At 40.8% G+C, this 103,427-nt stretch overlaps 6 protein-coding genes across 13 annotated transcripts; 1 reads left to right on the top strand and 5 right to left on the bottom strand.

Moving 5' to 3' along the window:
• The first annotated feature begins 19,581 nt into the window (after window positions 1-19,581).
• Window positions 19,582-84,062, top strand: LOC103188779 (centromere protein P). Its single transcript, XM_007908884.2, has 9 exons — window positions 19,582-19,660; window positions 21,916-22,055; window positions 22,281-22,444; window positions 22,952-23,037; window positions 24,157-24,245; window positions 28,695-28,791; window positions 81,558-81,637; window positions 82,292-82,383; window positions 83,764-84,062. Exons 2-9 carry the CDS (start codon window positions 21,934-21,936, stop codon window positions 83,886-83,888), a joined length of 855 nt encoding a protein of 284 aa, XP_007907075.2. The 5' UTR covers window positions 19,582-19,660; window positions 21,916-21,933; the 3' UTR covers window positions 83,889-84,062.
• On the bottom strand, window positions 29,285-34,223 carry ogna (osteoglycin, paralog a). Its single transcript, XM_007908880.1, has 6 exons — window positions 33,931-34,223; window positions 32,133-32,232; window positions 31,418-31,576; window positions 30,645-30,847; window positions 30,158-30,253; window positions 29,285-29,986 (listed from the first exon to the last, which is right to left on the bottom strand). The coding sequence occupies exons 1-6, from the start codon at window positions 34,096-34,098 to the stop codon at window positions 29,816-29,818; spliced, it is 897 nt and encodes a 298-aa protein (XP_007907071.1). The 5' UTR covers window positions 34,099-34,223; the 3' UTR covers window positions 29,285-29,815.
• On the bottom strand, window positions 40,642-42,282 carry omd (osteomodulin). The gene is given in 2 exon segments (NM_001292249.1): window positions 40,642-41,086; window positions 41,310-42,282. Coding segments are annotated over 2 exon segments (1,167 nt in total). The 5' UTR covers window positions 42,223-42,282; the 3' UTR covers window positions 40,642-40,832.
• aspn (asporin (LRR class 1)) lies at window positions 52,322-60,823 on the bottom strand. 2 transcript variants are annotated; one of them, XM_007908882.2, is made up of 8 exons: window positions 60,776-60,823; window positions 59,109-59,314; window positions 58,169-58,281; window positions 56,074-56,287; window positions 55,153-55,266; window positions 53,684-53,777; window positions 52,923-53,061; window positions 52,322-52,660 (listed from the first exon to the last, which is right to left on the bottom strand). In XM_007908882.2, the coding sequence occupies exons 1-8, from the start codon at window positions 60,817-60,819 to the stop codon at window positions 52,463-52,465; spliced, it is 1,122 nt and encodes a 373-aa protein (XP_007907073.1). In that variant the 5' UTR covers window positions 60,820-60,823; the 3' UTR covers window positions 52,322-52,462.
• Window positions 65,249-79,602, bottom strand: ecm2 (extracellular matrix protein 2, female organ and adipocyte specific). 7 transcript variants are annotated; one of them, XM_042339522.1, is made up of 12 exons: window positions 79,265-79,602; window positions 78,533-78,652; window positions 77,258-77,314; window positions 74,077-74,383; window positions 72,700-72,888; window positions 71,254-72,174; window positions 70,703-70,818; window positions 70,319-70,454; window positions 69,476-69,633; window positions 67,338-67,477; window positions 66,426-66,752; window positions 65,249-65,432 (listed from the first exon to the last, which is right to left on the bottom strand). In XM_042339522.1, exons 3-12 carry the CDS (start codon window positions 77,273-77,275, stop codon window positions 65,261-65,263), a joined length of 2,484 nt encoding a protein of 827 aa, XP_042195456.1. In that variant the 5' UTR covers window positions 77,276-77,314; window positions 78,533-78,652; window positions 79,265-79,602; the 3' UTR covers window positions 65,249-65,260. The 7 variants fall into 7 exon arrangements, with proteins under 7 accessions (XP_042195456.1, XP_042195457.1, XP_042195459.1 ...); XM_042339523.1 differs by having other exon boundaries at window positions 77,258-77,311; XM_042339525.1 differs by lacking the exon at window positions 78,533-78,652 and having other exon boundaries at window positions 79,260-79,602.
• Window positions 84,063-85,596: 1,534 nt separating the features above from the next.
• ippk (inositol 1,3,4,5,6-pentakisphosphate 2-kinase) lies at window positions 85,597-103,011 on the bottom strand. Its single transcript, XM_007908885.2, has 13 exons — window positions 102,730-103,011; window positions 98,947-99,003; window positions 98,107-98,202; window positions 97,046-97,112; window positions 93,768-93,889; window positions 92,572-92,661; window positions 92,218-92,276; window positions 91,963-92,035; window positions 90,859-91,135; window positions 89,973-90,123; window positions 88,857-88,959; window positions 87,889-87,968; window positions 85,597-87,693 (listed from the first exon to the last, which is right to left on the bottom strand). Exons 1-13 carry the CDS (start codon window positions 102,808-102,810, stop codon window positions 87,468-87,470), a joined length of 1,482 nt encoding a protein of 493 aa, XP_007907076.1. The 5' UTR covers window positions 102,811-103,011; the 3' UTR covers window positions 85,597-87,467.
• Window positions 103,012-103,427: the final 416 nt, after the last annotated feature.

Raw genomic sequence — 103,427 nt, 5'->3', positions numbered from 1 at the left:
GAACGCAACGCGATCTCGGGTCAGGCCTCTCACTCCCTGAGCACCACAGCTCCAGCCCCCGGGCCCCGGCCCCCGGCCCCCGGGGCGGCCAGTGACAGGCAGCTCAGCTGCGGGATGATGCAATGCCCGCGGGCCCTCCCTCCCTCCCCGGCACCCAGGCGCGGGCTCCCTCGCTCCCACGCCCCAGGCTGCCCGGCCGGGGTGCGGCCTCGGTGTCTCGCCAACCGCGAGGCTGATCCTCACCTGTCGTCGGCCGCGGGGGCCGGGGTCGGCGGTGGGGCTGTCAAGCGGGGCCTGGGCTGGCACAGCCGGGCTCGGGGCTGCCGGGCGGTGACTGGGAGGCGAGGCCGGTGGGTGCCGATAGCTGACGCTCGTGTGTGACGGCCACACCGCGAGCCGGGCGGGAGCTCTCATCCAATCAGCGACAGCCTTCAATCCAACACCCGCCGCTCCCATTGGCCACCTGACCTCGGCTCACCCCGGCCCAACCCTGCCTGCCATTGGCCGAGAGTTTGGGGCAGATTTGCATAGTGCATAGGGCATCGCCATGGAAACTGCTCCTCCCCCTTCCAGCTGTGCTGCCATGAGCACAACCCGCCCACACCCGCCCACAACCCGCCCACACCCGAGCACAACCCGCCCACAACCCGCCCACACCTGAGCACACCCGCCCACACCTGAGCACACCCAGGGCGGGGGGGGGGGAGCAGGCGTCGAAAGCACGGTCAAAGAGGAGGGTCTTCAAGGTGGCGAGGGAGGGCGGAGGTGGAGGGACTGTGGGATGGAGTTCCAGAAGGTGGGGGCAGAATGGCCCACCCGCCAATAGTAGGGCGCGCGAGGCGGGGGATGTGAAGCCGGCCGGAGCCCGCTGAGCAGAGGGAGTGAGCAGGATGGTAGGGGTTTAGGAGGTGGCAGAGGTCAGCAAGACCATGGAGGGCTTTCAAGGTGAGGACCAGGATCTTGAACTGTATCCTCTGTGTGATGGGAAGCCAGTGGAGTCAGGCGAGGATGGGGGTGACAGGGTCACAGATCCTGGTGCAGAAGAGGACACGGGCTGCAGAGTACTGGATGATCTGCAGCCTATGGAGGGAGGAGTTTGCCGAGAAGCAGGGAGTTTACATAGTCAGGCCTCGATGTAATGAATGCGTGTATGAAGGTTTTGGCGGTCTCCGGTGTGAGACAGTGGCGGAGCCGAGCGATGTTGCGGAGGTGGGGGAAGGCAGAGCGGGTCATGGCACAGATGTGGGGTAGAAAGGATAGTTGAGGGTCAAACAAGACGCCAAGGTTCTGGAGGCTTAGCAAGGTGGAGTGTGCAACCATGGATAGTGATGCTGTCAGCGCGAGGTGAAAACACATGTAATAATAATAAGAATCATCCTTGCATTTGATATAGTACTTTTCATATCCAGAAGATGTCCCAAAGCGCTTCACCAAATATACTGTAAAGTGAATTGACTATATTTGTGGACGAAGCACGGCAACCAATTGCGCACATGGTCATTTAATTATTAGCAAATATAACTATTATTAATTATTATTAAAACAGCCAAGCAAGGTGTTTCATACCCCAAATCTGGTCCATCACAAACACCATATTTTTCTGTCTCAGCTTCATTTGCCACTTCCTCGTTCTGCTCTCTCTCTCTCTCTACGTTCAGAATTATCTTCAATGTGCCATTCATTCCTACAATAATAGGTGCAAGTTGTTGTTGACTCAAACTAAGGTCTCAGAAGCAAAAGTGGGGTCTTCTATTCACTGAACCACCCGCTTCCCACGTGGAGAGGGCGAAAGAAAATGTATTTTGGTTTCTAAACTTAAAAGTAAATCTGTTTTAAAAAAATAATATATTGTTACGAAAACAGCCTCGGCAAGAAAACCGAGGTCTCTGAGTAATAATCACCGGTTCAAAAACATTCTGTGACTGCATTCAAACGGTGGGAAACGTGACTGTGTGTGGGGGGGGGACAGGAGGACAGGACAACAGGTCACAAGCGACGCTTCCAGGAGACCCCCACTCCCCCCCACTCCCACTCCACACCCCCTAAATGTTCTTGTAAACAAAGCGCAGCGCAGCTCAGAGTCACGTAGGCGATGGCGATGATTTTCCAAACTCGACGACCACCAACCAACCGGTTTAACAACATTGCGACACAGAAGCGCCTTTCGGGGCCACGTTCCCGTCTCACTCACTCACTCACTCACTCACTCACTCCCAAACCCATTTTTGACAACAAACCTCAACCCCAACACTTTCACTCCAAAACTACAGCCACAGCCAAGACGGGAGCAACTGCACGAAAGAGACAGAAAGGGCGGGGACTCGACACTGTTTACAAAAGGGGAGGTGGGGGGGGGGGAGGTGGGGCCGAGGTGGGGGGGGGAGAGGTGCCTGAAAAATACACAGGTTTCCAAAATATAGATTTTTTTTGGTGTGAAAATAAAACGATAAGCATTGGGATGTGTTTAATAAGAGGAGCCTCACCCCCCCCCCCGCGCCCCCCCCTCTCTCTCTCTCTCTCGGGGCTGCGGCACATAGACTCTTCCACGCGAGTCTGGCAGTCTGATTGGGGGGGCGGGGACCGTGTGGGGGGGGGGGACCGTGGGAGGGGGCGGGCACCGTGGGGGGGGGACCGTGGGGGGGGGGTATAAAAGGCTGTGGGGGGAGCGAACGCCTCTCATTGCGCTGAGAGCCCGTGTCTGAGCCGCGGTCGGGGATCGGCTCACAGTCGCTCTCTCTGTTATTGCTGCGTTTGTTTGTTGTGGTTTTTTTGGGGGAGAAAAAAAATCTTTTTCTTTTCCCCCCAAAAAAATAACCTCCGAGAAGAGGAGCTCAGTGACTGTGTGGGTGTGGGCGCCTCGGGCTCTGGTGCGGGTCAGGGGGAGCGGCCGCGGGGAATGCACTGCCGGAGGCGTCGGGACAAGAACAAGTCACAGACGGTCCAAAGGTAGACCCGCGGTTCAGGCGCTCGCGGACGCGGAACCGACCCCCGCGCCCGCACCGGGACAGCTGCCGAGCGGCGGAGCATGTGAGCGGGATACAGGCGCTGCGGTCACACAGCACCGGGAGGATGTCCGGCAGCAGAGCGGCGGCTGCCCAGTGGGAGGCCGGGGAAGGGCGCTCGGACGTGGGCAAACCGGGCTGCAGGAGCGGAGCGGCGCCGCCCCGAGGGGCCGGGGGTCAGCCTCGCTGGCACCGGCGGCGGCGAAGGGCAGAGTTCGGGAGAATCCCGAGGGTCGGGGGGGGCGGCCGTGGACCACAGGCATCGTCCGCCCGCCCCCAAGGGGTGGCCTTGCGGCCGGTCAACCTGCGGGGCAACCGGGCGCCCCGCAACACCAACCAGTTCCTGATGCACGAGAAGTACCAGTTGATGCACATGAGGTCGGATTCCACCGGCGGTGAGAGCGGCGCTGACGCGGTGGAGTTGGACCTGGACATAGACGCCTGTCTGGGAGTGCTGGAGAACGCCCGCGGAGCTCTGGACGGCGCCGCGTCTCCCTCCGGGGAGGAGAACCGGTTCCGTATCAGGTTCTTGGGGCCGATCGACCAGGAGCAGAGTTTGCAGTACTTCCCATCGGAAGACGATGTGATTGAGAGCGAACACTTCATGCAGCGCGACTTCGCGGCTTTCTGGAGCGCCCTGGTGTGAGGGGTGAGACCCCCCCCCCGGGCTGTGGGTGGGGTGAGACCCCCCCCCCGGGCTGTGGGTGAGACCCCCCGGGCTGTGGGTGGGGGTGAGACCCCCCCCCGGGCTGTGGGTGGGGGTGAGACCCCCCCCCGAGCTGTGTGTGGGGGTGAGACCCCCCCCCCGGGCTGTGTGTGTGTGTGTGTGCCCCCCCTCTGGCTGTGTGTGTGTGTGCCCCCCCCTCTGGCTGTGTGTGTGTGTGCCCCCCCCCTCTGGCTGTGTATGTGTGTGCCCCCCCCCCCCCCGTGTGTGTGTGTGTGTGTGCCCCCCCCCCCCCCCCCGGGCTGTGTGTGTGTGTGCCCCCTCTGGCTGTGTGTGTGTGCCCCCCCCCCGTGTGTGTGTGTGCCCCCCCCCCGGGCTGTGTGTGTGTGTGCCCCCTCTGGCTGTGTGTGTGTGTGCCCCCCCCGGCTGTGTGTGTGATGGTGACATTGGGGGGTTTATAAACTCGGTTGCAGGGGAATGTGTAAATCAATCCAGGCTTCGTGGCGGGGGGGGCACTGCTCAACAACAATGTATGGCAGTTGTGACCAATATTTTGTATATTTGTTAATAAAACCCTTTTTTTTAGTGATTGTATTCTTGTGTTTTTTTGCTTTCTATAAACTGTTTAGTGCAGTTTGGAGCTACAGTCTGAAGACTATATATAACCTGTGATTAATTCCGTCAGCTTTTAGTTTCTATAAAACTAGTAGCTTTTTGCCGTCAGGTCCCCTGAGCCGCCGCCGAAAAACATTTACTTTTTACACCAGTCGTTCACTTTCAAAGATGGTGGAAAAGGGGAATCATTTAAAGCGTTTTGGAGAAAATCTTCTTCGAGCTTTTTACATCTGCAAATTCGGCTCCAGAGAGAGATCATAATCTGATGCACTTCAATGTGGGACCGAAGTCATTAAATCGCAACCGTCGGCAGCTTCGAGTTGTTTTTCTGCACAAAGCTCTGCCTCAGTCATCTCTCCCTCTCCCGTCACTCACAGGACAGGAGCCGCGGCTTCCGCTCTGTGCGGCTCCTCCACTGCTTTACAGCGACGGGATTCGTCTGGTTAGTGAGGGGGGGAGAGAGGGGAGGAGGGAGAGAGGAGGGAGAAGGGGAGGGGGGGAAAGAGAGAAGGAGAGAGAGGGGGGGAGGAGGGCGAGGGAGGGAGAGAGAGGGGAGGGGGGAAGAGAGAAGGAGGGAGAGGGGAGGAGGGAGGGAGAGAGAGAGGTGGAGGAGGGAGAGAGAGGGGAGGGAGGGGGAGGAGGGAGAGAGAGGGGAGAGGGGAGGGGGGAAGAGAGAGGAGGAGAGAGAGGGGAGGAGGGAGGGAGAGAGAGGGGGGAGAGAGAGGGGAGGAGGGAGGGAGAGAGAGAGAGGGGGGAGAGAGGGGAGGAGGGAGGGGGGGAGAGGGAGAGAGAGGGGAGAGAGGAGAGGAATCCTTTAACATGACTGTACACACCGGACATTTTCATACTCTTCCCTCACAGGAGTGAGAACGGGCGTTACCGGTTAACGAGTTGGAACAAGTCTCAATGGCTTAACTGCTGCTTCACGAGAAATCTGGTTACACACATCAGCGCCTTCGGATCGCATTTGCTGTGGGGGCAGTTTTGACAATCGCCTATAGTTTACAAAGCTTTCAGGTTTATTGATAGAGCAACGACATCTACACCCATTTTGTTTTAATTAATAATCAAATAATTCACGTCTTTCATCAAATATGTTAGTCCGAGATCCATTGTTTGCAGAAATAAATACATCTTATATTTCTGCACCTTTCTAACATCCCATCTCAAGTTAAATGGGTTCCAATGTGACAAAATAATCCAAGAATCGTCATCCAGTGCATCATCCCTCCCATCTAAGAACATAATCAAGTATAAGTTATATTAAGTTGATCGGCTGGATGTCCAAGTGCAGCTGTTGCTATCACTCTGGAAGGAACAGGCACCTGTCCATGACACTAGTTTGCTTAGTCAAGTCAAAGATGATGCAAGTTACTATAAAAACCACCAGGCTTTGAAGGCTCTTGTATGCTCCTAAAATCCTTTCCTGTAATCCTAAATTCTGCACCAGGAAACAGACACACAGATGCAATATGCATGTCAAAACAGTTAATAAAACTAGTAGTTGCAATCCACATAATCAGCATTGAAACTAAATTGGAAAATACCATATTCCTACATCACTTCCCCTCCTCGTGTGGTGGGCAAAATGCACTCTACTCGAAGCTTCAATTTTAATACAGACAGAAATAATGAAATCAACAACAAAATCACATTTGTCGTGCCTTTCACGTCAGGAGGATGTCCCAAGGCACTGGAGGCACATAACAGTCATAGTTACACATAAAGACAAAGTTATATTATACTAGAAAATGTTCCCATTCAGCACAAACCTTCAGACCACGCTGGTTTGGTTAGGGTTCATAAACCTGTGTTGGAGGCTAGAATCAGTGAAGGGAGGAGGGCTCGATACCAGAAATATAATCAAATACTTGACTTTCCCCCAGCAGCCAGTCTGAAGTTGATGTGGTGATACACATGGACTTAATAAATAATCCTTAAATTTGTGATAGCCCCTTTCATGTCAGGACATCCCAAACACTTCATAGGGTATACTATAAAGTGTAGTGTATTTGTACACACACTATTGCAGTGCATTGTCGATGGTGCCATCCTTCAGACAAGATGTTAAACTGAGGTCCTGTCTGTCTGTTCAAGTGGACGTTAAAGATCCCATGGAACTAGTTGAAAAGAGAAAGGAGTTTCTCAATGTCCTAACATTCCCCCAAATAAAATTTCAGATTGCTCTGCACAACCGACTGCTGTGTTTCACTCACAAAACAGTCAAACCACTTTATACCCTGGAAAGCATTTTGAGGGGTCTCAACGATGTGATTAGGATTATTATTTAGCTTGCTAGCTGTAGCTTTTGTTATCTTCCATCACCAATCCCCTGATCAGGTGCCCCATTCTCACTGTCTCTTAGACATGCGGGAGTGTGTTCTGCTCATTTGTTTCTCATTGCACTGAAGAAGTTTTCAAAATAACTTGAGAAAGATCAGGAGCTCTCACCTTTCAGAAATGTGGTGATACCCTGGGAGATGATGAAGTTAAAGCAATGTATTTATTAATACAAAAAGTCAAATTGGCAAATGCAAACAGACCAGTTTATGATCTGACGTTTTTCCTTCCTTTCCCAGCACATCATTTATACATCTCCCCTAAAACTCCCATATATCGTTTTTCTTTTACTTTCCTCCGTGCATCTTTGTGCTTCTTTCGGTATTCCTGAAAAAAGGGGAAGAAAAATTCAAGAACTTCTTTTAGAAATGAAACAAAATGTTACATTATCTACCTCAGGCAAAGTACATACACAGAAATACACCCCAACCATCCCATGTGGCTCAGTCAGCTGAGCACTGACCAGAGGTTTTGGGTTTGAATCCCTGTGGACTCACTCAGTTCTTAAAATGTGTATTCCATGCAACAACTGGTATTACCAGTACCTCGGTGAAAATTACAATCAGATTAATCTCTGCCAATTGCACCTCGCCCAAACTTAAAAAAAAGTTTTAAAGAACACTTGGGTACCTCAATTAATGAAGATCGCTTTTCTTCCCAATCATTTCTTTCAACTTCAAGGTCTGCAGTGTGACAAAATAGTTCAGGGCCATCTAAACAAAACAGAGAATAATGGAATTTGATTTAATGTGTTGCCAACTAAACTGAGAAGTTGCACAAAAGTCCATTAATGCATATGTTGTGTCCCACTGTAACAGCTTTGGATGAATTCTAATTGACTTAAAAGATCCTCTTACCTTTTAGCCTCTGGTCATCTTTAAAGAAGAAAAAAAAATTTATATTCTTCTCAAGAAGTGGTGCAGCACTAAAATAAAATGGGAGAAAAAGTGTTAATGTAGTAAACAGGGATGTAAATGCCACTATCCTTCAAAGTTGGTAATATTAGGACACAAGCTGATCCTGAACTTCAAAACACAGTGAAATAACTCCTTCCGTCAAACAAGTTGTGCACTTGCCAGGAACTGGTTTAAACAGATGCATATTCTTGAATGCGAGTTATTATTATGTTATAAAGTCACCAATTAATTACAGGTAATTTCTGAAGTGATCAAGAAAGCCAAGTGGCTCACTGTAATCACTCTGTCGCATGAAACACAATATGTTTAGATTTACCTCTGTGCCCTGGTATCATCTTGTCCTTTCAAATCTTCTTCCTCTTCCTCAGAGGAACTATCTTGGAAGCGAGGATCTTCTGTCCAGGAAACTTTCGCTACATTTAGTGACTCAGCCTTGTAGAGTTCTGAAACAGTAAAAGATGACCATAAATTAAGAGTCAGCTTGTCACACGGTGAACAGGAGGGTGCAAGTCTGATCCCTATTGCTTAGATCCAGGTATCATCTGCTCCTCTAAATAGGGAACAATTGATTTGCATGCATCACAATTAGTTGTGTGTTATGCCAGGTCTCCTTATCCTGATTGCTGCCCTGAAAATTGCCAATTATGGCATGATTTCCTTAAGCCAGTGTTCCAGAACAACGACTAGGTGTAGCAGAGGCAGCCTCAATTGTATCTGCCCTGTTCCATGCCTGGCACTGATTCAAGCAGACACTTGGGTCTCAAAAAAATGTTCCATTCTCCAAAATTGAAATGACTTAACCTCTGGTCCGAAACACTGATTGTTCAGTGTCTTGGGAGACGTCCTCCTGACGTGAAAGGCACTATACAAATGTAATTTTGTTGTTAAGCATAAATATCTACAACAAATAAATAAAATGTCAAATCAGCAAACTTATTGCTGTGTGATGTCTATAAAGCCTTTCTGGTAACAGAACCAACAGTAGCCTCAAGGAAGCCACATCATTTATTTTACCTTCTTTCGGAGCAGTAACCGTGGCCTCCGTGCCAAAGAATGAAAACTTAAATCCCGTGGATTCTTCCTTTGGAGTATTATTAGGAATGACACTCGCTATCTGCTGGGCACTTGAATCTTCATGTGATTTTGCAGCCTCTTTTTGATGCTGATCATCTTCTTTCTTCTTCTCCTCAGTGTTTCCTTTGTCTTCAGTACTTGAACTGAAGATTTCTTTTAAATTCACAGCAACATCAAAGTATGTTTCTTTGGACACTTCTGGAAGCTTTTCAACCGCTTCTCTTATTTTCCTTCTTTCTGCCTTGCTGGTTAATTTAGGAAAGGATTCATTAGCTACAGAGCTAAATCTGTCTAACACAGTTAACATTAAACTTTTTGATTATTGTCCAGTAATACAGAAACTTTAAGTCAAAAGATCTTTGGTCAAATTAAACAAAGGGACAATGCCTGCATGCATGCAGGGTGCACACACACACACACACACACGTGTACGCACACAGACACATCGTTGTGCTTTTGCCAATTTTAAAGAAAGAGCGGGACAAAGAAAAAGAATCTAAGTATACTTGAGTTCTGATGCTGTTGATGAGTGATGTAATGTACCTTTACTTTAATCAGAATTACCTTTGTTTCTTGGTTTCTACTTTGGTTTCAAATACTGCATGGTCTTCTCGTGTAGGATCATAGTGCAGAGCAGAGACATCTCTGAAAGGAGCAAGCATGGGAAAATTACTCACTTTACATTTAAAAAAACAAACCAGATACAACAAAGTTGTGTAGCTGTATGTTGTTCAGTTAATTGAAAGGACAACAGCGCGATTTGGAGACAAACTTTGACAGAGAAAAAACACTGGAGCAAGCCCTTCCAAACACTCCCATTGACTAGATAGACTATTACATACCTAAATTTCTTAGCTTTCGCCTGTTCTTTCTTGAGTTCGGGCATTTTCACACTGACTTGCAGAAGACCTTGTAAAATGTCTAGATTTCTCTTCTTCTCAACAGCCAGCTCATCTTTCTCAGCAGTCTGCTTCTCACCTGTATCTGCCTCTTCTGTAAGAAAAGCATTACATTTATTGTTTAAGGTGTTACTTCAAATGAAAAATGTTCCAAGAGCACCCAATCATCAACTTTTCTTTAATCCTCTGCTCAACATAATGAGTGACTTGTGCTGGAGTAAAAACGATCCTATACATAAAAAACCATAATGCTCACCTGAACTTTCCTCGTCATTTTCCAAAAAACGTTCATCCATTCGAAATCGTTCATCTGTCCCAAATCGTGATTGTAAAGCCAACAACTACAAAAAAAAAGATTTATTAAAATAAAATGCCCTTTAAGTTCCTCATGAGTTGTTCAGGCAGGTGGGTTATGCATGCAGGTGACCTATTCTCATGTCTCCACATCAACAATGTTGTCCAGGTCTCAGGCTCTGCTCTTCAGGTTTCTGCATATTCCCTGAGAAGGAATCCCCTTCTATCAAGGGTAGATTATGTTTGATTGAAGTATGTTGGGTCACCTTCCCAAAGCTAACCACCTCAATTCAAAGAAAGCATGGCCAGCTCATTTGAAGGAGGCTCTTTTTAATAGGAATTCTTGGATGAATGTAGATATAAATTATAAAGCCTTTATGCATCAAAGAAAATAAATTGATTCACCAGGGCAGTTCTTAAACTGGGCCCATTGCTCACCTTCTGACCAGCTTTTCCTTCAAACTGTGGCTTAATCTTGAATATATCATCATGATTTTCATCATCGATATTCATGCCTTCATCCTCACTACTGTCAAACAACTTTCCAATAGTTTTGATTTTAAACTCCTGGAAATATAGAAAAATGGAAAAGTATGAGCATATTAGTTTTAATTTCTATCAGTCACACAGTGCTAACCTGGAAGTACATAATGCCAACACAAAGGACTGGCACAGTAATGCAATTTATTCAGACATTGATTTTCACTTCAGTCAACACACAAGAAAGACGCTTACTTTTGAGGCACCAGGCAGTTTTCTTTGTGATCTTCCACTTTCTTCTGCTGGTGGTTCTCCATCTTTCTCTTCAGCATTATCTTCCTCTTCAGAACCATCAGCAGAATCATCTTCATCTTCGAGCAGTACCTTGTTCTGCACTTCATTTTGCTCATTTTCACTCTCTTCTTCTGAATCAAAGACAATGTGATTCCCATAGCCAGACTTCGGACTGTCCTGTGGAAATATCCAGTTCAAAATATTACACGATTTTGTCCAGACTTTTGTTGGGGGAGGGGAGCAACGATACTGCAATGCGTCACTTTACAGAGGAGATCTGCACGGGAATATGACTGCTGTCACCATCATTTACCATTGTGCAATCTCTCTGTGTGAGTTTTCCTTCAGGATCAGTGGAGGAAGGAAAAGGGTTGGATATTTATTTAGGTTTTTCCAGTTACTTTTCTGGTAAACTAGTGTTCAGTTAACAAAGAATTTTACCAAAGTTAAATTCCTCCCCTTTCAAGCTGCACATACAAACTTCTCCAGCTGGGAACATTAAAATCCATTATTTTGGGGATTAATAATAACAATCGTTGCATTTGATAATAGTGCTTTTCACGTCTTCTCGACGTCTCAAAGCGCTTCACAGAATATACTGGACAGTGAATTGACCGTATATTTGTGGGAGAAACGCGGCAGCCAATTGCGTACAACAGTGTCCCACAAACAGCCGTGGATTGAAAATGACCAATTTATTATTGTTTTGTAGGGATTATTATTAACTGTCAGAAAAGACAGCAACAGACAGAATGGATCCAAGAGATTACTCAGCACTGGTTGCCTACAAAAGTGCTTGCTGATCCATCTGATAAGCAAACCATATATTCTTGGAAGGTTTCAAACAATCTTTTATACCTCAAGCACAACTGGATTTTTTCCCCGGGGAATGAGTAAATAAACACTAATAGAATTAATTTGATGGTAGAAACTACCTTCTCAAATAGCCCACAGGGCCAATTCCATCCAAACCAATCTTGTGTACATATATATGCTTGCCTGACTACTCAAGAAGCAGGTGAATGAATATTACATTTGGAAGGGGCTGATTATCTTTGAATTTAATATTTTTCCCCCCAAACCCCAACATACCACATTGGAAAGGGCTCCCTGAATGAGAGACTTTTGCATCTTGTTCTCTTCTTTCCTCTGTTGCAAAGCAGCCAGTCTTTTTTGATTGTCCAGTGAATGTTTATCCAAGTTTCCAGACATTCTTGAGACGACACAACCAGCCGCAGTCTCAGTGCTGTGAGAAACTGTGCCATTCTCACTCTTTAAAGAATTGGCCGTAACAATTTTGTTTATAGCTTGGGCAGGTGTGGCTTTGAGTCTCTGAGAATCTCTTGAATTTACAGGAACTATTGTTTCCTTTCCACTCTCAACTTCTTTGGAATCACTTCTTCCATTATGGTTCAGTAAATTGGAGGTGCATGACTTTCCTTCACTTTCAGTAGGGTTAAGCACCTGATTGGGAGGGTCAGCAGTGAGTGTGATCTGAAGAGATTTAGTTCCTCTAAACGGTGGTGGTTTGTAACTGCAATCCATGTCGCTGTCAGAGTCAGACACAGTATTTATCTTATTAACTTTCTTCTTTTTGAGAACAGGTGCACTTGTAGAATCATCGCAAGACTTTTGGGAGATTTTCCTCTTTTCTTTCAGTACAAAATGATCAGTGGTTTGCTCTGCTTTATTAGGACGTTTTTCCTGGACCACTGAGAGGCACTTTGTACCTCTAAAAGAGGCAACTGCACAACATTCAGCCGTTTGTTTTCTGTGATTTCATCCTCACTGCTCTCTTCACTTTGAATAGCTGACTTAGCAGAATGTGACGCAGTATTCATTGTCACGGCTTGCAGACTGTGGGGAATCTCAATACCTGAAGTGGATGGCTCCAGTGAACTATCTTCACTGCCTTCTGTTTCAGATTTGGAGGAATTATTCACGAGCTGCTCAAGGTCAGCAAGCGATAGGTCAATTCTATAACAGTTGTTCATCATTTCTTCATAATCAGATTCCAAACTGGATTCTGAATCAACTTCTTCAGACTCTTCACGCTGTCGCTAATTAACTCACACGCCTCTTTCTGAAGATTACTTTTTGTCATAGACTTTTCTTCTCCAGTAGATTGCATCTTGGGTATTATTTTGGCTGGCGTCCTTTTAGCAGCTATTATTTCATCAGTGTCTGCTGAATCATACTCACCATCATCTGTGCCTGCTCTTTGATCAGTCCCACTGGCTTTGGAGCCTGCCTTCTTTGAAACATTTAATGACCAATGAGAATTGTATTTTGGAATGTAGTCCTCACCAACTACCTCTAAGTGATACACATCCTGTGTGGCTGCTGTCATCTGGCCAAGTTCTTTCATTTTATTTTTCTCAGTTTCAATCAACAACTTTAATTCTTCCTCAGACTCAGAATCATTATGTGCCATTCGTGCTTTGGACCAGACATTCCTTTTATTAGTACTGGTGCTAACGTTTCTGTTTACGGAGTCAGATTTCAAGGCGATTAATTCCTTTCCCTTCAGAACCTCCAACTGACCTTTAGCAGATTCTCTTTGAGCATTATATTTTACCGCAGCTGAAGACATTTTCTTTGGGGATACATTGCTCTCAAAGCAAGAGGCGCTGGAATGGCCCTTATTGCAATCATTGACTGATATCCTGCTTTTGAAAGTGCGTTTAGAAGCAGTGAAATCCCCTCGCCTTTTCTTACTGCTTTCATCATCTCGCTCTTCCATTTTCCAGGTAAGTTCAGTAATTGGAGTTTGAGTTTCTAACTCCGATGAATTATCTAGTTTCTTGATGTTATGACAATATTTGGAAGGATCACATTTTATAAGGTAAACTGAATTAAGGAATGTTTTGATCATTTTAAAAGTACTGTACTTCCCTTTCGGACAACGGGTTTCTAAGCATGTTTTCTATATACACAATTATTGCAACTTACTCTGATAAAAGGATATTCTGTTCTGGCCATTTGGTCTGAGATGAAGAATGGGCAATACTCTCCCAAATTTACTCACAACCCAGTTCTGATGAAACAAAATAAAAATTAGTCACCATTAATCACTTCAAATGCTTCAACTGGTACATGAAAATGATTTAACAACAACAAAATGACATTTATAGAGCGCCTTTCACGTCAGGAGGACGTTCCAAAGCGTTGAACAGTCAGGTGTTGGGGCTCGAGCAGATTTAAAATTACCAAGACAATCCAGTCAGTTTTTTTGGATAATACTTACATCACAGAGGTAGAACCAGTTAGTGGGTTAGTTAATACAAAGTATGTTAGTGGACGTGGTAAATAGAAGAGAGTAGTCTCATGGGTGAGTGAAATCACAAGATGTCAAAACCTCTAGGCTATCAGTTCAGTTCTAGTGCCTTATCTGTGGGGGTTGGTTCAGCACTGTTCATTTCAATCTCTCACTATTGCACCACTTTCCGGCTGAAGAAATGGCCAGGTGACCTGCTCCTTAGCCTCTGTTATTACTGGACTATATGCAAGTGATTGACATGAACTTCACCTCCATTTTTCCCTCACAGCTGCTCCATTGCTCCTCTCCAGGATTATAGCCAGAGAGTGAGAATCTCACTAGAGGCACAAACCTGCAATGATCACTCCACTTACATTTGTAAATAGCAGATTAACCAAAGCCAATTATTTCAATGCGGAACTCCTGGTAAAACAATTAGTATTGATAATACGCTTATGCAACTACCGCTCACCTTGTGTCCAGATATTTCCGTTCCTGGCACTGCTGATTTAAGGTGAAAGTTCTCAACACCAGCCTTCTTCAGAGACTCTACCACTTGTGCTTTGCTGTCCACTTGTGGTTTGTTTTTATTTTTAGCTGCATCCTGTCTCTCCTGAACAAGCCTACATGAAAATTAAGAGTTTACCTGTAAAATACACGCCTCTTGAGTTTTTGTCATCAAATGAAAAGTAAAGTGAAAAGGTTGTAATTTATTTTGAGCATACCAAGGGTCTTAGGCCTTGAAATTCCAAATAGCTTTAGCCTTACAGCTATTTTGCTATATATGCAAGATTGTGGAAAAAAATTAAAATTAATTCATTGGTTTTCTTAAAACTGACCAGTATCAGCATTTTCCACAAATTTAAATTAGCTGCAAGACAAATGGTCCAACTGGCAAAGAATAAGCAGCATTTCTGGCCTTGCTCTCTAGAATAACCAAACATTTTTTTTAAGTACCCCAGGTCAAAAATCTTTTTTCAAAATTGAAATAAAAATTGGATTTATTTAAATTTTACTGCAACGATGCCTATGGAATATTAAGCTATGGAATTTCATAAAACATTTTCTCAATGCCAAGCAATAGACAACGCATGGGATGGAAATTACTGGCATCATATAGAAAACTGAGATAAAAAGCATACTTACAAATTCTTTAGCATCTATAATAAATTATATTTGAAATCAGTCTTTCTCCCTAAATATCAAACTGATATCCAGAACAAAATCGATGGAAAATTTTCATGGAAAATTATGAAATGCTGAAATCCCAGTGTCCTGGCTAACAATCTCCAAAATAAAATTGGTTAGTTGTTTCATGGCTATTAGTTGGGACATTGCTGTATGCACTTGGGCTGCAGCCTTTGCCCACAAATACAAGAAGAAAAAATTACATTTATAAAGTGCCTTTCACATCACGAGGATGTCCCAATACAGTCACTCCACAGTAAACCCTGTCAAACGCTTTGGGATGCCCTCCCAATGTGAAAAGTGCTGCCCACTTACTTATGTAAAAAGCTTTCTTTGGCCAGTTCGATCTGTAGTGTCCCACCTTTCCAATTTGATTTATTCAGAAGTGAAATGCCTAAAAACAAAAACAAATAAAACTGCAGAAGATATGCATGGATATCTCAGTTGATTCAGTTGTTGAATAATTTAATTGAAAATCACACATGGTACATCCTGCAGCTAAATTGTTTTCATTTGTGATACTGAATTCTCCAACACTGAGTAGTCCACAAGTTAACAAACCCCATGAAGAAGTGCTAGCAGAAATAACAGTTTAGATCCGCAGCCTTGAGGCAAGCAGGAGTAATCTTTGCCTGCAGATGCTTTTATATTTACCTTATTTTTAACTGAAATGTATTTTTGTATAATCATGCACCCTCTGTGGAAAGACAACTAAGACAAAAATGTGGAAGAAATTCTGGATCACAATAGCAAAGCAAAATGTGTAGATTTTAAAAACTGGAGATATATACAGATAAACCCCAGCCAGCCAATGGTGGGGGCGGGAAGCATGTGTGTGGGTGGGGGTAAGATCCAATTCAGAATTTCCCGCTAAGTGCAATTACATTGCAGGAAATTGCAAAAAATGCACATGGGGTGCTGTAAATGCTGATAATACATTTTCCGGCACTGTAAATGCATTTCTACCACTGCTTAAATAAAAGTCACTCATCCCCAGACACTGGATGCCAGAGCAAGGCCATTGAGGCGGGAAGCTGTGAGATCATGGGGGCTGCTGAGCGAGGTGTTGGCTTTTGTTTTTGGTTTTGGGACCCGGTCTGGCTCGGGTTGAATTCCGGATACCTGAAGTCCAGTAGTCTAGAGGGGTTTACTGTACCTACATTTTTTAACTCTTTTTCAGAAGAACTCATATTAATATATCCGAAAGTCTTCACAGGATTTCCTGGAAAGATAATTTGAAAATTACAAAGAGTTAATTTCAAGATGTACATTAATTTGTAAAACCTTAAGTCATTCCTGACGATAAGAAACTAGAAATCAGTTACTACAACAGCTTGAATATTCAATGCTCTAAGACACTACTCGATGTGAAAGGCGCTATATAAATGCAAGTTGCTGTACATCAGAGAGCATGGTAATCAGAACATGGTCACACAAACATGTTTGTATTCCAGTCTCAAATAATACTCCATTTGGGCAACTCAAAGAGGAAATGCTAGAGTGAAACTTTGTTTTATTACTTTTACTGTGAACTTAGAATTTACTCAAACCAGGGATTTTTTCTTATTTGGATAAGTGGTTCCTCAATTACTTGTAGTATCTCAAGGGTTCCTATGGGCTGGGCTTGGATTCTTTAAAGAGGGCTGGTCCAATGGAGTCAAATATCCTAGCCCAATTTATAACCCGCAGATCACAAAGACTATCACCAATAAAACAGGGCCTTAAAGTAGGGAGGGGAGGAAGACCAGTATATCTTATTAATAGTTAAATTGCAATGAACTTTCCTTCACAGACAACATTAATCTGAATTACACTCTTAGTGATGGTGCAGTAATGATGGGCAAACATCAACATTACCTTTGTCATCCTTCCTGATTATAATTTCCACATTCATTACATCTCCAAACTTGCTAAACCTTTCTTTGATTTCACTTTCAGCGACTGTGTGATGCAATCCTCCAACAAATACACGCTTTAAACTTTTGTCTGTCTCCATTTTATGATTTGTTTCTCAGAAATAACAAAAAAGCTCTGTTAAAGAGATATAGAAACAGAAGATTTAATTACAGTAAAAGTAATAAACCTTAACAGCACATTCCATTCCTGCAATTTTAATTACAATATTTGAAAACAGTATCTATTAAGGAAAACATGTTAATTAAATATAACGACAAAGTATATCAAAGAAGTACTTCCTTTAGTTTTTATTCTTTTTCTTGTTTTTCGTTTTAACACATGGAAGTAGAAAATATACATTATTTAATTTAGAAAAAAAGTGAAGAACTGAACAAAGAGAAAGAAATAACAGTAAAGTGGATTTCCTAGAGAAATGCAGAAAAAAATTAAACCATCAGATCACTGCAAAAGTGATCTGTGTGTACTACCACCGTGCTTATGTAGACATTTCCTCTTGTAATTCCTAATCTTGCCAGTTGCTAACTAAATCTTTGTAAGGTTTCACAAAAGGTTAGGTCCCTCTACATGGCAAAGGACAGAGTTTATTTGAGAATGAATCAAGCATCAAGCTATGGTTTTTTTTAGAAAATCATTTCAGCAATCCACACTGCTGCTATGATTTTACTTAATGGGGGGGGGTGGGGTGGTGGTGTTACCCTGACCCACTGTTGACTTTCCTCCTAAAACTCTTCTGATCTCAGCTACCAATTTGGGACTGATACTAAGTGTAAATGGAAAAGCAATTGGTGAGACCAGCAGCAGCATTCTTACAGTAGTAGCCTGTTCAAAGCAACATTGACACAGGCATGGAAAATCTTGCAATTTATTATTCAAAGAATTATTGCAGAAAGGATTTTTTTGGAAGGGAAAAGCATTTAATTTGTTAGTTAATAACTTATCCCAAACTACATGAAATAAAAGCCCAATATTAAACTTTCTGAATAATTTATACCAATTTATTTCATACTGCCATCCAGTGGTCCAATAGTGTAAGTTAATTGAAACCTTACAATGAAACAGATCAAAGTTGAGCTGCGCGCAATAATTTTCACAACACAAAAAAACTAACAAACTAAAGAGCTTACATTCTTATAGCATATCATCATGGCAAAACAGATCAAAGAACTTAACAGTAATTAATGTCAAATGTAGTCACCGTTTATGTTGATATATCAAATCCCCACATCAATACTTTAATTCACAATTTAAATTGGCACTCCAAGGCAGTGTGCAACATTGTTGGAAGTGCCATCCTTCGATGAGACGTTAAACCAAGGTCCCGCCAGCCTGTTCGGGCAGAAAAGGGAAAGGATTACTCAAAAAGGAAAAGGATTCTTCCCGGTACCCCTGATAAAATTGATCACTTACTCCAATGTGTTTGTGGGAGGTCAAAAGAGTACCACAGAGGAACACCAGTGCCAGCCTAGCGTGGGTTCAAGACAGGCGTCAAGTCTTGCCCGACCGACCCAACTGTCCAGCGCCTTGGGACGTCCTCCCCACGTGAAAGGCGCTCTGTCAATGAAATCTTCTTGTTGTTGCCATCACAGTCCAAACTCACACCTTAATGCAGCGTTGGGGTAAATTGCAACAACGTGCATTTGTGTAAGGCCTTTCACATCATGAGGCCATCCCAAGGCGCTGGAAGGACATTGTCCATTGTAATGCGAGAGGTGCCATCTTTCATGTGAGATGTTAACCCGAGGTCTGGTCCGTTCAGGTGGACGTTCAATATCCCGTGGCACTGTTGGAGGAGACCGGGAGTTTCTCGCGGTGTCCAGGCCAACAATGAGCGCCCGCAAATAAAACCGGTCGCTCACCCGCAACTGACTGCCGTATTCCTTCACCCACAAGAGACACAATGAAGAAACACTTTGCAGTGAGAACCACAGTAAAGCAGATGGTGGAGACGCCTCGAGAGGACGTGATAAGGCGCTGCATCCAACGCTGAGGCTCAACCTCCCGGCGCGGGGCTCCCACCCGCAGTGTGACCCACTGGGGCCGTTACACCGGCGGCTCTTCAACCCCCGCCACCCCCCCACCCTCCCAGCCCCCACACACCCCACCCAGCTAACCCCCCACATCCCCGCCCCCCCACACCGCTCGGGCACCTCTTTGAGATAACAAGGCCGCGGGGCGGGCGGGCGCCACACGGCGGGAAGGCCGACTTCAACCCGCGCGGCCTCCGGACCTTCAGGGGAACGTCGGCGTTCCGCTCAAGTGTGAACCCCCTCTCCACGCACCACACCCCCTCCCCACCAGGAAACCCCCCGCAGCCCCCCTTACCCCGAGCGCGCGGCCTCTCCGGGGCCCACCTGACGGTCCGGCGCCCGCACACCTCTCGCCGGAGACCCCACGCACTGGCAACACCGACCCAACCATCCGTGGGGGGTGAATTTTTTTAAACACAAGCCCAGTCCAGGCCTGTGGGCTTCAAGCCATCGACATAAAACACCGACCAGGATGTGAACAATACACACACCGCACTCCTCTCTCAGTAAACGTTATACGCCAGAAAGTATATGTCTATTTGAGCCCCGCGGACTCTCCCTCCTCCCCCCTCCTCGCGAGCCGCTGAGTGGAGCCGTCCGCGGAGGGAGCTCGCGCACCGGCAGTTGGGCGCGTCACGTGGTGCGGGACCCGCGCTTTTCAAACAGCCATCAACAGCCGCCGTCACCCGGGTAAGAGCTGCCCGGTACACAGCCCCGGCACCCCCTCCCCCCCGGTGCACAGCCCCGGCACCCCCCCGGTGCACAGCCCCCCCCCCCCCCCCCCCCCCCCCCCCCCCCCCCCCCCCCCCCCCCCCCCCCCCCCCCCCCCCCCCCCCCCCCCGGTGCACAGCCCCCCCCCCCCCCGGTGCACAGCCCCCCCCCCCCCGGTGCACAGCCCCCCCCCCCCCCCCGGTGCACAGCCCCCCCCCCCCCCCGGTGCACAGCCCCCCCCCCCCCCCGGTGCACAGCCCCCCCCCCCCCCGGTGCACAGCCCCCCCGGTGCACAGCCCCCCCGGTGCACAGCCCCCCGGTGCACAGCCCCCCCCCCCCCCCCGGTGCACAGCCCCCCCCCCCCCCGGTGCACAGCCCCCCCCCCCCGGTGCACAGCCCCCGGTGCACAGCCCCCCCCCCCCGGTGCACAGCCCCCCGGTGCACAGCCCCCCGGTGCACAGCCCCCCCCCCCCCCCCCCGGTGCACAGCCCCCCCCCCCCCCGGTGCACAGCCCCCCCCCCCCCCCGGTGCACAGCCCCCCCCCCCCCCCGGTGCACAGCCCCCCCCCCCCCGGTGCACAGCCCCGACCCCGGTGCACAGCCCCGACCCCGGTGCACAGCCCCGACCCCGGTGCACAGCCCCCCCCCCCCCCCGGTGCACGATACCTTTACATTCGATACCGCGCCTCGTCAACATGTCTCCCTCGCGGTGTGTACTGTACTGTGGAGTGCAGTGACCGTGTAGGCGCACAGCGGCCATGGAGTGAGTGAGGACTGTACCCGGGGGTGGGGTGGGGGGTGTCTGCGGCCAAGGACAGTGGGAGAGCCGCCCCACCCCCCGTTGGCTGGTGCTGGGGGACGGGGACGGGGGGGACACGGGACAAGTGTTCCAAGGATGGCTTCCCCCCACCCCCAACAAAGCGCTGCGCTGGAGTGTCAGTCTCTATGGTGGGCAGCGAAATAAATGTTCTTGATTGACTCTCTCTTGATTTACGCCGTTTATCAATACATTGATGGATTGATTGATTGATGATTTAACTAAATCAATACATTGATCAGATAGATAATAAATTGGTCATTTTCAATCTACGACTGTTTGTGGGACATTGCTGTGCGCAATTGGCTGCCGCGTTCGCCCACAAATATGCAGTCAATTCACTTTACAGTGTGTTCTGTGAAGCGCTTTGGGACGTCCTCCCGACGTGAAAAGCGCTCTATCAAATGCAAGGATTATTATTATTATTATTATAGGTGGGGAGCTGTGAGGGCATGAAGGGATTTGAAAATGAGCGCGAGGATCCTGTAATGCTTTGTGGGGGCTGCTTTGCTATCATGGAGGATAGAAGAAAATCCTATTTGAGAAGACATTTTGTGGCATATTGTCGTCACTTACTTACTTACTTACCGACCGACCGACCGCCAAGTGTTTTATTCTGAAGGATCCGATTAGATTTTATGAAACTTATATAGAAGTGGGTGTTTGTGTCCTTGTATTGTAGTACTGTAGCTCTGACACCAAAAGGTGCTGTTGCACCGCGTAATTCAAGAATATCATTTTTTTTAAAAAGACAAAATATAAAAGTACTGTAGTACACTTGGGCAACCGCGCAATTATCAAACTCTTTCTACAGCAATTCCGTGAAATACTCTGTACAAGGAAGAAAAGGTTTTGATCAGGAACACTTATTTTTTTTGAATAAATTGTTCTAAACCCAGACCTTGTGTCGATTTGGTTATTAGGCATTTCCTGCTCTGTGTGTTATCAATCGGTAAAAGTAGTTTTCTTTATAACAGGAATCAGTACAGAATGCTTTAACTGTACATTGTAACTATATTATATTAAGTAGGGATTGCATACCTTCTTGAATTGAGTTACCTGACACCCATAGATAACATAGAGCTCCCCTTACTTATTGATCTATGCTCGGTTAACTCTCAAATGTAGTACAGGGAAATTGCTGCATTCGTGAAGGTGCTCTTCTTTGGGTGAGACATTAAATCGAGGTACATTGCTGTGCACAAATTGACTACCACACTTGCCTACAAATACACATTCACAACTTTTTACAGAAAACATTTCAACTTGATACGGTGCTATATCAAATGCAACGATTGTTATTATTACTATTATGTTACCTCCTCTATTTCACCAATGCTGCCTGTGCTGTTCTTTACTGTTAAATGAAAACATTTTGCTAAATATCCAGAATGACACAAATTTGTGTTTTAATGTAGCAAAATTGATCAAGGAGCATGTTTCAGGCTTATGAAGATGAGATCCATTCACTGGAGGAAGAGATCAAAATGTTGGAAGAACAGTCCCAAGACAGTCAGCAAGATAACGTTCTTAATTCTGGAGAGAATCTTAAAACTGCGTAAGTGATAGAAAGACAAACTGAGGAATATGTAATGACATATATATACATTCTGTTATAGGTAAACTCATGCAAAGATTGTGGGTTGTGAGTTTACAATGCCATTTGAGCATCTTGCATTTGAGAATTGCATTTTCAAAGTCCTATCAACAGGTTCTAAGTAAAAACGTGCAATTCCAGCTGTAGCCAGTTCTTTGGACATAATTCACAATTTTTTTATTTTAGGGAATTGCATAGAGAAAATCTCACCTCACTGAATCCAGAATTATGGAAATGCTCCAGCACCGATGTAGAAAACCAGATTAAGGAGACTGAGTGTCAGATTGCCTTTCTGAGCCAACTAACTGGCATTTGTTTCAGTAAATATGACATGCAAACAGTGGAGAAAGGTAAGTGTACACTTACCCAATTTCAGGAAGAAAACTATGGATGTAATTAATTTTCAGTCAAAACATTTCACACACAATTCTCTACCTCATTCATTTTATTACTAAAGCTGTGGCATTGAATACAAATTGGAAGTTGTTAGCATCAAGCGGTTTTATTGTCTCTTCCTATTTGCTAGCTCAAGATAAGTAAGAAAGTAAAAATATTTGGGCTTTATTCTAATATGGGCCTTCCTCCATTGATTGGTTGGAGTGAATGATAAAGACCTTTGTTGTACCAGCTCCAGAATTCGCACCACCATTAAGTTGGAGAGTCGGTCGAAAGATTAAACTATTTCTATGTGGAGTTTAGGGCATTGAAGCAGTGTGAAGACTGTTTCACCCTGCTCGTTTGTAGCTCGACAAAGGTATTGATGTCAAGGTTCAAAATTCTCCCTTCATAATTAGTATAATCTGTGTTTGTCCATCCTTATTTTTGACGAATGATGCTTATTAACTTTTCACTTATAGATAACAACAAAGTCATGCAATGCAGACTATTTGGGAACAGTCGAAGCGTGCATTTTGAGCTTGAATTTGAAATGATGGAAAATAAGGTATTTATTAACAAAATAATAATAATCCTTGTATTTGGTTTACAACAACAACAAAAAAAAATTACATTTGTAAAGCGCCTTATCATGTCTTCGAGACGTCTCAAAGAGCTTCACAGAATATAACGTAGTATGAATTGACTGTATACTTTGTGGACAAAATGCGGCTACCAGAGTAATGTCCCACAAACAGACGTGGATTGAGTGACAAAATTATTATTTAATTTTTTTAAGGGATTATTACCTTAGGGAAAACAACGCATTCCTGCTTAGTGCTAGGTGAACAGAGGCATGTGTGAAGAGTAAGAGTAAGGAAACTTGCCCAACGTTTCGCCCTGCTCGGGAATCAAACCCAGGTCCTCTCGCTTGCGAGGCAAGCGCTCTAGCCGCTAAGATACAGAAATCCACAGTAGTTTGCAAAATCATAAACTGCACTATCAAATCTCATTTATTTATAAAACCAGGTTAGATGCATACACTATCAGTTGTTTCACGATAGTGAGAAAACAATATTTTTTCACTATGATAGAGGTAATCAACTCAATTGAATCAAAATCTAATCTGTTCCAAAGCATATGGGCGATTGTTTACATTTTATAACTCTATGTCTTATTTTGTAAAGCCCGATTCATATCCCAGGAATATTATTAAATTCCATATTCCCACTTCCACTCCTTCTGAAATAATACTTCAGTGAGAAACTTCTGCTCGTTAGAGCAAGTTGGCTTTTCCTCAAACTAACTGGGATTCATCTTATAAACATGTGGTATCTTTCTCACACACATACTTTCTTTCAACATGTTCTTACACTGCTTTGATTTACCGATATCTGATTTATATGTTGTTTATTTATTTGTGAAATTAATTATACTGTATTTTTAACGTGCCACAGATTTTATACCTAATGAATTAACAAGAAAAGTTTTAAAGTAAAATAGTAAGAAAATAATTAATTTCCCTTTGACTACATTTCACACAAATTATGGTCTCTGTAAAGATAATGTCTGGGATCAGTGTATATTAGTATGTAAGTATGCTGCATAAATCAGGTATCCACATATCCACACTTATCTGTATTTGTTATAAAAGTAGAAAAACTGATGGACACAATTTTTCTTTTAGATTGAAGGAAATGTTGCAGCTATAATTACAGAACTGAACATTATTTTGGAATCCAATGAATTCTATGATTTGAGCAGATTTATATCCAGGTATGTCTTGATAATTTCAAGTTCTCATATGAAGGCAGATTTATAGAATTCTCATCTTTTATTACAATCAATTAACCATCCAAGTCTTTTCCCCTTAACTTAATGAAAAATATTCTCTACTTTGTTCCCAATGTAGAATTCTTGGATTGATATGGATATGTATTAATTTTTAGGCCTTGACAAATTGTTGGGATTTTTCAGGTGTCTGAATCATAATCTTTCGTAGTTATGCATGTGGAAGAACTTCCGCATCTTAACATTAATTCCTGGAACCCAAATCTGCTATGTTTTGTATGGTTGCGTACCCGAGGGATTAATAATCACTCCATATCTAGTATTTTTCTGAATCTTTACATGAACTTGTGCCAGACTAAACTCTCTTGAATAACAGAAATTATTTTGTAGCATAAAACTTCTGTATTTTATTTACAGACGGTGGTGGTGCCCCTTTATAGAACCCAATTACTGTGTTATAACAAGGCTCTACTATCCTTTGCTTTCAATTATTCTGTTACTCATTTTGCCAGCAGCAGAGGGTGCAATAGATACATGTTCTTATTCTTTACTCTTTATCTGATTCTTGATCATTTTTGTGATGATAAATTGGATCAGAATTGGTTACATAGTGGAACAATGATCGTAACAGAGCAAGCAACAGACCTGGCAGAATTATTGATTATGTATTGTAAAAGTAAAATCATTGTTTCACAGAAGGAATGGAACAATATGTTATCTTAAAATTAAAGGAAATTGATTTTGATTCTGCAGGTCATCTTTAGCCCCTAGAAGTATACAACAACAACAAAATTACATTTGTATAGAGCCTTTCACGTCAGGAGGACGTCCTAAGGACCTGGACATTCAGAGTTTCAGACCTGAGCTTGGGGTCGGGGAAGGTGGAGGGCAGGGCGGGAAGCAGGGAGATCGAAAATACGGTGGAAGAGAAGGATCTTGAGATGGGACTTGAAGGAGCCGAGGGAGGGGGTGAGGCAGAGGGACTGTGGGGTGGAGTTCCAGAGAGTGGGGGCGGAGTGGCAGAAGGCGAGCGAGGCGGGGAATGTGAAGCAGGCCGGAGCCCGTTGAGCGGAGAGAGCAGGCAGGATGGTAGGGGGTTAGGAGGTCGCAGAGTTAGGGGGAGCAAGACCATGGAGGGCTTTTAAGGTGAGGACCAGGATCTTGAACTGTATCCTCTGTGTGAAGGGAAGCCAGTGGAGTCGGGCAAGGATAGGGGGATAGGGTCACAGATCCTGGTGCGGGAGAGGACACGGGCTGCAGAGTTCTGGATGATCTGCGGCCTATGGAGGGAGGAGTTGGGGAGGCTGACAAGCAGGGAGTTTACATAGTCAAGCCTGGGTGTAATGAAAGCAAGTATGAGGGTCTCAGCGGCCTGCGTGTGAGTCAGTGCCAGAGCTGGGTGAAGATGTGGGGGATGGCAGAGCGGGTCATGGCACAGATGTAGTGGGGCGTGGGGAGAGAGTGATTGAGAGAGAGAGAGGCCAAATGAGAGCAGACTCTTATGGTTCACTGTCAGAACAGATGATTGAAGCCTTCCTCAGTTGTAACGGGGGACCGAGGACAGACCCTGAGTGACATGCCGTGCCGTTCAGTTTCCTCACAGCAAGATCCCTCTTTCCCCAGTGAAAAACTCCTCTACTTCCCTTGCAACACCCCCCGCCTCCTCACCCTAGCTCTATGATGCGATCTCCCGACCTAGCCGTTCCCTTTGCCCCAAACACCAGCTTGCTTCATGTCCCCTCACCCCATCTTCCCCACCATCAGTATTTTACACCCCACTCTGGAGCTCCATCCCCTACGAATCCCTCCCTCCCCTCTTTCAAGGCTCGTCAAGACCTAACTCTTTCACTCATCATTTCCCTATACCCCAGCTCAGGTGCCCAGCCGGCAGTGTCAAGCACTTTAGACGTTCTTCTTGATATGAAAAGGGCTCTGTGTAAGTGTTATGTTTCTTGAAGGGAAACACAAAAATATTCCTTCTGCGGCCTGCAGACGTTCCTCAACCCTGGCATCTGGCCCTCAGCAGCCAAAATATTGCACTCTGCACTAAACTATAAAATTATAAAAGCTAATGTATACAGCGCTCTAAGAGACTATCTTGCATGAAGGGCACTATGTGCATGTGAGTTGTTACCAAGGTTGCACAATCTTCTGTAGTTCATAGATATATTGTTAAAAAAAATTCAGACATATGCAAAGTTTAAAAAAAATTCAACTTATACAACTGTTAATAAATTCCAGTGAATTAATTATTTCTAATCAGAAATGCTCCACGTATGTCTTACTGAAATGTGGAAAACAGAGTATACAGCTTGAAACTCTATCAAGGTTGGGACTGAAACGTTGCCTTGCATTTATATTGTGCCAAAAGTTTATGTAACATGGCAACATGGAAGCACATCTGGAAATTATTGAATTGAATTCGGTCTTTTTCTTGGCAAAAATATGAAGGAAAATTGAATACCGCTGGATAATAAATCTTAGCAAAGGTTGAAGAGGTATTGTATTTGGGTACACTTTTTCCAGAAAGGTTTTCTTTATTCATAGTCAGATTTTTACGTCAATGTGATATTTTCATATGAAATTGCTACCTTTCTGGTTATTTCTGCTGTTTCTATTAAGCTAAAACGGTTTGGTAACAGATCCGTTATTTTCACTTTGATTCTGTCTGCTCCACCGTAGGACTATTTATTTTTACTCTGGAACCACCCAGTTGGTCATTTCTCTGTCCTGTCTATTCCTGTATTTCTATGTTGAAGCAGTAATGTATAGGAATATAATAATAATAATAATCCTTGCATTTGATATAGCGCTTTTCATGTCTTCTAGACGTCCCAAAGCACTTCACAGAATATACTGTAAAGTGAATTGACTGTATATTTGTGGGCGAATATGAGAAGCCTATTGAGCCTCCTTCCCCATTCAGTGTATGAGAGCTCATTTTAATTCTATATCTATATGTTTTTTTTCCCCCGCTTTAATATCCTTACTTAAAAAGTATCTGTCTGTCCATACGTCCATCCATCTATCTAATCTCTTTTGGTTAGCTCAATCAACGGTATTAGCAGTTAGTTCCAATCCTTTGTGAACATTTGTTTGTGGACTTCCCAGGTGCTTATTCTAGTCTGATTCATCCCAACATGCCAACAGGCTATCCCCTGCCTGCCCAGAATAAATTGATTTGAAAACACGTCCAGCTCTCTGAGACACTACCCACATGAAGGGCGCTATAAACAGTAAATGCAAGTTGTTAAGGGCTAATACTCAAGCCTTCTGTGTTTTGCCTAAAATACGTTTCTGCTGTTCAAATATAATGTTGGTTTTCTAACTATTCAAGGAATTGGTTTTCATTACTAGATCTGTTTTGTAGTTTATTATAGTTTCATAGTTTTTTATACCCTCTTGATTCCAATCCCCAGCTTGGGTGCAAAACTTTAATTGTCCAGCGCCTAGGGACGTCCTTGGGAAAGGCAGTATATAATGTCATTTTATTGTTTATCAAGAAGTTGGTGTCTTCCATACAGCATCATCATATTGCTAAAGATCAATAGAGTCTGATTTTCTTTTCATATGATCTTCAGAAGGATGTCAGTGAAACGTTTTTTCGCGATAATCCAGCAGCTTTTTCTGGTTGCAGCTCAAATCAAAATGTTTTAAAATTCAAATAACAGTAGATTCCCTTTATAAGGCAATACTTGGGTGAACCTGGTCAGCACTGCCACATTGTGATCTCATTGATCAAATGACTGGTGATGACACTACATGTGTACAGAAAGCCAGCCGGCTTCACTGGTGCACATCACACTTCAAATTGCGATGTCACACTTCAAAAGAGGCTGTCATTTTGCATTGTCATGGTTCAAAACAAAGTTATTTAGAATGATGATGTGTGTCACTGGAGCTTTCTGCACGCAGTTTCAATGAGTAAATGTTGGAGTCCACACCCCATTTGTGCTGTAATCTCTAATACAGCGAATTATGTTATGCACAACTACCATAGCAGGATTCAAAACCTTGACTTCTGGAATGCTACTGGTGTAAACCACTAACATTACATGGTAATGAGAAAAAGAGGCAGAATTTGCATATCTCTAAGTACATTGTGGTTTTTGCCAAGTGATGATTTTTGCCACTCTCGCTCCTGTGGTGTGTACATGGAAGGGAGGAGTAGACCAGGTTTATTCTAGTGGTGATCAGTGGTGATCAAGATATCAATAGTGACTAGTGAAAGACCTTCCTCACAAGTAAGTTCAGTGTTCTGCCATTCTATTTCATTGCATGTACTGTGTCCATGTTGTCTGAAATAAGAATTCACTTTGCAGAAAGTGCTTGAACTATCTTGTAGATCTCAGCACAGAATTCAATGTTAACCGTAGCTTGTTAATACTTTTAGATTTTTTTTGTGTTTAATCAACTTCCCGTTTTATCTTCCAGAGCTGAAGAACAGAAGAGCCTTTTACTATTTTTCAGAACACTCTCAGTTTTTACAAAATGGTACGATTGTCGTCAGAGCACTTTTCGGCATTTCAAGGTAGGACAGCATCTTAATACCCAGTTCTGATGTCTTCAATCACTAAGTTCCATTTTAAATACTTTTAAGGAATTTTATGACTGAAGTTATGAGTGTATGCCATTAAAGCTAATCTTGGCCTTCAATTAGGCAGAAAATGCACCACTGAACTAATAGAAACCTAATTTTCCTGGTAGCTGGAGCATTCAGCAATTCCATTCAAGAGTTTTGCATTTGCAGGGAGCTGTACAATAAAATTGTTGGCCCAAGCAGTTTAATGCTTTAATGTTTGAAAGATGTTGATGAATTAATCAATCAGTGCTAATTGAGGCGTGTATTGACAATGGCATTCAACAGTCAAGAGTTCTATAGTGAAAACTGGTTGTTGTTGTTTTAACAAGTTGAAACAAATAATCTGAGAGCTTTTTTTACAGTAGAATTTTTTAAAAAACAAATGAGTGATTTATACAAATATCAAATGATACTAAAAATTAATTACAAAGATACTACTTTTTCAAAAGCACTTTATTTTGAAATCAATTCATGTTAAACTACAAAATTAAGTAAAGTATTAAGTATTAGGCACAGTAAGATACTAACATTTTTCTAAAATATAAATGCACACCATATTTAATTAGTTCATTCAGTATGTGCTTGCAGTTTGAAATATTATGATATGGGACTTATATCAAATTATGGTGTGAAACTGCAGCCCAGCATATCATTTAATTGTCTGATATTTTAAATGAATCTATTTTAATAGTATAATTAATGTGAATTGATATAGGTGGCGACTTATAATGCAGATTGTATCTGAAGGTATTGTCATTTCCTCAGCTAATTTAGACATGAATTTCTGTCAATAATATGACATGTAATTTGGGTGTAGGCTGCCCTGTAGGTAAACCAGTGTGCATACATCGGTGTAGTATCAGTATAATAATGGATATAGGGTTAACAATGAATGAGAATATATCCAAAAAGGCAGTGTTTTATCGTAAGCATTTAGCTGTTCTTACGTGTTGCTTTACATTTCCCTTTATGACTACCGGAGTCTTCCAATGGGGAGTCGTGGTAAGCAGATGTAACTGTTGGGATATTCTGCCAGATTGATCGGGTTGCCTTCTAGCCGAATCTCATCCAGGATGTAACGGATATACCTGGAATCATGAGGTTTGCAGAATGTGTCGTCCGAAATAGTAGTTATGTTGTTGTGCTGCAAAGTGGAAAGTGGCAAAATATTTTTATCTTAAAATCATAATATAACAATACTGTATTAAGCTGCACTGCAGCACAAGCAGGCGACATGCTTGCATATCGTAGAGCCCAAGCTGCAGCAGTCTTGTATGGATTGGAAGACTATAATTATGTTTATTGTATGTCTGACCTGTAAGTGAAGGATGCGAAGGGTGTCAGGTATGTTCACAGGTACTTTGTCCAGTTGATTATGTCCAAGGTAGAGATATTGAAAGGCCGGCAGGTTCTGAAAGAAACATTGTGCAAGGTTTTAGCTTTTTAAAATCATACTATGACAACTCCTAATTATTGGATTATCACTGACAATACTTCTGTTGGTGGCTACCAAGACCAGCAGAAGATTGGAGCTGTAGAGACTTCAAATCTAATTTTTCTTGCCACATCAATGCGCTAAGTGAGATCTTGTGAAACATTTTTGTGCCATCAGTGCAACATACTTGAATATAATAACCGTTAGCTGTTGAAGTAATTAAGATTTATTCTGTAAAACATAACTTGGAACGATTATTCTGACCTGTTAAACTGTTGAATAATAACTGGGCAATCTAGTACCCTCCAAACGTATAAACTCAATTAGAAATCATAATGAAACTGCAATCCAAAATATTTTACATTACCTTAAAAGCGTTTTTTTTTATTCCATTGCTTTTAATACGATTGTATTCTGCATTAAGAATTGTCAGCTTTGGTGGTAAAGTAGGAAGACGGAGCAGATTGTTTTCAGAAAGGATAAGCACTTCAAGATCTGGAAGCTGTGAAAAGGCTTTATCTTCTATCTCTGAGATCATGTTTCCAGTCAGGTCGATTGTTCTCAGAGATGCTTTATTCAGTAATAAAGAAAAGTAAGAATGTGACTTGTCTCTTTATACTTCTCCCAAAATACACACTAGATCTTTGCAAATTGCTATTCAAACATTTTTCCTGTAAATACAACTATCAAAGTCTCTTTATCTTTTGCATACCTTGTGGTGTGTTATACCTGTTAATGGTAGAACACTGTGGAATTAAACTATTATTCAAATTTTACAGCAATATTGTTATCTTTCTTGTATAATTTAATTAGATTTTTGATGTGATTTTTGCTAAAATATCATTTTGGGTTAATTTTCTGTTTGCTTCTGAAAATACTGGTTGCCCCAATCCAATCAAGTGCTGTCTTCACTGATATCCACACCCACATACTTTCAGTAAGGGACTCTGGATAGCAATCAGCCCTTGCTGATTTTCCCATAGCAGCCCAGAGGTGAAAGACCAATTGCTGCCGTAGCTGAGATATGCAAACTCCAAACAGGAATAAGCTTGTAACTCCCTGTCTTGTATTGTCTTTCACCATTAGCTCTGTGGAGAGTAAATCTACAGGACCTTATAGTAAATAGAAGAGAATACTCACTAATATCAGCAAAATTGTTTACAGTGACCTTTTTTATCTCGTTGAAACGTGCATAGAGGTATCCTGTTTCCTTTGGCAAAACAGGAATTGATTCAATGTCGGTTTCTTCACAGTACACAGAACCAATTAGACAGACGCACAGAAGGCAAGTTGGCATTTCTGAAATACAGATAATTTTCATTGAGTTGTGTATGGCTGACCTCGTTCCTGAAAATCTGTATAAACGTCTCTTGTAACCAAGATCTGAGGAAGTATGTACCTTCTAGTAGAAGGAGCTCTTGAAATGCCATGACTAGTATATCCTCAGCATAGAGGAAAATGTAACCAAACTGTGTGAGAGTAAAATAAAAATGGGGGAAAAGAGATATGCATGAAGGGCTGAGGGGTGGAGAGGTTGATGGAGCAAGAAAAGAACAGACATCAGGTTTACTAAGTGGCTCTAAGAAAAGGAAAGAGAAAAAAACATCCAAGGACATTGAATACACCTTTGCAGAATGTAGCTTGTCCATGGGAAGCTGTGTCCAGCGCCTTGGGACGTTCTCCCGACGTGAAAGGCGCTCTATAAATGTAATTTTGTTGTTGTTGTTGTTTATTGTGTCATAAAGCAGGTGATGGTGGATGATTTGCTAGTTACAAAGTCCCAATTGCAGTGTATAAATGGAAGCTGTATATGTGGCAGTGAGGAGGTGAGCAGTAGAACGTATACAGCACTCACCAGCATCGGGGACCTCAGAATTTGAATCTTCCTCTGGATTTGTGGTTTCGAGTTCGCTGTTCACATTAGCAGCAACAACTGGAGTGGCCCTTTCTTCTGGCTTTCAACAACAGAAACAACCATTTTATAAAAAAATACTTATCTATCTGGTGGAAAGTGAACATTAAACGGAATGCTTTGTCCTGTTATGAAAACTGATGGCTAACAGTGAGGATAACATTTTTAGATTACGTTTACAATAGTTGTGAAAACCTAGAGATGAAGATTATTTTCAGTCCTTGTGTATTAGTTTAGGCTTTTAGGGCCTTCTGAATAAATTGAGGTTTCCAATTCAAGCTCTTTGAGATATCCTCCTAACATAAAACATGCTATATAAATTGTTTAAGTAACTTTAGTGCTATATTGTGAACTATTAATGCGCACAGCTGGTTTGGTGAGCAATTTACAAGTGAGTCATGCTAATGAGAATGTTATAGGCTGCTCATGATACAGCAACAACTTGCAATTGCTCTGCACAATGTCTTTCCTTTAGGACGAATGTCTTGATGTGCTTCACACTAAACAAGGATAAAAGGAAGGGAAACTTAAGGGTTTTGACCTTTGGTCAAAGAGTTTTTAAGAACCTGGAATGCATTGCCTGAAAGGGTGGTGGAGGCCAATTCGGTAACAACTTTTAAAAACACGGTGGACAGGTATTTGAGGAGGACGGGTTTGTAGGGTTATGGGGAAAGGGCTGGGGAGTGGGATTGACATTAATTGCTCTATTCAAAGAGCTGGCACAAACTCGATGGGCCGAATGGCCTCTTTTTCTGCTGTATGATTCTATGAAGAGGGTTTCGAAGACCAGGAGAGGAGCAGGTGAAGGGATTTTGAGAGAGAGCTCCATAGCAAAGCTGTAGTGCCATCAATGGTGGGGCAGAGAGAGTGAGGAATGAGCAATAGACTAGTCAGAAGAGTGGAGGACACAGCAGAAATAAAAGAACTGGAGGAGATGGTGGAGGGAGGGGGAAGCTGTAAAGGGATCTGGAGGTCTTAAATTCGATCTGTTGCCAGTGAAAGCTGGTGAGGATTGCAGTAATAAATGTGTAGGAGAGAATATGGGTGGCAGAGTATTGGATAAGTTGAAGGCTGTGGAGGGTGGAGCTAGGGAGGATGACGAGGAGAGCATTGGAGAAATTTAACCAAGGTGACAAAGGCGTGGAAGGATGGCTGTGGAGAGGTTGAGATAGGAGTGCGAGCGAGCAATATTAGGTGGCAACTCGTTACATTTAATATAAATGAGGCATTGAATTGTACAGTATATGGTTGGTTACTGCATGTAATTTGTATCCAGGTAATCACTTAACTGCTGTATTACTGAAGCTAATCTCTTCACCAGAAGATATCTTAAATTCATTTATAAATGAAAACAATATATTTTTGTTGTAAACTACCATGCTTTGCTCTCATTTTTTACAATCGTTCTTGCTTATAATTAAAATCCGATGGTTATTCTAGCAAATAATCTATTATTTCATATTATTATCAAACAATTTTGAAGAAGTACTCAATGAAGTGAATAGGTAAAATTAATTTGGCTTTATGTTTAATCACTCTTTTAAAGGTGCTTTATGGTATGGTTCATACAAAGCATTTTTACAGCATACTATGAGTTTTACTGCAGTATTAACAATCACTAATATTAGTTTTGCATGTGTGGAGTGACCTTATTTATTTTGGTTGTAGTCATTTAAATTACCCAGTTCTTTATAAAATAAAAGGTTTGTTGATGCCCAAAATGTTAAATTTGCTACATTACCTTTACTTGCTTTATTTCCTGTGGCTCATCCTGATATTCGTAACTTGTTTCTGTACCAAAATCCATTTCCAAATCAGAAACATGAAATAGATCTTCAGTGTGAGCTGGTGCTGTGAATGCTATATCAGCAAATACAACTAAAAGAACTACAGGACATAGCCCCTTCATTTTGGACCATAGACTTTAAACTAGATTCTGAGAAAGCAGTTGAAAGGCTGAAGTCCTGAATAGAGTAGTATAGGTCCTTGTGGCTTAGAAATGGAATCTGTTAAATCGGTATTTAAAGCTTTCACCAGTTGCTGCCAGAAGTTTCAGAAGAATGAGACTCCCTTAACCCCGTGAATTCCTTTCTCAATTCCAGTTGGAACAACAACATTTTATGCAGTCTGTCGGCAACATGAAATTTTGCAGCGATATCATTATAAACTCCTTTAAACCAACCATACGCATTTTGTTTTTTGAAGGCAAAGCTTTTCAGTTATTTTATATTTTACTTACTGAATTGCACCCATTTTATTTACTTAACCATAAGTAAAATAAGTTGAAGACATTGATTTTTCAAGCCTAGACTTTAATCCTGGCCTGAATTTTCAACATGCTAAACAATCAGCGCAGTGCATTGATCATTTAACTGACTTAATTCTGATCACTTATTTGACTTGAAGACTGGTACTTTCATATCATTCAAACAACCCTCCAAAGAGCTGGCAGGATATTTCTCATGACATTGACCTGTATGACATGGTTATTTTGGTGGAGTAAATCCAATCTATTTTTAAAACTCTTAAAAAAGACATTGAATTTTTTTTTAAAATGTTTCGATCACAACAATAAAATTATAATGAAATTGATCATCTGTTTCATGGCTGTTTATGGGACATTACTGTGTACAATTGTGCTGCCGTGTTTGCTACAAATACACAGTCACTCCGTTTCACAGTAAATCTTGTGAAGTGCTTTGAGAAGTCTTTCCAACGTGATAAGGCGCTATGTCAAATGCAAGGATTATTATTATTTCACAAAATAGATTCTACCCCCATCACTTTCTTCTTATTGTTTGCTTTTTTTCTCCACTCTCTTAAAAGTTCTGTGTTTTTTTTCTCTTCGACTGGGATACAATTCTACAGGCGCCAGTACTTCCCTGTTCCCTCCCCAGTGATCATTACACGTGTATCTTAACCATAAATTCCAGTTGTAACCTCAACACTTGCCCTGACAGATCAGTTAACACAGTACAGACCAGGAATTGAACCTTGGGCACTCGAGGTTTGTATAGCTCAGTTATTCATTGGATAAATGCACATTGGAGAAGCTAGTTTTATTCTTTAAAAAGGAAACTTTTGGCAATTGTTGAGTGATGAACCTATGAATATTGTTCAATTTGGCAGTCTTCATCTTCTGACTGTTAAGTTGCTGAACAGTATCGTTGCATTTTATTCATCACGGTAAAAGTTAATGCATCTACAAAGAAAGAAAATAAACTTGCAAAAAGTGTGAATTTATAAACTATTGTTAGTGTGTCTTAGCTGTTCTTAGTTTTAAACTTGGGGCTCAATAGCTGCATTGGTTTAACTGGTTCAGAGACAATTGAAGTTCAAGTATTGCATCTTTGAAAAATGCTTGTGATTTTTTGTCAATTATTGGCAAAAGTAAACAGCTTTTCAATGGGAGCCTTGTGTTGTATACTAATGGCTCTGAATTGCATTGTACTTGTAGTCATTCGTAAAATGACCACTCTCCCCTAGCTAAGAATTGTAACCCATTCACAGGGATGTGTGTTTATACAGTAATGGTCAAATCTGAATGTTTAGCACTTGAATGCAATACACAGAGCTTTAGATTTTCTCCTCATTTTGACAAGTGATTCTGGCCTCCTAAGGTTTTTTCTGTTTTTTAAATATATCGGTTTGGATATTCATGTGTACTTAATATCAGGTGAAATACGTGGTAACAAGTGATTAAAAATATACTGTTATTAATGGCTGTTAACACACAGATTTGAGAGATTTTTGCTTACGGAATAAAATTATTTGTACATTTGGCACAGTTCTTGTTTTTGAAAATTGGTAGGGTAGAATCAATGTCAATTTACTTTCTACTACAAGCTTTTTCCACCCTTGGGATAATATGTCATTTGACAGATAAAATAGCTTTCATATTAACTGCTGTTATACACATCATAAATATTTAAAGTTGTATCCCTTAAAAATGGCAGTCTTACTTCAAAGCTAAAAGGATGGCTGGTGAAGAAATCTTCACATTCACATAGTTGGAGTTAAGGTACTTTAAGGTACTCTTGGCTGGACTATTCAAACGCCCTCCTCGCCGGTCTCCCCTCCACTACCATTCATAAAATCCAGATCATTCAAAACTCTGCTGCCCGCATTCTCACCTGCACCAAACTCCGCTCCCCGATTACCCCAGTCCTTGCCAGACTGCACTGGCTGCCTATCCCAGAGAGGATCGACTTCAAGATCATCACCCTAGTCTTCAAATCCCTCCATTTCTCTGCACCCCCCGACCTCGCTCCTCAAAACTTGCCTTCGTTCCTCTGGGTCTGGCCTCCTCCTTGTCCCCCGAGTCCTCCGCTCCACCCTCGGTGGCCGTGCCTTCAGCCACTATGCCCCGAGGCTCTGGAACTCCCTTCCTCATTCCCTTCACCTCGGCCCCTCTCTTCCTATTTTCAGGTCTCTGCTGAAGACCTTTTTGACCGCGCCTTTGGTCACCTTCCCCCCCTTCCCCCTGGCTCGGCCTCGGGATCCGTTACTGTGAAGCGCTATGAGACGCCGTCCGGCGTGGAGGGTGCTATATAATTCCAAGTTCTTGTTGTTGTCAATCGTGTTGGGCAGAGGGAGTTTCAATCTGAATTGAGCTGTATTTTACCTGGAGCCTGGAGTGCTCAATACTGACACTAGATGTCCAAACAGAAGTATTCTGGTATCTGATATTTGAAAATCCTTGCATTTGATATAGTATTTGTGGCATTGTGGTGTAACTGTATTTTGTGGGTGAACGCAGCAATCAATTTGTACACAGGATTGTCCCACAAACAACCTTGGAGTGAGTAACCAATTGGGTGATTATTGGCTAGAACACTGAGAGAAACCCCCTTCTCGTTTTGATAGTGCCATGGGACCTTTAACGTCCACCTGGTTTAGCTTCTTATTCGAAGGCCAGCACCACCGACAATGCAGTAAACCCCAGCATTGCACTAGAGTGTCAGCTTAGATTATATGGGTTCCAAAATCCAACATTGGGCTTTAAACCTTCTGACTCAGGCGAGAGTGCTACCAACCAAGCCAGGCTGACACACATTCTCAGCTTGATAAACACAGTCACTTGAAATACATACAACAGCAAATAAATTTATCGTGTCTCAATTATTTTCTGTGTGTTGGCCACAAATAAAACAATATCTCTTGAGGAGAAAAATATATCAGACAATGAACATTGGCACCCGATGGTGGAAAATGAAATTGCCAAAAAGGAATTGAAATGACCTATTAAATCCATCAATAAATGTTGATTTGATTAACATGGAACTTTGATTGTATCTCAACTCCTTCTTGTTGTAGAATATGCAGTGATATGTGATTAAATAATTGAGATGTCAGATGTGCTTCATCTGTTATGTGTAAAAGGAGTAGGAGTTGCAATGCTTATGTGTAGCCAGAGAGCAAAACAAAGTGTGGAAGCATAAAGAAACTAAAGCTGGCTTTTGGAAATATTTATACATTTACCGTTATTGCAGACTAGAGCCAAGGGGCCCAGAGTAGCTCCATTTACCTCAATCAAGGCTGATGCTTCAGACTGACCCACACAAGCACATTACCAGCTGGAAATTACTGCACGCTGGATAGCTGTCTGTTAACGCCCAAGCTGCTCCCAAGGATCTGCCTCCACTGAAGCAAGTGGAGGCTCTCTGGGCTGCATGATTTACTTTTCCTGTCAGTGACTGAACTGGAACAGATCCAGAATAGCAGAACTTCACAATTCTTAAAATTTGGGTATTTTTCAATGTCGGTAACAAATATATGAATTATTGGTTATCTGACTTTCTCCCGCTATCTTGAGCTCCCTCCCCCCAACTTGGGTGTCCAGCTACCAGTGTCAAGCACTTTGAGATATCATGCTTTGTATGCCTTATTGCTACTGAATATTCCCAGCTCAAGATGCCTTCGGCTTGGTTTTTAGACAGGAAGCAATGCTGATATAAGGTATTCTATGTGGAAGCACTAAATGGTATTCCCAGATCTGATATCAACTGATTGGCTTCATGCAGAGAGAGGGCTTAAAATGATGGATCAAACTGAGAACAAAAGGACTAGAACTATGAGCAGCTCAATCAATCAAATGGCATCGAATTGTAAACATTTCAATCTGTTTTCAAAATGACCTTGATTTATTATGGAGGATGGACAATTATATTAAATTGGGAACCCTCCCTTCTGTGCTTTCTTTTCCTTTAGTTTTGGTGAATGCCAAATTGAAATGAGATGGTATTTCAAAACAAATTAGTGCTGTTAAATCTGATTGTATGGCTGGTTTAAGAACGTTGGGCGAATTGGCAGAGAATCCAGCTGTTGATGTTACTGTAGCCAAGACAGTATTCTACAGAAGACATGATGTCATTTGGAATGGTTTCAATATCCTGTTTTTAAGAGTTCAATAATTTGAGAAATATTTGCCATGAAATGAAAAGGTTTATTGAGATTACACCCAATTAAGAACAAACCTTTTGCTGTTCAAACCTGTGATGTTAGAGTTCCAAGCCTGCTGAGATCAGTTCCATTTTGCTGTTGTTTCTTTCCTAAATACTTCAAACTCCTTTATGCTCTCAGAACTCAGATTGGTGGTTAATAATCCAGGCATTTATTTCAATGTTTTGGTCTTTTTTTACATGAAAAAGTTACAGGTATGTTGTTTATAAATTATTCCTCATCTTTGTTCTGTCTGACAAGAATAATGTCTGAAAAGCACCTGAGAAACTGAGGGTCAGCCTGCTCACAGTCACTTATAGCTGCCAGGTATTGTCTAGGCATGGCTTCCCCTCAGGAAGCAGCAACTCCACACTTGACATCATTTAGATCAGCAAATAAGTGAGACAAGGACTCAATTTCTATTTGTTCCTTCCTCCATATCTCATCTTTAGCACTTAAACATTCATTGCCATTGTGCAGGCTCTCATAAAAGTAACAGGAAAATTATAGTTCAATCAATGTTATGTTTAACTTGCAATTCAAATTAAATTATAATGCAAATATATCAACAACATTTCTTGTTGCCCTGAAAGGATTTAGGTGAATATATGGAACTCATTGCCACAACCTATAGTTGAAGCCTAAAGCATTAATGTAATTAAGAGAAAACTCAATGTGTTCATGAGAAATAAGGGAATATAGTAGCATGGAGGGAGACCGGGGAGGGGTAATTAGGATTGGTAGAGACTTCTTTGGGGTATAAACATCAGCATGGACTAGTTGGTCCAAGTGGCCTATTTCGATGGTAATGTGTATCATTCTATGTAGGTTCTTGACTTTTTTTCCTCCCTAACATTTTGACTCCATAAAGAGAAGACAATACCAGTGACTTTTCCATACATTAAATTTTATTTAGTAAAATAAAAATATAGGAGTGATGAAGGTGGATCTTTCATCTTCATCGTAAAGTAAGAGAAAACATTAATTAGTAGAAAGCATGAAGATGGATACATTGAGCTAAACAAAATTTTTAGCATGGCTACATGTAAAATATATCATATATAAATTATGCTTTTTTGCTACAAGTTGCAATCACTGATAAACTAATACCAAGTGGAGCCACAGTTGTAAAACTGTCATTGATTCAATATTTAAAATAGTGTATGAGCTTTGAAAAACATGAGTGCATAACTCATGTGAAACTGTGTAGTCAATGGAACTGTGCCAGGAAAAAAAGGACAATACATTACTAAACCCCAATTAACATAATTGATGTTCAGAAGAAACCTTTCTTTAAATGTGTTGTCCTTGGTGGGTGATTCCATAGTTGCACCCAGAACTACTCAGACTGTGGCTTCCCTGAAGAGTTGAATAAAAAGCTGCAGCATCAGTGAGTTGGTTATTGCAGAGATTCAGCTGTGGTGAGGGAGCTCAAAAAAATAGTAGTCCTCGGCAGGAGGATCTTGAGGGGACTATTTGTAATTTTATTTTGTATTTTAATATTTTTCTACAACAAATTATAACTTGCGAGGTTATTTTCTAATTCTAACAGGGAAGGTGCCAGTATTGGTTATGGAATGCTGCTGTTTGGGTGGAATTGCCAACTCCATGGGCAGGTTTACAAATATTAATTAGTCCTTAAATCAGAGGTTTTTAAAAAAAAATTCTCTTCCAATTTTCTCCAATTCCCCACTCATGAAAGCATTTTTTGACTTTTTTTTCTTCTGTTGGGATACAATTCCCTGGAGCCCATAAACTTAAATCTCGTAGTTTTGAGTTTATTAAACTCTCTCTCTCGCAGGTGACCTAAGTGAGACTAGCAAATTTTCCTGCCTTTTTAGTCAATAAGATAAACTTCCAGAACATTGTTAAAATTGGTTAATTTGGTTATTTTTAAACATGCTTGGTCTAGACCTTGACCTGAAATTACAACAAATAATTACTGGCATTCATGGCGCACATGTTTGTCTAACTTATTATCATAAAGTATATGAACCTATGCTTAACTATGTAATCATGTCAAGTCATGTATTTATTTGACTTGCTACATGATTGTTGAAGCACAATATGAAATTTTCCGTAGACACATCTTACCTCAATGATTTAGGTTAACCATGGGAGAAAGCAAGGCTTGTATTAACAAATGGGAACCACAAGAATCGCAATCTTTGCTTCAGAAGCCTTCAGTACATTGGGGTAAGATTAGTAAGGGAGAGGATTGTCTGGTTCTCCATCGGGTGATGTGACTGGCATCCCAAACAGTCGAGGCTCTCTTCGATGTTCAGCAGTTGGTGCAACATTCTGTTCACCATAAACCAAAGCTTGTAACCGGGGGAAGCAAGCGAACAGGAACGCATCAAACCTACGTGTCAACATATTTTTGTCAACTCGCATGTAGGTCAGTTGTTTTGGGTTCTGTAAATCAGTTGTAGGACACATCAGTGTAATATTAAACCCTGGGGAGGAAAAAATAAACATTAATAGAAATCTGCAATAGAATTTTTTGTTTAAAAAATGTACCACTGCCACTCGTTTTTGTTTGTTATTGCCTCTTCATGTTTGTATTTTACTTATAAGTGAAGCAAATAGAGCAATGCAAGGAGTAAGCTGCTTATATTTTTATATATTTTTAAATTGTGGCACTTAATTACTGAAAATATAATAGGACATTTCTCATACTTGTAAAATGGTTATGGTTGAGGTACAAGTGTTCCAAACGCCTGGGAATGTAGAAGGCTTGACTTAGTTTGTTGTACCCCATGTTCAGCTCCAGCAGATTTGAGAGGTTGAATACAGCATATGGAACTTCTTTCAGTTTATTATGCGCCATCCTTAATGAGATGAGGTGTGGAACTTTCTTGAAGTAATTTGGTGGGAGAGATGATATAGAGTTGTTTTCCACTGAAAGCTGCAAAAGAGAGGCTGGGAGTTCTGCTGGCATAGATTTCAGCTTGTTGTTACATAGGTTTACCTGCATGAGGCTCTTCATTCTTGCAAGAATATTTCCCTTGAAGGAACCATCGGTGAGTTGGTTATTGCAGAGATTCAACATGGTAATGTTAACCAATCCATGAAAAGTGTCCCCAGGCAGCTTGCTTATCTTGTTGAAACCTAAGAAAAGTCTTTCAAGTGAGCTTGGCAGAGGACTTGGAACTTTATCCAATTTGTTGTGTTCCAGGTGAAGATGAACAAGGGATTTTAGCCTCCCAAATACACCTTTGTCTATCATGGAAGATTTTATTTTGTTGTAACTGAGGTGGATTTCTTGAAGGGATGTGGCATTGATGAACGCCTTCTCGGGTACTGCTTCTATCTCATTGTGCTGCAGGTATAAATAGTGTGTACCTGCTGGGATATTGGGAATGTACTTTAGCTTCCGACTCTCACAGTACATGGCAAAAGGAAAGAATGGTGAACAACGGCATTCACTGGCACATTGAAACGATTGATGTATGTATGGGAAATGATACTGTGCACTTGTTCGAAACTGTGGAGGGGGAGGAGGCGGCAATGGATCATCACATTCAACTTGGCAAAGAATGTTTGTGTTGAATAGAAATATTAATATTGATAGCCTTGTTGTGAAGGCCATTGTGTTGTCACTTTGCTCTGTTAAAATTGAAATTAATATAAAAAAAGTTAGTGAATCTTCCAAGAAACATTTAACAGTAATGAGTAGTGACAGTGATACAAGTGATATATTGTCAACAGAATCAATTCAATATTGCTATCTCTTCAAATGACACCATGTAACTAATGCCAATACAAGTGGACTCTTTCTACCATGGCTAGATTGTATTGTAGATTTATTATTGTATTTGTAGGCGAATGCAGAAGCTTATATGCACACAGCAATGTCCCACAAACAGCCATGACGATAACGATAAATTTTATTAGGGGATTTGTTGGCCAGGACACTGGTAAAATCTCCCTTCTCTTCAAATTTTGCCATGGGATCTTGAATGTCCACCTGATAGGCAGATAGGACCTTGGTTTAACGTCACATCTGAAATACATCACTTCCAATAATGCAGCACTCCCCAGCACTAAACTTGAGTGTCAGCTTAGACAATGCAAGTTCAAAGTCCCAATATGTGACCCACATTCACAAACTCCTGACTCTGAGGCGAGAGTGCTGAAAACTGAGCCAGACATATACAATCTTTACATTTCTTGAATTTGATTTCCTATTTACCATCACAAATTAAATTATGTTTAAGAATAATCTTTTGAACATACAATAATAAATCTGGTCAACACAATTAAGAGTTTTGATTAGTTTCTAGAGCACGACCATGGACGAATATTTTAAATTTATTTTTAACTACTCATTAGGCAACAATAATGTCATGTATAAACATTCATGTAGCAGCTTTAGAGGTTTTTATTTTCCAGGATGTATGTGACTTCCTTATTCCTTCTACCAAAATGTACCACCTCACACTTTTCTACATTGAAATGCATTTGCCATTTAAATGCCCACTCAGCAAGTTTATTAATGTCTTGCTATAATTTGTTGCCGTCCTCCTCTGTATTAACTACTTTCCCCCAATTTGGTGTCGTCCACAGATTTTGAAATTGTACTGCTGATTCCTGAATCCAAATCATTAATGTATATTGTGAACAACGGTGGGTCCCAGTATCGATCCTTGTGGAACACCACTGCCAACCCTCTGTCAATTTGAGTAGCTACCCTTTACCCCTACTCTCTGTTTTCTGTTTGTAGCAGCTTGCTATCCATTCTGCTATTTTTCCCGGACTGCACATGCCCTGACCTTATTCATTAGTCTATTATGTGGTACCTTATCAAACACATTTTGGTAATCTAAATATATTACATCTATACCGCATTCCCCTTGTCTACTCTTTCTGTTACTCCTTCAAAGAATTCAATGAGATTGGTCAAGCATGACCTTCCTTTTTGAAACCCGTGCTGACTATTCTTTATTATGTTTTCCATTTCTAGATGTTTTTCTATTACCTCCTTCAGTAAGATTCCAATTTCTTTCCTAACACCGATGTTAAGCTGACAGGTCTATAGTTCCCTGAGCTTGTTCTATCTCCCTTTTTAAATATAGGTATGACATTAGCTATGCTCCAGTCCTCTGGCACTCCTCCCTTTTCTAATGAGTTATTATATATGTGTAATAGTGCATCTGCTATCGCTTCCCTCGATTCTTTTAATATACCCGGATGCAATCCATCTGGGCCAGGAGATTTTATCCTCTCTGAGGAATATATCCCCCCTTTTGTATCTTAAATGTATTTATATTATTTTCGATCTCTTCTTATACTAACATGTCCACCTGATCCGTCTCCTTGGTGAATACTGAGATAAAGTAATTATTTTTGCCATTTTGCTGTTGCGGCCTGTGAGTTTATCTTGTCCATCCCTTAGTCGCCCTATTCCTATTTTGATTTTTCTTTTGTTATTTATATGTCTGTAGAATAATTTACTATTTCTTTTTATATTGCTTGATAATTTAATTTCATAATTTCTCTTTGCCGTCTTAATTGTTTTTTTGACTATTCTCCTGACCTCTTTGTATTTTTTNGTCATGCTCTCCCTTGTTGTTTACGTACTTAGTGACCGCCTTTTTCCAGAGTTTCAACTTTTCCCTTATGTCTTTATTCGTCCATGGTGTCTCATTATTATTTAGCTTTGTCTTGCTTTTTAGTGGATTCTTTTAAAACAATCGTGTCTTGCTTGTTTTTCTTTTGACAATGGGTTTACCTTTTTGCATAGTTTAATTAATCTCAAAAGTGCCTGTGTTTGTTTGTAAAAGAATTGTTCTGTGACACTACACAGGTGTCTGTTATGTTGGTGTTCCTGATTTTTTTTCTGTGGCTTACTTTAAATTGATGAATGCAAATATTTGATTTGATTTTCCCAATCAAAATTATTTTTATATGGACTGTGTTTTAAACATTTTTTGGAAAGCAAGTAAAATAAATGAGGATTACATTTAATACTAAGCAAAGTATTAACGATATAATACTATATGATACTAAATAGCAAGTTGGTCTCGGGTCAGACAGGAATTTTGAAATCATTGTACATAATGAAGTTATTTGAAATGTATATTTCTGAGCTAAATCATATCCCTTTCATTTCTAAAATTTGATTTTTAAGAATGAACTCCCATTACTCTGACTCAAATGGAGCAACATATATAGCTGACCTTGATTCCACTAGTCAGTGACTGTAATTTAACTATGAAATATTGATGAAATAAAATATTTTGTAACATTTCAAACTCATGAAATAGTTCAACATCAATACAGTTCTGCCAAATAATTAAAAGCTTTGCCAATAATTCCTGTAATTCTCACTTGCATTGATTGTTATGACTATATTGTGGCAGATTATCAATGTAAGTTTCAAAAANTGATTCTGTCTGACCAGAATCTCCATCGCTTATTCGTGAGAGAAATCAGGAATATATATCCTGGTCCTCACATACATACCCCCTACCAACCTGCCCGTTCCCTCCGCTCAGCCGGCTCTGGCTGCTCCACGTCACCGCCCCACCCGCCCCACCATTGGCGGGAGAGCCTTCAGCCACTCTGCCCCCCACCTCTGGAATTCCATCCTCCAGTCACTCTGCCTCGCCCCCTCCTTAGCCTCCTTCAAGTCCCTCCTCAAGACCCTCCTCTTCGGCCATGCCGAAACTGGAGCAAGTTTCCTTACTCCACACAGAGCCTAATAATAATCCCTCCAAAACCAAAAACAATAATAAATTGGTCATTTTCAATCCACGACTGTTTGTGGGACATTGCTGTGCGCCATTGGCTGCCGCGTTCGCCCACAAATATACAGTCAATTCACTTTACAGTGTGTTCTGTGAAGCGCTTTGGGACGTCCTCCCGACATGAAAAGCGCTATATCAAATGCAAGGATTATTATTATTTTTATTATTAACCACTGAAGTAAACTTTTGAGACTGTTTGAGTACAGTCATTTTGTAGAGCATTTCCTATCCAGGAAAAAGTTTATAAAGTTCATTTCAAGGTCAACATTGGTTTCCTTTGCTTTTAAATTTACAGTTTTATCGACGTATTACAGTTTAAATGTGCATTTTGAAATCCTTAAGAATTTTTTTAAAAACTAATTCATAGAAATGTAAGAAACCATATCCCTCTATTACCATGTAGAAATACCTAAGAACAATATAAAATAGATTGTGCAATGGGTCTTCATTCCAGCCTTAAATAAAATTGTAACTTCATACCTGTTGAATTTCTCTTGTCCTTTGGGTTTGGGGAAGACTTATCCTTAAATTGATCCCAGATTCTCAGACGAAGTGGTCTCCACAACAGAAATTGCAACCTAGTAGTAAAGAATACAGCCTTAGTATTTCTTGTGTTTTTTAGGTTTTGTATCTCACTTTAGCAGCAAAGTTCAGCACTGAGTGTTTTCATTGAATAAATTAATCTGAGAACTAAAAGACACGTTTGCCCATTAACTGCAGCTACGTTTTGAGATTTAAACGCTTTTATCAGGTTATGTGAATAAGGAATCTGGAATATTTCCTTTGAGACGACACATGAGGAATCAATAGAAGCTTAAATGAAACAATGTGTGTTAGCCTTATTTTTAATCTTTCCTGGTGCCAGGTTTATTTGACTGCTGTTTGTATTGAATTACTGATGAAATAAGGCAAAGCTGCAGTATTTTCACACAGACAGGAAATTAATCTGACAACTCTTCCAATTTATCTGTAAAACAGATCTACCTTTGGCCAGGAGCTTTAAAATGCTTTGTTTGGGGAAAAAAAACTTTTTCAATGTTATTGTGAGTTTAATTTTTTTTTAAAAAGGTTATACAGAAGCAAATCATATTTCTAATATACAATGACTTTGTGTTGGACTGTAATCTGAGGATAGCGCACAATGCAAGAAATTGCATTTTATTGAAAGAATTAAGTGATGCTAATTATAGATTCTAAATCTGATGTTTGCCCCACTATTGGCGGGCGGGCCTTCTGCCACTCTGCCCCCACCCACCCTCTGGAACTCCCTCCGGTAGTTGCTCCCTCTGCCTTGCCCCCTCCCTTGCCTCCTTCAAGACCCATTTCAAGACCCTCCTCTTCGACCATGTCCCTGTGTCCCCCCCCTGCCCTCCACCCTCCTCGAACCCGATCCCCAGTTCGGGTTTGAAACTCTGTCTGCCCAGTGCTTTGGGACGTCCTCCCAACATGAATGGCATTATACAAATGTAATTTTGTTGTTGGTGTTTGCAACAAAATCAAATTCTAGTTAAGACATTTTCAGTTAAATATTGGAACAGCTAAGGTGTTCTATTAAAGTGTAAGAATATGGCAGTAGTGAAGGAATAATTGTACAAGAACCATTGAATGGTCTGTCAAATATTGTTCACCACGTTTATAAAGTATAATGAATACTTTTAAATTTCTACATTTTGTAAAATATTATAACGTTTAAAAGCTCTAAAATTTTGCAAACAGCAGTGCTTTACTCCACATCTTCAAGACACTAAGATGGCAATTCACCAGATTTTCTACTACTCTGTTTTCTGTCTACTTAAAAAAATATTCGGGGTTCATTTGGCTATTATTTTGTTCCTTTACTCCCAAAGTTAAATGTTGTTGCCTAGATGGTTCAGGGCCAGCATGGGAAGAGAGCTCAGAGGAAAGAGAGAATGTGGTAAAGGAGAGAATACCAGGAAAAGTCATTGAGCCACCAAAGAAGCTAAGAAAGAATTGGAGAACAGAAAGAAATATAAGGTTATAAATGTTATATATTTGTGTTACAATCAGTTTGTACATCTTCAATGTAAACATATGAAAAGTATGAAAAATGTCTTTCATTTGTGTGCAGGAAAGTCATTGCTGTGTACATTCGAGTGCTTTGAAACATCCTCCCAATGTGAAAGGTGCTATATAATTGTTAATTTTATTGTATATAACCCAGATAGTTATATGAATATGAAATGATTTGCTAGGATTTGCTTAGTGGAGCAGAGTCATTTATAACTTTTCAAAGGGAATTAGATAAACACATGCAGAGGAAAGATATTAGAGAGAACTTGGAAAGAGCAAGGAATTCGGACTAGAATACATTAGAATATACAGCACAGAAATAGGCCATACGGCCCAACTGGCTTAGGTCGGTGTTTATGCTCCACATAAGCCTCCTCCTGCCCTCTTCAACTAAGCCTTCAAGCATAACCTTCTATCCTTTCTCCCTCATGCACCTATCTAGCTTCCCCTTAAATATATCTATGCTATTTGCCTCAACAACTCCTTGTGCATCACTGATTTATTTCAAATATACTAAAGGTTTTGTGCTTAATTTATGGCAAGCTATAAAATAAACAAGTGACATTTTGCAGAATTGCTAGTATTGTTTGCCAGAATGCAGATATTATTCCTGGCAATGATGGTTCAAAATTCAGTCTCATTTGGGATTTTTCAAGTATTTATCCAGATTTGTTGAGTTAGTTCAAAGCTATCCTGTATTAAAGGGAGTTTAGTACAGCAAAGGGCTGATTGCCAAAAATACATGTCCATATTCTTCAAAGGGAGAATACATTTTCCATTGGTTTATTTTTTTACTTGCTCTGAAACTTTTTAGACTAATCTGTGCTTGAAGGTTGGTAAGTAGGGCCACAGTGTGCTTGTTAAAACTGTTGTCAGATTTCTAATGGTATGCAATACGTGGCATGTAGCATACAGAACAGTCTGATTTGCTCCACAATTTCCCATATGTTTTCTCTTAGAAATTTGGCTTTGGAAAGATAAACTGGTCAGTAATCATTAACCACCACATCCTGAAAATCATTCAATGTGATCAAATAACTTCTTTACTTCAACTTTATATTAAATGGTCATTTCTTTAAAAGTATATTCAAATCTAGTAATGTGTTTTATACAGAACTGTGCTGCATACATAAAGGAGAAGTGAATAGGGATTAGTCTGAAACGATTCAGAGCATGCAGAAAAATTAAAGTCCACAAATGGAAGGGAATAGAAGGCTGCTGTAGGAAGAGGGCATTAAGATGGGTGAAGGCATTTGGGAAGCATAAATATTGATGAACAAGTTAGCCTGTTTCAGTGATATACAGTCTATGTAATTCTACATAAGACATTTATATCTAGCAAGGATTGTGACAGTGGAGAATTGAATCAGACCATACAGTTGATACCCATATGATGCTGAAAGTGAATTCTGATGGTGTTTACTGTACATTAAAATCCATTAGAAATATTCATAATAAAAATGTTCAGTCAATCAAGTGATATGTTTTAAGTTTTAATCCATTTTAAAAGCTTGTGACATTTCGGTTAGAATTTTTGTTGGACAATGAACTATGAATCCTTTAAGTCATGTTATAGATATCATCCTATCTGTTTATTATGCAACAAACATGATAAGTATTCGATCTCCAGCAGATCTTGAACCCTAAAATCTGTAACCTCTTGTGTTTCCTTACTTTATTGCAGTAAAGGCTCATATCCAATGTGCAACATGTTGTGTTTCAAGTGTATTAGCATTTACTTTCTTTGAGGGGGAAACTGTCCATTGATTGATTCAGATTATTTGAATATTTAGCTACTCATATCTTTGATTTCTTCTGCAGTTGTCTGTGAGTGCATATCTCCCTCTCATGGTAAGGATTGCAATAACTAGATGATCAGACTACAGCAGATTTGACAGGAATGTTTCATTGTCGTTTTCTGTTACCATTTGTGTACGAATTCTTGATATATTGTTCCTACACATTTCCCTCAGCAAACTATAAAGCAACAGTATTTTCTATGCTTACTTTAATAAATAGGCTATCTGAACACAATAGTTCCAGTGTTATTTATGCCAGTGTCAGGTTCCTGCATGCAAGATATTTTCTGTTGTCCATAATGTTAATAATAAGGGGAAGAAAAACAGGTCGAACGCAAACCTTCACTCACTATACAGTTAGCTGCTTTAAAATCTCTTTAATGACTCCATGTCCATTTTATCTTTTCCTTTTCTCTTGTTTTCAACATGGCTTAGCCTTCTCTCCCATTTCTTTTTCCCCTCTCTACCAAATTATTAAGCAGCTTTTCATCCTGGCCTCTATTTAACTCCTTGTTTTCTCCTTCCATTTCTTTTGAAGGCTGCTTCTCTCGTAAAGAAAGTAAGTCTCCGCTTACTTTCCATCTTTTGCACATTCTTCCAAAACATTGCAGCAAAGACCACCTGTGAGTTTTGTGAAAAGCATGATTAACATTGGCAGTGCACACAGGCACTGAGCACTGATTTCCAACCTCTAGCACTGAATGCAAACCAGAATTCTGCTCGTGTAAAATATTAACTTCACATAATCTGTACACGTAGTCGTCTCCAATTTAAGCAATTTAATCTTTTTTCAATTACCATTTACAAGATTTTGGTCTTTTGCCTGTGGGTTGCTAGCTAATTTTCTTTTCCCTTAGCATGATTGCTGAAATATCTTTCTAGGATCATAAGGATAGTTTTCTAGCCAAAACAAAATGAAAACTCCCTGACCATGCACTGCTCAAATTATCATGCAGTTCCCATGTTTTCTTCTTAAAAAGAAATCCTGGTTGTTGATTGTCAAATAGTTTTTATTGTTTATTAAAAGTAGTTAAATATTAATGCATTACATACATGTAATCCATTATTTAGTGAATCTTTACAATGATTTAATATTTATTGTCTTCTGATATCAAGCATGGGGGGGATGGTGTAGGGGTGAGGGAAGGCAGAGGGGTGGGAGAGAGACCAAAGGCATGGTCGAAGAGAAGGGTCTTGAGACCAGCCTTGAAGGAGGCAAGGAAGGAAACAAGGCGAAGGGATCGTTGGATGGAGTTCCAGATTGTGGGGGCAGAGAGGCTGGCAGATATGGAGCAGCCGGAGCCCGATGAACGGAGGGAGCGGGCAGGTTGGTAGGGAGTCAGCAGGTCAGAGAGGTAGGAGGGGGCAAGGCCACGGATGGCCTTAAAGGTGAGGACGAGGATCTTGAACTCAATCCTCTGGGGGATGGGGAGCCAGTGGAGTCGGGCGAGGGTGGGAGTGATGGGGTCACGGAGCCTGGTGCGTGAGAGTACACCAGCTGCAGAGTTGTGCTAAGACAAGTGTCTCCAACCTTTATGGTCGGCCGACCAAATAAAGTTTTCTTTATTGAACTTTTCTTCATTTTTGGCTACTCCATGGGTATTGTGGCTCGGTAGTTACTGAAACTGGTGTGGACTCGCCTGGGTTGGTGCAGGACTTTGGTGGGCCACTTGTTGCTGCTCCAAGAAGTCAATTGTAATCGACCCATTGGAGTCCCCAATGCTAAGACTTGTGGCAATACAAAAGACAATCTAAGTTATTGTACATCATTGTTTTTCTCTGAATACTGTATTTTTTTATTACTGAATGATAGAGCACAGCCACTAAAATCACCAGGAAGAAGTTATAAAATATTCATAAACTCATGTTAATTTCTGCAATTTATATATAGAAGAGAAGCCTTAAATTTTAAACAAAAAGCATTTGGCAATGATAAATAATAATAATCCTTGCATTTGCATTTGATAGAGTGCCTTATCACGTTGTTGAGACGTCTCAAAGCTTCACAGAATATATTGTAAAGGGAATTCACTGTGTATTTTGGTAATTGAAAGCAGTATAATTATTTCAGCCATATTCCTATTCCCATTTCAGGGTAGTAGTGAATTCCAAGCACAAACAGGAGCTAGTTGCAATTCAAAGTAATGTATGAACTTGCGTGTAATACTGCTAAACGATTCATCACATTTCTGTATGTAAAAGGTGCCTGTGAATAGAAATTAGAGGCAACAAACTAATGTGTGATCGTTTATCATGAATTAAATGATTCACTATCAGAAATAAATACTGATGTAGTTTTTGACTCACTGTATGGAAGTTACTAGGATGCCTTCTTTTATCTTCCAGTATATATCCTGAAATGTTCTAGAAGTTTATCCTTTGTCAGCAAAGTACAGTTATTCTAGCAAAACGTTTAGCATCAATAATAGTATGACTATAGTGCTAATAACTTCTGGGATTAATATTCAAGTAATATTAAAAAGGGTGTTTTTTTTTAAAAAAAGTACAATGCTATAATTATATTGATACTATTCTGGCATGCCCTGCTATTCACATTGTTTTTCAAATGGACACGGTGATAGAGATAATTAATTGGATGGTAATTGTACATTAATATGTTGTTAAACAAGTAATAATGGAATTCTTGCCTGGTGGTGTTGGTTTTAAGAAAGTAAAATACAAATAACATAATGTCATACTTGCAATTGATCCAAATTGGCTTGGCAGGTATAGAGGTATAGCTCTGGGAATTAATTGTGAATGGGCTGGATTGTTTACTGCATTGAAACCTGCGCTTTTCTTACGTGTTCACGCAAATGGTGTGCAACAGACATGTAACTGAGTATTTACTTGCTCATTGATTAAATATACAGTATCTATCCTACTATCTGTTTAAATGGAATAGATTAAAACTGCAACAGAACTATATTTAATCAATCTTGTTGTTGCAGTGGATCTAGTAATTCCAGAACAATGTCAGTATAGGGAAGGTACTTGTCTGTGTAGATACAGTAAAATAGAGCTGTTTACAGAAACCTAAACTGCTTGGCATTATGTATTACTGCTTCAGATAACCCCAATTGCTGCAGTTGACTTCCTCTCTGTACATACCACAGTAAAGTACTGTCCATATGCTGAGAGCAGAGGTCTTCATAGGGATATATTCCTCTTGTTGGTTAATATATTGGCAAATGGAAATTAATCCCATTCTCCATAAAGAGCACTATCTGTTCACATTGTTCTGCTTCCTTTACTTCTTGAAATTTCCAAGATGCAACCCATAGGCACTGGACACACATCGAAAAGAAGCCGGTTGAATTTCCCAGTATTTCACAGGATTTCCAAAAAGACTGATTCCATTGTAGAAGGCTCTCTTAATTCCAGATCCCCTTGGACAGAAGTCATTTACATCAACGCTGCTAATATTGTTATTATGAAGGTATACTACCTGCACACAAAAAANTAGTTGTTTATATCTGTACATTAGAAAACATGGAAATCTTTTTGTTGGAATTTTAGTACTACCATTTTTCAGCTTTTATTTCCAAAACAAAGAGTTTCTGTTCTATAAAAACACATTTTTGCATTTGTTTATTGGCAAAACTGCTGCTTTAATAGAGACAAAAATGCTCAATTTTTAGATTTACTCTAGAATACGCTACAATAATTAAAATAAAAATGGAAACTATGCAAACTGTTTGCCTACTTACCTGAAGATATTTCAGTTCATTTAGACCAGGAGGAACTCTCTTAAGCTTGTTGTTTTCCAAATGGATCTGTCTTACATTAGAAAGATAGGCTAAACTGCCATTTTCAACCTCTTTAATTTGGTTATATCCCAAGTCCAGCCTGAAGAGAGGAAACAAGTAGGGTTATCAAGCTTAAAATGTTCAGGATACATAGCAATGTTTTCACCTCTATCCCAAGCCTGACTTCAGAAGAGCTCTCTTTTCCTTTCTCCCTATATTACTGTTACGGAGCTGGTATCTATACCCAATTGCTCAGTGGCTAGAGTCAGGGGGCTTTGAGGACAAAACCATATCCCGTTTATATTAACGAGTAAAATACGGACAACTCAAAAATAATTCAAACTATTCATTGGTGACAAGCATGCAAATGACAACACTTCAAAGCCTTAAATTAAGTCAGAATTGTAATACATAAAGGCATTTACAGGTCAAGCCGGACAGGTGAGCTGACCAATATCCTATTTGACGTCCCTCCATGGTCCAGCTGGACCCACCTGACTCAAACTCCCACCGTTTACACCTTTGGTCACATGCTCTGCTACTCACAAAAAGCATGGAAATAATTGAGACAATGAAGTGCCATGCTGACAAGATAGCAACACTTAACACCAGTGGGGTTGTGGACTATCCAGGATACACAGGCCGCCATGCAATTGGAGAGCCCTGATGGCACCGCCTACTCATTTTCTCTATCTATTTTAAAACAAACCAGACATTCTTACCTGTAGAGGTGTTTATATCGTCTAAAATCCTCAAGTTCCACCATTGAAATCTTGTTAGAGTCAAGGTACAATTCATAGAGGTTGGATGGTAGATCTTTGGTGAAAAATTGTACAAAGTATAAATATCTGAATCGTACTAGTTAGTTTTTTTATTAATAATAAATATACTTGGATTTGATATAGGGTCCCATCACATCTTCGAGATGTCTCAAAGCGCTTCACAGAATATACTGTAAAGTGAATTGATTGTATGTTTTGTAGGTGAATTATTGTATATTGCAATTTAACATCCATGAAGTGAATGACCAATTGATCAGAAAGACTGTTGGCCTGGATACCAGGGAAAACGCCCTGTTTTTCCCACAGTATCATGGGGTATTTATCATCTAATTGAACAGGCAGATGGGCCTCAGTTTAACACTTCACACACACACACAGTAGCAGGGTACTTTCTGTATTAATGTAAAATGATGCTAAGCTATTAAACATGACATTAGTTTTTACTTTCATTAATATCAAGAAAGTAAGGAAACGATACAAGTACAGTATTATAGCACAGACCAGCAAGCTTAACTCCCAAATGTTTGTCCACCCTGGTGTCTCCACTATTTAAACTTGGGCTCTTTACCTTCACACATAACTTTCACCCCCTTTTCTGGCTCCAGCATTGAACAAATTATGTCAACGCAATAATTGTTCATCTTAGCTTGCCACTGTGTGGAAATAGTACTGCACTGTGTAAGCACATTTCTGCCTTTAGAGAACATAAGGATGTCCAGCTTATTAGGGCTATTAAACTATGGGGATCCCTATATCCTCATATCCTGTTCCCTTTTCTACTGTATTTTCTGTTTCTCATCGACACTATAGAGTTACCAGCCGGAGGATTATTTGATTCCCCTGATATCGTGATTTGCCTAATTGGGTGGGGAGAGAAAGAAAAGAAAGGAATGGGAATGTAATTTGATTCACCTTTCTCAGAATGGAAATGTATCAGCTGATAACTAGTATCGCTCCCACTGTAGTTTACATTAGCAAGGAAGCAATGTCAGTGTCTACTGTTACCTGAATCCTGAACCTATGTTTGTCACTCTCACATCTGTTAAATGCTATTCTCTCACCAAAAACTAGTTGCTTTCATTAATATCAAATATCATTATATTAAAATCTCTTAAATTGGCAATGTTGGCGGAAACACTGAACGTGTTGTTCTCCTCGAAGAACAAATTAAATCTTGTTCACTTTTAAAGCCCTTCATGGTCTTGCTCCTCCCTACCAAGCTGTCCATGATCGGCGGTTGGTGGTTACATTGCTAGGTTACAAGAGGTTACCATTGTAACTGCTCAAGTTTTGCTTTGTGGCTTTCATAAATCTTTGGTTGTATCTAATAGTTGTAAATACGTTTGTTTCCCTGACCATTTCTCTGAATAAATCAGCAACAAAAAACGAGTAATTGAAAGCAAACTTACTCTTTGGAACTGAAGATAGCTTTGCCTGTGAAATCCTTATATAAAATAGTTGGGGTACCCCATTAAAAGCCTCAGGTTCAATACCAGGAGTGTCCAGCGGATTTCCACTCAACTCTGCAAAGTAATGGATTCACTATTAACAGATCTAAGAGTTTTGCTTGGAGTTTACTGCAGAAAAAATATAAATGTTTATTTCTAGTGGATGTGTTTTACAGAGGTTGTTATTACTGGTTTTAATTGCAAACTTATTTTAATCAAAATAACATCAAAGCTTGAATACTCTGAAGTTGGCAAGAATGAAGCAAATGTGAACAGGTCAAATTGGGGAATAAATATTCCTTTAAACAAGGTTAAGATGGACTCTGGGAAAAGGTCAAACAAGAGGGGTTTTGAGCTAAAAACAAATTAATGGGAAACAATTATCTGAGGAAGGAAATGAAGAAGCATTCTGAATCTAAAATGCTCTTATCTAAAACTAAGAAAATAAATATGGGAAATGTCTTCTCTGAAAAGGAGATACTTTGGTTTCCTGAGCACAAATCGAGTGGTGAAGCTCTGGGCAGGCAGGTGCACCCACTGTAGCCCAGGGTCAAGATGGACGACATTTAGAACATGTAAGGAAATTAGTCTGTTGAAATTATCCTTGTGCAATAGCCTGTTTCAGGACCACCTCTGACAATCAAAGGCTACTCCCCAGTACTGCACTAGTGTATCAGCCTAGTCTATGACCTGAAGTCCTGATGTGGGCTTGAAGTCATGATCTTCTGACCCAGAAGCAAGGGCGCTACCAATTACCTATCTTCCCATTACAGTATCAAGCTGTTTCTTGAAAGAGTCTTATCAATCACCCCTCTAGTTAACCCTGTTCCAGTTGTAGAAGTAAAATTATGTTTATGTAAAACATCAACCACGTAAGCTTACCCAAAACGTGTAAGTGCTTCATTCCATTAAAAACATCCTTCTGTACTTTCTTAATTTTGTTGTCATCAATTCTTAGTTCCACAAGTGATTTGGGTAAATTGGTGGGAACCTGAGGCATCAGATTCCATGAAAGGTAAAGCAATTTCAAGTGCTTAATCGATTTAAAAGCTTTTGGATGCATTTTATGTATCTGATTATTAATCAGAAAAAGTGCCTAGACAGGAAAAAATAGTTTTACATTCTGGACATAAAATGGTGCTAAATCTAGTTAAATATGCAAACAGAAATACTGTATTATTGTCCTGACAGATTGAGCAACAAATTCCATTTAGGTACTATTTCATGTGAATTAAATACTTTCATTCTGCAGGTCTGGGTTGTGCAAATTAGCCTTTCACCTCTGGGACCTGGGTTGGATCCAATCCAGATATATTACATGAAAATGTTCTGTTTGTACAGTTCAATTGTGTCTGAAGTACAGTCAATTAAAGTGCAGTCCAGGTTCAGCCAAGGTTATGTGTCACTGAATATTATGAGCAAGGGCCATTCTCTCCATTGGAATCCAGGCATACTTACTTTGGTGCCACGACTGTTGAAGGAGATAATTTTAATGAACTGATCATTAATATTCACACCTTTGAATTGGAGAGTTCTGAGAACCAGATCCAGTGAAGCCAAAAATGTTTCTTTCTATGTTAATGATATCCGAGGAAAAGGGAAGGGGGAGAAATAAAAGGAGCACATGCCTTCATGTCTACAAATATATAACACTACATTTCACAGTAATTTCTGAAGCGCTTATTATATATAACATTACATTACACAGTAATTTCTGTGAAGCACTTTGAGATGTTTCAATAAAAGTATAAGGTGCTATATCAAGGATTATTTATGATTCAATGCACCTGGAACAAAGCAAGAGCTAAATGAGAACTATTTTGTAGTCCCCACCAAGCACAACATTCCCACAGTTGATTTCATTGTTTGTATGGATATCTCTAGTGTTATAATGTCCTTAAATTTCCCTAATGCCAGCAGTAGCTTGCTTACTTTCCCAATGTTAGTATTCTGATCTGACGGCTCAAGATAACAAACCCAATCAGCACTGCTGTGATCATAGCTGGGCAAAACACATACTTTTCTGAGTCTCACTGCCAGTTCCTAAATGATAATAATAATAATCCTTGCATTTGATGTAGTGCCTTATCATGCCTTTGAGACATGAGTTGCCTATATACTTTGTGGGCAAAATGCGACAGCCAATTGCACACAGCAATGTCCTACAAACAGTCGTGGATTGAGTGACCAAATTTTTATTTTATTGTATTTTTGAAGGGATTATTAATCTCGGAAAGCGATCTGCCAATCCACTAACAACCGGGTTCATACTTACTGCTAGGTAAGCAGAAGCGTGTTGAGTAAGAAAACTTGCCCAACATTTTGTCCTGCTGAGAATTGAACCCAGGTCAATTGTAAAATGAATTGTGAAATAGTATTTTCTGAGCGAAACGCTGAAGCCAATTGCGCACAGCAGTGTCCCAGAAACATCCGTGGACCAATTTTTTTAAAAAAAATTTAAGGAATTATTACCCCCGGAAAAGCGATCCGCTAATCGGGTTTCTACTTACGGCTAGGTAAACCAAGGCGTGTGGAGTAAGGAAACTTGTCCAACATTTCGCCCTGCCAGGAATTGATTCCAGGTCTCTCGCCTGCGTGGCGAGTGCTCTAACCACTGAGCTATGGGACTGTTTGGTGTATTTGAGGTATATATATGCATTATGTTGCTTATGTTGTCACTCTTGGGGTTGCTTTGCTACACCTCCAGTCAAAGAACTAAAAGTACAGTTCATAATGAGGCTTTACATTCAACTTTGTGGGGAAATGGCAGTGCGACATTAGGAAGGTCTTTAAGAGGTAATGCTCCAAGTGATTTATTTTTCTCCCTATAAGTGGAAAATTCTATTCATGTGGAAGTCAACCTTTTTTTCCAAGAATGAGATTTTTATGTTCATTTCTGAGCTGAATAAACGTAATTGGAATTCAAGAATTAACAAAAGAATGGATAGCACAGGGACATGGAACCATATTGGCTTACATAGAGTGAAGGAAGATTCTTGAAATCATTTTCTTTTATTTCACTAATTTTGTTGTTCTGAAGATCAAGCATGACCGTGCTTCTGGGAATTTGTGCTGGCACTGACCTTAAACCTAAGAAACAACAAATTAGTTTCTGGTTTTATATGTTTACACAATAATATACAATCACAATATTACTGATTCCCGTGTTCCACTGAATATTGTGCATCATCTGAATTTCATCCATAGAAATGGTTGTCTTATTATAAGCTATGGTCTTCTGCTTACCACACTCGTGAAATAGTCATGCTAAGCAGGGGAGGTGAGGTGTTTAAAGATCAGTATAATTTAGTTATAACAGTAGTTCTCTCAGAGAGCTTTGAAGGGTTTCCTTTCAGTGAGTAGGATTGCTCTGCCCACTCAGCATCAGCTTGGAGGCTGCTTGGAACAGTCCACAGCCTGTGGTTGTCTAGTTTCAGGTTCCAGTTAATGGCAGCCATTGCTGTTAACATTTCTTCAATGTTATGTTTGTAGCCAATTTCTGATAGCTGCAAGATTTACTTTTGCTACCTCTTGTATCACACAGCTCTCCAGTATGTGAAGCCTGAGTCAGATTCCTGTTACATAGAATGCTTGGCAGACCTCATTTGAAGTTGGGGCACCCAATCTTAAGAAGGATTTTGGAGTATTTTGTATTTTGGAGTATGGCCAGATCTGATTTACTATCTTAATACCTAAGATGAAGGGTCTTAGCTATAATCAGTGCGACAGTTTATATTCTTTACGTCTGAGGAGGTTAAGGGTTGATTAGTGCTTTAAAAGTAAACTGGTTAAGGAGAAAAGGCAAGGAAATGGGAATGAAAGAACTACCATGATTTAATAAAATTACTGAAGAGGCTAAATGGCTTCCTGATTCTATATTCCTAAATCTCAATTTAAATTAAAAAATAGAATCTTACCAGCATCTGAGCATTGGACTACCCGTATATGACATGTACATTCCAGTGGACAAGTGAAGATCGGATGGTGTGCAGTAGGTATTGCTGGAATGTCGTATTTTACCATGAGAGGACTGACTTCATCCTGAAGTAATGGTTTTGTGGAACACAGAGACACAATGGACAGGAGCGTAAAGACTTTCATAGTGCAATCCTGGATTATGCGTCTAGTTTACAAAGTGAAGACATCAATAATAAAGCAACGTTAGAAAGTACCAATATCCAGCTACTGATAATTATACCTTGCAGCTTATTATTACAGGCATTGTGTGCTGAAACAATTACATATGACTTGATTGCTTTTGGAAAGCTTTTTTGTGATATTTCTTGCATATTTACCAATAGAATGAAGGTATACAGAATGCTCACTACCATCAATAAACCGGTTAGTATTTTTATCACGATAGACCATTTGCTATAAGATTTGTGTGCTGAATGTGCTCCATGTACATGCAGTAATGCTCATCAGCAGAGCAAGTATTTTGATGTTACACCTTTTCTAAGTGTTTAGGAAAGAAGGATTTTGATTGCTGTCAAACGAATATCTAATTAAGATAACTTTGACTATCACCGACACTATTGAAATATAATGTTGGCATCAAGGGCTAATTACACTTATTTTATTTTTTAATGATTTGCAGTTGATAGTCTGTCTAAGTATAATATGGCTCAAATAAACACTTAGAAAGCCAACCCTGTATTTTACCAAAAAATCTATTTAAATTTAAAGCAACTCTTGACTAAATCTTAATACAAGAACAGTGTCTTTTGATTCCTGATCTTGTTTACAAATATTGAACGTAATTTAATGGCAATTTATAAATATCGTGCCAACCAACTCTCAACCTGCAATTTTGAAACAGCACAAATGTGGTTACAGAGAATCGTTTGGAGTGGGTGAATTATTTCCTTGGTGAAATGTTTGCTTAGTAAAGGCGTACAACAAATGAAGAAAGCTTCCTACTTGTACAGTAGTGAGCTGTCAAGCTGAACATGATCTGCAACCATGTTCTCTATCCTCTGGATACAATATAGTGCATTGGAGCCAAAAGTGCAATATTGTGAGAAACAACAGGAATAAATTTTACAAATCATCTGCCATGAAGTTCATTGAGAAAAACAGTACTGATTTTATTCATCCCAAATGATAGCATCAAAGTGTTTATGATTGTCTTTTGAATAAAACATTTATTTCAACTGGATTTTTTTAGTTTATACCTTTGATAAATATTTTTGGTTTGTGGAAATGCATTTTTATTATTGTCTTGTAATAATGAATGCTCCGTTTAAACGGAACTCAATGAATGGAAAATTTTGAAAATGCTTAAATGACATTGAAAGTTGCTTGTTCAAATCTCTTCTATTGACTCAGATAATTGAAGTGTGAATGGTAATTGTGTGTTTATTTTTCATAGAAAAATTATAGAATTTTTACACATTAAACAGTCTTATATAAACGAATGCAGAAGAATATAACATTAATAAAATTAGGCAAGATAATTATATTTTACATTTCCACTTTTAATCATTAATACATAGATATCTATAGATTTTAGAAATAGGAATTTGAATTTGTTACACAGAGTGAAGCACTTTTCTCGTTAGATTTCTTTCATAAATTCACATACCTTTCGGAAGCTCCGAAGACACTTCTTGTCCACCCAAAAAACATCCAGGTTCGTGACAATTTTTATTCCGAAGATATTAAGTATTGGAAGAATTCTGTAGAATTTAAGGCAAATAATACTAATAACTAAAAAGGAAGTTGTGCTGTGTCCCAAACAGTTGAGTAATGTTTAAACAAATGTGCTCATGGATCATCTCGTCGTACTCCTCACAACCAAATTTTGAAAGCGCATTGTAACTGGTCATGTGTTTTCCATCAGTGCTTGTAACTGATCCAAAATATCTAGCTGGATTTCTGGATGATTTCTATAATTGCTAGGAAGTCCTGTAGTCCAACGGGAGTGATTAAAAAATGGCATCATGCCAATCTAAGTATTATTGCTGGAGGTGTCAACAAGTGGATTAGTTACAGGGAGCTAGAGATTTAAAGGACAGGACTTGCTTTATCTGAGTGAAATATTTTTTCACACATCGATATAAACTGTTTTAAGTAAACTATCGCATTCTAACAGATTTATTGAAAAGGTGTTCAGATTTCTTCTCCGTTCTCTCTGCTGGGACCACCTGTCAATCCATTTATCATTTGTTTAATTTGTATTAATGTGTAAATATTTTTTATCACAGAATATTCAATCCATTTTAGAAAGTCTGCATTTCATTCCAGCTTGGAGGGTTGGGTTATTTATTTATTGATGTAAATATCTTGGACCTCGAGAACATCAAGGTAGCTGGCATATCACAAGCAGGTCTGCAAAGATCCTTGCACCACCCTGAATGCAGGTGTCGAACAAATAGCTGATGAGGAAACTCTGAGGCATGAGGCAACAACTGCTGGAAGGCGTTACCTGGAGTCTGAGTTCGAGTACATCTAGCACTAGGAATCCATCTTCATTGGTTTGTAGATAGGTAAGCAGATACTGCTCAAGCCCCACACCTCCAACTGCATCACTCAATGGGAAGGGATGTGTGTCTGAGCTGTGGACAGGAAGATGGTGGCAATGCTCCTGCGAATTTCATGCTGAGCTGCCATCTACCTAAATGAGGACTCAAGCCTGCAATTATTAGATGTCAAATGACCAACTAGTGACTGTCTTCCTGGGGGCAGGGTATCCTTGGAGATGAACTGGCTCCATGGTGAAAAGCTTGGTAACGAAACATTAGAATCGAGCCAACCTTCTGTGGTGGTCTCAGTTGTCCGGTTCCTGAGCTAAGCAGGTCCACAATACTCCAGGCACTGTTGATGACAACCCATTGGCTCATTGACAGGACCTGTCAATGAGAAGGGGAGACTAGTCACGGGGGGTAAGAATTCTTTCTATTCAGCTCCTGTTAACCCTGCAAGTCACAACCCTAATGGATAAGGTGTTCCTTGCTGGACAAACAGCGGAAAAGCTTGGCAGTGCTTTCATTGGGAAGCTATGTGGTTTTAGGTGGCAGAACCCCAATACATATTCTAGGATCCCAAGCCTTGGCTCCTGTCAACCTGTAGTAATACTCACTTGAATTAGGTAAGCAGGAATGCACTTCTCCAGGGAGAGAATAATAATCCTTGCATTTGATACAGAGTCTTATCAAGTCTTTGAGACGTCTCAAAGCACTTAACAGAATATACAATAAAGTGAATATATTTTGTGGGCTTTGTACTCCGACATACAGCCAATTGCACACAGCAGTGTCCCACAAACAGTTGTGGATTGAGTGACCAATTTATTATTATTATTTTTCTTGAAAGAAGTATTATCCCTGGAAAAGCGATCTGCCAATCGACTAACAACCGGGTTCCTACTTGCCCAAAGTTTCGCCCTGCTCGTGAATCGAACCCAGGTTTCTCGCTTGCGAGATGGGTACTCTAACCACTGAGCTACAGGACTCCACATCTTACTGTGGAATGTGCATTCATTTCAATCAATATCTCTGAAATTTCTAGCGTAGGTGTGATGTATAGAATTCTATATAGAATTTAGTTTGGAGTCTCTTAAGCATAGCGATGGGTTTCTGCATTTGCCAGACACCCAGCTGACCAAAACAAATGCAGATTTCACGTGAGGTGACTCATCAGTTCACTGGTCGTTTATATCAAATGTGCTATTTAATGTTTGGGCCACTTTAATGTTTTCCTGAGGTTTGAGCTAAAATTTCTTTATCAGAAAATAGATTCTGTTGCAAATAAAATATTCAAAAACATGCTGTGAAATCATAGTCTGAGACAGAAATCTTAAGTTTAATTGGTTCAGTTAGTTAGGCAGACTCCAACTACAGTAGTAAGATGTTCTTGGTAAACTACCGTTAAGGGACTAGACAATATGGATGGAGATTCTGTTACAATTGTAGGTGTTCATCTACAAAATACAGTCACTACATTGTACACTGAGTTCTGTGAAGCGCTTTGAGACATCCTCCTCATGTCCCTCATTAAAATAATGATAGTTTTATGGAAAAAAAACTAACATATGTGGAACAAGAAGCAACAATTTTCAAAAAGTAACTAGACAAATTCCTGTCATCTAAAAGACTTCAGGGTTATTCGGTTTAGAAAGAAATTCATGGAAGGAATCTTGTGGGTAGGAAGAAGTACCCCGAGAATTGTTACTAAATACAATGTTTATTGGCCAATTCCTTGAAGAAGAAGCTATTCTTTGTTTAGAATTTTTCCAATGAAATAAGCATGAACAATTTAGTAAATGTGTAGTCAGCACTAATGTTTTGGAACCATTTGCTTATAGTTTCTTTGAGGCAACTTACCAACCACAAACTAAATCCTATGCACCACAAGTTGCTGACTAAGTAGAGTATTTGTAAGAGAACGTATTTCAATACTAATCTAGTGAAGGAAATTAAATATGACTGTCTTTCTGCATGGAAGGCTTTCCTGTGGCATGCCAGTGAATTCATTGTTTATTGTATTAATGTACCCTTCAAACCAGGATGGTTGCAGTGCTGGCCTTTTTACTTAGGTTGTCAACCAACTTGAGTTTTGCATTTTTTTTCCAAGTGAAATTGTTTTTATATAAAATTCAAAATCCGTTCCCTCATTAATAACTCTGTGTGAACTCCACGTGTGAATTCAGTGGCTTTGTGCTCCGACACACGAGCACAGGTGTCAGTCAGCCTGGCTCTGTTGGTAGCACTTTTGCCTGTAAATCAGAAGTTTATGAGTTATATGAGTTTATATTAAGACTGAGCTCGCAGCCTGGGCTAACACTCCAATTCAGGGCTGGGTGATGTCATTCAGATGAGATATTAAGCCAAGGTACAGATTATTACTGTTCAAGCGGGTGATAAAGATCCCATGACACTTATGGAAAAGCGAATCAACTGTCCTCCAGAATATTTGGGTATTAATTTATGACTATTTTTGAGACTTTGCTATGTATAAACTGACTGTTACATTCAACACATTCAGTAACTACCTGTAAATCACTTTGAGATATTTCAATGTTATTTATCAAATACAAGGATTATTATATTATTATGAAAAGCTATAACATGATCCACATATAACAATTTGTATCACTCCAAAAATGAATCTCTTGTAGATGGAAAACACGGCTTTTTCTCCAATGAACCATTCCAGTTGCTTAGTCTGTGTTGAAACAATTGCAAGTATTTAATACTGTTTAAACTTATTCACCTGGGTTGAGGGAAAGTGCTATGGTTGTTCATTCCAGTTTGTGATGTTTATGCAACACAACAGTGAATTTCTGGTGGTAAAGTTCCTTTAGACCAAACCATCCATCAAACTAACCTTCAGCTCTCTGTGTAGAACTGGTCTTTAGCACTACATGCATTTCTTTGAATTCTGTCTGAAAAATATTTTTGATACTAAAATCCAAAGCACTAATGGATAAGGTGGTCCTAAAATGGACAGCGGGGAAGCTTGGCAGACAGTGCTATTGATGGCAAGCTATGCATTTTTAGCAGATTGGATTCCAACAGTTACCCCAACACACACTCTAGGGTCCCTGAGCCTTGACTCTTGCCAACTGCCTAATAGTCTCTAATTATTGCCTAATAGTCTCTGAAATTAGGTAAGCAAGGATGACAGAGTGTGCTTTCCATTCCAATAAATATCTCTAGAATTTCCACGTATAAGTGGGATGCATGGAATTCTCAGTTTGGTTTGGATATTCTTAAGCATCGTGATGGGTTTACACACGTGTCAGATGTGCGGCTGACCAAAAAAAATTGTCTGCTGAGTTTGTTTACAATTACAGTAAAAATCCTGTGAAGCGCTTTGAGACATTTTGACAATGTGATAATAAGTTATGTCAAATGCAAGGTAATTATTATATTTATTCCACAGGTGACATTTTAAAGACAAAGTGTAAACTAGTTATAATTAGTTTAAAAGTTGATTGTAAGTAATTTGAAAGGTTGTTAGGTAGACTACGTGACATCAAGTAGTTTTATATTAAAAAAATCTCAATAGCTGGAAATTTTGTTATCAAATATTCGCTTATAACAAATATTCCCCACTTGTGATTAAGTCAATGTTTCACCTTTTGTGGTCTCAAGACCACACTGGAATATGATTGAATGCAGGAAAAAGCCGTGGGTGGAATTTTCCTCCTGTTAATGTAATTGTTTTCAAGGCGGAGAACTACAATGTTTGAGTCTTCTTGATCATTCTCATTGCAGATGGATTCTAATGGGACAGTCCTAGTAAAAGAGAATTTTAGTTAACAGTGCAGCATTTTTTTTATCCCTTTAAGTCTGTCAGCATTTTAATCTTACAATTCATGTACAATTATTAGATTATCTAAATATTCTGAAAGTTTTATTCAAAAGGCAATTATGTCTGTTATCTGTACGGTCCAAGAAAAACAGTGATAATAGTTGTTAGTATTCTAAGCTCAGGAGACAGTGAATTATATACAACCAAGTTATTTCTTGAGGTGAGGGGAAGAAATTATCGCTTGTAAAAAAAAATACCAGCTTGGATGTTCACAGGAGGTTTGAGGTAAATTGTATACTAGAGAATCTATTTTCTAACTACCTTGGGATTGCGATAGTTACAACTAGGTACTTTATCAGAATATTTAGATACACAGTCTAATAATTCTACATGAATATTAGACAGCCAATATCAAATGCTAGTGTTAAAACCTGAATGTTTTCATACAGTAGCCCCTGAACTAACATACCTTAAAAGCAGCTTCCACCGCTCCAAGATTTTGCTTTTGGAGAGTCTGGGGCAACGGGAAATACCTGTCTGACGTTCTCATGCTCCTCACCTCCAGTGTGTTTAAATATCCCACCACAGGAAGTTGTGGGAAAATAGGGTATTTTGGTGCAACAATATGGCGCAATACTGGGTAATCCTGAAGTTAATTAGTATTGATTTACAAATGTATGTAGGAAAGATAATAATGATACATTTACTTGGCTATTAAGATCAATGTTTTTAGTTTTGGCATAGTTGAAGTATCAACATTCAAGAGAAAACTTGCTGCAAACATGAAGGAAGAAGGGAATAGCGGGTAGAGGAGGGGTGGAGGCTTGTGTGAAGTATAAACATTGGCAGAGACGATTTGGCCCGAATGGGACATTTCTGTGCCATGTCACTCTATGTAACTGTAACACCACCTGTTATTAACCCCAAAAAAGCAAATTCATTAGCAAAAAGGGGTTGATTGCAAATGTTTCAGTTACCTGATTAAGTTGTCATTCAGTCGCAGAAAGTGAAGTGCTTTCATGTCAGCAAGTCCAAAAGGAATGGTTACGAGTTTGTTGTGATCTAGAAATAGTTCTCTCAGGGTATTATAAGTGCCAAAGAATGAGGTGGGGTCAATGCCATCGCTGGTTAGTTTGTTGGCGGAGAGATACAGATATTCTAATCCTGGTTCCAAGTGAGCGAAGACAAAACCTGGGATTCGCTCAATCTGGTTGTAAATGAGGACAAGGTGGATGAGACCTCGGGGCAGGAATGAAGGGACATGAACTATCCTGTTATGGGACAGGTCGAGAGCTTCCAGGTTCCTATAAGTGAACAAATGTATTTATACTAATTACAGCTTTGCTTAAATTCACTATCTTTTCAGACCATAAAACTGCCCTAATTTAACCATTGACATTTTATTTGTTTTTACTTAAACAGAATTGTACAAGACACATGCTGAGGATAATATAAATTCTAGTTACTAAATTGTCTGGTAGAGGGGACCTTGGTTTAATATCGTATTCAAAGGATCAATCATGCCATCCTCACCAAGTACTGGTGTCAGCTTGGATTTTAAATTAAACATGAAGTGACTTAGCCTAAGCACGTGAATCTATTTATCTATCTTACCCATACACATCAGCTGTTTGGAATGCATTTTCCATGACATCGGATGTGTAAAAGTTCTGTTCCAGTTTAATCTTCACATCTGGTAAAATCACTGGAAGAGATTTTTTTAAATCTACTTAATGCAAATTTGCCTAACACTGAGTTAGCTGATGATCTTACATAACATAACTATTTGTTACATAACACTAATACATCCTCAGACTTTTAATTATTAGTATGTACATCACAATGGGAGTTAATAACAGAAATCAATTAAAATCGAATGAAGTACTCACTCTAGATTCATCCAAGCTAATGGTGCTATCCTGGATTCATCCAGTTTATTATTCCTAAGTACAATCATATTCAAATTGGTGGTCTTATTAAAAACAGCTTCAGATATTTCTTCAATTTCATTATTTTCAAGATAGAGTTCCTGCATTTTAAAAACAAGCACATCATGTGGAGGGAGATGGATTTAAGCAAGCCATCAATATTGCACACATTTGTAACTTTCAGCTTTATGTGTTGTGGTTTCTAAAGTATCTACTGTGTGCTACGCCGATCTGTGATCAGTGCAACTTGTTTCAATGATGAAAAGCCCAGAGTTATTCTGCCTGATCCCAATCACTAATTCATCAGGTGCAGTTATAATTCTGAATAGATTTTGAAGTAATGCAGATTTCTGTGTTTAGGAACAGGATTAGAGGGATGGGCCTAGGCGGAGATAATCAGTGTTTGTGAAACAAAGGTTCTTGTGATGCTGGAATTGAGGGTGAAAATATCTGTAGGACAACAGGCCAGCGTGGAATTGCAGATGTGAGCATCAATGAAAATCATGGAGTTTTACCTAATACTTCATGGATCAAGGAGTATCTAATACTTCATGGATCAAGGAGTATCTAATACTTCGTGGATCAAGGAGTATCTAATACTTCATGGCAAAGAGTGTTCCACACAAACCAGCTCCTCCGTCCACCTTCACTATTGAACTTTTCAGAAGATTGAGAGACCATAGTGCAAGGAATGGAAAAGTTACACATTGAGATCAGATAAGGAATGCTGCAGATAAAGAAAGGAGCGGGTGGTTAGAGAAGTCTCAGAGTTTACTTGCTCCCGAGGTACACAATTGGAAGAACTCATAGAGGAAGAGTATGCTATTTGGCCCATTGAGCTAGTCTGCTTTTTAACAGGTCTTTCAATTCCATTTTCCAGCTTTTTCACATTATCTCCCAATACTTCACAAAGTGCCTGTCCATTACACTCTTAAAAACTTAATCAATTGCACCATTGGCTTTCTGGGGCAATGTCTTCCATATTCAGCGTCTTGGCATGTCTCCCAACGTGAAAGGCACTATACAAATGTAATTTTGTATTGTATTCTCATAACCCTTTACGTGAAGAAATGTTTTTTGTATTGAGAACAAGGGATATTTTCATGTCACTGAGCTGGAGCTCGATGTCAGCAATGGACCCATGAGGAGGGCAATGCTGAGAGTGTGCACTTGTGTAGCTCCTCACAGTTAGTCGCACAGCAGATCCAGACAGCAAGCTTCTAGCCAGGAAACACCGGGTGGCAAGAGTGGGAAAGTCAATTCATGTTTTGTGAATTGCAGGTCTGAGACAGGAATTAATCATGCACATATGTACTGTGACACACAGATTATTCGTAAGATATCTATGTGAACACATGCCAATTAAAAGCTCCTCCTGCTGGATGTTTGAAATACACCGTATTGTAATTCCCCCCACATTGTATGTACACTATATCACTGACATTTATTTCTAACAGGAAATAATTAAGGTCATTTACAACATCACCAGACTTAAGCCTAACTATTTAAGCATTTACTTGCTTCTAGATTCTCCATGGTCCTCAACAATCCATCATCAGGGGTCACAGTATTATGTAAAGTCATTTGCCATTTGGAGAGACTTGATGCATTGACAAACTGCAATGCCTGTTTGTGCTGGCGAGCAACTCTGCGGTGTAGAGCGAGCACGCAAGTGGCTGCCAGTTACAATGTGTGAGCTGTTCCTGTTCCCTAGTCCACTTTTTCCCCAGAGTTTTTCCCCAGAGTACTGGTAAGCAGTGTATTTCGACTGCTCATTTAGGAATGTGTTAGGAATAATATTTTCTCAAATGCCAAATAGGAGGAAATATCCAGGCTTCTGTTGTTTATCATCAAGAATTTTAATATCAATAATACTTTATGATACACAATGACAGTTCATTGCATTTTGGTTTAAGTGCCAACTAGATTACACAAAACCTGGGTCTCTGAATGGTCCCCTAACCCTAATTTTTAACTGGCTTGATAACTTCAGATTCTACAGTGTTTTTATTCACACACACACACTCACATACATACTGAATACAGAATCTCAAAACCAAGGTGTATTATTTGACTGATAAGATCAAAGACTTGCTTACCTGAAGAGAGGGAGGAAGGCCTTGAGGTACAGTCCTGAATCTATTTCTCCCCAGTCGTAAGTAAATCAGCTTCTTACAAGGTGTGAAGGCTGTCGGTGCAACATTAATCTCACTGATGTTATTTCCTTCTAGTTCTAGGGTCACTAAATTATTCAGATCTGTTGAAATGTTGTAAGTGTTATACAATTACTTAACACTGTTGATCATTCATAAACATGCTCAAAACATTCAGCAAACAGGCTTCTACAGTGCTCCTGTTGTTAGGTTTGAATCATTATTGTGCTACACAAATTATGGCTCTGATTTAAACCAAATAATAAATCTAAAAATTGCTAAAGCTACTCTAACAACTTTTAATCACTTTATGACTGAATAGCTTTTGACATAAATTTTATCTTTTCATTGTCACCAACAGAATCACATGGTATAATAGTGTTAAATATTGCTTAATGATAGCATTTTTGTAAACAAAATGTTTTTCACTTTTGGAGTCTATATGAAAATTCTTGCAAAGTCCTTATTTTGCTCTTTATTGGCTAATTTAATTGGCTATATAAAAGAGAGAAAGGTGCCTCATAATTGTCAGTGCGATTTACTTCTTTACCCAGGTTAGATTTGCTTCTCTGCAATGATTGAAACAAAATAATCATAATGGCAAGGATTTAGCTGATGTGAGCTCGGTAGGATTCCCCCACCCCGCAAAAAGAACAATACAACTGATATTACTCTGAACATGCAATCAGTAATGCAATGGAATGATAGGAAATAGATCATTCTCTGCATGTCAGCTTTTCCATCTCAGCAGGATGACAAACAAATACAGGGTGAGGGGCACAGAAATACCATGAAAGCTTTCTTCATCCAACCATTCAAGACGGTTCTCATTCAATTTTAGTTCCAATAATGTTAGCGGGAGTTCAGTTGAGATATGTTGCAGCAAATTCCCATCCATGTGCAGGCGCTTTAATTTTTTCAATTTCTGAAAGCAAATAAGACAATTTACCCAGAGTATTTTGAAACATGAAAAATTCTTAGAATATTCAGTATGAAAATGTCACATGTATGTGGTATTTCCGAGTGCTGAAACATTTCTATAATTTGATCTGCATGTTTAGTTGCTTAGTCTTTTATGGGCCGAGCATAAAAAGGTGGAGGGTTTGGAGAGGTAGATAACATTCATAAACATTTTATAAAGGTTGCTTTAAAACTGTAATCTCATTTACTCACTCTGAATGCAGTTGGGTGTATGTTTGATGATAAAATCTTATTCCTGCTGAGGTCAATCCATTCAAGATTGGGAATCCCACTGAATGCGTCTGCTGTTATAGTTGTGATTGCATTTCCTATAAGACCAGGACATTTATACATTAGTTGGAGCTTAAATCACCAGTCTCACTTACTTGAAACACAATAGGTTATTACAGTTTATTGCCACTTAAAATGTTACATCCTCAAACTACTTTCACACAGTTTGGAATCGCACTGGTAGAGTGTAAGACTCTGAACATAGCATGATCTTTGTAGAATCTGCAAATGTATTTGTAATTAACTTTAAATTTAGAATATAGCTCTCAAGAGCAAAAGGCAAACTCTGGGTTCCAGCCTGGATCTTGGTCTAGAGCTTCTCTAGACAATTTCCCAACAAGGCAGCTCTAGGTGCTTGTGAACCTCATTCTTAAATAGACAAAGGTTGATATGAAACTTTTAATGAAAAAGGATTAGGCAATGTAACTTTCACAAGAAAGACTTATCTTAGAAATACTGTAATTATTGCTTACCTTCAAGGTTGAGGCTTTTGAGTTCTGGAATATGAAGAGGGGGGATTTGGGTCAGCCTAGCATTATGGCAGTTCATAATCACATCAGAAATATCACAGCCAACTGGCAGAGAAAATGGTACAATCTCGTCATCAGTGTCATACAAATCACTGTCTAATATAGAAGGAAATAATGGATATCCAGAAAAGCCCTCCTCTTCCTCATCTTCCTCTTCTTCATATTCATCTTCCTCTTCTTCATCCACTTCATATTCATCCTCTTCAATTCTTGCACGATTCCTTATTTCTTCAAGATATTCCTCACTCTTTATTTCCCTCTCCAGACCAGCTCCCCTCTCCAGACCAGCTCCCCTCTCCAGACCAGCTCCCCTCTCCAGACCAGCTCCCCTCTCCAGACCAGCTCCCCTCTCCAGACCAGCTCCCCTCTCCAGACCAGCTCCCCTCTCCAGACCAGCTCCCCTCTCCAGACCAGCTCCCCTCTCCAGACCAGCTCCCCTCTCCAGACCAGCTCCCCTCTCCAGACCAGCTCCCCTCTCCAGACCAGCTCCCCTCTCCAGACCAGCTCCCCTCTCCAGACCAGCTCCCCTCTCCAGACCAGCTCCCCTCTCCAGACCAGCTCCCCTCTCCAGACCAGCTCCCCTCTCTAGATGTTGTTGTTGTTGTTCCTCCTTTAATATCTTTTGAAGTTCTTCTTTCACTTGTCTTAGCATTTCTTCTTCCCTATGGAGGACCTCTTCAACTTCTTTTCTATTTTCATCTTTAGTTTTTTTCTCTTTTCTCTTTCTTTTATATTCTCCAAATGTTTTGTGTAGTTCTTCCTCCTCTTCCAGTTTTTCTCCACTCACTTGTTCCTCTGGTTCTGCGAGCAGATTGTGATTGCTGAAAGAACTCGGAAGAATTGATTCACTTGGATCATTTGGCTCTGAAGAATAATCAGAACATTTAAGACTGTTAATAACGTTCTTCAAAGGAAGAGAAACTATTAAAAACAACGTGTTGCTAAAATCACAAAGTGAAAATTTATCAAGGATTTAATGAGTAAATGTGTATTTTTTGGTAGGCAAACAAGACAGCCATTTTGTGCTTCTTCTGTCTGTCTTATAAATAGCCCTGAAATTAATTAATAATTAGAGTTGGACTAAAACAATTAAAAGTGTAATATGATACAATACCTTCATCTGTAAAATGCTTTGATGATTTAAAATACATTTTTACATTTGGTCTTAGTTTTAGCTACTTAGAGAATCAGCGAAATCTCAGCATTGATGGAGCCATTTGGCCTATTAAGCCTGTGCCTTTCTAACTGGAGTTCTGTAATCTCACTTCTCTACTTTCTCCTTGTGACCCTTTTATATCATTATTCTTCAAGTCTTTTGTGCGTTCTTGTTTAAAAGAGTTATGTTTTAGTTAGTGAGCAATCGATGTGAAGGTAAGGATGCTGGATTACCCATGTAAGTACAATGTGGGCAGCACTCTCCTGCTGCTACTGCAGTCCTGGAACAGTTCAGTGTTGCACATGACATTTCATCACAGGCCACGTTTCCATTTGAGCACATGCAGATCACACAAGGCTTTGGAGACCAGACTGCTTTATCATACATGATCATGCCATTTGCTTTGCAGTGTCCTTCTTTACCTATCAATAAAATCACATTAGATTTCTATTGCAGATCATCTAAAAATAGATTTGGCATGATGGATACATACTCTAATACAGGAACAAGAGACACGAAAATGGGAAAGAGAAATCAATGTGGTCTCAGTGGGAGAGAGAGAGAGAGATTTGTCCAGGTTTGTTTGTGCTGTAGGATATCCCTTTAAGAAGTAAAAATGCAATTGAGAAAGAGCTGGTGAAATAGAAGCAAAACATATAAAAAGATCCTGGGAAGGGAATAATAATAATAATAATCCTTGCATTTATATAGCACTTTTCACGTCTTCTCGACGTCCCAAAGCGCTTCACAGAACACACTGCAAAGTGAATTGACTATATTTGTGGGCGAACGCGGCAGCCAATTGCGCACAGCAATGTCCCACAAACAGTCATATGGATTGAAAATGACCAATTTATTATTATTGTTTGTGGTTTTGGAGGGATTATTATTAGGCTCTGTGTGGAGTAAGGAACCTTGCCCAAGGTTTCGCCCTCTGCCTGGAATTGAACCCGGGTCTCTCACTCGCAAAGTGAGTGCTCTAACCACTGAGCTACAGCACTGATTGCAATACCACAAGTGACACCAATACAACATGGTATTACAGCTCAAATAGGTGGTTCCTATTTGTGACCGAGACTTCACGGAGAAACACGAGTATAAGATAGTGACTGAGGATTGAAATGGGAATTCAGAAGGAACTTCTTCAGACAGAGGGCAACACTGTGCGTAACTCACTCCCATCAGTGGCCATTGAAGCAGATAATACAGATAGATTTACGTAATAATAATAATAATAATCTTCGCATTTGATATATCTTCTCGACGTCCAAAGCGCTTCACAGAACACACTGCAAAATGAATTGACTGTATATTTGTGGGCGAACGCGGCAGCCAATTGCGCACAGCAATGTCCCACAAACAGTCGTAGATTGAAAATGACCAATTTATTATTGTTTTGGGTTTTGGAGGGATTATTATTAGGCTCTGTGTGGAGTAAGGAAACTTGCCCAAGGTTTCGCCCTCTGGGAACTGTGTGGGTTTATGGTTGGAATTGTGAGCCAAGAATAAAATAATTATTTAATACACCGGTGTTATGGATTGAGAATCATTACATGTGCGGTGTTTACCCTTGAACTGAGTGGATAAACCGTGTTTAATTTCTCACTAACCTGGCAGCACATTGTAGGTGGACTCAACGTTTTCAGCACCAATGTACGAATCGAGCATCGTTACAATACTTTGGTCAGCGTTGATATTGGGAGCTATTAGAGGAGAATGACGACGATCGCTGCTGGGTTTGGCTTCTCTGGCTGCAATAGCATTCAGAGAGCTGACTCGATCCCGCCCTTCAGGACGTGATCTCCTCTTCTGACCTTTAGCTCGTGTCCATGTTTGTTTCTTACCAAGAGTGAGGCACAAATTGAAAAGTAGGCACAACAAAACTATAGTCATTACCTTCATTGTTTGAGGTGCTAGCTGCAGAACAAGAACAAAAGCAGGGTTTAGTTGATTTTTTAATCATACGTTTGTGAATGGTTTCAGTAGTTTCCAAAAACATCATAAAGTACCAGCTGAGGCAAGTGTCCAAATGCCAATATCAAATCTGCTACCTGTCAAAAGGATTATTTAACTGAAGAACAGGGTCAGAAGAGAAAACACAGCAAAAGGGTTGCTTCTAGACTGAGCAGAAGATCTACTATCACTCATGGAAATAATTGTAAAAATGAAACAACAGCCAGTGTCAGTACCCAGAGGAAGCAATGATGGGTTTCTGATATCACAAGAAATGTTCTGCTCCAGTGCACTCCCAAAGTAACATTCTGGGCCACACAATTTCTACAGAGGGTAGTGAGAATGTGGAACTCACTGCCAGAAGCTGAGATTGAAGCAGGCAGATCAAGCATTTAAGAAAAAAATTATGCATGCATTAGGAAGAAGGAAATAGAGAAATATGGCAGGGACAAGGGAGGAATGGGGCTTTAGGATGATTGGAGTCTGGTGGAGTGAAAGTGAAAGAAATTGATCAACCATCTGAAAACATTAAGCAAACATGTGAGCAGACAGCTGCAATCGATGTAATCACAGAAATGAGCTGCATGGTCCTCTCAATAAAACTGCACCACAGAACAAACGGACTATTTCACAGACAAACCTGGCTCCTGGAATACAGCGACTGAATCAGTTCCAAGAGTCTCTATTAACTTGCAGTCGATTGACTAGTGGACACTTTTACCAGTCATGGCACACAAAGCCAGCACTGAAAACTGGTGGAAAATTCTCAATGTTGACCACAACTTGGCCAGAGCACTAAAGAGCTGAGGAATTCACAGCGTATTAGTTACTGCTGTTGCAACATCATATTTGGGAATCAGAACAAAACCGCAAAGACTGAAAAAAAAGGAAAAATTCTGAGGAATCAAAAAAGCATGGTTTGACTACTACAGTAAATGGTACTGAACAATACAACTATCAATTGTCACTAAATGCTCAAAGTTGTAGTTGCAGGTAGGTTTTACACTCATGAACTGCAATGACAGTTTTGTGCCCACTTTGTGTGTCATGTTCGTGCTGCTGTGTGGTAGGAAATTACAGGCTCTGCTGGATGTGAACTACACAAGATGATAGTGTGTCACTACCAGGTGATATCATCATGACAAACATGATGCTGGATTCTTTTGGCTCTTTTCTCTCCCACTACAAATAAACAAACAGATTTTGCCAAATGGATTTTGTTGAAGACAACAACATTACATTTGTATAGCGCCTTTCACGTCGAGAGGACGTCCCAAGGCGCTGGACAATGTACTGCATTTCAGACCCGATCTGGGGTCAGGGGGTGAGAAGGCAGGGGAGGGGAAGGGGGGTGGCTGATGGCATGGTCAAAGAGGAGGGTCTTGAGGCAGGATTTGAAGGAGGCTAAGGAGGGGCCGAGGCAGAGTGATTGGGGGATGGAATTCCAGAGGTTGGGGGCAGAGTGGCTGAAGGCTCTCCTGCCAATGGTGGGGCGGGTGGGTCGGGGAACGTGGAGCAGCCAGAGCCGGCTGAGCGGAGGGAACAGGCAGGTTGGTAGGGGGTTAGCAGGTCGCAGAAGTAGGGTGGGGCGAGGCCATGGAGGGCTTTGTATGTGAGGACCAGGATCTTGAACTGGATCCTCTGAAGGATAGGGAGCCAATGGAGTTGGGTGAGAATGGGGGAGATGGGGTCACGGAGTTCGGTGTGGGAGAGGTCACGGGCTGCAGAGTTCTGGATTATTTGCAGCTGTGGAGGGAGGAGTTGGGAAGGCCGACACGCAGGCGTTTGCATAGTCGAGCCTGGAGGTGATGAAGCCATGAACAAGAATTTCAGCGCCTGAGGGGTGAGGCAGTGGCGGAGTCGGGCAATGTTACGGAGGTGAGGGAAGACAGAGCGGGTCATGGCTTGGAGGTGGGGAAGAAGACAGTTGAGGGTCGAACAAGACACCGAGGTTCCTGACTGGCTTTACCCAATCGTAATTCCTATTTGTTGATGTGAAGTTTGGATAATGGAACATAGACTATTGGTGACTGGGATGTCTCGGTTAATGGATCCTGCCTTGGACCGGGCAGCTTGGACAGAAAAGATCCTCAAAGAGTCCAAATATAATAAGACAACAATTAGTGAAAAGAGAAGGCCAGATAGCAGTGAGGTATATGGTAACATTATACTCACAGCCAATATTTTCCACAAAATGCTATTTTTGCTATCTGACCACATCAGAGAATGAGTGATAGAATTAGATCAGAATTTTGGATAATTTGTTGGTACAGAGACTTGACCATGGAGAATAAAAGCCAAATAGGAAGAGCAGGACACACATGTAGGCCTCGGACACCTCTAGTATGTAGGAATGGCTCCTTCATTGGCAAGAACATATAATGGGAGACAGTGGAGTAGGTGTTCTGGAGGATGAGATCAGTTGGGACAAAGGACCGTCTTCATCTGAACTAATTTTGTGATCTTGTGAACATTGATTCTCCAGAGCCGTCATTGATTAGGGTCTGAACACTGGAAAGTAAGAGGAGAGGACATGGCACAGAGACAGAACAAGGTCTTTCATGGAGGTTGGCATGTGGTCCACGCCATGAGAATCTGGTCAGCCTCACACTCAGGCAACAGAGGCGTCAGTCATTTTGAGAACAGAAACCATTTGTTAGCAAATTGCAGTTCCTCAAGTCATGATTGAAGCTTCCTCAAGTGGCACCCATTTCTGAAACCCAGCACTTTCCTGAAGTATTTTTTATAATAAACAGTAAATGTAAAAGAACATTTTTCTTTTACATTTACTGTTAAACCAAAAGTTTCTTCTGCCAATTTGTTATTCATCCGACTTACCCTGTTTTTTAAGTCCATGCTTCAGTGTGCCTTGGATTCCAACCACTGGACTGCCTACTGAAAACAAAAAGATTTCTCTAAGTGACTTGCTTCTGTGCTACAGTATAGTTTACTTCCTGTTCTCAGGTACATAAAGTATTATCAATTGTTAAGTAGTTGTTCTACTTTTAAAATGGGAGAGGTGCTTCCTTTCAGCAAATCCTTCTCCACATCCCTTCCTCAACCCTTCTAAGCAGTACTTGATGAACTGTAATACTTGTGGCCACACTTTAGGCAGCAGTTCCACACAGCCTTAAGAATAAGTGTTTTGGCTTAAAATTTAGAATTGTGAAGAATTATGGGTGGAGCAATTCTTAAGTTCAGTCTTAATTAGGAAGCGGGTTTCTGTTGTTTTAAGCAGCTTCTAAGGTGAAATTTCAGAGTATTTTGTGTTATCCTGTATGAAGTTAAACTGACACGATGGAGGTTGAGAGAAGGAGGGCTGTGAACATTGACCCTGTGATAACTATGCCTTCACTGCATCGTGGTTACACAGTTACAAAGCACTCCCAGACGCTTTGAAGCAAATGTTACGTATAATGGTGTAAATGTAGAACATACACATTCTGCTATTTGCCATAATTGGGTTTAGTATATCTCAGTCCCTTTTATTGCTCTTCTCATATAATGGTCCCAGTTGTGCTAGAACCAAGTTAAATGCAGTGTATGTGATTACTAGCCACTTGTTTCTGTGGTAATTGGAGATCATTAGTCGCTAATCTAAGGCCAACAAGCTGTACTTGTTATGAAAGATTTCAAAATGATCCAGTAAATCAACAAATACAAAAAGTAAAATGGGGTTTAGCTTTGAAGCATTGAACTGCCTCTTAACTCAATTTCCATTCAGCCTATTGTGTCTGTGACGACTCCCTCAAGAACAATCCTTTCAGTCCCATTTATCTGCTGTTTCCCCCCATATCTCTACAGCTGACTCTTTTTAAGGTCTAATTCCCTCTTGAAGGCCAATATGGATTCTGCGTCAACTATTGCTCGTGTTTTAGGATTGTGTTTTTATAGTCAGTGTAATATCACTCTGTGCAGTTCTAAATTCTCAGAGAGAAAACTGATTTAAGCAAGTGCCACTTTACTGACATGTTTGAAAAAGAATGCGGTAGAAAATGAGCCATTCCGTGTACAAAGCATTATGCTCAAATCTTGTCATCCAAATTCAAAATGTCAGATCATCAGTGACTACAATAAAGAACTAATTGAATAAAAGATAGCTTTTGTTCTCACCCGAGAGATGTCACTCAGCATCATTTATGTTTCAGCAGGAATTTGCTCTGCAGTCATCTTCTAACTAAAAGGTCAAACAAGACAGCTAAGTCCCCAACTATGCTGTTCTGAGCCTGGCTTCTGGGGTAAAAGAGAGTGATTTATAGTAAAGAGTCAGGGGAAGTTTTATTGAGGCAACAAAGAGCCTGCTCAGAGAAAGGAGGTTGAATGGTCCTTGGGATAACAAGGCTCAGCTGGGAACTTGCTGACACTGAGGCAGCTACAGGATAGTAAATGTATGTGACACAAAGCTATACAAAGCCACACCACAACCCCAGCCCCTCCACCAGGCAGCACGAAAAGCATTCTTTCATTGTCGGCTGCAGAAGTCTCACAAACTAACTTACATAAATCCCAAAGCTACCCTCCTCCACTTTGTTTCAGAATCAGGAACAGTTTTGTAGAGAATTTGGTAAGATGAGCAGTACAAATTGTTGTAAGCTTTCCTAACATCAAATAAAACCCACAACTTTTGTTACAAAAGTCATAGAATGGTTTTGAATTGTTTCTACATTGTGTTTGTGAGTACGCCAGCCGTGTATTAATGGATACAGATGTAAAAATTATAGAATTGACTTGTTTCAACACATATTCGTTTCCTGTAACCCGACACTGTTAGACTTTAGTGGACTGAAGTAAAGACAGCAAATGGAAATAAAGAGCTTTGAACACAAAAGAGTCACAATACATTACCACAACTTTTCCGACCCTCTGTGAGACTAGGTGCTTCCTGTCGCTTTTAGTCAGTCTTATCAGGGCCAGATGCTTGACTCCCAATAGTGACAAGCAGATGGGCTGAACTTTTGTTTAAAGCGAGGTTTCCCTGAGTAACGTTGAAGTTAATATTAATAAAAATGAAAATGTGGAGGTAATTTCTAGCCCTTTCGTGGAGTTCAAGAATCCAGTGCCGCTATTAATAGTTTATATAAACCAGTCCCTTTTATAGAATACAGTCGGCCAAGATCTGGGGTGATTGTATGTACCGTAGTTTGTGTTAAATAGAGAAAAGGGTTGAGACACGTCAGCAGTTCTAAAACGGGAGTATAAGTTTTTATTAGTTGAATTTAAGAAAGCATATTTATTTCTGGTTGGGTGTTTCTGGTTATCTTAATATGACATTTCCACACAATAGGTAGGATTATTTAGTATTTTGTTGCAAGACTTCTTCCTTTTCTCTTTCATAAATTAATACAAAATACGAAATTCTTTCCTTGTAAATTTTAATAGTCCTTTAATTTTAAAATAAATACTATCTTCTACACCTTTACCATCTGATTGCTATAAGCCATCAAGTGTAGTGCATGCGGTTTATTAATGATTGTTAAAATGGACAGAGGTCAGAAACGATGGCAGACTGACTGAGCAGAGAGCAGACGGAACAAGTGCGGAATCAGGCTGGGTCTGAGTACAACTCAGGACTTTTTTTCACCTCAACAGCTGACCCAGCAACATTTCTGCGTGCGCCCGAGTGGTATACAGTAGTGTGGTGTACCAATGACCACACACAATGCAGTTTCCACTTCACTCTCTTCTGTGGTCTCAGCTGGAGCAGGAAAGTTGGCTCAAGGCTTCTCTTTCTGATCACCATCATGTATATGCATGGAGATTGGGAGAGGACCAGATTGCTGAGGTAACTAAATAAAATTGGTCATTTACTCTATGGCTGTTTGTGGGACATTGATGGGTGCAAATTAGCTGCATGTTTCACCCTCAATATGCACATTACTGTATATCCTGATAAGGCGCTGTATAGTGCAACCCAGTGTTGCCAGACATATTCTCTAGAATCTACGTCAGCTTTTCTTTCTTTTCACTCTGTTCTCTTATCGGTTCTCTCTCCAGTCCCCTGGCCAAACATTCCTGTGCTAGATTGGCTTTGGTTTTATTGTGCTAATTCATCTGGGACCAGCTGCTTTTATTACAAACACAGCTGTTTTTCTCTTTGAACGTAATGTAAACAAACATTTTTTCCACACACTCAAATACTTCAATTGCATTTCACAGATTTTGTGCATCAGCCCTGTGCAAAGGGTCAGGGCTGCTCTCTGCGCTCTCGCTCTCTACTCCGATCTGCACATAGTCTTCCTATTGTAATTCTAGCCAACAATCCCCGATAAAATCAGTGATTCACTCATAGCTGTTTGTGGAACATTACTATATGCAAATTTGCTGCCACATTCACCTACAAAATACATAGTCACTACATTTTACAGTAAATACAGTGAAGCACTTTGAGTCCTCTTGGTGTGAGAGTTACAATTGCAAAAAAACTGCTGGGAATGAAAGCCTCGTAATGAAGGTGCAGAGGTTTTGTGCTCCACACGTGGTTCTTTACCATTGTTGCTCTTCCTGTTCTGAGATTAGGTGAACCTGTAGAAATGACAAAGGACTAAAACTAGGGGCTGGAGGCTTCGGTCACTCTGACATTAGTGTGAAGCACGATTTTGACTGGAGTTCATAATGATTTAGCACTTAGAATCTGCTCGCCATGTTCCTGACACTCCCTTACACAGAGAAGCTGTTGATAGGAAGTGCTTCTGCTTTAGGAGCCATAGAGGCAAGAACCATAGACATTAGTGTGAGCAGTTTATTACATTGCGACAGTAAAATGAATGATGAGAGTTGCCTTGTTCTAACCACTTAACTTCTAAAATAGGACACTGATTTTCTCTGGGCCTGACCCATGTCTGTCAAAATCACAAGAGGCATGGAATGTCGCAACACAGAAACGCCATGAACAAATCGTGTTCTTTCCTGCGCTGCCTGAGGGAGAAGGGAAGAGGGTGTGGGAGAGGGGATTGGCAGAGTTGGAATCTCATGTTTAATATAAACACCATTGTGGACTAGTTGAATCTAAATGGTCAGTTGTCATGCTGTACAGTCTTTATAATTATTTTATTGCCTAGTCCGAGACACCGTCCGACAGGAAGGGCACTATATAAATTCGAGTTGTTGCTGTAGTCTCAAGGTGAACTTTTTTTTGCAGGACAAATACCCCGAGACAGTGAGGCTCCCAGAGAGAGGGAGTGGGGAATGTCTGGTGCTGCAGTGCCCCAGCCTCACTGGGTAAGAAACTGTTCAAATCCATTCATTATAATTAACATGGATTATTATTGTAAACCTAGACAATTGCTATATAGAATTATTTGTAATTTTATTAATATGTCCAGTGACTGTGGTTTGCATTCAGACAATCACATCAAGTGCTTTGATATTGGATTGGCAGTCACTCATTCCATGGCCCAAACTGGCTGCCGTGTGTCACCCCAACATACACAATCACTGCACTTTACAGTATATCCTGTGAAGCACTTTTAGACATTTCAATGACGCGATAAGGCGCTGTATCAAATGCAAGGATTATTATTAATAAAATTGGTCATTTGTTTCATTGCTATTTGTGGGACATTGCTGTGCACAATCAGGTTGCAGTGTTTGCCTACAATATAGTCACTAGCCTTTACAGTAAATCCTGTGAAGTGCTTTGAGGCGTCGTTCCAATGTGAATGACACGTCTGCTCCACCATCAGCAATCAGGCCTTCAGCCTTTCTGCCCCAACCTCTGGAACTCCACTTTCACCCCAGATTCAGACGCCCACTCTGTTCTATCAAGAATAAGCAGTCACATCGCAATTTACATGTTATAATTGTGAGATTTGTAAATGTTTTAAGGCAAAATTTGGTGATATTTTAATTCCTGGACAAACATCTCTCTTACAGATTTGAGCTGAGGATTTTCTGGAAAATACTTGTGAGTGACGATGGGCTGGTTACCCCAGTCCTAGATCTTTTGACTAAAATACCAGAACAGGGTAAGGTTTAAATGTAATTTAGAATTTCAACACAGTTGCCGTTTAGTGAATCCTCTGAAACTCCATATAGAATCATACAGTATGAAAGTATTGACTCTTAACAATAATGTTGAGACCAACAATGGAGTAAATAATAAACATTTATAATACTTCTGTTACCTAATGGATATCTGAAATGTTTAATTAACCCTTTGTGTGTTTGTACAGCTGCTCTAACATTCTTTTCTAATTATAAGTGAGACCAGACAGGATGTCAAAGCACTCCCACTAGATTTTTTGCTGTTTTTTTTAAACAAACCATAGCGCATGACCTTGTTCCAGTGAGACGGTCCAGCAGATGCCTCTGTGTTTGGTTGCACCATATGTTTCGCTGAAAGATATGTTTGGCCTCCACATAGGCACGGGATGCTGTGACAATTATCTTATTTTTTGGCAATTTTTTAAAATTCCACAACATACGCCAGTTTGATTGTTAAATCAAGCTGTATTGTTAACTATAGAGTCTGCAACTGCAGAAGCTTTGGTTACTCTATAATTAGGAACACGGCTTTAGGTTTAGTTACACGTTGCTAAATCTATTGGTCTAATTCACAGCAAAGTACCAACAGGAGAATGATCTCCAAAGGTCCAGTCATTGACCCAACAAAATGGCAGATTCCAGCCAAGTCACCAGGTGGCAGCAATGAATTGTTTTACCACAAGTGGTTGTTGAGGTTTAGGCCATAACAGTTAAGAGAATTGGATAATTATGTTGAGGAACAATATGAGTAGTAATAATAATTCTTCTATTTGGTATAGTACTTTTCATGTCAAGGAAAAGAGCAGGGAATTTGGCTTAAGAGTAGGAAGAGATCCTCCTGTCTGTTTTGCTGTAACAAAAGTTCACGTTTCCGCTGTTCAAAAGCAGTCCCTGCTCAAAGCTCAATCCCTCCGCAGACATTTTGCTCACATTTGTACTAACCTTTTGTCGAGAGTTCCGCTCGAGTCTTCTATGACCCAAGTGAGCTTTCCACGTACTATTCCTCTGGCACAAATCACCTCCGTAGAATTCCTGCAGAACAGCAGATCACAGGTGCACCAATCCTCCAGGCCCTTTAGATGGAAGTTCATGCTTCCAATTCCTTATTGAGTGAGCTTTGAGGTCAACTGTACTGTCAGTGGAAACGCTAAGAAAGACAAGAATCAGCCTTACAGTGGAAAAAGGCCGAGAGCAAACTGAATAATCTGGTCCATAACACAGGCCGCTAGCCGCATCCCAACACGTCCATGGTGAATCAATGAATACATAGCTCATGTTGGACACGGCGAAGGAGAGGACCGTAGTTCTGAAGGGAACCTTGGGTGAATGTTTCCTAAAATCCTGTTATTGTTTCTCTACAGCACTTAATCTCGACGTGAACAAAGTTGTGGAAAATGCAGGTAGTAGCTTCAGAACACTCCTGCGCCTGTTTGGGATTGAGGGTGCAATCGAGAGCCTGATTAAAGCATTGTGTACAAAAGACTGACTGTATTCATGCTGTACTCAGCAATGGGAACATGACCATTCTCACAATAACAAATGACTTGTTTTTCCTTTGAATTGTGTAAATATATAACCAACCTAAGCCATTCAATTTGCAGTCTTTGTGATGCACAAAGACATTTCAAAATATTGCTTCTGTACATCAGGAGCCACTGGGAATATACTTTATTTCTCCTATGGCACGCACTCACAAGATGAAAAATAAATATAGCATTTAAAAACAAAATGCAAAAACAAGTATTTACAAAGCAAACTTTCTTGCAATTTTACAATAAAGATTTCCGAGGCCCCAGTAATACAGTGGTTTGAGTGCTGTAAATTACCTTTTACACATGCTTCATCAGTCAATCTTTTAATGAAGTTAATGCAATAGTAGTTTGATAATTCACAGCTCCTTGCATATCACTGTAGGAATCTGTTAACACATTATTGAAGTAGTAGTAACTGGAACTGGCAGTTAAACAAGTTTTCAAAAAATTGCCTTTCAGTGGACAGATCACACATATACTATAAATGACATTTCTGTAACTTTGAGGGAATAACACAGTAAATTAAAATTAACTGAATTAGCATTTCTGATTAACACAGAAAGTTCATAAATGGCAATGATAAAACACAGCAAGTCTGTGAGCAGTGTACAACAGTGTCAATTGATTCTCGTTTGGCCAAATAAATCAGAAAAGTAGACTTGTATTTGAGAGTAATCATGAAATGAAAGTATTCAGGTTGGAAATACTGAGTTGGTAAATGTTTGTAAAGACTTGGCCTCACCACAGTGCACATGCAACTGACTGTCCAAGAAACAACTTCCTGCCAGTACAACATCTGTCACCCACTCGAATGCCACTGGTTACACTGATAAAGCTGCAGCCTAACACTGTATAGTTACCAGCAAGTGTACCAAGGCCAGGGTGTAGTGACTCATACCAATAATCAGGACAGCAAAAGATTACTCATGTTGAGTTAGCTGCAGTTACCAAATCCATCACATTGTGAACGAGCGATGATCTGACAGTAGATATGATGGATTATATAAAGCAGTACTAAACAATGTTAATCATCTTTAAAAATAATAGTTTGTCAAAACGACGCTATAAACTAACATAAATCATATATAATTATCATGCTTCCTATACAACTCATCCAGTGCAAACTGCAATGTTTCACACAACTTGTGGCTCAGAATATGAACTAAATATTTCCACTCTGTATGATCTTAGGTTGAGAAAATCACAATTCTTTTCACAGTTGTTTAACCACATCCTTGGAAAACCCTGCAATGCTCCGGATACACATTGTGTCCATGGACCCTATGGACACTGAGAAATGGTGTTTGCACAAGCAAGTCAAATACTACACAGATCTTTTTATTCAATGTTTGATTCTCAAGACTAACAGGACAATGTACACTAGTCAGTGACACAAGCTTGATTTCCATTCACTTGGCCACTCCTAATACAATACGAGAAGGAAATATCAATTAACAACCTTTTGCTCACAATGTCTTTGGTTGGGTAGTTCACCATCTCCAAAACACAACAAAAAAGTTCTTCAATTTGTAATTTATTCCTCACAAATAGATTCTAAGATTTAAAAAATATTTCTAATTAATGTTTTTGAATTTATACCAGGAAAATGGACCAATCTGAACCCACTTTTTATGAACGAGAGATTTGTTTCCATCCTGTGCAATGTCAGTCTCTGGTGTAAGTTATCCACATAAAACAACTGGCAACAGGTGTTCAGTAACCAAGAAAGAGGTGTTTTCTGACCACTGACCAGCACCAGATGATGTCACAACCATTAGCTCACTACTCTTTAGCTGGATTTAGAACTGAAAACATTTAAAACTAAAAATGAATAAAACCAACGTAAAAAATATTCTTTCAAAGCTCAGATTTGAAAACCAACACTTATGCTTGGTCAGTGAAACTATTCTACTTCCAGTTAATCACATCAACCACTGAGAGAAGTGATGGCAATTCTCATCTCTTCAGCCTCTCCTCAGCCAAAGACCCCACCTCACAAAACCACTCAACACCAGCCGGAAATCTACAGAGGCCACCTGTGAGGCTGATCCCTTTCCACCCCAAATCACTCGATGATGGATTGGGGGAAGTCATGTCAGGAAGAAAATCGCAAGCAGATTTGTCAGAAAGGTCATAGACCTGAAACGTTAACCCATTTTCCTCTCTTTATGGATACTGCCTGACCTGCTGCGTGTTCCCAGCGGCTTCTGTTTTCACCACTGACAGCAACCGATTTCCTACCAGCAAGAAGCTCTCTTAACACAATGTTTGCAGAGGGCATTCTCTGCGTTAGTGGCGTAGCAGGAGTCCCTACCTCCAACTCCCATTATAAAGATTCCATTTTCATGCCCAATAAAACAATCTGAGTTATTATAATCCACTAGGAAGGGATATTAAAGCTGTACCTGTGTTTACACTACCAAACTTCTCCATCTCCTCCGAGGGAGAGGGGGGGGCAGTAAGCAGGGTCTCCCGTGGCTGCACTGGATCCAAAGTAACGTGTTTGGCAACGAAATGTCAGTTCCTGAATCAGACAGGTCTGCAGTACTCCAGGATGCTCTGCTGTGTGTCCAGCACAGCCCCGCTGGCCCAACGGCACGACTTGCAAAGACAGTCACTGAGTGTAGGGAATCCTCCCACTCAGCTCCTGTCAACCCTGCAAGCTGAAGCCCTAGTAGGTAGAGTGGTCCTAGCTGGACAAGCGGGAACTTCTCCACTTTTACCTGCAGTTAGCTTTTACTCTAGTTTATAACAGGTAAAATCTTGGCACAAATCTAAAATTTATAAGTTAAATACCCTGAAAGTTGGTTTCCATCTGAGCACCAAATTCTGCACACCATGCAAGGTTAAAACAAGAATTGGTATGGTAATGCTTTGCAACTGGCAGCAGCCGCTCCCAGTAGAGTAATTGGCATAAACTGAAGCCACATAGAGGCAAAGTGGTTGTTTAGCAGCAATTTCAGTGATGAGCCAAAGCTTTAAGTAACGATTTTAAAAATATTAATTCTGACCTTTTATTCAGCCCTAAACTTCACACTAATAATCTCAAAATAAGATGCAGCAAAAACTAAAATATGTGAAAGTTTCCTTCATTATGGGGTTACTAGACTATATCCACCGCCTCTGCGAGTTTCAGTGCTCGGGAACTGAAGGAACTGAAGCCTTTATTTAAGCTCAACTCTCACCCACCATCACCTGCACAATAAGTTATAAAGCACTCTAGGGCGTGTGTTACCACAAACTGAACTGAAACCTCACACACCTTGTGCTTTAGGATTTCTAAACGTTGTAAGTGACTTGATTTTTCAGAAATGCTTTTAGTGCTATTTTTGTTGGCGAAAGGCAAATATTTAAATAAGTTGTCCAATCCATTACAGCTTTTCAAAAATATACAATTTAAAAATCTTTCTCCTCCCCCAACAAACAGACTGGGTGTTTAACACTCTGGCCACACAATGTGTAAAGTGGGTGCTCTGCTCCACAGCCTCTTGCAGTCATTCCACTCAACTCAGGAAATGCCAACATCCTGCAGTTCACACCGAGTGGAAATACAAGGTACAGTCTTCATTCTCTATTGGGAAGCTTGGAGATGTGGCAGCCATTTTGGTCTTTGTCTTCTGCACGTAATAGTTTATTATCTTTCCATCCAGGTTGTATTGATGTGCAATGTTTTCGTAAGGTTTGGGATCCAAATCTAGGATAGAGACAGAAAATACAAAGCAGGCCCTGGATGTCTGGATTTCGTTGCTGGGCTCATGCCTGTGAATGAAAAAAATCATGTACCATATCAAATATACCTCCATTCAGCAATACATCACCCAGTCACTTAAAATTCACGCATTACACAATGAATGGTTCCACATTTGGGAAACTTACTTTCAATACAAAAAAGTAACTAATTCAATAACTTTACAATTGCTGTTCAGTTTCTCTTTCCCCACCCCCAGACCTTACCCTTCCTCCACAGGATAAGGGGAAAGGGCGATCATGATGGAACAGTCCTTTGCCGTCATAGCCACCCTGTATTGGTGAATCTGAAACAAAAGTTCAATTTTTGGGTAAAAGATAATAACACTTGCATTTGATATAGAGCTTTAATACATCTTTGAGACATCTCAAAGCGCTTCACAGAATATATTGTAAAAAGTAGTGAATGTATTTTGTGGGTGAAAAAAAGAAATGCAGATCCGCAATTAGATTCATTAACTTTATCACAATCCAGTGTCAAAGGCTGCTCCGGTTCATGGAGAAATCACAAGGTGGAATCTGAAGGAGCCTCAGCTCACTACATGCTGAAGTCAGATTAGCTAATGTCACTAGACTCCGCCCCAACCGCCCTACCATCGGTGGCCGGGCCTTCAGCCTCTCAGCCCCGAGGATCTGGAACTCTATCCCCCAGTGCCTTCGCCGCCTCCTCCCTTCCTCCTTCAAGGCCGGTCTCAAGACCTTTCTCTTTGACCGGGCCTTCAGCTCCCCTCTCGACTCTCTACCCCCTCCTCGCTCCCTCCCTTCCCTCCCCTCACCCTGACCATTTCCCCCCAATGCTCGGGTCCTGACCCAACTGTCCAGCGCCTTGGGATGTCATCCCGACGTGAAAGGCACTCTATAGATGGAATCTTGTTGTAGACAAGCAATCTGCTCCACTTCAGGCTTCACTGCTGGTCAGGACATTGTGAGGGACTTCACTTTCCCAACAATGTCAGGATCTTCAACATCGACCTATAACAGCTCATTTCATGGATGGGGTCCCAACAATGCAGAGCTCTCTCACCTTGGAATATCAGCTTAGACAACGCTCAAAGTCAAAGACTCAATTTAGGGTTGAATCCATAAGCTTTGACTCGGGGGCAACAGGACTAATAACCATCCAAGCTGATGTTAATAAAATAATGATAAACATGAATATTTCCATCACTATTCACCTTTCGAGCTGCGTACTCCACAGTCCCATCATCCTCAGAACGCAGATCTGACAGACTTTCATAGAAGTCTTCATCATAAGGGCCATCTAAATGTAATCGGATTCTGTGGATGGAGATGGAAATGATTAACCCATTATTCAAACACTAAATGTGTAATGTTAGGATTAGTTACTTTATTACTGAGCTCAGTTTAAGTTCTCTCCTAACACAAACGCAAAGTGTGGGAATGCTTTAAAGTTCACAGCATTAGGGTAAATCAATCAACTGCATTTTCATTGTGAAACGGAAACCAGTGACAGAAAATTTATGGAATAGTTGACTCACTTGATTAATGTAAATAATAAAAACTGTAAAGAAAACAGGGCTTTAACATTATTTACATGAATCAAATGAGTCACCTATTCAGTAGATTTTCTGTCACTGTTTTCCGGTTTACAATGAAAGTGCAGTTGCTTGCTCAGCTGGAACTTGCCAAGTCCTGTGGCTCAGTGGTTAGAGCACTCGCTTTGCAAGTGAGAGACCTGAGTTCAATTCCAGGCAGAGGGCGAAACCTCGGGCAAGTTTCCTTACTCCACACAGAGCCTAATAATAATCCCTCCAAAACCAAAAACAATAATAAATTGGTCATTTTCAATCTACAACTGTTTGTGGGACATTGCTGTGCGCAATTGGCTGCCGCGTTCGCCCACAAATATACAGTCAATTCACTTTACAGTGTACTCTGTGAAGCGCTTTGGGACGTCCTCCCGACGTGAAAAGCGCTATATCAAATGCAAGGATTATTATTATTATTAAGTTAGACTAAGCCTGGGCTCCGGACACAGTCTGAGCGTTGCCGCAGGTTGACCACCACGTTAAGCAGTGGGTTTGTTCTGCTTCACCTAAATAATGAGCTTTCAATCCTAGAGCCCCATCTTGTGGTGGGTAACGCACAGCAGAAACCAGACAGACCGGAATGGATGGGAAACAACGGGGGATTCATTGCTGTCAGAAGTTCAGATAAAGAGTTACAGAAACACGACACCAAGAACAGAAAAACAGGATTTTTTTTTTCCCCAACAAAAAACCCAGACAAGACACTCACATACACATACCGACAATACAATCACATCTGACCTGTCTTTTGGAGAAGTCTCCAGGTGCTGCTGCACTCTCTGGTACAGGGGATAAACTCCGTCAATATCCAGCATATCTAACATCTGCACCTGCAGGATCCGCCACAGAACACTGTCTCTTGGCAAATCGGAATTCTCCAGTGAGTGAATACCTGCAAAACAAGCGGGACCTTAAGTCTATAATACAATGGAGTGAGGAGAGAGGGATCACTCAGTATCTAAAGGACAGTTTTGGATCACAAGTATATTGTTCATATGATTACAGCTGAATGGTATTGTTTGGCTATCAGTGCAATTCTGGTTAATGTACCTGGGAAAAATGAAATGTAACAACAACAAAATTATATTTATAGAGCGCCTTTCACATCGGGAGGACGTAAATCAAACATCCCGGCTCAGTCAGCAAATAAGCGGTTTCAAAATTCAGCAATATTTCCTAATAATGAAAATATCTAACTGTTTATACAAAAACATTAAAATGTTACAAAACCTCATTTGAAATTTCATATCAAATTAGTGGTTGGCCTATAAAAGAATAATAGCTCAGAAGGTTTAGTGGACACTGGAGTCACACTCTGTGCTATTTCCAATGTACCAGCAAGATGCAGCACGCCTTGGGAGTGAATGGGCTGGAATAAGATATCGCAACACTAATCCTCGTGTTCAGCACACAGACAATTAACAGGAGCCATCTTCACATGGTGTGACCCTGGGGCTAAGACATCAGAATCCATGCTAACGGCCGTTGCAATTACTCCCAGAGATTGAATATTTCCTATTTAAACATGAGCCATACAAAACAATTCCCTTTGAAAATAAAAATACCACAAGCCGAAGGCAGTGAATCTGCTGCAATCAGCCATCACACACATGCACACGTCACTTGCCATTTCTCAGCGCTTCCCTGGGGACGTGACTCGCTTCACAGTAGCTCCTTTTCTCCGAGTCACGGTTCCGTTTCACGGCACCTGTCGGTGCCTTGGGATTGCTGAGCAAAGCCATGCTGATTACATGGATTAGTTCTTTGATCACAGTCCTTGTGCACTGTGGGCCACTAACCACACCATTGGCAGGGAAGAAATAGGCTTTCAGGTGGTTAGCAAGTTCATTCAAATCCATCAGGCAATCCTGGTCATCTTTGCAGCCAAATATTAACTCTCCGTTCTTCATTGGTTACACAGAGAAGTCAAACAAAAACAGAAGAACAAATCAGTCGGCAACCTCACTGGCATTACACAAGTTAATCTCTCAAATGTCCAACAACAGCATTTACCCAGCACCTTTCACATCAGGATGTTCAAAGGCGCTGGACAGTAAAGGTTTTGCACCCAAATGGGGAGTTAGAATCAAGAGAGATGGAGGGCAAAGGGGGTGGGAAGATGGAGTGCTAGAGGGTGGGGGCAAAAAGCCTGAAGGCCCGACCTCTGATGGTGGAATGGGGAGCCAGGAGAGGATGGGAGTGATCGGTTCACAGAGCTCAGTGTAGTAGAGGACACAAGCTTGTGGGGGAAAGAGTTGGGAAGTCCAGCAAGCAGGGAGTTAGCGTAGTCAAGCCTGGACATAATGAAAGCATGGATGAGGGTCTCAGCAGCCTAAGGAGAGACAGTGGCAGAGGTGGGCAATGTTGCGGAGGTGGGGAAGGCAGAATGGGTCATGGTACCGATGTGGGGGTTTAAAAGACAGTTGAAGAAAACACTGAGGTTCTGTACTGGCTCAGTGAGGGGGAAGAGTGCAGCCATGAACGGTGATGCTCTGAACGCCTGAGGTGAGGAGGTGCTGAGGGGGGCCAAGCAGGAGGGTGTTCAACTGGAGAAAATCAGTTCTCATCCAGGTCTTAATGCCGGACAGACACAGTCCAATGAAGAGTACATCATATTATTACCTTCACATGTATATTCTCAAATCAACAAAACCCCATTGTGTGTGTTGTTGTGTATTAATTTTGTACACAGAGGTTTGGTTTGAGGAGAGAGCACTGACAGCACCATTACCTTAAAGATCTTGAGGTTGTTCTGCGCCTCCTGTAACAGACTTTTCAAGGCAAAGTACATTCTTTGCTTGTTCCTGTAAAAGGTGAAACTATGTCAGGTGAAACCACTGGAGGCTAACATATAACTTCAATCTGATCAGAAAGTAGATTTAACAAGAGGCAACTTTTCTTTCCATGTTTTACATTTTAGTCTTTGTGATTGGAAAATAATTAGATCATTAAAAACATTGCACGTCAGAGTGTCACAGAAACTTACCCCGAGAATAGATCAAGGGGACAGTATTTGCTAATCCGTTTCCATTTTCCATTGGCCACCTAGTCAGAAAAAACAAGTCATGTTGCAAAAAATATTTTTTAAAAAATAGATGTAGAATAATTAAAAATACAAGTGATGTTTTAAAAGTAAAGCAACTTCCATTTTTATGACTGAGGAGAGACATTGTCAGCATCAGAACATCAAAACTGTAAACCATTAACAATGAAAGGTTTCTGAGTTAGATTTTGTAGGGGTAACAGAGTGGAATATTCTAACACACAAACCCCACCTCCCTCACCAGATCCAGTTTTACAGTAAAAAGAACAAATACAAGAAAGTGAGGAGAGAGATTACCTTGAGGTGCTGGTGCATACAATAGCGACACACTCTCTGCTTTATCTCCTTGGTAACATGGCTGGAGAAAGGAATAAATCCACATTTGGGCTGTAAAACAAGTGGAGTCCGTTCCATTAATTAAACCCACGTAAAAGTCCTCCCCACCTAGTGGGAAGTAAGATCATTACCCTGTTGGACTGTAAGGTCACACAGTAGGAATGTGTGGGAGTCCTGTAGCTCAGTGGTTAGAGCACACGCTTTGCAAGTGAGAGACCCGAGTTCAATTCCAGGCAGAGGGCGAAACCTTGGGCAAGTTTCCTTACTCCACACAGAGCCTAATAATAATCCCTCCAAAACAAAACAATAATAAATTGGTCATTTTCAATCTACGACACTTTGTGGGACATTGATGTGCGCAATTGGCTGCCGCGTTCGCCCACAAATATACAGTCAATTCACTTTACAGTATATTCTGTGAAGCGCCTTGGGACGTCCTCCCGACGTGAAAAGCACTATATGAAATGCAAGGATTATTATTATTATTATATTGTTTCACAACGTGTCACATGTGGCTGCTCTGGATGGATGGGTGTTTACAAAACTGCTTACACATCAGTGATGTTCTGGTGCTTCCTTCAAATGTAAGAAAATAACAAATATCCAACCCAAGTACAAGTAATCAGTACAAGATAGAAAGTTTCCAGCAAACTCTGGCTCAGCCTTGGTTGTTATCTATGCAAACTGAGCTCCTCATCTTGGTCAGGTCATCAGGACATAGTGTGCACTCGCCATGCTTCAGAGAAAAATCACTCAATGCCATAAAAAAAGATTGTGACAGTCATGTGCACACACGCACACACTTCAGTTACCCAATGCCCCAATCTCACACACACACACACACACACAGACTTCAGTCACCCAGTGTTCCATATACACACACACCCCCCTTCCAAGGCAGTTGATTACACCAATGGATAAGCAATTTGGGAGCAATGTGTCCACCCTGCCTCAGCCAAGCAACGTTTTAAAGCACTGTGGATCAGAGAAAAGGATGGGGTTAAAGAAAAACTTCTTACATAGGATTTCAAAACCTCTCAGGTTATTATGGAATGACTCCCACTTGATAATCATGATAAATACATGCAAAATGTCACAAATAACCAACATGATGAAATAATGTAACACATACGGGTGGGGCTGAACCAGACACACACCTTGATTTCTATGCAGAGTGGAGGCCGTCTCTCAATCCGTTGGCAGCTTTGGAACTTGGTTAGATCTGGGAGACACAAGGTGTAGCCACTAAACGTGTCCATCACCTTATTACAGCGTGACCCTGTGGAATAAAACACCTCCATCAGTTTCTAATTACCAGGCAAAACATTAACCAAACAAACAAGGCACCACTTTACATCTGTTAAGATTACAAAACACTAAACTGAACAGATGCCGAAGGATTTTGGGAACAGAAAGTCCACGACCATTCTGCCTCCCTCCCTCCCATACTCCTAATATTCTAACTAAAATTCTCAAGATTTGACCAATCAGCCTCAATAAAAGAAAGGAAAATTGTACTGGTTGATTGGGATGTTGTTCAGTTGCAGGGGAAGCTTTCCTGGGAGATGGGCTTCAATTCCCCAAGGGGTAAATTACCAATGTCAGGAGTCAGCACAGAAATCTGATTACTTAGGCCACAGACATCAGTCACAGCTCCTCGGATGCCTGCTGGGCTGTGACTCACTAAAAAAAACAAATGCAGATGCAAATGATTGAAAACTCTGACAAACAAAAATCTGCCATCTAAAACCAATGGGAAATGAGTCACAAAACTCCAAAGCACTGAAACTCATGACATGAATTCAAGGACACTACAACTGCCCCCTCTCTCTCTCTCCCCCAATCACCAGGATCCCTCAGTACATTTGGCAATTTGTGTTTGCGTAAATGAGGCTCCAATCAATGTCTATAGGACTCTGGAACTCCGGCAGAACTGCATTCTGTCTGATTCTAATGTTAGTCATGAAACCAATATCTTCATATTTAGTGCTTCCAAGGAATGAGGAAACACTAGTTTCACTGACTCAGACACAAATCTGAAATACAACCCGAGGGTAATGGAAGGCTTGACTCACGATTGAAGATTAATGAAGATCTATGATAGGGTTAAATGCCAATAGATATCCACTGGTCAGTGAGGCAGTAACAACTTGCAGATCACAAGACACAGCAAGACTTAAAAGGGAAGTTATAACAAAATGGCTTTACACTGAAAATGACTTTCCCCCCACCATTACATTGTTTATCAATGCTGAAATCACATTACCATCTATAATGACTGAAACAACAGCTTATTTTCAAATAAACTACTCAAAGCACAAACATGGCGAATCTGCATCAAAATACTTCCCCCTACCCCCAGCCCCCCATACTCCCCGCTACAGAGCAACAAACTAGCAGAGAATACACAAGGCCATTCAGCACAGCCACAGCATCCCAACCTCATTCTTTACTAGATTCCTTTCTAATGTAGATTATACATATATAGTTATGAAGTCCCAGTGGGATGGAGGTTATATTCCACTCTTGACGCTGACCACAACAGAAACAGTGATCTCATCAGCTGACTGACCCTCTGATTACAACAGTAAAAACTGTGGCACAGTAAGGTTTTGTGATGAACATCCATTTTGTCTAACAATGTCAATGAGTCACTAAATGTGTACAAACAATTGTTAGCCTGGTTCTGGCACAGGCAACTTATTGATGTTTATAAACACAGAGAATTCTAACTTGGGACATTTCAAACTAACATACAAGAGTAGCAGCAAATGAGCAATTGACAGCCGCCTGTGCCACACAAACCTTCTGGATATTTCACTACCCTACCGGGACAGGAACTGCATAATGCTGTGTGGTGCTCAATGGGTTGATGCGTAAAACACAGGACATTTCATCACTTAATTGCCTGCTTTTCAACAGAACACATAATGGAGTAAAAGGTTCAGCAATTTCACTTCAGGCCAAATCAAGGCACAGCGCCATTTGGAATGTGTGCCAACATTTCCTTAGACACAGAAATCATGGCAATGTGAAGTGATTGCCCTTTTCAGACTGTATAATGCTGTATTTAAGCTTGTAATTACATAGGCAAATTGAACTAACAGATAACTGCTGCTATACGCAGTCTATCTAACATATACATTCCAGGTGTTGAAGAACAGCAACCATTTATTAACAAACAGAGAAGCAGTAATTAACACCGTTAATCCTAGGTTCTCACATGGAAAGCCCAGAGCACCACCCGTTCAATCATATGTAACATAGTCCCAACAGCCAGCACTACTGATGTGAACACACTGGTCTTAGTAGCTTCAAGCAACTTATACTATACCATTTAATCTTGATTCAAATGACTGGAACTCAGCTCTGTGCACATTGTGCACATCAGGGGTTTGTACTGAAAGGGTAAAGCTTACAGCAGCTCAGAGAAAACAATGGGTATTTATTATTTGGTAGAAAACAAATCCCTTTTAAATCAGCTGCATTTCAAATATTCTTGTTTGACTGGCTCTACTTGTCACCTGATATAAATCAGCTTTACTTATTGCTGCTACATTAGCAGAATTAAGAGGATAGCCCTGGGCTCAGCCCAGGGCGAAGTGTAATGTCCCCACCCACGACCTCATTCAGAGATTCTCAGTGGAGTGAGGGATGCCATGATCCCTCTCCTACGGAGCTATTTTTACCAAATTATCCTGGTCTAAACCCATCTCTTCAGCCAACCATTTGCTCAATATTTTTACATTTCTTATTTTCCTGCATGGTATCTAGTACTACCTACTCAAGCTCTGACTGTCCTTGACTTAAGTGTTACATTCTCTACAAACATACAGCAATGAGACTTTAGGCACTGTATAAAATGTAAAGGATTATATTATATAAATGCACACTATTATTGCTCTAATAAACAATGAGTTGCCCTAAAAGAATAGGATGGGATAAAGGAGTGGTTTACAATAGGTCTCTAAATAATGTCATCAGCGACAGAGTGAGGTGGATATGCTCCACGCTGATCTCCTTGGTTAACGTTACGAGGACCTCCACTCCAGTCCTCACCAAGCAGAACAGAAGGCAGATTTGCAATGATCTGCATGAGCGAGTGCCAGTGTGTATACAAGGCCAGGTGTGCAATTCATAACAGGAAATGCAGCTTCACACCAACTCCACCTGCACCAGAGGCAAACCACAAACAATGCAATGTGAAACCTTGAACCCAATTCACATTCGGGGAATTATAAAGGGAACATGTTACAAAAATGCATGGGCAAAGATTTCAGAAGTAATGAAATTGGGTGAGATTTGCCAGTCAGATGTGAATCATTTCTCAGGTGCTCAGAATGCATCTCCAAGGATACCATTCACTCTTTGGGTGTGTCTCACATCTAATGGTTTGAGTTTTACATTGGGGGTATTCTGGGGGAAAATATCTTACCTGGTCTTTCTGGTTTGATCTTCAAAGCCAGTTGGCAAACAAAGTCCAGAGGCAGCTGAATAACCTCCTAAGAGAAGTGTGTGGGGTTGAGGGGTGGGGGGGAGGAGAGTTAATAGTGCTGGAGTAGCTGACACCATGTTTAGCCAAGTGTCAGAGTTAAAATCACAATGCAATAACATGAAGTACAAAATTATACTAAAAATACTCAACCCTCTCCCCGCCAAGAGAAGAGCAGTTCCACAAGTATACGTTCAACTTATCTCCAACACCAGTTCAGGTTTCCAGTTACATGGAAGAAACAATCCCCGAGGAGTTGAAACTCTACAATTGGCAGTTAAAGTAAAAGAGCAGATCTAGAAAGCTGTGCTTACGTTTCCGTGCCCAGCCCACCCTAGAGTATTATCAGCCAGGAAAATAAAATTCAGGGAGCTGATTTTCCAATTGCTAGTCTAACCTCAAGGTCCAAGGTTTCCAGAATCTGTGTCTCTGGGAACAATATACACATTAAACCACTAACTCCCTCTATTGTAATTGCAGAGTTCGCTTGGCTTCTGTTTAGAGGGGCTAGAGGCACGTTGCAGGCCCCATGCTGGGACACAGTCTAGCACCACTGTCTGCTAGAGTATTCAATGGGAAGCTTTAGCAACTCAAAACATTGAGTTTCAGAAACCTTGGGTTGAGGACAAGTCAAGAAGAAATGAAAGCAAGGTAATAGTTACAGCAAAAGGGGAAATGCAACAGAAACCAGGGAGCTCTCAGATTCAGCAAGACCCAAACACTGAACATGGGCAGAGCGTGAGCAGTTTTAGTGGATTATCATCCAATTTCATTCCAGTATCTTCCCTCTGAATACCATGGTTAGAGACCTTGGGAACAGTGACATTTTATAACTGGAATGATCATGCACTGAATACTAATATTTATCAACATTCTGCATGTTTGTATTGTAAAAGAATGCAGATAAAGACTCTATCTTTGTCCAGATGCCTGGGGGTGTTCCAAAACCTAATCTCAAAACACAACTGCCAGTGAGCACAGTAACAGATGAGAAGGGTTCTTACCCCGGGTTGCACAAAGTTCTCTCCCAATAAAGGCTTCATCACATGTTTACTGAAGTCCACAATGTTATTCAGACGCCGAGGAACTTCTTCCAATGCCTAAAATATGAAATCTTTTAACAACACTGAACCATCCATCAACCAGTCTAGCACTGGTCTTTACAATTAGTACACTCTTACTGTCATCCATACTTAAGGTTGGTTGCCACACAAATACACACACTTTCACCGAGCACTTTTGAGGATGTTAATTATTTTCTTTCTATATTTTCCTATTTTAAGTAATAGTAATACAAATAGTAATACATTTCCCATGTGCATAAAATATATAAATCTTTTATTTAATGGCAGCAATGAACTTTACCTCATAGCAAAACAATCCTTGGCATCACAGAACCTTCCCCATAGACATGCCCTGCCCTGCACGCCACTGAAACAGGCACAAGTTCAAATATATGTGCACAAGTCTATAGGATTATAGCAGTGACAAGCTGTAATGGAGCTTCAGAGAGAAGCTGGAGACCAGTGATGGCCCTGATAGTCCCAATAGTGAGTTCCCCTAAAGAGCAACCTTGTATGTGATAACTCTTACTAACTAACTTACTAACTCTAACAACTCTAACAACTGCCTTATAGTCCTTATTTCTGATTTTGAGGTAAAACCTAGTCTAGAATTGAGACAACTGGACTGTAATACATTAACTAAACCCCACAGTGTGCCTGAAGATTGTTTCTGGAGATTTTAAAATCTTGAAGCTGTCTATGAAGCGCCCAGTTTAATACTTAAATTACTTCATGGTATAGGCTGGTATTGCTACACCAACAGTGCTTTGACAATTATACCTTGTTTGGTTGTGCAAGTTCAGCAGGGAACTTCAGGAACCGCAGGACCTGGCAATGCTGTAAAACAGGGGAGAGCACACATGAGCACAACATAGGAACTTCATTCAAACAAACTCACGTGATTTCTTCCAACTAACATTTGGGGGGAAAAGGGTTGTTTGCAAAGTTCCACACAACTTTAATACATAGGGCAAAAGGTAAAACGTCCCCAACTGATGTCACAGCTCTGTTGTTGCTGCTGTTCCTCTTGGTCCAGAAATCACACACAAGCCCGCGTGAGGCTCTCGAGCCAAGGCTGACGTGTTTAGTTTAGTAAGCATAAAAATACTAAAATTAAAACAACTACAAAATTCCTATTTAAAATAATATCTGCTCCAAAAGTATAAATGCCACTGAAAATGTGTGAAAGTCTTGATTTAATAATAAATAATTAATAAATAACAATAATCCTTCCATTAGATAGAGATGCTTATCATGTCATTGAGACGTCTCAATAAGGGCAAAGGCGAGTAATTGGAGTTGAGGTGCAGATCAGCCATGATCTTATAGAATGGTGGAACAGGCTCAAGGGGCTGAATGGCCTACTCCTGTTCCTATGTCTCAAAGTGTTTCACGAAATGACATAGCATGTGGAGAAAATTATAGATGTTACTCTATCTGCAGGTAGGTCTGGTTTCAAATCTACAATGTTACAGTCATAAATGTTTCCTCCAGCACTGGGAGACTGATGTATGGCTTCACAGATAACAGGCACATAAAAGAAAGTTAGTAAAAAAAATTATGTGAACCATAAGAACAGAGATCATCACAAGAGATAAAGGGGTGGAGTTAAAAGTTTTCATGTAACGGAGTCATCCATTCGAACAATGCTTTGCCTCAAATGGCTGAGAATGTTTAAAGGAAATTGGATAAACATTTGAAAATCATAAAGTTCTCTGTCACTTGAATAAGTCATTCAGCCTATCAACATGTATGGTTTTTTCCTCATCCCCCACCTCAGCTAATTCCAACCTTCTCCTCACTCCCTGCATCCTTTAATAATCCTCCTCTTTAAGCACCAATTATAATTTAGAATAAATATTCCAATTTCATCAACACCAGCGATAAAAAGTGAGAGGTGAATGCACTCCTTGATTTACATCACATAGCACCTCCAGTCCTCAACAAGAAGAACAGAGGCAGTCGGGAGTTCCAATTCAAGCCCGGCTGCTGGAGTCAGGCTATCAAGAGCAGTTGGTTTCAATCTTTCTCACTGCAACCCAAACACAGCATGGTTTGTTTAGCTTCTACGGATTTTTCTATTTAATTTTTTTTAACACGTTGCAAACAAAAATGCCAAATATTATTTTCCTCAGCACAATAGCAAGCCGTGCCGCAGCATGAACACATGGCCACTTGTGAGAAGCGGCTGCACTGTGCCTGAGGACACACACATACAGCGAGGATGACAGGCACAATGTTTTCCCCTCCAGGAATTCTCACCCCACTTTCAAATTAAGGAGAGGTTTTCTTAGAAAATGGAAGAAAACTTGTTGCTCCCAGCATTACTCAAACTGGCTCACAACCCCAGAAACCACAGTACAAAATGTGTGGGGGGCAAAGCTCTGTGTCTCATTGTAGGTTCCCATCCAGCATTGTAACTGTTCTTTGGGACACCCTCCTGATGTGAGAGGAGTTGTATGAATATAAATCGTATTGTATAACAAATTCAGTATCAATTCTGGCTGATCAGAAATAAAAAATAAAAACAGAACTTTACTCAACCAGTTCAGTAACATTACAGCAGGTTTCGGTGTTACACCCAGTATCAGCAACAAGCAGAAAATAAATGAGTTGAGTAAGGTGAGGGAGAAACAACCACGAGTCAAAAATGAATAGATTTAAGAGAGCTGAAGTGAGTTAGAGGCACATCAGCAGCTCAGACGTAAGCACCAGCAACTCCTTCAATTGGAAATTACAGTGAAAAAAAATTAAGGGAAATTGGAAAGAGAAGGAAATTGTTTTTCATTGAACAATAGTTGAGGGCACTTTTTTTCATTTACAGGAGATGGAAGAGTGAATTCATGATTTTCATCCTCCCTTTTAAATCCCTCCACAAACTTGCCCCACCCGATCTTTACAACATTCTAAACCCTACCAACCTGCTCGCTCCCACCGCCCTCACTTTTAAAATCACTCCACAATCTTGCCCCACCTGACCTCAACAATCTTCTAAAACCCTACCAACCTGCCTGCTCCCTGCACTCAGTGGGCACTGGCCTGCTACATAATAATAATAAATAATAATCCTTGCATTTGATATAGCGCTTTTCACGTCGGGAGGACGTCCCAAAGCGCTTCACAGAACACACTGTAAAGTGAATTAACTGTATATTTGTGGGCGAACGCGGCAGCCAATTGCGCACAGCAATGTCCCACAAACAGTCGTAGATTGAAAATGACCAATTTGTTATTGTTTTTGGAGAGATTATTATTAGACGTATGGAGTAAGGAAACTTGCCCAAGGTTTCGTCCTCTGCCTAGAATTGAATTCAGGTCTCTCGCTTGCAAAGCGAGTGCTCTAACCACTGAGCTACAGGACTTCACATAGCCCCCACCTTGCTCGCCCAACCATCAATATTGAGACTTTCAGCCTTTCTGCCCCACTCTCTGGAACTCCATCCCGGAGTACCTTTGCTTCATGCATTCCTTCACCTCCTTCAAAGCTCATCTCAAAACCTTTCTCTTTGACAACACCTTTAGTCATCTTCCTCCACCACCCCCTACCACCACCCCTCCCGAATACAATCTCCATCTCAGGTCCACACCCTTGAATATCTAGCATCTCGGGACATGAAAGGCACTATGCTATTTGTTGTTGTAAGTATCACAATGAATAAGATACTAGGTAAATAATTTTTATAATGCTTTTTCACAAAATCATACAGATCAGACGTACAGCCATGAGGTGAATGACCAGTTGAAATTGTGCAAGACATCAAGAGAAATTTCTTCCTCTTTTCACAGGATCATTGACATCCACATGATGGTAAAATGCAGAAACCACACCAGTGGGACAGATATGCCAGGATCCAGCATCACATATCACAAATCTTCCATTTGTTACTGCACTTATCACATCAAGACCTCTGAAAACATTTACCTACTGTCAAGTGCGGTGAATACACATTTATATAAAAAAAAGTTCAACAGCCAATTTCCACACAGTAAGATCTGACAAACAGACAATTTACTGAATGATCAAATTATCCTGAACCAGAACACTGAGAGATAAACTCACAATAATGCACGGAGTCTTTAACCTGAACAGGTAACTGGGACCGCGGGTTAACATTTCAACTAAAGAATGTTCACTTCCAATAATACAGAGTGTCGGCCTCGACTGCAACTTAAAGACTTGCAATTCAAAGTCACTAATATGGTGGTGTTCACACGGGGTTATTCTTGACACCAGCACTCGGTTTAGTATAGTACACCGGTGGTTAACTCAATCACATTGGGCGCCTTCAATAATAATCCCTAAGGCGCGGGGTTCCCATTGCCCTCAATTGGGAAAACTGTGAGGAATGGGCACAGACTGAGAATCGGGGGCGGGAGAGCGGGAGGGAGGGCTTCACTTGTCAGAGGGCCACAGGGAGCTCCGAGGGGATCGGGGCCACGCGTTACAGCCCGGGACAGCCGAGCAGCACCGAGATACAGCCAGAGGAACACCCGGGGCCAGGCGGCCCGGCCCGGCCCAGGCCCCTCCCGCCCCCGGCACCGGCACCGGCACCGGCCGCTGACCTGAACGTGCGACACCACAAGGCTGCGGTTTCCTTCCCCGTGATACTTCCACTCGTCCTCCTCCGGCTCCTTTCCTTCCATCCCTGCCGCGGCCTCCAGCCCACTCCCGGGGCCTCTCACTGCTCCCGGGGCCCCTCTCTCTCTCTCTCTCTCTGTCTGTCTTGCCCGGTCCCGGCCTTTCCTCCCTCCCGCCTGATGCCGGCGTTCGTCTCGCGCTCACTCCCCGCCGCTCGTGAGACACGCGGTACAACCGAACTCTACTGCCCCGGGCATCAGAGCCCGCCCCCTTGCCCTCCGCTGATTGGTCACCGCCAGCGGAACGCGACGTCCTTGGGCGAGAACCCGGCGACCAGTTGCGCTGCGATTGGTCAGAACCGCCATCGCTCGCAGCAAGTTAGGTTGCGCGACCGGAGGCGGAAATAGCGCCGAGGACCGGAAGTTATGCCACAATGAGGGGGAATGGTCTGAGACAGTGCTGTGGAACATGGCGGCTTCCCTCACACTGAGCACAACAATACCCGCTTCATCTTTACACAGCCCACCATTATAACATCACACCCACTGTGGGGGAACTGTCCTCATAAACACCTCAAACATTTCAAGATTGTTCTGAAGAAATTTCAATAAGAAAAAAAAGTCAAAAATCCAATAGTTTCCTTTAATTTCACTGTCGTAAGGTGTTTTTTTAAAAAAAAACA

The sequence above is a fragment of the Callorhinchus milii genome, unplaced genomic scaffold (assembly GCF_018977255.1).
Source record: "Callorhinchus milii isolate IMCB2004 unplaced genomic scaffold, IMCB_Cmil_1.0 Scaffold12, whole genome shotgun sequence".
Taxonomy (NCBI): Eukaryota; Metazoa; Chordata; class Chondrichthyes; order Chimaeriformes; family Callorhinchidae; genus Callorhinchus; species Callorhinchus milii.
This window is presented reverse-complemented; position numbering and strand designations above follow the sequence as displayed.

Excerpts from the sequence above, each read along its gene's own strand:
- LOC103188779 (XM_007908884.2), top strand. The coding sequence starts at position 21,934 with ATGTTTCAGGCTTATGAAGATGAGATCCATTCACTGGAGGAAGAGATC. Across the intron at positions 24,246-28,694 it reads TTGAGCAGATTTATATCCAG|AGCTGAAGAACAGAAGAGCC; the intron begins GTATGTCTTGAT and ends TTTATCTTCCAG. Across the intron at positions 28,792-81,557 it reads GCACTTTTCGGCATTTCAAG|GACAAATACCCCGAGACAGT; the intron begins GTAGGACAGCAT and ends TTTTTTTTGCAG.
- ogna (XM_007908880.1), bottom strand. The coding sequence starts at position 34,098 with ATGAAGGGGCTATGTCCTGTAGTTCTTTTAGTTGTATTTGCTGATATA. Across the intron at positions 30,254-30,644 it reads TAAAAAAAAACGCTTTTAAG|AACCTGCCGGCCTTTCAATA; the intron begins GTAATGTAAAAT and ends TGTTTCTTTCAG. Across the intron at positions 29,987-30,157 it reads TTCGCATCCTTCACTTACAG|CACAACAACATAACTACTAT; the intron begins GTCAGACATACA and ends TCCACTTTGCAG.
- aspn (XM_007908882.2), bottom strand. The coding sequence starts at position 60,819 with ATGTTTTTTGGGTGGACAAGAAGTGTCTTCGGAGCTTCCGAAAG. Across the intron at positions 55,267-56,073 it reads GAAGCACTTACACGTTTTGG|AGTTGAGTGGAAATCCGCTG; the intron begins GTAAGCTTACGT and ends ATTACTTTGCAG. Across the intron at positions 53,778-55,152 it reads GCTATCTTCAGTTCCAAAGA|ATCTACCATCCAACCTCTAT; the intron begins GTAAGTTTGCTT and ends TTTTCACCAAAG.
- ecm2 (XM_042339525.1), bottom strand. Across the intron at positions 72,889-74,076 it reads CACCTACAATGTGCTGCCAG|GTAAAGAAGGACACTGCAAA; the intron begins GTTAGTGAGAAA and ends TTTTATTGATAG. Across the intron at positions 67,478-69,475 it reads GCCTTCCTCCCTCTCTTCAG|GAACTCTATCTTGAAAATAA; the intron begins GTAAGCAAGTCT and ends TTTAAAATGCAG.
- ippk (XM_007908885.2), bottom strand. The coding sequence starts at position 102,810 with ATGGAAGGAAAGGAGCCGGAGGAGGACGAGTGGAAGTATCACGGGGAA. Across the intron at positions 99,004-102,729 it reads TTGTGGTGTCGCACGTTCAG|CATTGCCAGGTCCTGCGGTT; the intron begins GTCAGCGGCCGG and ends CCTGTTTTACAG. Across the intron at positions 92,662-93,767 it reads CACTCTGCATAGAAATCAAG|CCCAAATGTGGATTTATTCC; the intron begins GTGTGTGTCTGG and ends CTTGTTTTACAG.